This window comes from Lactuca serriola, chromosome 5 (assembly GCF_051521515.1).
Source record: "Lactuca serriola cultivar US96UC23 chromosome 5, Lser_US96UC23_V15, whole genome shotgun sequence".
NCBI lineage: Eukaryota > Viridiplantae > Streptophyta > Magnoliopsida > Asterales > Asteraceae > Lactuca > Lactuca serriola.
In genome coordinates this window covers 291,699,518-291,843,696 of record NC_136412.1, presented here as the reverse complement: position 1 = coordinate 291,843,696, position 144,179 = coordinate 291,699,518, and the positions used below count along the sequence as shown (strand labels likewise).

Below are 144,179 nucleotides of genomic sequence, written 5' to 3'. Positions count from 1 at the left end.
TGAGAATTGCATGCTAGATTAGGGCTAAGGATCTGCTCAATGTTTCATGATATGAGAGATGCCTTTTATGTGCCAGATTGTATGAGCTTTAGTATTGCATGCTAGTCTATAAATCTGTTAAGTGGATTTCATGGCTTGATTAGAGTATGTTGGCTAGATTTTCCATTGCATGAATGTTGCTTGCTTTGTGCTTTGTGGGACCCTTAGTGATGTGAATCAGATGCTATGTGAATATATTAAGCCACATGTGGCACATGTTAAATAATCTCAGAGTGATGGATTCGGCTCTATTGCGCAACCCTCGTCTGAGTCCAACTGTTCTAGGGTTGAGTCTTTTACTCGAATAAGTATCTGATCTTTGTTGTATGTGGCTGTATTCATGTGGAAGCTAGTTGACATGGGTGGGAGTCCTTTAGCAGCTGAAGGTTGGGTGAGGTTGGTAACGTAGGAGATCCTAGGATATGCTTCAGTGGGTTTGGTAGTGCGGTTAGTAACTTTTGGTGCATCAGTTTGAGACGGTAACTTAAAGGATTTGAGATGATTCCTAAGGAAAGTATGAATAGGTGTGGAAGGTAGTATTGGGCCCGTACTACTTAAAGCATAGGATCCATACTTGAATCAGACAGAGTCTTGGAGCTTCTAAGAAGCTTATGGGAGGAGGATTTTTGGATATGTTCTGATCTTCGGCATGTCGTATTTCAATTTGGGTGATGAACACTCAGGGAAGTGGTTCAGGTTCAGGTTCAGGTGCAGGTGCTGAGCTGATTAGTGAGCAGATGTGGGAGTTCATCTCGTCAGAGATTACTCGCGATATTTTGGAGCAAACTCCTGTGATCCTTGGTTTAGTCAAGGATGGGATTTTGGAGCTATTGGATAGTCGTCTAGGGACCTTTCAGACCGATTTTATAGCAGGGCAGTTGGGGGCTCATCTAGAGCCCATGGCTTGTAGATCCCTAGAATCCTTCAGGAAGGAGGGTCTTATTGTTAGCTTTCCTCATGTGGGATCGGAGGTTATTTCTGCACCATGTCTTCAGAGAGTCAGCCACATGATTGGATTGCTGCGGAGGTTTCACGAGCCCATCGCGAGGAGTTACTCAACATCATTGGGCGTGTCACTGATAGAGTGGTCTCCAGGTTCGAAGGTCGGGCATCAGTGTTTCACGCGGTTGATGGGGTGGTCGGGGTAACCCGGGAGTAGGAGATTGGTTAAGATAGGCAGTTGAGGAAGAGGAAGCGGACTTCTGGTCTGGCTTGACGATCTGAGTTGATAGATACTGCCATAGCTAGTGTCAGAGACCCGAGGGGTCGAGATGGTAGCACGAGGGATGAAGGGACACATGAGGATGTGCACAACATGTCTAAGTGCGGCACGTGCGGATGGAAGGCTCACAACCACCATGTCACACCCCAAAACCGGAACGACGGAAACGTTCGGGGGTGGAGGACGTCATGTTTAGTATCACAAGACATGCATCATAGTAATCAAAGTAATGAACAACCATTTCATTAGAAAGAAAGTGTTTACAAAGTATGTGGTTCACATAACATAGGCTACAAAGTAAATAACAAAACAAGACTTGAAGCTATACTGCTCCATCTGCTGAATCCCAAAGCTCGTACCTGTCTACTGGTCTCCTGAGAATACAAGTTATTTTGAAAGAGTTTATCAACATTTATGCTGGTGAGTTCAAAAGATTTTAGTGATGTGAGTAAGTTGTAGAAAGCTTAGTAAGTTGTAAGTTCTGTTTAGAAAAGTTCGCCTATTCCTCCAGAAAATCCTATATTTCCTGCTTTGTTGAAAGATAAGTAAAAATGACACTACAATCCTTTCTATGAGTACTAAATGGATACAAGTGATATAAAACTCAGAGTAAACAAAAAATCGATTGTGTGTATCTGCCCTAAGCCCACAACCAAACAAGGAACAGGAAATGAGGCGGATGACACACATCCCATTGGTTGTTAGATCCTTGTTGTATATTACCCTGACGTATTTACTTGGTACTCATGGAGTTAACTGTAATAGTTCCTTTATATTTGATGAAAAGATTCTTTAAGAAAACCCTTATTTCTTATAATAAAATAGTAACCATAGTGGTTCCTTCTATAATCACTTAGTTTATACTAGCTATATATAATCTAATATCGAACAGATGGTTAATTGTGTGGATCTGTCCTAAGCCCACAACCAAACAAGGAACATGGAATGAGGCGGAAGGCACACATCCAACTACCTATCGAGTATTAATTATATATAACTCTGATGTATAAACTAAGGTATTATAGAGTTAACCACCTAAGGTCCTTTAAGTTTATACTTGGTTTAATAAAATGGATTAAACCCTTTACTGGTAAGTTTCTAGTTTTGTACACCAAATGTTCTATTTGAAAAGTATGTTTTGTACTAGAAAAATGTGCATTGAATTAGTGTCCTATGACCTGACCCATACCTGGTACCCCTTATGATGACTTAATGTATACGAAACACACACACACACACACACACACACACACATATATATATATATATATATATATATATATATATATATATATATATATATAACTAAGATCGAATGGATAATAGGCTGGGTGAATCCGCTCTAAGCCCACAACCAAACAAGGAATAGGAAATGGAGCGGAAAGCACACATCCTATTACCCGCCGGATCCTATTTATATATATCCCTTGAGGTATACATTAAGGAATCATAAGGTTAGCATTATGGTCCCTTTCTACTGAATGTACTAGACCCGACTGTTCTGTTTGTCGTTTGTAAAATGTAAGTTTTCCCTAGTTTATAACTATATTGACTCGAAAATAGTTTGCATTAACTTTCAAGTGGAACTGTCACTTTATGAAAGTAATGGGAAAATATAAGTACTCAGTTGTCTTTTGAATTGACATCCTGGCATACTAATTTCCTTAAAACATGTCTGTTTTGTTAAGGTCATAATTTGAAGGCTAGTACCCATACTATACGCTCTCCCTGTCAAAAGATTATGGGAACCAAACGCGACTTCATCAAACCAGTTGCTAGGCCGTGTAATCCACATTAGAGTTATGTGATCATGTATACCCAATTTAATTATCACCTTTTGTTTAGAACAATGAGTTAGTGATTCATTGGTATAATTAGATCCTGTAGTTGTTCCATGCTATAGCATCTTAGTATGTTCGTTCTGTTATAGTATCTTAGTATCTTCTCTTGTTATAGTATCTTAGTATGTTCTCGTTATAGTATGAACTAAACCCCTAAACTATACCCCTTATAGTTTGCTAGTATTTTACTTGAACTGTAATTGAAAAGACTCATTTTACTACTAAGTTATGCTTGTACTTTAAAAATGGAGTTTTGTTAAACTAAAAGTAACATAACTTTAAAAGAGTTTTTGAAATGTTTTGATCACTTATAAAAGACATAAGCAATCTTTTGAAAGATGTTTATAACAAACATTTACACAATTATCATTGTGTTCAACTTGTATTCCCCCCATTAAAAGCATTTAAAACAGTTAAAAGATTCATTATGGGGTATGAACTCACCCGATGTGGGTGATTCAAACGAATGTGTGTGTAAGGATGAGAACTTCCACGAATGAAGTCCCAAGACTTAACGAGTACTAAATGACATTTAATGGCCTATATCGGCATAAATATAGTGTTTATAAGCAACCAAATGCAAGGAAAACACCTCACGGGACTAGGAAACACTTTGACCAAGTGTTGGAATCATATGTGATTCATCAAAGGAAAGTGGAATGGCACTACCATGAGTTTACGGCCAAGGGAGTTTACGGCCATAAAATTAGGGTCAAACATGCATATGTGTGTGTTTAAGGTCCTACAAAATCCATTAAGGGTTCAAGGTCAAAGGCTTGGACTTTAAGAAGGGTTTTCGGCCAATATGACACATTTATAGGGGTTTACGGCCAAGCGAGATTGCTTGGCCGTAAACTCCTTTTGTTCTTGCATTCTTGATGATTTCAAGGTCTTAATCAGTTGTTTCAAATAGATAACAAGCTAAGGAGAGAGTACTTACGATATAGAGGCTTGAAATGGTGATTAAGGTCCAAGAACACTAGTGTGTGTTCTTGGTGAAAGTTGAAGATTTGAAGATCTAGTTAAAATGGATGTTTTTATGGATGAATCATGAGGGTGTTACTAGATAAAGAGATGTATCAACAAATCAAAGGAAGAACACTTACATTTTTGATGATCTATGATGATGAACTCGATGATATTTGAGAGAGAAATGGAAGTTCTTGACGTGAAAGTGAACTAATGAATGAAAGTTGAAGGATATGAGTCTTTATGGAGGAGTTTATGGCCAGCCTTGAGTTTACGGCCGTAAACTCTTGTGCCTTGGCCGTGAACTCCTTTTTGGTGGTGCTTAGGCTTAGATGATGCTCAATGAATTTAGCAGGTACTTCCCAACACTTATTCCTTAAGTGTACTAGGCTAAAACTCCTTAGAATGACCTTTAACAAGCCTAGAACTCATTACTAATGAGTCTGACACTCAATTGAGTTGACTGACTGAGCTTTCAAAGAAAAAAATTTCAGGTTGTCACGCACCAAGAATGCACATTGGAAGTGAAGTTATGTCATCGTTTTCATCAGCGTAGTCATATCAGGGCGAATTGCCCTCGTTTAGTGCTTGGGGCAGCTCAGGTTTCATTGAAGGTACTTCGACAATAAGAGGGATTCGGGGTTTCTTCAGTCAATATTGCATGGAAGTTATCTTTTGCCTTCTTTGGTTGTTTTTCGTGCTTTTCATACTTTGGCTTCTATATCATTTTGGGTAAACATTATCTTTGGTTTATTTCTCTGCTTATGATTGGGTAATATCTTCAAGACATGTTATATGCCTTTTGCATGCCATGAATCATTAGTGGTTTAGTGAAGGTTTGTTTCTCTTATAGTGGGTTTGGAGTGTTCTGTGTCATCTTGGTTGTAGTCGGGATCGGTTCAGGGGCATTGTGTGGAAGGTTTATGGTTAGCATTCAGCGGATTAGTTGTCCAGTATCGCCAGGATTTAGTGGTTTGAGAAATCGTGCTTAGATTGGGTTTTGGAGGTGTTGAGGGAAGTGATTTGTTGCTGAGATCTTTGTTAGGGCATCCGTCCTTTGGAATTTAAGATTTGAGTGGGATATCATTTTAAGCATTTGGGATTATCAGCATTGCAGGGATTTGGGAAGTGTCCAACTGGTCTTCAGGGGTTGTGCGGTCTTTTGGGTTGGCTAGTAATGGATCACTAGCATTGGTAAGCGTTGGTTGTCAACGGATCGATTGTTGGAAAATAAGAAGGATTCGGAATTCTTCAATTCTCGTGTGCTGTGAGAATTTAGTCGAATCAAAGTGGTGTAGAATCGTCCCGAAATTTAGGAGCAGAATCGGTTTGAAATTAGGATGAGTTTCACATCCATGTCAGGGAGGAAGGCAGCCCAAGTGGTTGTTAGGATTGAGGATTGTGTGAGTTGGAAGTTCGGGAAACTTACCAACATTGAGCTCGTGTTCTCTTGGTGCTTGATAGCAGGCTTTAGGGAACCAGGTTGGGGTTTCAGTCATGACTCAAGTTCAATTTGGGTGTTCGGTCGAGTGTGTGCTTACTGTGGGTGTGTTCGAATTGTTAGATTAGCAGTAAGGTTATGGGGGCGATTGTGGAAAGGTGGAAGTGATGTAAGACTGTCACACCCCCAAACCAGAATGGCGGAAACGTTCGGGGGCGGAGGAAGTTATATTCAGTATCATAACAATTGCATAGTAAGGAAAGTACGCACCACCAAATATATAAATATTGAAAAGTGTTTACATAATCGTAGTTATTACATATTCAAAATATAAGTACGGTAACATGTTTCAAAAGAAGTCATTAACGCCAGAACGTTAATCCCCGAAAGCTGATTTCCAAACTTGCTTAGCGGTTCCCTGAGAATACAAGTTATTTCAAAGAAAAAGTGTCAACAATTAAGTTGGTGAGTTCATAAGCGGTTATGAGAAAATGTATACCATTCCAAAGTTCGTGCGTTTTCCAAGAAAATCCCTTATTTTCTTATAAAAGTATGAAATGCATATGAATGTTCGTGTTGTGAATTGTAAATAGTTGCACCAGGAAAATCCCTTATTTTCCTATTAGTTGATTGTTTTAGATACATGAAAATCCCTTATTTTCCTAAAGTAACAGGCAGTCTCTAAGACTGAAAATCGCAAGCAACTGACATGCTTAAAGGTTGAGGCATAGTTTTATATAATAAAGCTATAAGAAGATTGCACTTGTTAGATGAAGAATAGTTTTAATAGCTACTTGTTCATAAAATCAGAATACCATAATAATTGTCTATCCGGTGAGTTTTATAACCATACTAAACATAATATGCCTGTAGCGATGGTCTTCAGGCGTCGAAATGTTTATGAAAAACTGTCACCCAAAGGACTGTAGCTAACAGTCAGGGTGTAGGATCATGACTTCCCGTATAGATCTATACACATTTGACACGCTCTCCAAACGGGAGACTCTGGTTATAATAGACAGGACTTTAGGTAGTACCTTTTCGGAAAAAGGTAGCATTGAAGATGTAATTGTCTCATGGATTTTCAACTAAGTCTGTATTAAGGTGATAGTTTTGTATACAATGTTTATCCCCTTTTACAATGTTTGACAAAGCGTAAATCATAAGTTCTTTGAATGCATAAAATGGTTTAACAAGGATGGCTACCCTCGATACTATGCATTTGTATAAGTCTAATGCATGCAAAGTATAACAAGAGTTTTCACGTTTACACTCGGGATATTAGCCGTGTGTTTACTGGTATTCCCCCCCCCCTAAAAGTGTTTAAAAGCAGTTAAAAGCGTATTTAAAGTGTGTTTGTAGGGGTATGAACTCACATGATTGAAGTGGTTGTTTTGAAGTAGTCGAGAGAAGAATCGAGCAGAACTTCGACTAGAGAGAGTTGAAATCTCGGGATTCTCGGGGATCTCGGGAGTATTGAACTTCCTTCAGAGCTTGAGTATAAAACCCGGGGCTTCACACAGGCAGTACTTCGATTGGAGAGAAGTAGTGTCTCGGGAACTTCGGGGTGTCGGGCCTTGCGTCGTGTTCCAGGAGTGTTACCGGGGCTTCGGGGTGGTTTAGAGGGGCTTAACAGAGAGTAGAAGTAGGAGAGAGGTTAGGAATGAGCAGCCAAACTCGAAAGGCTTCGATTTCTATATATAGGCTAAAAATCGAAGTTCACGTCGTGAGTTTTGCCAATTCATGTCGTGAGTTTGTCCCAAATTCGTCATGGAATGCGTCATCTGTCAAGTGGCTCTGAAATGCATCAGTCATACTATTCACGTCGTGAACACAGACAGTTCTGACACAGCGTCGAAATTCGTGTCCCGAACTTCAGAAAATCATATCTTTCTCATACGAGCTCCGTTTTCGACGTTCTTTATATCCACACATAGCTAAGAAAAGGCTCTACAGCTCTCGTTTAGACTCTGTCGGCTTATTTTGATTTTATTTTTAGTATATTATTTTTAACAGGCCAAGCCTAGAAAAGTCCGTTTAAATTCCATAACTCCTTCATCTGGTGTCCATTTTCGTCAGATTTTTTACTATTGTACTCCTATTGTCGGGGTCTTCAACTTTCATTTAGGTTGTGTCAGCTAAAGACCGCTCGATCTCTATTTCGAGTTTTTAGTTGTCTACTGCTAGGTGAGAAACTTCGAAAAATCATAACTTCCTCATACGAAGTCAGATTTGGGCGTTCTTTTTATGTATGTTCACGGTTTAATGATATCTATGACTTTCATTTAGATACCTAAGGCTAAAAAAGTATTTTATCGGGATTTCGTATTTTACATTTAACAGTGTTTTACCGGTATTGCCGCGGATCTTCGATTGGTCATAACTTCTTCGTTATAACTCGGATTTTAGTGTTCTTTATATTTTTGGAAACCTCGTTACGATATATACCACTTGGTATATCCCAATTATTGTTTTATAAAAGTTAAATTTTTGACCCTAATTTCGCTGGTGTTACAAAGACTGTGGGGTGGCCCGAAGCATTCACTAGTAAGCAGTCAGTATAGAAATGTGGTAAGACTGCGGGATGATCCGTAGCATTCACTAGCGATCAGATAGTGTGGGAAGTGTTGCAACACTTTGGGGTGGACCGTAGCATTCACTAGTCCCTGTGCATCAGTGAGAGTGTGGCAAATTTGTGATTTGCTCACGGTTTTCTTCGGATGGTTTTGGCCAGGGTGGGTCAGTTCGCAAGGTTGTGGAAGGGACACAACATGTTTGAAAGCAGGATATAGGAGGTTATAGGAGACCGGGAATGAGGTAATACTATAGTTGGTCTGTAGCGTTCAACGTAGTATCGGGTAATGACGAGATGGTTTGGGTAGTTATTGCTAGTGAGGCTTTCTTTCAGAAGTAGCGAGTGGCGACTGTGTGGGAGTCTTTTGGCTCAGCCACCGGGCAGGAACCCAATATTTGTTGAAACATAAAAGTGACCCTCTTAAACTTGAAGAGATCCGAAGCTATCAACTAGATCCGCAGTCAAGCTCCTCACCGCAACCAAGAACTACATCCGCAATTGAAGTCATCTATCTTAGTTTAGTTTTATTTGCTTTATGTCTTTACACTTCTTTGTCCAGTGTGCCTTTCATGGCAACTCCTAGACAGATTTCACTTTGTAATCTTCGAGTCTCTATAAATAGAGCTCTTTTATTCTGAATGAAATCACCTCAATCGATCATTCTATCTCTATCTTGAAATATCATATTCTCTCTTAGTCTCTTATCTTAAAAGATCTCCAGATTCTAATATTAAGATCGTTATCTCTTTGGAGCAAGTCAGCTTGACTTAATCACTAAGCTTGATCGCATTTACTAACTTGGATTGTTTGCAATCCTTGTTAAGAATCAGTTTATAGTGTCTTCTTGATATAATACTTGTTGTCATTTATATTTCCTTATATTTCCGCACCTAATTATCTAACTATCTAACTCTAACTTATTATTATTGTTGAGCTTTATGATCCACTGAGTTAAACTTCATTCCACATTATTAGTTGTTCTAACGTTTGTTCAAGTGTGTTACTCAAGTTTTTCTCTCAACAATTGTATCAGAGCCAAAATGGTTGCTTTTTAAACAAGAAATCTGATTTTACAAGGCCTTCTATACCACTGGAGCTCATTTCTTAAAAAAAAACAAAAAACAAATCTTTTCTAAAACAAGGAAATATGGCACAAGCATTATCTCTAAATGTTTCCAACAGTGTTGGAGGTTCAAATAGAGCACCAATACTGGTGTCAAACGAATATCATCACTGGTATCAAGGAATGGAGAGGTATCTACGAAGACTTCGAAGAGATGTATGGAGATCTATAGAAGAAGGACCTCATGTCCCTATTCTTACTCCAGTTCAGAATGATGGCACTCAAGTTAGACTGGGAGGAGGTCAACCACCCATGAATCGTCCCACCAAAGATGATCTTGAAAAAATGGAAAACAATGTTGTTGCTTTTTATGAGATATCTTGTGGAGTTGCTCCTAACAACTTCGACATCATCATTTTTGGAGCATGGAAATGCTCAACAAATAATGAGTGGTAGTTAGGTTGTATTTTTCCCCTTTATTGTATTGTTGTTGTATTTGTATCTCCCTCATATATAAAGCGAGAGGTGGTCATTTCTTATTATGCACCTTTTCTTACAATGTAATCTTAGAGAGAGAAAGTGGTGGGATTTCTCCCACCCAGGGAGAGTTTCTCTCTCCCACCAATGTTCTTCATGGAAATATATTTTATCTCTCTTTCTTTCTCATCTTCTAAGAATTCTCATCATGTTCTTCATATTTTTATATTTTGATACACGATAAATCTCGAGATATTATTCTTCAGCATCCACCGTTCGTATAAAATTGGGTTCCTACAATTGGTATTAGAGTCGTACCTTGAAGGTTTAATCGACTAGTTCAAGGGAACGACTCCCGTTCGGTGATTATCTTGAAGTTTTTCGTGTTTTTTTCAATAATTTTCGGATTCAAACCGGAAATTTCTGATGAGTTTTCTATTTCATTGGGGTGATTCTTACTTAGTAGAATAATTATGTTGTTGCTGCTCACTCAAATTCACTGCTGGAAATTTATGTTCTTGGTGTTCTTAGTATTTTTCTCTTGAAGAAATAAATAAAAATGGAAGAAATTATTTTTGTGGTCTCCAAAATGTTGAAGAAATTTTTCCAGAGGTTATTTTGTTCCTGGAAATGAGAAGACACAATTATGGGCTTATTTTTTCTTGTAGTGGTGCACTTATTTTTTAACCCAACAATTTAGGGATGAGCATATGGACCGGGTAACCGGCCGGAACCGGAACCGGCACCGGAACCGGAACCCGATAGAACCGGTCAGGCCGGGACCAGGACGTTATTTTTGTGGATTTTTAGAACCGGGAACCGGTAGGAACCGGAACCGATATAACCGGAACTGGTAGAACCGGCAAAAACCGGAACCGTATGATGTTATTTTTCAAGGACCGGTTCCAACATTTGAAGACACGACAAGAACCGGTAGGAACCGGGAACCGGTAGAACCGCCGGGCCGGTTCGGTTCTTGATTTTGGCCGAAGCCGGTTCCCGGTTCCGGTCCGGTTCGGGCCGGTTGCTCATCCCTACAACAATTATTCTTCACAAAGGTATGAAGTTCTTATTCTTCAAACTTTTATTACTGTGAATCTTTCAATTGAAGAATTTTGGACGTAATATGTGTTTGCATAAAGCACTTTGTCCTTTTTGATCTTTTGGGTAAAGAGTATTCCACTTATATTTTCCTTCCCAAGTAAAAACCATGTGACATTGTCCAATCCCATCACCTTTTGTCCCTAAAAACCCACCTGCACAATCTTCTTTTTGCCTTCCCAAGACCACTTGTTGACTTAAAATGCTTTATAAAAGATTCCCTTATTAAAATCTGAATAAATGGCCTTTGCGGTACCATTTTTCATGAAAAAATAGCATTTTTCGTCACCTGTTCAGCCCTTCTCGGACCCTCGAACCGCAACCAAAAACTGCTTACCGGAGTCTCCTAAGAAACCTTCCCGCATCCCCTCATAGCCTTGGTCCGCAACCCTTTTTCGCCTTGGTACCGCAGCCCTTCTCAGGCCTACGTACCGCAGTCCTCTTAGTTTAAATCTGAGGACCGCAACCTCCCTTCTTATCCTGAACCGCAGCCTCGGACCGAAGCCCTCGTCCGCAGGTACTCGCACTCTTCCTCTCGGATCGTAGCTCGTTCCGCAGCCGTGCCTTGCCCATCTCACACCGCACTCTCTGATCCGCACCTTCCCTTCGTCCGCAACCCACCTCATCAACAACCAACCTCATCCGCACCCATCGCCTAGACCCGCAGCCAGACCTTCTCCTCCTTCCGACCCTCCTTAACTCCAAATCCTTCCTCCCTTCTTCTTCTAGCCTTCAGCCCCTCCTTCCTCCTTCTTCCTCCTCCCCACCCTCCTTTCCTCCTCCTTTTTTTCCTCCCCTCTCATCAACCCCTTTCCCTTTTTTTAACCCTCTAATTTTTTATCTCCTTTTTTTTATTATTATCGAGCCATTATTATTATTATTATTATTATTATTATTATTATTATTATTAATTTTTTTAAACACCAATTATTTTATTTAGCCAATTATTTTTTTAACACCAATTTTTTTATTTAGCCAATTATTTTTTTAACACCAATTTTTTATTTAGCCATTTTTTTAACACCAATTATTTTTTTTCACCAATTATTTTTTTTTAACACCAATTTTTTCCACAACCGAACCTTGGATTATCATATTGGTGCATTTCATGCCGATTATTTTGGAAGATTACTCCATACCGCAGTCGGACTTAATATTATTCTTTGTGATGCTTGCACCGCAACGACGATTGATCAACAAAGTTGTTTCACATTCTTCACTTTATGAGATATTATGACTTGGCGCTCTTGATCTTCAGTTGACAAAACATGTATCTTGAGCATGTGGACTTTATTTTCTATTAAAGACCACTACGAGAGTTTCGACACCGCAGTTTGGATATTTTTTTGGTATTTTCGGCACAACGGAGATTATTTTCATGCAATGATTCTTCGTTCTATAGTATTTGTTCATGCAGCTTCAACAACTATATCATCCACCTTCTCATGACCGCAAAGTATCTCTTTTACTCTATTTCTCGTGTCTTATCGAGACCTTTCCTACATCTAGGGAGAGCTCTTAGCTCTTGGTATCCGACACTCTCCATCCGATGATTTGTTGATTTTTGATATCCGGTCATTGGTTATCAAAAATAAGGAGAGAATGTCATCCAGACTTGATTTATGATTGTTTGAGTTTGGATTTTTGAAGACCTCTGAAGACGATTATTTATTTAGTGATGCGATGTGGCACTTAATTTTGGTCTTTATGGATGAAAATTTTGGCATTACTCGATGTTTTCCGATTCAGATTATTTATTATTCGGACTCTACCACATGATGATTTTGTGTTCGCATTCGATTCATATCGTATGGTTTCACGCGTTTGGATTTGTGATATGTTGAAGACAAAGATTATTTTGGCGATGTGACGTGACACTTATTTTTGATCCTTGGATCAAATTTTTGGCATTGCTGGACCAAGTTTTTGGACTCACATTATTTTTATCCGGACTTCATTTTATGGATGCTTCACATTTTTAGCAGGTTATTCTTTGAAGAATTTTGGTGTATTAGGATTCGAGAACTCGAGATGTTTTTTAGACTTTTTGAAGCCGAAATGTTTCTTTTATTGGATCTTCTACTTGCTCATGGTGACCTTCTTCTTCCGGTGATTATGACTGGTTTGAAGATTTGGATCTTATTTGTTCTGCTCCATTGGTTGTGTTTTGAAGCCGAAGATCTTCATTGTTTAGAGATTCATGGCCAGTTTCAGACGTCACAGACACTTCAGAGTTTCAATGACATTTCAACATTTGGTTCTCACTATGTTTCATTTTATTACCACACTTGCTAGTTGGATTATTGTATTATAGCGTTGTATCACTTATTAGATCTCTCATCGTTTGTATGGATTTAGGGAGAGAATGTTGGAGTATGGAAAGGCTCTACAAATAATGAGTGGTAGTTAGGTTGTATTTTTCCCCTTTATTGTATTTTTGGTGTATTTGTATCTCCCTCATATATAATGGGAGAGGTGGTCATTTCTTATTATGCACCTTTTCTTACAATGTAATCTTAGAGAGAGAAAGTGGTGGGATTTCTCCCACCCAGGGAGAGTTTCTCTCTCCCACAAATGTTCTTCATGGAAATATATATTATCTCTCTTTCTTTCTCATCTTCTAAGAATTCTCATCATGCTTTTCATATTTTTATATTTTGATACACAATAAATTTCGAGATATTATTCTTCCGCATCCACCGTTCGTATAAAATTGGGTTCCTACAATTATATATTGCAAATCAGCCAAAGAAATCTGGGGTGTTCTCAAGAACTTATATGAAGGTACAGAACAAGCTCAAGATAAGAAACTTACAACTGCACTCAATGAATTCAACAACTTCAAAGCTCATGTTGGTGAAAGTCTAGAAGATTCCTTCAAGAGGTTCAACTTAATTGTCACAAAGCTATCTAATGCTGGCACCATCCAAAGTAGCCATAAGACCAATCTTTAGTTTCTCAATGGTTTGGGTAGACATTGGACTATGGCTAAGATGATAGTCCAAGGAGATAGAAAAATTCATTCTTTATCTCTTTACAAAATGTATGGTTAACTACAAGCACAAGAATTAATGGTACTCAAAGACTGTGCTGACTTCGGTGGACCACTTGCTCTCGTAGCACAAGCACCTCACACTCAATCTTATTCACCCTCATATGACAACCCTACGCAGTCATACGAAATAGACTCAGAATACAATGATGAAGAAGAATTCCAAAATGCTATTGCTTTAGTCAGTCAACAATTCAACAGTCTACCACCCTTATCTTTTTGCAAAAATTAGCAGTTTACTAAACCTCCCTTCAACCGCAACTTTAATCCTCAGAACACTCACTCATGATATCCCAAAAATCCTCATCCAGCACCGCAATCTCAAAACTCTCAACCGAAAGAGGCACCGCAACCTATCAAGACAACTGACTCCGATACCTCATCAGAAGAAAAATCTGATGTTGTAATTTGTCACAAGTGCAGCAAGGAAAATCACTTTGCTAAAGATTGCAAAGCAAATGTAGTGAAAGACAGAGCATTCTATCTCAGAGTGGCTCAAGAAATGGAAGAAAAAGAGAAAGCAAGGGCATACGTAGCCCAATTCAGAAGAGACCATCAAGTGTGGTCATCCGGAGATGAGGATGAAGATATCAACAACATCAAGGGTAAAGGCAAAATCTGCATGATGGCTACTGCGGATGAAGATGAGTCAACCAAACTGGAAAATAATTATTGTTACATGGCAAAAGATGTAACTCTGAGCATCATTGAGCAGGTTAAACTTATGATCGAAACTCTTAATTATAGCATGCATGATTGTCAACCATTTTTTGACAACCGTGATGACACATGTGTTGCCGTCCTTTTAGACTATAACAAACCCTTAGATGAGAAGAACATTGCGTCCCAAGAATTCATGTTAGAGGACAACTAGAAGACAAAAGACTCAAAGTTTCCATGCTAGAAAAGGACTTAGGATTTGAAAATGGATGCAATAATGTTATGCGAAACTCAATTAGGCATAACATTAGATCAGAGAGATTTAGCTCAAACTGAAATTGTACGTTTAAATCTTTTAATAGAAAAATTGTTCTATGAAAGTGAAGCTATTGAAAATATTGTGAACAATGGAACCATAGATAACACCTATAATTGGGTTTGGTCTAATGGGTATCCTACCGCAAAGGATTCCTCACCCCGGTTTAACAAAGACCGACTTTATGTCCCTCCTGACCGAGAGTTCCATTTCCCAATCAATGAAAAAACCTCTCTTGAGGACATCAAAACTCATTTTGGTCGACTTCATAATCTGAGTAATAATTGTGTTATTGAGTAAATTCTTTCTGAATTTTCTGGTAACTCAAGTGATCAAATTCCTATCTCTGGCACAATTTATCCGAACTCTCAAACTTCATCAGTTGCTGATGAAGAAATTCTTATGGAACCTGAAGTTCACATGAACTTCACATCACTGCCTTCAGACTGCAGTACCACTCACTACAATTCTGAACCATAGTTAGACCAATTGCCTTTGATCAAATGTCCCACAAAGAAAACAACTCAGACTTATGCTGCGGTAGTCCAATCTTCCTTACCGCAGCCCACAGTTAAGAGTTATATAACCATTCATCTAATTCATCATGAGTTGCCTATAGAGAATTTCGAGTTTGGTCAATGTTCCCAGAATCATGAACTTTCTAATTCAGATGAATCAAGTCCTTGTATTCAAAATAAATCTAATGGATCTAAGAAACCGCAGTTGAATCTCAATGATTGCGGTTCTCCTAAAACTTAGGCAAAAATGGCCTTCAAAGAGGAAGTTCAATCTCTTGGTAAAAAGCGGGAAATCTTTTCAAAAAACAAAAGACAAATCAAAATTTCAAAACCCAAGAGTCCAGAAAAACTTGTTTTCTCAAATTACTTTTCCAAAAACTCTTCAGTCAAGATAACAAACAAAAAAGGATGTACAGTTTCTAAAACCTTTTCAAACCCCTCTGACACAATCCAAAAGAAAGTAAAGTCTTTTCGAAGCAATGGTTTTCTAATCTATTCCTCAGATGATCCAAAAATGGAAGGGGATTTTACCAAGTCCAACACATTTAAATTCACCTCAGATTTTTAAGAAATCACATCCTAGGAAATCTACACGTGCTTACACACACTCAAGTCATAATTTTCAAATTCCAAGAGTACCATTGTCAGATCTCACTCTTCTCAGACTAGTAACAAAAATGTACCCATACCCTTCAGACCGCTGACCAAGCAAAAGGTCAGGGTAAATGACAAAAATCTTTCACGTAAATGTCATTGTCAAAAGGGATCATCTCAAGTCAAATCTCGCACTTTTCAAAAACCTCGTAATTTTCTAAACCTCACAACACGCCAGAAGTTCTCAAACATCCAGGACTAGGTCTCAAGATTGACGTAAAACCTGTCCCTACAACATCGGTTCATGCATCTTTGAAAAATCCACTAGTCGCCTCAGGCTCCAAACTTGTTTGGGTGCCCAAATTAATCGTGTAATTTTCAGGCAACGTGCAAGGAGGATCAAGAACAGGAGTGGTTAATAGATAGTGCCTGCTCCTTGCACATAACCGGAAGGTTAGAATACCTTCGAGATTTTAGGCCTATTTGCAAAGGTGGAAACGTTACATTCGGTAACAATGTGAATGGAATAATCTGAGGTTACGGTGAACTTACTACAGGGAACTTTTCTATACAAAAGGTAGCATACGTAGATGGTCTTAAACACAATCTCATCAGTGTAGGCTAACTCTGTAAAGCAGGCCACAGTGTTGAATTTGATAATAAATGATGCTACATAATGACAAGCGATAGAAGCATTTGTTTGATCAAATCCAAGTCCGAAGGGACCATGTATCCTTTAGACGTTTCTCTTATCATTAGGAACCCGCAACTATGTTTTTTTGTACAAAGCAGTATCCGATGTTAGCTGGCTATGGCACCGTAAGCTAGCCCTCCTAGCTTCAGGTATATCAACAATCTGGTCACCGGAGAACTCGTCCGAGGTCTTCCAATTCTCAAATTCAACGACACCCTCTACTCAGCCTATAAATGTGGTAAACAATCAAAAGCAAGCCATCCTATGGTGATTGATTCCACAATTTCTGAAGCACTGGAACTCTTACACATTGATCTCTACGGTCCATCTACCATAGTCAGTCTCCACCACAAAAAATACATACTGGTTATCCTTGATGACTTCACTCGTTTCACTCTGGTCTTCTTCCTAAGACTCAAATAAGAAACACCGCAGGTGCTGATCAATTTTATCAAAGAAATTGAACTTCAAATAAAGTTACCAGTGCGCCGCATCCAAAGTGATAATGAAACCGAGTTCACTAATTATCTTTTGAACAGTTTCTTGGTTTCAAAAGGCATCAGTCACAATTTCTTAGCTCCTTACATTCCGCAACAGAATGGAGTAGTAGAGAGAAGAAACCGAGCTCTGGTAGAAGCAGCCGGATCTATGCTCAACTTCGCACATGTTCCTCTACACTTATGGGCCGAAGCAGTGGCCACAACATGCTTTGGTCAAAACTGAAGCATTGTCTGCAAACGTCTCAACAAAACTCCATATGAGGGCCTTAACAACCGCAAGCCAAATGTCAGATTCTTTCACATCTTTGGGTGTAGATGTTTTGTGATCAACAATAAGGATCATCTAAACAAATTTGCACCAAAGTCAGATGAAGGTATTTTCCTTGGCTACTCAACAAAAAAGGTAGCCTATAGGGTTCTTATCAGACAAACGAGACTAATAGTTAAAAGCTTTGACGTCAAATTTGATGACCATTACGTCCGCAACACTGCTCCTACAAATGAAATGAAAGCAATCCTGGAAGGTGATATCCCACCCTCCTCGGGTCCCCTTAACATAATTGAAATAAACTATGATGATCTTTTTGACCCCGTAGAGACTGCTCAAATCTCCAAAGTTCTTGTGTCTCCTGAAGCTCAACAACAGCATGTCGAAGTTTTTGGTCCTACTCTATCTGATGATGTGTCACTCAATACTTCCACCTCGCCGGTTGAGGGGGAAAGCTCCACTTCGGATCAAGTCACAACCATCGAGGTTCCCGTGCCTGAGGAAGCAGCTCCGGTCCCTATCCGCAAAATTAATCTTCCATCAAATGTCTCCTTAGACTCAGACGATGAAGATATAGAGAACATTGACACAGAAACCGATCCAAGAGTTACCACTCTCTCAACAATCCAGGGGGAACTTTCTTAGGTTCAAGGGGAACTCCCATCTGCAATCCAGGGGAACCTCTCTTGCTTGCTCAAGATAATTCTAATCCCACTTTCCCAGTGCAAGACAATTCAGCGGGCTGCTCACAAGTCCAGGGGGAACTACCTTCTTCTGCCGTAGAGTCTTTAGATATTGAAGACATTCCATCCACCGCAGCTGTTGATCATCCACAACCTCGTCTACATGTATGGACGAAGGACCACCCACCACCATTGTCACTATGCAACATTTATGTCTTCGGTCGATCCTCAAGAGACTTATATGATCATTGTCACTATGCAACATTTATGTCTTCGGTCGAGCCCACAACCATCAAAGAAGCATTAATGGAGCCTGACTAGATAACTGCGACCCAAGAGGAACTGGAAGAGTTTAAAAGAAACAAAGTGTGGCAACTGGTTCCAAAGCCAAAAGGTCACATTGTTTTTGGTACCAGATGGGTGTACAAGAATAAACTTGATGAATCCAATGCGGTCGTCCGAAACAAAGCGAGACTAGTCGCTAAGGGGTATAGTCAACTTGAAGGAGTTGATTATGATGAAACATACGCCCCAGTAGCCAGGATGGAGGCCATGCACATCTTCTTAGCGTATACTGCTAACAAGAATATCAATGTACATCAAATGGATGTCAAGAGTGGCTTCCTGAATGGTGAATTAAAAGAGGAGGTTTATCTTCAGCTACCTCCGGGCTTCGAATGTATTGAATTCCCAGATGACTGTTACAAACTTGAGAAACCAGTTTATGGTCTAAAGCAAGCACCAAGAGTGTGGTACGAGACTCTCTCCGAATTTCTTGTCTCGTCCGGGTACAAAAGAGGAGTGATTGATCCCACTTTATTTAGAAAGGAAAATGGTAATCACCTTATGCTTGTACAAATATACGTGGATCATATCATCTTCGGATCAACTGATCAGGGGATGGTGGATGAATTTGCAAAGCTCATGACCAACAAGTTCCAAATGAGCATGAATAGAGAGATTAATTTCTTTTTAGGACTTCAAGTGAAACAAGTCCCTCAAGGGATACTCATACATCAAGAGAAATACACCTCTGAACTACTGAATAAATACTCAATGGACAACTGTTCCTCTGCCAAGGTCCCTATAGCCTTCGGATATAAGATTTCTGCTGATCCTTCCGGTGAATCAGTAGACCAAAAAACTTATAGAGGAATAATTGGCTCTTTGATGTACCTCACCGTAAGCCAACCAGACATTGTATTCGCAACAGGTGTATGTGCAAGATACCAAGCGATCCGAAAGTATCTCACATGACCGCAGTTAAGCAAATTCTCACATACTTAAAGGGCAGCAAGGCTTTAGGCCTCTGGTATCCAACATGGAATGACTTTAGCCTACAAGCTTTCAATGATGCGAATCATGCTGGATGTAGATTGGATAGAAAAAGCACTTCAGGTGGCTGTCAATTTCTTGGTGGAAGATTCGTTAGCTGGTCATCAAGGAAACAAAACTGTGTCTCACTGTCTACCGCAGAAGTTGAATATGTGGTCGCAGCCAGCTGTTGTTCACAAGTTTTATGGATGAAAACGTAGCTTACGGACTACGGATACAGGATGCTGCGGATACCGATTTACTGTGACTCAGAGAGTGCGATAGCAATTTACCACAATCGTATTCATCACTCTAAGATGAAGCATATTGAATTACGATATCATTTCATCAAAGACCACATTCTAAAAGGTAACATTGAACTAATTTTTGTCAACACTCATGAAGAGATTGTTGATGTATTCACAAAAGCAGTTGAGTCTACAAAAATCAACAGATTCTTACAAATGTTATGAATGATGAATCCGGTCCCGTAGTTCGTTTTGAACTGTTAGGTACCGTAGACCATCTCTGGTCCCTAGTGCGGTCCTAACAAAATATATCTATCGTACATGGTTTTAGTATACTTTGTGTACCACAATATATCTGGTGTACTGCAACCATATATCATACCTATATTTCTAAGGTCCTTATTGTTTGTTATTTATGACCTTCTTCAAGTGTTTATTTCAGTTCCTTCTACCGCAGTCTTTTAATCATCCATCGCAATGAAAAATCTCTCAGCATTGATGTATCAATCCCGAATCACTGACCAATCTGCAGTCATACTGAATGAACTCTCAACTACTTCATAAATTCCAAAGGAGGTTGTGTGCTATTTAATGATCCTTCAATAAATTAGAAAAATATTCTCAAAAGAACAAAACATTCTTTGTATAGCAGATCAACGTTTCTATTCTCCTTTTTCAAATGATCCACTTGTCAGACCTATTTTAGGTTTGAAATCAAATAAAACAGTTTCCCAATAAAAGAAATCTTTTTCATTAAACTGTCTTATTCACCTTGCCCCAAGCTGCCAAATTAGTTCAAATTCCACCTTTATTCAACAGATTTAAGCCTCTCACCACACGATCCTTAAACGTGTCATAATGGGCCTGACACTTCATTAAATGCTACATTTTTGGAAAATCAAAAACATTTAACATTTTCTGTTTTTAATCGTTTCTGTGGCTGAAATTAACCTTTTCGTAAAAGAAAGAAAACTCAAGGGTTTTTATCTTTAACCGCCACATATAGGGTAAATACAATAAACTTTTGAAATCCGCCCCCTATAAAACATTTTTCTCTCATCCAAGAAAGCTTTACGCTTTCTGAACCCTTTAGAAAATCTTCATCTTCTTCATCTTCTTGCACTCAAGTTTTATGCAAGTTCTACAAACTCTTTTTAAAAAAGTGGTGAAGTCTGGCATCTCAAAGAAGCAATCTAAAGCTTCTAGTTCTGCTCAACTTGTTGGTTATGATTCCGCCACAAGGAACCAATCGCCATCCATTGCCTCAAGCAACTTTAGGGTAATCTTTGAAGATCATTCCTCCTACAATGAGTCTATTCGACTCATGATCAAGTTCATCACCAATCACCCACTGTTTGGAACCTTTGATTCCTTCATTGATGTGGTTCCAATGTTCACACTCTTCAAATGTGCATTCTCGGCGTACCATCCCCTCAACAATCTGCAAGAAGTTCATCTGCACTTAATGGATGATTCCCTGGTCATCTTGACCAAAGACAAGTTTCTAATTGCAACCAATCTATTGGTTCATGCCACTACTAAGTTCATCTCTCCTAGTGTGATAGACATCATCTCCTCACTCTACCAAATGGGTTACCAAAAGAAGCTCAGAGGAATAGGAGAGTTCAAGAAAAACCAACTCCCTGCGGTTTGGCAGTTTGTCTGTCACTATGTGATCCGCAGTCTGTTAGGAAGAACCAGAGGCACTGACAACATGGGCCTCAAACTGCTGGAGCTCATTTGGAGTATCTTCACAGGCCATGACGTCAACTATGGCCAGATCTTATGGGATGATTTCCTTAAGTACATCCCTAAGGAGACACCGAGGGTAACTCCTACAGAGTTCACCTTTGCAAGATTCTGGTCATTATGCATCTCATACCTTCATTGCAACTCCTACCCTCCCTTTAAAGATCAATATGTATTCATACCTTTAAGACATTTACCCATCCATATCTTGAATACAGTTGGACTTGAGACAAAAGAAGTCATTGATCGCATTGAGGCTATAGAAGGTATTGACCCATACCTTTCTACCCCACCTCTACCCAGTCAAAATATACCAGCTTCTACCGCACCCCATGATCCTGACAATACCGCAACTCCATCTTCTAGTACTCTCTTTAACCTTCTTTTAGCTCAAAGACTCAAGAAGCTTTCTTCAATTAACCTCACGAGGGAAGTCCAATAAAAACACTCCATCCAAAAACGTCGAACTATCTAAGAAACGTAAACTCAGACACGTTGTCACTTCTGATGAAGACTCTGATCAAGTTCAGACACCTGCAGTCAATGTTGAAGATGAATCAAATGATGATGCTATTCCCATTCTAGTTCTCAAGAAACGCAAAACCAACCAAAGTTCTAGCCAAATGCATGACCAGATTAATACTGAAGTCTCTCAAAAGACTCTAGTAATTCTTGGGGTCCCCGCAAACCCATTTGCTTCAACCCTTCCTAGCCACTCAGACACGTAAGTGTGTCTGCTTTATCGAAACATGGAGACTCTCACCCAGCTAAATTCCAAGAGGATTTAATTGGTTCTTCTCTCCTTAAGGTCTCCAGGGCTTCCAAACTTCATTTCTTTCATGAATAGGAGTTGCGCACTATCCTTGATCTTGTACTCCAAACACTTAATACACCTTCTAAACCTGTTAGAACAAAGTTCTATCAGGATTGATAGATTCTAAGCAAGCTAATGATTAATAATGTAATAAAGAACACAAGTATGGCTTTGAATATGTCGTATGATTAATGCTTCAACACCTCAGAAGAGCTCGATTAAGAACTTCAACTGTAGAGGTGTTTTAGGGTTACAAAATAATGAACGTAATTGTTATTTTTATATAATGCATACATGCATGAATATATATAGAATAACCCTACTAGCTACTCTAGATAATCACGGATGGACAGGCCCAATCCGGATGCAAAACGTAAGGCCCAAGACGCAACACAAACGTACTCAACAATCTCCCCCTTTGCGTCTTTGGAGCTGAAACCTCAATTATGTTTAGCAACACAAGACTTCTTCACTATCTTGAACACCCTCGGTATGATGGCCAAAAGATGATAGCGAAATGTAATGTACCACCAAAGCATGTCTGTAAAATTCTTCTTGTCAGCCTCCGAATTCTGCTTGCACCGATGTATTATGTTGATGATGTGCTCCAAGCAGTCAGTAGAAAATAAGTGCTTATCTACCAGAGCAAACAAAAATCTATGAGCTTCACCTTTAGTAAACATCACAATAAGATGTGTTGAATCTATTTGGCCCATCTTCATCTTGTTTACATCTGACAGCTTTGGTGTAGTCTTGACTGTTCGCTTCTTGTTCATAACCTTTGCTATCTCCTGATCCATAGTCGCAACTTCATAGATGTAGGAGGCCAACATTCGCTTTAAGTGTTCCAGAATCGGCTCATATTCCGTCGGATTAGTGAGTAGAATGTTGTATAGAAAAATCCAATCATGAGGATTGAGATTAGGAAGGTCTGCAAGAGAGATAGTCGACACTATGTTTGCTATACCATGAGTGATCTTGAAATTAACATTGATAAATCTCCCAGCAGGTGAGGGTTTGAGAACCTTGACTGTAATGATCTTCTGTGCACTCCAAGTCAAGTACTGCGGTTGGCCATACTTCAGATAGAAGTCAATCAGCTCTTGGTCAACCTTCGGATGAGGAAAATGAACCTCAACAATTGAATCAAAACAATGGAATGTGAACGCCTTCCTTGTAATTGGCATGTCAAACTGCGAGTCCTTTGAATTATCACAGTCAAAGGAAGCAACAGGTTCCAACCAATAGACTGATGAAAACTCTATAGCTTGATTGACAAGTACATCTTTCGTCCATAAGGAAAACAAGTCCTTTTTACAATTCAAGGATTCTTCTTCTTCCTTGTTTCTCCTTTCCCTCTCCTCTGCTTCCTTTGCAACTTTCAAGTTTTCATTCAGCTCTCGTTCCCTCTTCTTTCTCTGGAGAGCCTCAACAATAGTTTCACCAACATCACTATCACTATCATTAATAGTCTCCTTTTGATTTTCTTGTGGACCAGAACCTGAAGCTACATTATCCTTCAGTTCGGTTGTGACTTTGACTTCTGGGTGTATAGTTTATGTTTCTGTTTTCACAGTCACTCTCGGTTGATCACTTTCTGTCTTTACAACCACTTTCGGTTGATCAACACGAACACCTTCTCCCCCTTGTTTCGGAGGTGCGAACCTCTCGGAAACACCCTTCATCTCATGGAGAATGGCAAGGGCAGGAATCAGTTTGGTGGTAAGATGATTTATGATGGTGAGAGTTAGCCCGTTCTGTCTTTAATAAAGAAATTTTTTTCTCTGCTTGGGCTAACTGCACCTTCTGGACTTCAATAGTAGATGCTTGTTTGGCAAGATCTGCCTTCAAAGCACTTTTAGTTGCCAGGTCAGCATGAAAAGAGGCAAAACGAGAATTCACTAAACTTAAAAAGGAAGTGTTCTCGGTTTGGATAAATGAATGCACAGCTTCAAACTTGGTGCTTTCTTCCTGAAGGGACTTAGAAAATAAATCCACAGAGGCTTGTACTTTCGCTGCACTTGTATCAGCATGACTTTTCAGTGAATCAAGAAAAATCTGAGTTGTATGAACAATCTCAGTAACATCATTAGTTGCCTTTTTACAAGAATAAGTAGACTCATCAATAGCTTTAGTAGATTTTTCAATTGATGACATGTATTGTTCTATGGCAGTCTCCAGGAAAGCTTTAAGAACCACACCACTATAAGCCTTGCTGTCTTCAAGCAAACGATCCAGCTTTTCATGAATGCCCTGTAAATGTTGACTGCTGACAGGAGCATCATTGTCTTCATCAGAAGGAAGACGATATGGAATGAAGTAAGTAGAGTCATACTCATCATTCTCTCCACCGAGAGTGGCATTGGAATCGGTTGAGTTGGTAGGTGAAAGAGGTTTAACGATGACTGGTGTTTCGGTTGTAGTAGTTGCCCCCGTATCAAATATGTTGACTTCCACTGTTGGGTCAGGAATAGTAGTGGTGGTTGATTGTGAAATTATAAGAGGTGGTAATGGTGATGTAGAAATTGAAATAGTAGTAATTGGTGGAGGTGAGGATAAAGAAGTCGTTGGTTGTGAAGTAGTGGGTGGAGGATTGATAGGAACCGAAACTGGAATTGTTTGTTTCGGTGATGGAGGTGGGGTAGGAATTTTGTCATGAATGTGTTCAGTTGGAGTTGGGGATCATGGAGGTGTATTGCCTCTCGGTGATTCTTAATGACCCTTTTCTTCTTCATCTTCTTTGTCATTGTCTGAACCAGGAGGACGGGACTCTTGGATCTTCTTGCCATTTTCTTAAGCTTCTTGGGCTTGGAAGAATCTCCTTTATAAGATTTTCGTTTTCGTGACTTAGACGCATTAGTCTTATCCTCTTCTGTAGAATCCTTCTTTGTGGTAGTACGTTTACCTCGGTTGCCAAGGCAGCCTGTTGTTCTGGAGTAAGGACCCTTGGTCCCTTAGGAAGAAGTGTTATGTATTCCGCCATAACTTTACTTTCAGCTAAAACACAGCGATACATGGTTTCAGCAATGGAGCCCTTGTGATGGAACTTTGTGGGATCAGAGATGATGATCTTCTTCGTGTGAAACGTAGCAATGGACACTACTAGGGCTCCTTCATCATAGGAATGTCCAAAGTGTTAATCGCCCGTCTTGTAATAAGCGTCCAGAAGCGACCACCTGATATCTCTGAATGCCTTGTGGATGTATTAAGACTCTGCACCACTTGAGACCAGATAATCATCCCATAGTCAAGGTTGTTGCCATTGTAGAGACCATATAAAAGGGTAAGCAAACCCTTGCTAGTGCCATCTGATCCACCACTCCTTTCTGCCAAACTCTTGATGAGAAGAGTTAACAAACCATTCCATTAAGAAGGTAAACAAGACTTCTTAACTTTTGTGACTGTGGTGAGCACATCCGTATAACCCATCTCGTAAAGCATGGAGAACAAATGTGTAGTCGTGATAAAGTCTGGTGAGATTATTGAGGAATCAACAGCAAGATTCATCAATGAACAAAATCTCCCCTTTGAAATAGAAGCCTTCTTGTTATGGATTTGAAAGAAAATGCATTCTTTGTTCTTGTCATATGAGGCTGTGGAGTAGACCTGCAATAAGAGAGACATTGGAATGGCTTCAACTTGAGTTAGGGCTACAACCAGTGGAGAATACTTCAAACACTCGAAAACCTGAAGCATATACGAATCATACAAAAACGGGTCAAGTTCGATGATCATATTTTGATTTGGCTTGATCGTAAACAATGTAGACGACGCAATCTGATCTTGAACTGAAGAGGAAGTCGCCATTGTTGAACGAAGAAGGAAGATAAACAGTTGGAACTTGCGTCGTAATCTTGAGAGAATTTGTTGGTGGTAAAAGACAAATAAAGGAAAATATCTTTATATACCGTTTCCAGGAGAGAGAATGTAGATGATGATAATGACGTGATCACTAAAACGTCGCCTAGAAAAGCACGATGTGACAGGCTGGGTACTCCCGGGTAAATGTCAGCACGTGTGGGTATAGAGACCGTTCAAATTCACGCGCCCAAATTCTTATCTTCAATCATCGTTTGAAATTCAGTGTGACTTCAAGAAGCATGATTGCCCCTGTTTAAACAAAACTTGAACCAACAGCAACTAGAGTTTTGGAGAATATAATTTTCGTGCAATAGAGTTACAAATGATAAAGAAATAAAGCAAGTGTGTATGGGATGTGAGTGATGTCTCATTATAAGACAGAAAGTAGGTGATCCCGGGCAATAATCGCTTCCTTCAAAGTCAAGAGAGACTTGAAGTGCTTGTATGGTTTCCCATAAAATAAGATCAACTGTTTGTTGAGAAACAATGAAAGGCTTCTTTTAATTGTTAGGCGTTGGGAAGCTTATCTTCAACCGAAATTCGAGTCTTAACAAAAGACCGAACGTTGGAAGAAGTACTTATGAGACCGATGTAGTCTGTTGAACAAGTAGGTGAGATATAAGGTGGAGTGACAAATGAAGTAATAGAAATCTCAAAATAAAAAAAATAAACTAGATATTTTTGGGAAGAAATGCCTTGGTTTTAGACAATTTCATAAAGACCACACAAAAATAAAAAGAGATTTCATCGAGTAACCAGTAAGTTCTTGAATTTAGTAATTCACCATCAATTCATTATTGGTGTTGGATTTTGGGTTTCACTCAGCACGTGGTATACGTATCTAAGATCACAAACACAAACTTTGTGCAACCATAAACCTCAGTGGTAAGAACCGACAGTCTCAAGGGTTACATTGGTGAACCGAAAGTAGATGGAGAATATAAGGAGAGTGGCTAAAGAACCGAAAGTAAGTTCTGCTATAAAGACATGACTAAGCAGACAAACTCTTAACTCATATGAGAAGAGTAAGGTAGCTCTAGACTGAGTTGATGTGAACATCCTAATTGGGAAGAAACAATAGGTATAGATCGAATCATTAAGGCCTGCTCTAATTCATAGAGGCTTTGGTCTACATGCAACAGCATGCTTCTAGGGACCCTTAACTAGTTCTTATGGAAATAATTGTACCTGCCTTAACTCCAAATTCAGTTTTACTTGTACCCTTGTGACCTAATTAAAGTAAGAACAAAAAAACACACCACACAAACAACACAAACAAAAAAACGAAAAATATTTTTGAAGATTTGAGTTTTTCTGAAATATAATAAAATCAGAAAGAGAAAATATTTTTGGATTTTTGAAGTTTTCTAAAAAAGAATAAAAACAGAAAGCAAATAAATTAAATAAGCATAACCCATATTAAAGACGAGAGAAGAAATGTACATAGTGTACAACCGAAACCTTATCTTAATTGAGTGAAGCGAAATAGACCGAGCGGTCGGTTCATTTCCGTTCTTAAAATTTCAAAGCTGAAATAGACCGAGCGATCGGTTCATTTCGGTTCTCAAAATTTCAGAGCCGAAATAGACCGAGCGGTCGGTTCATTTCGGTTCCCGAAAATTAAGGAGCCGAAATAGACCAAGCGTTCGCTCCATTTTTCTTGTCTAATTTTTAGTGAGAAATTTGAGGATTCGGTACCGACTCTGCTTCCATCATACCCAAGCCTTGTAAGATTTTTTTAAAGAGTGCTTCAGGTAATGCTTTAGTGAATATGTCGGCCAGTTGATCAGTAGATCGAACAAAATGCACTTCCACGTTCCCATCTTCTACATGATCCTTGATGAAATGATATCTAAGTGCAATGTGCTTAGTTTTTGAGTGTTGCACTAGATTATGACAAATCCTTATTGCACTTTCACAATAGAGACGAATCTTTTTCATACTTAGCCCGTAATCTCTCAGTTGACTTTGAATCCATATTACTTGAGAAGTGCAAGACACTGCAGCTATATACTCAGCTTTGACTGTGGATAATGACATGTAGGTTTGCGTCTTGGACTGCCAGCTAACAAGTTTTCCGTCAAGAAATTGGCATCCACAGGTAGTGCTCTTTCTGTCCAGTCCACATCCTCCTAGATCAACATCAAAAAAAGATTGAATGGAGAATGTAGATCTTGCAGGATACCAGAGACCGAGAGATGAGGTTCGCTTCAGGTAACGAAATATATTCTTCACTACTACCATGTGAGGTTCTCTTTGATTGGCTTGAAACCTAACACAATAACAAACAGAAAACATAATATCCGGTCTACTAGCTGTTAGATACATAAGGGACCCTATTATATGAGGATATAGTGTTATGTCGACAGTAGGTTTTTCCAGAGATGGTGTTAACTTAGTGCCAAATGCCATTGGAACCTTCACTTTTGAGTCACCCATCATACCGAATTTTGTCAGTAAATTCTTTGTATAGGCCTCCTGGTTGATAAATATACCTTCTGTTCCCTGTCTAATATTTAAACCAAGGAAAAAATTAATTGGACCCATCGCGCTCATTTCAAATTTAGTCTCCATCAACTTCCTAAATTCATCAACATAAATCTGAACTATCATAAGATGTTCGCCTTCTTTCTTTCGGAAGAAGGTTGGTTCAACCGAACCTTGTTTAAATTTTGACATTTTTAAGAAGCGAGTTAAAGTTTCATACCAGGCTCTCTGTGCTTGCTTTAATCCATAGATTGCTTTATCCAACACATAACAATGATCAGGGAATATCTCGTTCACAAACCCTAGTGGTTGCTCAAAATAAACAGTTTCTTCCAATTCTCCATTCAAAAAGGCATATTTGAGGTCCATTTGGAAAACTTCGAAGTTTTTATGAGCAGCATACGCCAAGCAGATTCTAACTGATTCCAACCTAGCTACATGTGCGAAGGTTTCCTTATAGTATATTCCTTCCTCTTGGCAATAACCTTTGACCACCAACCGAGCCTTGTTGCGAATGACATTCCCTTCCTTGTCCAACTTATTTATGAAGACCCACTTCAAGCCAACCATAGAAGCATCCTTTGGTGTGGGAATCAGCCTCCAAACTCGGTTATGTTCGAACTCATGAAGTTCATCTTGCATTGCTTGGACCTAATCTGAATGATCAAGTGCAACATTTACAGTTTTTGGCTTAATCTTGGAAACAAACGAATTAAACATACAAAATTCAACTTTAGAGAATAATGCAGTTTGTTTCGCTTTCAATTGAGAACGAGTAAGAACTTTTTCTGAAGTTTCACCAATAATCTGTGCTTTGGGATGGTCCTTAGTCCATTTTACTAACAGAGGATAATTTGGATCATATGCTGGATCTAATTCATCATTCACTTCTACTTCAACTTCTGATAGATCACCCTCACCTTCCTCAGTTGTACTCTCACTCTCTTTCTCCCCCTCGACTAATGAAGTGTAATCTGTGGCAGCATCAGAGTTTGCACCCTCTGTGGGAGGTGTATTCTCCCCCTCGATCGAACTACTACTGGGTGGTTTTGGATCAGTACTTTCCCCTTCACCTTGACCTTTATTAGTTGGGGACAGAATTGGATTCTCCCCCTTGAAAGATACTCTGTTAGTTGAACTCTCCCCCTGGAATTTTGAGTCTTTTGATGGTGGATTACTCTTAGCAGTAGGAGGTTCACTTTCCATCTTTTTGGCAGCTTCATCTATAATTTTCTTGAGACTTTCGATTGTGTTGTATGCGGCTTTCGCTTCTGAGTGTGCTACTTTCTCTGGTTCATCAAATAGGCGCATGTATTCTTCAAACATGTTGGCTATTGGAACCGAGACTTGTCCAGATTTTGGAAAAATTTCTCCTAAGTCACTTTCACTCCTTTGAACTTTCTTCATGTAGTTATCGTCGAAGGTGACATAATAGGTTTCTTCAATTTGTTTTGAGCGTTTATTCAACACTCTGTATGCTTTTGACGTTAGTGAATAACCTAGAAACATTCCTTCGTCGGATTTGACATCAAACTTGTTTCGGTTCTCTTTAGAATTGAAAATAAAGCACCTTGAACCGAATATGTGGAAAAATTTGACATTTGACTTTCGGTTGTTTAAGATCTCATATGGAGTAATTGAGAATCTCTTATTTAGCAAGGACCGATTCTGAGTGTAGCAAGCGGTTGCAACAACATCAGCCCAAAAATATAACGGAAATGAAGCGAAACTGAGCATGGTTCTGGCTGCCTCACATAAAGAACGGTTTCGTCTTTCAACAATCCCATTCTGTTGTCGTGTATAAGGGGCTGAAAAATTGTGAGTTATCCCCTTGTCAGCCAGAAAGCACTCAAAATTGTTATTCTTGAATTCCAGACCATTGTCACTTCTAATATTCCTTACCGTATTCCTTAGCTGCACTTCCACTTGTTTGATTAATGTTTTCAACTTGGAAGTTGCATCTGATTTCTGCTTAAGAAAGAAAACCCAGGTGAAGCGTGAAAAGTCATCAACAATTACAAGAATGTACTTACTACCACCGAAGCTTTCTATAGCAGAAGGTCCACATAAGTCAATGTGCAAGAGTTCAAGAGCTTCAACAATCTTTGTATTGATTCTTCTAGGGTGGCTCTTTCTTATTTGTTTGCCCATTTCACATGCTGCACATAGATGTTCCTTGTCGAACTTGAGAAGAGGAAGTCCTCGAACATGATCACCAAACACTAACTTATTAATGTCTTTGAAATTCAGGTGCGATAATCGTCGATGCCTCAACCAGCTTTCATCTGTATTTGCCCTTGACAACAAACATATTGCTGGTTTTCCTTGTATATGGTTGAGATTTAAAGGATACATCTTTCCCTTACATTCAGATTTCAACAGAACCCTCTTGGATTGTTTCTTAATTATCTCAGAGCCCTCATCATCAAATGATACTTTTAGTCCTATGTCCACAACTAATTGTGACACACTTATGAGGTTATGCTGCAATCCTTCCACATATGCCACTTTTCGAATCCAGAAATCTCCATTTGTTATCATATCGTATCCCTTGATTGTACCATAGGAGTTATTTCCATATTTTACACACCCACCATCTTTCAGGGACCGAAACTCCCTTAGCTCTTCCTTCTTTCCTGTCATGTGACGCGAGCATCCACTGTCTATATACCATTCGTCATCGAACTGCTCGTCACTGATTACCTGCAATTTCAAGCAGATTTAGGAACCCAAAGTCGCTTGGGTCCTTGTGAGTTTTTCACAGAAAACGGAATTGCAGTGGAAATATCAACCAAATAAGTTCTTTTTACTAGAGTTGTTTGATCTTTTCTTTTAATTGTATACACTTTGATTTTAGTTTTATCTTGTTTAAACTTAAGTGCATTGGTTGGATTGTTAGATGGCATTGGCTTTTGATTTTTCTTTTGAGATCTAGGGTTAGCTGATGATTTCTTATTGTGGAACTTAGAATCTGAAGTTAGCTTTCCCTTTTCTTTGATGTCCTTCAAAGAATTTTCCTTGTACTGGGACTTGGATGGACCGAAACTGGTTTTAGGACTGAAACAGGGTTTAGGACTGAAACTAGGTTTAGGACCAAAACTAGTTTCAGGACTGAAACTAGACTTGGGACCGCAAGTTGACTTTCGGTTCTGAGACTTGGAATAGTAGGAACTTGGACTGAAATTTTCCTTTCCTTTATCCGATGATGCTCTCTTAGAAGGAACATGATTTGGATTTTTAGATTGCTAGTAACTTTTTCGCTCATTCAGATTCTTTGCATATCTTTGATTTCTTAAGTGTTTCTGTTCAGCTAGCTCCTTTTGTGATTTTTGGATGTTGAAGTTGACCTTTGGCTTCTCCTTTTGAGTTTCGATTGTTTTGACCGGAACTTTCTGTTCTTCCTTTGGTTCTTCAGGGATTTCTTTGGTTCCACTTGTGCTTGGTTTGTCAAAACTCGAAGGTTTGTTTATGGGTTCAGCAACGTATCTTCCTTTAACCCTCCAAGAAGTCTGCTCAGACAAGCCTACAGTTTTGTATGCATTATCAATAGGTGCTGACCAGAAGTAGTCATCACACCCTTCAACATTATCATTTTCGACCATGATTCTTAATTCTGACGTCTGCTTAGGAGTGACCCCTATAACTGCATAAACCTGATTTGGCACAATTTGAACCTTTTGATAAACCATAGCCTTTTCTTTGAGTTTCTTTTCCTTATCTTTTGCCATTCGATCGAATTCAACTGAATTTTCTGAGATTAGGGGTTTCTCATTCTCGGTTTCGCTCTTCATAAAATCAGAGCAATCAACTACGTCTTCTACATATATCTAACTCATCTCACTTTCCTCATGAAATTCAGACGTACTTTCTAAGTCTATTTTATTATCAGAAGCTAATTTGGCATGGGATTGGTCAAATGAGTGAATAGTGTTTGACTTAATTTTCAACCTATCATTTTCATCTAAAATATCTTTAAGCATGCATTTGTGTTCCTTGGAATCAATGAAGGTTTCTATTTTATCCAGTCCAATTTTGTAGGACATGGATGTCTCTTCTGATGAGACTTCTGATTCACATTCTGCTATGACCTCGTCTTCCTTAAATTTAAGAAATGGCAAAATCATCTTATGAATTTTCTTTCCTATCTCACAACTTAAATGCAATTGAGCTATATTAGTATACAAACGCTTAGCAATTAAACAAAAAACATTCCTTTGTTTTAAAAACTTTAGATTGTCTCTTTGCAAATAAATACTTTCATCCCTAGCCCTAACTAACTCCTGCTCCATCAGCTCTATCCACATTCTTCTCTCCTCACTCTTCGTTGTCACCCTGCTGATTTGGTCAGTTAGGTTAGAATTTGTTAACCGAGTTTGCATGAGACTATCGCTTAAATTAGAAAATTTAAGTTTTAATTCATTTAATTCTTCTTCATATTCTGTTATTGGAACATTAAGAGATCCTAGGATACATTGTACCTTTTTGATCAAATGATCACAGTCGTTGATCTGCTCACTAACTGGCTTCGCTGCAAAGCATTTGTTCTCAGTCAGGTTCGGTTCCTCGCTTGCATTCTCAATTGATGAACTAGCTGTGACAATCAAGCACTTTCCATCCGAACCTACTTCCTTTGCCACATAAGCCTTTCCATGAGTAGGCTTTCTCACCTCTTCGTCTTTCAGAGTCGGTTGACCAAACTTCGACGCCACCGAACTCGTCTTTATCAACATTCTCCTATACAATCAAGGCATTCATAGAACTGTTAGTTGCCTTCTCTTTCTTGATTTCTTCTAACTTGCGCATATAGTACGCCTCATCATCTTCACCATCTCTTTTCTCATCCATTTTCCTTAGCATGCAATCTTTGGCAAAGTGGTTCTTGCCGTGACAGTAATTGTAGTCGTATCCTGAGTCTCCTGCAAGCTTGCTCTCCTTCTTACCTTCATCCTTTTGAGAGGAGATTTTTGCTTCTTCCTTCACTTTTTCAAAGCTGTAACTTCCCTGCCAGTTTCGGTTCTTGTTGACAGGAAATTTTCTCCTTGCAAACTTCTTTGGATTGGTGACCATCATGGCATACTCCTCGCTTGTAAGGTCAGACTTCGACATATCAGTTTCTTCTTCTTCTTCTGCAATAATTTTTCCTTTAGATACAAGAGCCAACGCTCCCAGACCAGAAACCACTTTCGCTTCTTTGGTTACTACACTTTCATGGGACTTAAGTATTCCCACAAGTTTCGCTAGCGAGTAAGACTTAAACTGTTCATGCACTTTTACAGTCGAAGCCACGACCATCCATTCTGGTCTAAGCCTGTTCATGAAATTTACTTTCTGCTCAATCAACTTCCTCTCTATTCCATGCTTGATCATCTTACTTAGGAGATGATTGAACCGATCGAAAGTCTGTATGAGCTTCTCCTCAGGTTTCTGTTCGAAAACTCCAAATTCTGACAGTAGCAAGGATTGAATGGAGTGTTCTAGATCTTCATCGGTCGAATAGAGTTCTTTCAACCTATCCCATATTTCTTTGGCCGTCATGCATGAACCAACCAACTGAAAGGTGTCAGATTGCAAGGCGAATCTGATCATCCTCATGGCCTTCACAGTACATAGCAATTTGTCTTTCTCGTCCTGCGGCATCTTGTCTACATCCGCCACCAGCTTGTTATATTCCTTTTGGGACTTGACAGTAGTGTTTGTTCCTGAGTGAACAAACAGCCCAAGTGTGATAGCTTCCTAGATGAGATAGCCATTATCTTCAGATCCAACCACGTAGTCTTCGAAGTGATGTGCCCATACTTCGTAGTCTTGAGTGTAGAGAATGGGTATCCTGGTTGTAGATCCAATGTTGTTTGAGATGTTGATTGGGGTTGTTTGCGAATCATCATGAGACATGGTGAGATTCTAGAATCAATCCTATAAACTTGAGATTAGGGTTTTATCTGAAACAAAGTTCCCATCAAAACAAAGAAGACGACTTCTATTTATACGGTAAAAGCGGAAACCCTAAGGAATATTTAATACAGATGGAATGTGTATTGATCACATAGTCTCCTGCTATGATACCAATTGTTAGAACAAAGTTCTATCAGGATCGATAGATTCTAAGCAAGATAATGATTAAGAGCGTAATAAAGAACACAAGTATGACTTTGAATATGTCGTATGATTAATGCTTCAACACCACAGAAGAGCTCGATTAATAACTTCAACTGTAGAGGTGTTTTAGGGTTACAAAATAATGAACGTAATTATTATTTTTCTATAATGCATACATGCATGCATATATATAGAATAACCCTACTAGCTACTCTAGATAATCACAGATGGATAGGCCCAATCCGGATGCAAAACGTACGGCCCAATACGCAACACAAACGTACTCAACACAACCACATGACAATTCTTCAGTCCTTGCCAGAACTGAGCTGAGGCCAAACTTGACTACGGGTCAAGGATACCAAGGAAGCTCAGAAAATCCTACTCTACTTACCTTACATACAGGTGGTTTAGGCACAGTGAGCACAAATGTGCAAGGATCCGTGAACCCGACGGACACCTCAGTGCGTAATCAAGGAATTGACGGCTATGACTCTGATGATACTTTCACTCGGGATCGTCCCACTACTGAGTCTGGTATCAAGAAATACGAAGCTTTTCGTAGGGAATTTCAGGCTCGAAAAGATAGGCAAATGCAACAGCTTCAACAAAAAGAAAAGGAAATTCAAATGGTGGCTAAGTACTGGGCAGATGCAATCAACAACGCCAACACCGTAGCCACTATTCTCAATGTACAAGAATGGATGACCGCAATGACTGAAATCATCCGCAAAGCTCAATCTATTCCAGATGGTGCAGGTCCATCCTAGCCCCCTCCAACTCAAAATGTTCAAGACTCTCAAGATGCTAGAACAACAATCGAAGTCGGCTTCGGACCTACATTTGGATTTGATGACATTGACATGGAAGAAATCAATCAACCAGCGCAATCGGATGATATGATGATGATTTTCGATGAGTAAGACGAATCAAGTGGTTCTCAACACTCTACTTCAAATCCTAAGGAAAAGAAGAAGAATAAGAAAATGGTTGTTTGCCGAAAAGAGTTTCTAAGCCAGCAAAACAAGATCGATCAGATCTTAGCCGCAGTAAAATTGGACCAACCGCAACCGGAAGATATGCCTGGACCGAAATCTCTAATTGACAGGATAGAGCGAATGGAAGCAAGAGAAAGACTTGCAGTTGAGAAAATCTCTCTCAAGGTTGAAATGGGTATTCGAGCCTTGAATACAAGCCGAAAGGCGGATCACCAACAATTTATCACCACTGCGGAGCGACTCATTACTGAAGTGACTGCAATAAAAGTTGAGCTTCAATCAGTCATTGCGGATTTGTGGGTCATGATGCACATTCAAAGAATGTTGTTGAGGAAACTCACAATGCTTATGAGTCCGCTATTTCTGTCTTACAATCAACCATCAACAACCTCATACGCTCTCTATCCTCCAACTTCCATGGCTAGGATATTGTCAGATTCACAAAGGAGATTCACAAATTTCCTTTCAACATTGCAAACCCCACCAATTAGCAACTTAGTGAGGATATCAAAGCTCATTTCCCTTAAGTTTGTGTCAAAATTGATGGTCTTAAGCAATGGCTTGAGGAGGAACTCGATGTTCCTTCCTCAAGAGAGGGAAGTGAAGACCATGGCTCGAACCACGTCTCACCTCAACACTCACATCCGCATCAACATTTACACTCTCCCATCCGCATTGGTTCCAGTCATCTACAAATAATCATTCCTGAACCCATTATTCAACAAAAGGTTCCCAGTCCGCAACCTTCTCCCAAAAAGAAGACTCTTGTGCCTTCTCCTCAACAAAGTCAAATTCATCCGCATCATCAGTCTCCAGTTCAACAAGTCCAAGATGTTCAACATCCTTCTTCCCAGCATCCAGAGACTCCTCCTCATCTCAAAAATTTAGCCCCTGAAATGTCATCCGAAAACTCCTACGACTCTCCTAAAACCAAACAAAAGAAAGCTGACTGAAGAGTAGCTAAGTTAGCTGAAATGATTTGGAGAGATCATGGTTTCAACATCAATATGTATGAATCCCACATCCGTTCCTAGGTCAATCCCATCCGAAGATTACTTGATGATGACTACAAGCCCTATCTCACTTTTGCGGAACCTCCATCAGAAGGTTATTTGGACATTATCATCTCACCCAACACAAAGTTCTTTACCGTATTTGAATCGTTTGACTGCAACCTTACAGATGATCAGAGGTTGCCACTGGAATTTGAAAGATTCAACAGATTCCATGTGACAACCCGAAATTTCCATTCTGTACAAACTATATCACTTCAATAGGAGTTATAGCAGTCACAGTTAATTTTTAGACTTTTTCGCGTAAGTTTGAGTAATTCAGGGTTTACACTTCAGGAGATATCAGGAGAGTGGGTGCACTAGGGTTTTGTGCAACACTGTTATTCCAATACTCTATTATATTAGAGATCATTTCAGGAATAAAAATATTTTCTGCCAAAAATATCTCAGGACTATAAATAGAATTCTAAACCAAATTCATTCATTATTCGCATTTCCAACTAGAGAAAAGCCATTTTCTCTCTCACGGATCTTCGGGTTTTTATCCCAAATCGTGAGTACCCCTCTCTAGTAATGTTATATAGCTTTAAATGTGTTCATAACATAGATTACATAGCTAAATCACTAGATTTAGGAGTTTACTCCTCAAGGTGTTCTTGGGCGGTAAACTCCCGAAAACAATGCCTAGCCTTTGCCCCGCGATATACTACTGCCTTAGGCTTGTTTATAAGTGTACTTGGGACATGAAAACACCAAAGAAACACATATGTATGGGAGTTCACAGCCCAAGAGGATCGTGGACCGTGAACTCCAAAAATCATGCACAAAAGGGTGCTTTTAAGGCACCTAAAGCAATGGACATTTACTAGGAATTGTTCCCACTTAAATCAAGGACCAAAACACATCAAAATCACCTTCCAAAGTGAGTTTACAGCCAAGACATAGTTCTTGGGCCGTAAACATGAAAGAAGGGCACCAAAGTGTGCCTAATGCTTTCATATACTTGGAATAAAAGTCTAGAACCTGTACCACATGTGCAAGAGACTTGAAAGCATCAAAAACACCCATAATTAAGAGTTTACAGCCACAAACTCTAAGGGAAATGGCCTTAGGGCCGTAAACTCCTAAATGGAGTGTTTCTATGCCTTAAAATCTTCCAAGAATTTAACCACCAATTTGGAATAATTCTAGGAATCATTTGGAACTTCAAAACACACAATACACCCATGGTTGGGAGTTTACGGCCGTAAACTCCATGTATGTTGGTATATTAGGAGTAAACTCATATATGGGGTCCTTTGGAACCCTAAACACAAGTGCCTTGTCCCACAATAGCTTAGATGCAATCCTTAGGACTTAAAACACTTATATAAATTGTTTATTATGTCTAGGATGTCTTAACATTATCAATTAGTAATTTGAGACTAATTGAGGGCATATATGTGTGATTATATGTTCATTAGGATCGTAGTGTGTGTACAAGTCCTCACTTGACGCCTAATAATCCTACACCGTCCAGTTCATCTGAACTACCAACTACAGGTGAGTTCATACCCCTTAATCAATGTTTTAAATGATTTTAAACTTTTTAATGGGGGGGGGGGGGAATACAAGTAGAAAACTACATTGTCATAACAAAACATTCGGGTCTTGGTAGAAGACTACATTGTCATAACAAAACATCCGGGTCTTGGTAGAAGACTACATTTCATACTTATAGAAAATAAGGGATTTTCTAGGGTTCTTCATACTTACATCAACATTTTCATTTAAAGGTTTACATGGCCTTCATAATAGATTTTCATAAGCAAGACAATGACACTTAATTACTTATGAATTCACCAGCTTTAAAGCTGATACTCTCTTTCAAAATAACTTGTATTCTCAGGTCAACAGTAGACAGGTATGATGGCCAGGTTTTGAGAAGACGAAGCAGACAAGTCTCGTCTTTTATTTTGATTGTATATTTTTGGTGTCTTATTACAATGAAAGAACACACATGTATTAAAACTCTACTTATAATGCAATGGATGATGTTGTTGCTTGTTTATTATATTACACTGTTGTGATACTGTACATGACGTCCTCCACCCCTGAACGTTTCCGCCGTTCGTGGTTTTGGGGTGTGACAGATTGGTATCAGAGCATTGTTTATAGTGAATTAAGTATATCAACGCATAAAAGATATACTAACTATAAAAACATTGGGATTAAAACACTCTGTCTAAGAGTTTATACCTTTAGATATTAAAATATTTAACAAAGTATACGTGCCTGCATTCATACTAAAATCAGTGTCACAATGACAAGAACAAAAGTATTACGATTGTTGGATATCACAGGTAAGCTCGGGGATGTATGGTCAGTCTTGGGAGTGGCATAGCCTTATCAACTATGTTGTTCCAAAGATTGATTAGCACATGCCCAAGAATGGTTGTGATATGGCAACAAGTCTAAAAACTTACCAACATCACCACAATGAGAACATTATAACAGAACCTAAGTCTAAAATACCATAGGGGTGTTTTGTGTTACTATAAGTACTTTATACTTGGGAACTAAAATGGAATCTTCATTCCTAAGTTGATAATTGCTAAGTGGATACGCTAAAGTTATATGTAACTAGGATGTTATAGACTTAGAATCGGTGAAATTTTTGCTTTACCCTTATTCCTTGTGAATTTGGAGTTAAGGTCACTTATTCGAAGGCCTATCCTGTGTTGATTACATATAACTGGTATGCACTTTACAAATAGCGATGGAACTAATGAAGATTTCCTAAATAATTATCTAGATAGTTCGTCTAATAATTATTTTCTTACCCCAAATTCTCACGTAGATAACATGGCTGGATTCCATCCGCATGACAACCTGTTCCTTTCGAACGCGGTTATTGCTGGACGGTTTGGAGAAGAACTAGTTAATGATCATCCAATCCCTCTGAATGATCACCATGCTGAAGACTTGTCAGACGATGCCATCTCCGAACCCGAGGTTGAGAACCTACCACAGGCAGCTCCCGTTCCGATTCCTAACCCTCGTACGGCTTTTCATGGCCCGACGCCTGAGTAGGTGGAATGTTTGGGAACATGGAGCCAAGGAAAAGATCATCCCATGCCATTTAATGGTGACCGAAGCTTCTATGACCTGAGCAATGGGGGCTCAGCAGACAGAATCATGCCAATTCTGATCCGAAGAGTTGCCCGAAACGAAATTCAGGGCAGGACAGCTCTACAACGTATCGCAGTAGTCGATACAAACGGAGGAATGCATATGCTTCGCACCAGTCGCCTTGAACATGCTCGTGAGAGGTCTGAGAGAGACCATGAAACCCTGCTGCAAGCACTGGCTGAATCACGAGCCGAAGTCATGGAACTTCGAGTACGCCAGAGAGTGTACGAAAGACACCTACTTGATGTCGAACGCCAACTGGCTGAACTGAGAGTTCACCAGAAGGGTGGCCGTCGCTAGTAGTAGATACTTTACTTTAATTTTTCCTTGTTAGAAAGGAATCGTCTTTCTGTCTATGCCCGATGTGACATTTTCTATGAAACTATCTTGTAATGTAAATACTTTAGTTAGGTCTTTTTACTGTCAGGAACCATCTATTCTGGTTATGATGTAAGACCTTTTACAAGGTCATTTTCCTAAACCTGTACGCCATGAATATCAAAGATATTGACAGTCGGCTAACTTCTGAGTCATTCTTTGTTCAAATACTCTTATCATACCTTTATTAGAGTCTATTTGAAACATGCACTAGTCAAGTCATTGGACTATAGCCATTTAACTTCGGAGACATCTCCAAGTCTCTGGTAATGGTTGGATCATGTTATTCACCAACCAACAATACCTCGGCGCGAACAACAAACATCTTGAGACCGTTTTAAGAACTTACTTCCGATCTCTACTAGGACTGCATCATAGGGATGTAGGTCGAACTTTCCAGAACATAATTCCATTCCATACTAGGACTGCATCATAGGGATGTAGGTCGAACTTTAGAGAACATACTTCTATTCTTTTCATGAGCGATCGAACTACGTCTAGGTTCAACCATTCTCGCTCACAAATTCATTTTCTTTCGGTGTAACATAATCATGTCACCCAAGAAGAACGATCAGCCAATCAACCAAACACCAACTCTTCAGATTGATGCAGCTACCTTCCAAGATACAGTCTCGGCTGCCGTGTCAGCCATTCTGAACCATCTGAACGCTAACAACGCAAGTGTTAGTGGGATTGTTAACAACTATTCCCATCCAAGTAACAATCTAGTACCGCAACGAGCAACAAACTACCACGATACCCCGAGTGCCGAGACCAAGAGTAACAGCCGGAAGTTTTGGGCCAAAAGGAAGAACAAATCGCTTCGACGGGTGAATAAGAACACAGCTACGACATCTGCACCTCCTACTACCATTCCTTCTGGTGCCCCAATTGTCCCTACACCATCCAAGCAATATGCCGGAAACCTACCGAAATGCTATGAGTGTAGCTTTCATTATTTGGGTAGTTGCCGGCCGTTACACTGCTACAAGTGCAACAGGAATGGACATACTGCTAGTTACTGCAGGATCCAGATCCAACACATTTCTTCAACCACCAATATCCACCTCTTAGATATGCCATCTATGTGGCGTCATGGGGCACTTCAAGAGGGACTGTCCATCGGAGAAGGACAACGGCAAATCCGGATGAGTTTGACCTCAGAATGCAAAGAGGCAGTTAAGGACCCTAATATAGTATAGGTTCCCTCCAAATCGTTAGTATTTAGTATGTACAAAAACATGTTTAAAACTAGTGCAACCAGAGTCTTATCTTTTGCGAGATTCCGTCCGTTAAGGGACTCTCGTGCTGCGTATACTTGTCTTTTGTAGTATACCTTGTTTCGCAGCAATAGTCTTGTAATAAATCCTAAGTACAGTAACTCTGTTAATGGTTTCACTGTTGTGTTTTGTCTGTAACGCCTTATGTTCAAATCTAATGTCTTTAGTTTCGATATGTTTCCGACCTTATCATACGACTCGAGTAAATTTGATCCTTGCAATACCAGCTCCATACGTGCATCTCTTTCTCAGTAAACGTCTTGTAGCGAAGCCGTCATATCAGAACTCCGAGGTACTCGTGCATGAAGTACCTATTAGTTCCTTTCCTTTCCGAAGGAATCCCCACAGTATTACTCATGCAGTACGTCAAGTTCAATTCCAGGATTCATATGGTTGATCTATCACTGAAGAATGTATACATGAGAGTGATATATAATCAATGTTCTATAGGTTTAGAATTGATGATTCCACTTTAACTTCTTTTCCCTCGATGGGATGTGAGATTAAGGAAGAATCAGTTATTCGACTACCTTTTCAGTCTTAATTATATACGACTCGTATACACGAAATTGTGATCATTGAATCACGTATGAATTCTAATATGAACTTTAGGACGGAGACTGTCCAGGAGTACGAGTAATTGCATTGGCATAGGAACAAACTTAGAACCCAGTATGACTCTTATAACCAGATCGCCTTCCGTCTAAACACCTACGGAAGATACAAGAATAGCCTAGACAACACATCGAACTACTCAACAACAGAATTAGAAGACCAGGCTCCTCACCCTTGAGAGCTCCGGTCTTATTCTTACCAGAAGTCGACGGAGTGCATTTTATGTACCTCGACGACCGGAGACGATGGAGTGCATTTTATGTACCTCGACAACCGGAGACTTCATTAAGATTTCCTTTAGAAATCGTTGTCTCTGCCTCACATAGACGAAATGATTGGGCAAACACAGGGAAAGAATTTCTTTAGAAATGGACCTGAGATCCGAATATCACCAGTGCGAGTGTTAGGGAAGGATGTCCTAAAGACTACCCTCTGAACTCGATGCGGACACTTCAAGTCTGTAGCGATACCCCTCGGATAGGACCAATACGCCCATAGTATTCATGAGATGAATAAGTAGAGTACGCCTTCTTACTGGGATCAGTTCGTCATTTCTCCATATAATGACTACTTATCTACCCTTGTAGTAAGAAAGAACCCATAGAAACATTACCCTCGGAGATACTTTCCGCAAAGTTCTCTGAACAAGAGTTTTGGAATTTAGAGTCAAATTTCCTGAGACACACTTTTAGTGTTGTGGAAATTCTTGAGTACTCTGTCAAATTATCCAAACCGTTGGGAATTTGTCGGCACCATAGTCATCGACGGAAAATTCGCCAAATTCTAGGTCTTACAGACCTACTATCATAGTCCATTTGGAACTCCCCGTAAACTTCAGGAACCCTTTCGACTTTGACCCAGCAAGGGATGGCCCTTGACTGGGAAGTAAACGAGAGAAAGAACCTTTCGAATTCCAAGTGAGAGACCAAATTCTTTAGGAAACCTCACTATGGGAATGGCTTAATACGCTTCGTAAAGCGTGGAAAGCTAAAATCCAATATAGTTAGGACCTCCGATGTAACGCCTGTGTTTCCGGGCTTGCCATTTTTAGCAATGTAATAGTCTACGTTAACCTTTGTAACCTGTTTTGAAATAATAAGAATGTATTATTTGAGTATTACGTGTTTTGTGCTTAATTGCTTAATTATGTGGTCTGATTAATTAAGAATAAAAATAAGCGTCAAAATTTAAGTGTAAAATAAACTTAATATCTTTGGATAATGTTGTTGTAGTTGAAACGAGGTTTCCGAATATATATAGAACGCCCAAATCTGACTTTGTATGAGGAAGTTATGATTTATCGAAGTTTCGACTTAGCGGTATGCAGCCTGAAATACTCGATTTGAGATCGAGCAGTTTTTAGCCGAAGCATTCTAAACGAGGATCAAAGGTCTCGTTGTTGGTATCGAAACGATAAAAAGTTAGGTGAGAATGGACGCCAAACGAAGAAGTTATGAATTTATAACGAAGTTTTTCTGTCGCGGCCTATTAAAAATAAATAATAAAAATAAAGTTAAAATTAGCCGACGGAGTCTAAACGAAAGTTGTAGAGCGTAGTCTCACCTTCGCGTGGATATAAAGAACGTCGAAAACGGAGTTCGTATGAAGAAGATATGAATTTCCGAAGTTTGATAAATAAATTCTATTTATTTTTAAATGAAAAATCCGGCATTATCCGAAGGGGGAGTCACCAGTCCGATCCGACGTACGCCCCGCGTACTCCGAAGAGTGTCGACACTTCGGATGACGCATGCAGTGACGACTTCGGAGGCCAGTACGCCCCGCGTACTCCGAGGCTCCAGCCTCCTATAAATAGGATCCGAAGGCAGCCGAGTCTTTTGCCAATTTCTTCTCTTCTCTCTCCCGTTTTGCATCGTTTTGCGTGCCAGAAATACCCTGAAGCCTCGGTATTATTCTCAAGCCCCGAGGCAAGTCCCGAGATCCCAAAGATCCCGAGAAGTGCGGTTCCTAAGCCGAAGCTCTGCCCGCGAGAAGTTTGATTTTTGTAGAGATCTTCCAGATCTGCTGAGGATTACTACTTCTGCAAGTCGTAGTGCTGTCCGATCATCTTCTGATCAAGTGAGTGTATACTACCTTTCATAAACACGATAATAATACAAGTATGGTTCGAGTGTATTAAGTATATTGTTGTTTATATGTGTGAGTATGTAGTTACTTTCTTCTAACGCATGATTATGGAGTATTTTATACGAAATACATATTATGTGTAGAATTTGTTGTTATGTGTGTGAATGTATGTTCACCCTCTTCCATCTCATAGATCTGAATTGCTTTCTATTAAATACGTGTTACGTGGGTATGCCTCATCTGTTATGTGGAATATATATATTGAATGAAAATGATATACAGGTTTCAAACTATGTATGAAAGTATATATTTTATCTACTATTATGTTGGGTAGAACATGGGTAGATAGTTGGTGTGTAATAAACAGATGAGAGGCCTCGATGTTGTTGTTGTTGTTGATCTAGTTATTCAGCGGAGTATGGATAACGACCACGGACTCCTTCTAGACAGTCCAGTGGAACGCTAGCAGGTTCATAACCTGTAGGTGTTGTGAACAATGTGTTCACCGGTGTACTCTATCCCCCTCATGGTTGCCTTTAGGATATCTATTGTTGAGGAAACCCCTTAGCAGTGATGTCCGTCCTGATGAAAATCCTAGATTAGGTCCCTTGAGATAGATGTTATTTTAGGGACGTAAAGTGAGGATAACGGGAATGGGTAATCGGGATAGTGATTGGTTGGTGAAATTAAATATAACTTATTTATTGTGGGTTGAAAACCCTATATGCTCACCAGGCTCCCAAGCCTGACCCACTCAGTTTTATTTGTATTACAGGTAGTGGCGCGAAGGCATAAGATGGTTGAATCATCAAGTTGTTTTGTTTACAAGTCTGTATATGTATATATTTGTTGAATGATTTGTAATGTTATCGTTTATGCTTTATGGTCTGTATCGGAACATGACATCCCGAGTTTTGATTATATAATGAAAATGCATCTCTTGATGAAATGCTTTGATACATATTATTTTATCATGTTTTGTTTTGGGAACAAATTCCGCAACTCTTTCAAATCAAAAGGATTTACTCTGAAATTATTTAAAAGCATAAATGAAAATCGGTCTTTTCTGGCCGTGATTTTGGGGATGTCACAGTTGGTATCAGAGCATTAGTTTAAGCGAACTAGGAATTTGTTGGTATTTCTAGATTTAAACTTAGAATGCTAAGTGGAATTGTGAGTTGTGTGTCTGTTGAATTTTAGACATGAGCACTAGTTTATTTTAGGAAGGTTTCCTAAAATGCTTTTATGTGCTAAATGTTATATGTTGCCATATGTGATATTAATTGTTCGGATCTACGGTCTGTTGCCGACCGGATCTGGAAACCTTATGTGTGTAGGATTCTAAGCGTATGTCTACGATTTTAGAACTAGCATGTAAACGTTTCGGAGTAATAAGGATGATTTGAATATCTATCGTGAACGAGGATCTAATTTCACCTTATTCGGTGTGTAGATCAAAAATGGTGAGAACAAGGAGTGGCGTTGGAAACGTAGATGAAAACAGGAATCAACCGCCAGTGATTGAGCAAATACCCGTTGTAGCAGCAGCACCAGAACCAATAACAATGGCTGCGGTGCAAGCCATGATTCGGGTTATGCTAGCCGAAGAAAGAGAGGAGATGCGACAAATGTTGCATAATAATAGGAATGAACCTATCATACCTATTGAGGAACCCGAATTGATTCCCGAGCAATCGGAGGAAGGGAACAATAGTCGCATTTTGAGTCAAGTTGGGACTCAAGGAGAACGAAGGAACGATCCGGAAAGGAGAAACAACAAGGATGGGCGAATGTACAAGAACTTCTTGGGCGCCAAGCCGCCAAGTCTTTCTGGAAGCCCAAAGCCTATTGAGATAATGGATTGGATCTCCGAAATGGAGATGGTATTTGAAAGTTACGACTGTAGCAACAAACAGAAGACCGTCTTTGCGGTTAGACAACTGAAGACTGGTGTCTTGAGTTGGTGGAAGTTGTTGGCAGATACTATGCCACGAGGAGAAGCCCTGAAAATGTAATGGGAGGAGTTCTTGGAACAACTAAGAGTGCAGTATTGTTCAGAGATAGATCTGATTGGTCTGAACAATGAGTTCCAAAACTGGAAGAAGGGGAAGATGAGCATAGACGACTATGCTACTGCATTTACTGAGAAAATGAAGTTGTTTCCGTACCTAGTGCCAACGGAACTCTCCAAGATAGAGAGGTTTGCTAATGGACTGCCTGCCGACTTTGGTCCGACAGTCAAGATGGCAACTACTCTGAAAACGGCTGTTCGTGCAGCTAAGAATGTGGAGGCCCAGCAGAAGGAAAAGGGTCTGGAAAGGATAGATGTTGGAGAAAAGAGGAAGTTCGATGGAACTTCAGGGTCCAACAAGAAAAACAAGTTCTCGAAGTCTGGTTCGAGGGGAAGTGGAGGTGAAGCGAAGTGGTGCGACAAATGTAAGAAGAAGCATCATGGAAGATGTGAGGTGGCGAACACATGCTACAAGTGTGGAAAGCCAGGGCACTATGCCAATGAATGTACCCTCACGAAGAAAGTTTGCTATGGTTGTGGTGAGGGGGGACACATGTCGAGGGACTGCCCGAAGAAGAAGGAGGCAGCTAGACCCAACATTCCACCAAAGCCAAAGGCGAGAGCATTCCAGATGACACTGGAAGCTGCTAAAGATGAAGCTGATGTCGCTTCAGGTACCTTTCTCGTTAACGAATTGCCTGCCCAAATTTTATTTGATTCTGGAGCCAACTACTCCTTTATATCGCATGAATTTGGTAGAAAGCTAGCTTTGCCTGTTGTTAGACTAGATGATGCCTTATTAGTCGAAGTTGCTAGTGGCAAGTTTGTACCTGTTAGCCATCGTATGAAAAACATCTTAATTGATCTGAATGGGAATAAGTTCCACGAGGAATTATTGCCTATAGAACTAAACGGTTTCAACATCGTTTTGGGGATGGATTGGCTTAGCGCCAACGACGCCGAAATTTTATGCAAGAAGAAAATAGTCAAAGTGAACCCGCCTGGGAAAGATTCGTTTATGGTGTATGGGGACAAACGCAGAGTGAATTCTGGAATCATTTCATTGATGAAAGCCAGAAAATGTTTGACCAAGGGGTGTACATCATATCTAGCATTCGTGATTGATGCTAAGAAGGAAAAGAAGGTGATGCAGAATATTCCAGTTGTGTGTGATTATCCGGAAGTATTTCCCGAAGATCTTCCTGGATTACCGCCTGATCGACAAGTGGAATTACGTATTGACTTGTTTCCAGGAACAACGCCAATTGCGAAAGCACCTTATCGATTAGCACCGACGGAGATGAAGGAGCTAATGATGCAACTTCAGGAGTTATTGGACAAAGGTTTCATTAGACCTAGTTCATCACCCTGGGGAGCTCCAGTGTTATTTGTGAAGAAGAAAGATGGAAGTATGAGAATGTGCATTGATTACCGAGAGCTGAACAAGGCAACAATAAAGAATAGATATCCGTTGCCGAGGATTGATGACCTATTTGATCAATTGCAAGGTTCGAGCTATTTCTCGAAGATCGATCTTTGGTCAGGATATCATCAACTAAAAGTAAGAGAGCAAGATATCGAGAAGACTACATTTAGAACTAGATATGGACACTACGAGTTCTTGGTTATGTCGTTTGGACTAACCAATGCTCTGGCAGCGTTCATGGATTTGATGAATAGGGTTTGTAATCCGTTCCTTGATAAATCCGTGATAGTGTTCATAGACGACATTCTGATTTACTCGAAAAGCCAGGAGCAGCATGCAAGACACTTGCGAGAAGTGTTGGAAATCTTGAAGAAGGAGAAGCTGTATGCTAAGTTCTCCAAATGTGATTTTTGGATTCGTGAAGTCCAATTCTTGGGTCACGTGGTCAACCAAGAAGGGATAATGGTTGATCCAGCGAAGATTGAAGTTGTGACAAAGTGGGAACAACCGAAAAGTCCCATGGAGATTCGAAGCTTTTTGGAATTAGCTGGATATTACCGAAGGTTTATCCAAGGCTTTTCTTCGATTGCTAGTCCATTGTCAGCTTTGACCCACAAAGGAGCTACTTATGCTTGGAGTGATAAGCATAAAGAAGCATTCGAGAAGCTAAAGAAGAAGCTATGCGAGGCACCGATACTTTCTCTACCCGATGGAGTTGAAGACTTCGCCGTTTATAGCGATGCGTCTGGGGTTGGATTGGGTTGTGTTTTGACCCAAAGAGAAAAGGTGATAGCATATGCATCTCGACAGCTGAAAGAGCATGAAAAGAATTACTTGACTCATGATTTGGAGTTGGCAGCGGTAGTTTTCGCTCTGAAAATATGGAGGCATTACCTCTATGGCACGAAGTGCAAACTTTTCACTGATCATAAGAGTCTCCAATATCTCTTTAATCAGAAGGAATTGAATATGAGGCAACGACGCTGGCTGGAATTACTTAAAGACTATGACTGTGAGATACTTTACCACCACGGTAAAGCTAATGTTGTTGCTGATGCTCTCAGTCGGAAAGTCAATCTTGAAAGGAAAAGGCCAAGAGCGTTGAGAATTGAAGTTGTCTCGACCATAGTGCAAAGTATAAAGAAAGCTCAAGAGGAAGCTTCTGAAAAGAATGACCGAAAGGAGGAACGTTTGGGCAAAACGTTGGTTTTCGGTGTAAATAGCCATGGATTGAAGGTGTTCCAAGATCAGATTTGGATACCTAAGACAGGAGGAATTAGAGATCTTCTGATGGAAGAAGCTCACAAGACCATGTACTCGATTCATCCGGGTAGCACTAAAATGTATAGGGACCTGAAACCCTACTAATGGTGGCCGACGATGAAGCTTGATGTTGCAAAGTATGTGGCTGAGTGTGTGACTTGTGCGAGAGTAAAGACACAACATCAGAAACCGTATGGGAGTTTAGAACCTTTGCCTGTGCCAAGGGGTAAGTGGGAAGACATTGCTATGGATTTTGTCACTAAACTGCCCAGAACAAAGAATGGTCACGACATGATTTGGGTGGTCGTTGATCGATTCACTAAGAGTGCGCATTTCATAGTGGCCAAGGAGAAATGGTCTATGGAGAAGCTTGCGAATTCTTACGTGAAGGAAATTGTGAGGCTTCACGGTGTTCCGTTAACGATTGTATCGGATCGTGATAGCCGTTTCACCTCACGATTTTGGAAAAGTCTACAAGAGGAATTGGGTACCAAGTTATGTTTAAGTACAGCTTACCATCCGCAGACTGATGGTCAGAGCGAACGAACGATACAAACACTTGAAGATATGCTGAGAGCATGTACCTTGGAATTCCTAGGTAATTGGGATGAACATTTACCTTTGGTAGAATTTTCCTACAATAATAGTTTTCACTCGAGCATTAAGATGGCACCTTACCAAGCTTTGTATGGACAGAAGTGTCGTACGCCGTCTTGTTGGCTTGAGGCTGGGGAAAAGCAGTTTATGGGACCGGAGTTGGTTCATCAAACTGCTGAAAAGTTGAAAATAATTAGAGAAAGAATGTTAGCAGCTCAGGATCGTCAAAAGAGCTATGCTAACAAGAAGCGAAGATCGATGACTTTTGAAATTGGGGATTCGGTTTTGCTTAAAGTCTCGCCATGGAAGGGACTTATAAGATTTTGTAAAAGGGGAAAGTTGAGTCCAAGGTTTATTGGACCGTTTAAAGTTCTTCAGAGGATTGGGAACCAAGCTTACAAGCTCGAACTACCAGAAGAACTGAATGGAATTCATAACACTTTTCATGTGTGTTATTTGAGGAAGTTCACGGGAGAAGTTCCCGACATAATTCCGATTTCTAAATTGAGAATTGATGAGAACAAAAGGTTGATTGAGGAACCAGAGGCAATTGTTGACCGAAAGACTAAGAAATTGCGACGCAAGATGGTTGGGTTAGTGCTTGTCCGATGGAAACACACGAATGGGCCGAATCTCACCTGGGAGACGGAGAGTGACATGATGGGTCGCTATCCGCATTTGTTTGTTGATGTGTGATTCCGGGGACGGAATCATTCTAAGGTGGAGAGAATTGTAACGCCTGTGTTTCCGGGCTTGCCATTTTTAGCAATGTAATAGTCTAGGTTAACCTTTGTAACCCGTTTTGAAATAATAAGAATGTATTATTTGAGTATTACGTGTTTTGTGCTTAATTGCTTAATTATGTGGTCTGATTAATTAAGAATAAAAATAAGCGTCAAAATTTAAGTGTAAAATAAACTTAATATCTTTGGATAATGTTGTAGTAGTTGAAACGAGGTTTCCGAATAAATATATAGAACGCCCAAATCTGACTTCGTATGAGGAAGTTATGATTTATCGAAGTTTCGACTTAGCGGTATGCAGCCTGAAATACTTGATTTGAGATCGAGCGGTTTTTAGCCGAAACATTCTAAAAGAGAATCGAAGGTCTCGTTGTTGGTATCGAAGCGATAAAAAGTTAGGTGAGAACGGACGTCAAACGAAGAAGTTATGAATTTATAACGAAGCTTTTCTGTCGCGGCGTATTAAAAATAAATAATAAAAATAAAGTTAAAATTAGCCGACGGAGTCTAAACGAAAGTTGTAGAGCGTAGTCTCACCTTCGCGTGAATATAAAGAACGTCGAAAACGGAGTTCGTATGAAGAAGATATGAATTTATGAAGTTTCATAAATAAATTGTATTTATTTTTAAATGAAAAATCCGGCATTATCCGAAGGGGGAGTCACCAGTCCGATCCGACGTACGCCCCGCGTACTCCGAAGAGTGTCGACACTTCGGATGACGCATGCAGTGACGACTTCGGAGGCCAGTACGCCCCGCGTACGCCTGTACGCCACGCGTACTCCGAGGCTCCAGCCTCCTATAAATAGGATCCGAAGGCAGCCGAGTCTTTTGCCAATTTCTTCTCTTCTCTCTCCCGTTTTGCATCGTTTTGCATGCCAGAAATACCCCGAAGCCCCGGTATTATTCTCGAACCCCGAGGCAAGTCCCGAGATCCCGAAGATCCCGAGAAGTGCGGTTCCCAAGCCGAAGCTCTGCCCGCGAGAAGTTTGATTTTTGTAGAGATCTTCCAGATCTGCTGAGGATTACTACTTCTGCAAGTCGTAGTGCTGTCCGATCATCTTCAGATCAAGTGAGTGTATACTACCTTTCATAAACACGATAATAATACAAGTATCGTTCGAGTGTATTAAGTATATTGTTGTTTGTATGTGTGAGTGTGTAGTTACTTTGTTCTAACACATGATTATGGAGTATTTTATACGAAATACGTATTATGTGTAGAATTTGTTGTTATGTGTGTGAATGTATGTTCACCCTCTTCCATCTCATAGATCTGAATTGCTTTCTATGAAATACGTGTTACGTGGGTATGCCTCATCTGTTATGTGGAATATATATATTGAATGAAAATGATATACAGGTTTCAAACTATGTATGAAAGTATATATTTTATCTACTAATATGTTGGGTAAAACATGGGTAGATAGTTGGTGTGTAATAAACAGATGAGAGGCCTCGATGTTGTTGTTGTTGTTGATCTAGTTATTCAGCGGAGTATGGATAACGACCACGGACTCCTTCTAGACAGTCCAGTGGAACGCTAGCAGGTTCATAACCTATAGGTGTTGTGAACGATGTGTTCACCGGTGTACTCTATCCCCCTCATGGTTGCCTTTAGGATATCTATTGTTGAGGAAACCCCTTAGCAGTGATGTCCGTCCCGATGAAAATCCTAGATTAGGTCCCTTGAGATAGATGTTATTTTAGGGACGTAAAGTGAGGATAACGGGAATGGGTAATCGGGATAGTGATTGGTTGGTGAAATTAAATATAACTTATTTATTGTGGGTTGAAAACCCTATATGCTCACCAGGCTCCCAAGCCTGACCCACTCAGTTTTATTTGTATTACAGGTAGTGGCGCGAGGGCATAAGATGGTTGAATCATCAAGTTGTTTTGTTTACAAGTCTGTATATGTATATATTTGTTGAATGACTTGTAATGTTATCGTTTATGCTTTATGGTCTGTATCGGAACATGACATACTGAGTTTTGATTATATAATGAAAATGCATCTCTTGATGAAATGCTTTGATACATATTATTTTATCATGTTTTGTTTTGGGAACAAATTCCGCAACTCTTTCAAATCAAAAGGATTTACTCTGAAATTATTTAAAAGCATAAATGAAAATCGGTCTTTTCTGGCCGTGATTTTAGGGATGTCATATCCGAGATTCTTACCAGAATCGGTCCTGCATTTCACAAACTAGACCTACTCCGCGAACTCAGTAACGTACATTTTCCCCTTCGCGTCACGAACTTGAAACAGTATCCTTCCATTAGGACTTTTGAAATCCCTCTCGACGAGATCGAGATTTACGAGATCCTTGCCTTCATATTAGAACTGTAGTGACCCTCGACCGAGAGGTCAAGCGGACGAAGCAACGCCGTCGCCCGTTAGTGAAGGTTTGTTGCGATACCAACTGAGAACCCGATTTCACTTAGGAGTGCGAGAACCAATCGATTATGAAGTTCACATAACGACTCGATCATTCGTACATACTTCCTTGCCTAAATTCTAATTTCGGGATGAAATTCCCTTTAACAGGGGGATGATGTGACAACCCGAAATTTCCATTCTGTACAAACTATATCACTTCAATAGGAGTTATAGCAGTCACAGTTAATTTTCAGACTTTTTCGCGTAAGTTTGAGTAATTCAGGGTTTACACTTCAGGAGATATCAGGAGAGTGGGTGCACTAGGGTTTTGTGCAACACTGTTATTCCAACACTCTATTATATTAGAGATCATTTCAGGAATAAAAATATTTTCTGCCAAAAATATCTCAGGACTATAAATAGAATTCTAAACCAAATTCATTCATTATTCGCATTTCCAACTAGAGAAAAGCCATTTTCTCTCTCACGGATCTTCGGGTTTTTATCCCAAATCGTGAGTACCCCTCTCTAGTAGTGTTATATAGCTTTAAATGTGTTCATAACATAGATTACATAGCTAAATCACTAGATTTAGGAGTTTACTCCTCAAGGTGTTCTTGGGCGGTAAACTCCCGAAAACAATGCCTAGCCTTTGCCCCGCGATATACTACTGCCTTAGGCTTGTTTATAAGTGTACTTGGGACATGAAAACACCAAAGAAACACATATGTATGGGAGTTCACGGCCCAAGAGGATCGTGGACCGTGAACTCCAAAAATCATGCACAAAAGGGTGCTTTTAAGGCACCTAAAGCATTGGACATTTACTAGGAATTGTTCCCACTTAAATCAAGGACCAAAACACATCAAAATCACCTTCCAAAGTGAGTTTACGGCCAAGACATAGTTCTTGGGCCGTAAACATGAAAGAAGGGCACCAAAGTGTGCCTAATGCTTTCATATACTTGGAATAAAAGTCTAGAACCTGTACCACATGTGCAAGAGACTTGAAAGCATCAAAAACACCCATAATTAAGAGTTTATAGCCGCAAACTCTAAGGGAAATGGCCTTAGGGCCGTAAAATCCTAAATGGAGTGTTTCTGTGCCTTAAACCCTTCCAAGAATTTAACCACCAAGTTGGAATAATTCTAGGAATCATTTGGAACTTCAAAACACACAATACACCCATGGTTGGGAGTTTACGGCCGTAAACTCCATGTATGTTGGTATATCAGGAGTAAACTCATATATGGGGTCCTTTGGAACCCTAAACACAAGTGCCTTGTCCCACAATAGCTTAGATGCAATCCTTAGGACTTAAAACACTTATATAAAGTGTTTATTATGTCTAGGATGTCTTAACATTATCAATTAGTAATTTGAGACTAATTGAGTGCATATATGTGTGATTATATGTTCATTAGGATCGTAGTGTGTGTACAAGTCCTCACTTGACGCCTAACAATCCTACACCGTCCAGTTCATCTGAACTACCAACTACAGGTGAGTTCATACCCCTTAATCAATGTTTTAAATGATTTTAAACGTTTTAATGGGGTGGAATACAAGTAGAAAACAGTATGTTATTAAAGCAACCTTATGTATTTTGTAACTGTGTTTTCACTCAGTAGATTTTACATATTTCAAAAGGTGACACATGAAGTGGTTTTCTATCTTAAAATACCTTGATAACAAAAGTATTAGTTTTGAAATGTTTATTAAAATGATATCATGTCATTCTTAATTATTGTTCAAAACTCCTAGATATCTTGCAAAACCATTATTTTTACCTTCTTGAACCAAACTATACTTATACGCATATGTTCATATATATGTTAGAGATTATAGTTTTCACCCTTCATTTAGTTTCCAACACTCTTGGGTAGCAAGAGTGTATAAACCTACTTGAACAACCAATTACCTTTCAGTTAACTATCATAGGGATAGTTAGAAGATATCAAACATTATTCCTATTACAAAGAATCACACAAGATTCAGTTCATTCATGAGTCTTTACTAGTACATTACATGATACATGAGTACCTTTACATATGCTTACATGATACATGAATACGCTTACATGAACACATTACATGAATACCATTACGTAGATACAATTACCTGTGTATACTTATAGGAATACTTGAAACTCGATTTGTGGAGACGATTTATTAGTATTTTCAGTAAATCACCCAGCCCATCCCAATTCAACGGGAGTCAGTTACGGGATTAACCATTCCTGGAACCTACTGTTCGCTACAGAGGTTAATTGGACAATCTTCGGATGTTCATTAGGTTATCTATTTTCACTTATAGCGATATAGAGTCAGTTACGGGACTAACCATTCCTGGAACCTACTGTTCGCCACAGAGGTTAATTGGACAATCTTCGGATGTTCATTGGGTTGTTATTACATATATTAGGAGACAGTTACGTACCGTTCGCTACAGAGGTTAATTGAACAATCTTCGGATGTTCATTAGGTTATTTACTTCGACTACAGCGATGTAAAGTCAGTTACGGGACTAACCATTCCTGGAACCTACTGTTCGCCACAGAGGTTAATTGGACAATCTTCGGATGTTCATTAGGTTATACCTTTCGCTTCAGCGATGTCGTGTTAACCCTGGTAATCCAAGGGTAACACTTACATGATTATATTTTTTCCTGTTTACTTTATTTTGTGATACTTTCACATAAACGAGGAGTTAGACTAAGTACTCTAGTACTAGTCAATAGAAGGGAAAAGCTATCATATTACTTACAAAACATTCGGGTCTTGGTAGAAGACTACATAGTCATAACAAAACATTCGAGTCTTGGTAGAAGACTACATAGTCATAACAAAACATTCGGGTCTTGGTAGAAGACTACATAGTCATAACAAAACATTCGGGTCTTGGTAGAAGACTACATAGTCATAACAAAACATTCGGGTCTTGGTAGAAGACTACATAGTCATAACAAAACATTTGGGTCTTGGTAGAAGACTACATAGTCATAACAAAACATTCGGGTCTTGGTAGAAGACTACATAGTCATAACAAAACATTCGGGTCTTGGTAGAAGACTACATTGTCATAACAAAACATTCGGGTCTTGGTAGAAGACTACATTGTCATAACAAAACATCCGGGTCTTGGTAGAAGACTACATTTCATACTTATAGAAAATAAGGGATTTTCTAGTGTTCTTCATACTTACATCAACATTTTCATTTAAAGGTTTACATGGTCTTCATAATAGATTTTCATAAGCAAGACAATGACACTTAATTACTTATGAATTCACCAGCTTTAAAGCTGATACTCTCTTTCAAAATAACTTGTATTCTCAGGTCAACAGTAGACAGGTACGATGGCCAGGTTTTGAGAAGACGGAGCAGACAAGTCTCGTCTTTTATTTTGATTGTATATTTTTGGTGTCTTATTACAATGAAAGAACACACATGTATTAAAACTCTACTTATAATGCAATGGATGATGTTGTTGCTTGTTTATTATATTACACTGTTGTGATACTGTACATGACGTCCTCCACCCCTGAACGTTTCCGCCGTTCGTGGTTTTGGGGTGTGACATTCCATGCCAAGCATGGATCTACAATCAAGAAAATTTGGTCGAATGACAGACCCACTGCAGTCAAGAACTACAAGCCAAGAAAATTCATGAAAGCTGAATTCATCCAATATACTCTCACCAGAAGAAATTCAGAATACATCCGAAGTCAAGCTGATTTTCCTTGCATGAACCCAGAGGAAATCTTCCTGGTTGCAAAAGTATTTCAGAACAAGTGTGAGAAGCACCCAAAGATGAAGACTGTGTATGAAAGAGCTTGTACCTTTCTAAAAGAGACTGTTTGTGACTTCGCAAAAATTTACGCGGACATCCACCCATCACTTGCTCAGAAGTTTAACCTCCTTCCTCTTCACCCAGCTCCAGTGCTGATTGAAGGTTTTCAAGAGCGATCCCTTGGAGCAACAAAATTCCCTGATCTTGGAGTCATTTTCAAACGAAATAATGATGAAACCAAGTACTTCATCCCAATGACTGCCATGAGTCGCTTAACCCGAAGGCAACTGGAAGTTACTCAAACTGCAGTGAACAAGTCAAAACACACAACTGCAGAAGTTAAGTTTGAAATCTCTAGGAGGATAGTATGGCTCAGTGAAGTCAGGAAGTTTTGGTGGATTCTCATCAAATTCCTTATCCTCAACAAATGAAAGGAAAGTTGAAGAGGTCACTTAAGGGAAATTGTTGAAACATAAAAGTGACCCTCTTAAACTTGAAGAGATCCGAAGCTATCAAATAGATCCGCAGTCAAGCTCCACACCGCAACCAAGAACTGCATCCTCAATTGAAGTCATCTATCTTAGTTTTGTTTTATCTATTTTATGTCTTTACTCTTCTTTGTCTAGTGTGCCTTGCATGGCAACTCCTAGACAAATTTAACTTTTTTTAATCTTCGAGTCTCTATAAATAGAGATCATTTATTTTGAATGAAAACACCTCAATCGATCATTCTATCTCTATCTTAAAATATCGTATTCTCTCTTAGTCTCTCATCTTAAAAGATCTTCAGATTCTAATATTAAGATCTTAATCTCTTCGGAGCAAGTCAGCTTGCCTTAATCACTAATCTTGATCTCATTTACTAACTTGGAATGTCTACAATCCTTGTTAAGAATCAGCTTATAGTGTCTTCTTGATATAATAATTGTTGTCATTTATATTTCCTTATATTTCCACACCTAATTATCTAACTATCTAACTCTAACTTATTATTATTGTTGACCTTTATGATCCACTGAGTTAAACTTCATTCCGCATTATTACTTGTTCTAACGTTTGCTCAAGTGTGTTACTCAAGTTTTTCTCTCAACAATATTTCAGATAATTGGCAGCCGAGCTATGACCAGGGAGGTCTCGGTGGAGTTTGGAAAGCAGCTAGGAGGAAACATGTTGTTTCAGGAAGTATTAGTGATTTTTCGGGCAGTATTAGTGATTTGTGTAACACCCGGTTCCTGCTATGCATTTAAATTCAAGTGATTTCATGTTTTTCTCTGGGACTCGGCGAGTTGGAGGTCCAACACATCGAGTAGACTCGACTTTGACCAAGAGGTTTAGTGACCTACTCGACGAGTAGGGTTCTCTGGTTTAAACCCTAATATTTAGGGTTTGTACCATATTTAAACAACTTATCTCGTCCCAAACCAGCCTCCATCACCCCTCTCACTTCCAGAAGACCCTAACTCGAAACCCTAGCCATTTATTGAGTTTTCTTGAGCTTTGTGGTGCCATTTTCGTGTGTTTGAAGTTTGAGGAAGAAGGAAGCTTGAGAGATCAAGAAGAAGCAAGAAGATCCATAGTTTTGGGCACATTTCCAACTCATTTGAGGTATAAAGCTGAAACCTTGACCATCTAACTCTTAGATCTCTAGTTAGGGCTCATTTCTACCCTTTTTCCTAAGTTTTCTAAGGCCATATTCAGGATCGGGTGTGTATCATGGAGTTACACTTCGGCTCTGGAACCATTGAGGGTTCCCATGGCATAAAGGTGCCAACTTTATGGCTATGGGATGCCCATGCACCATATAAACCCTATTTTATAGCCTTTTTAGCCAAAAACCCCATGCATGGACATCAAGTTCGTAACTTTATGTATAGAATGGACCCTAGGAGGTTAGATCTATGATTTGGATGCATTAAGACCGATTAAGATTGATTGTATAGTTTTGGAAAAAGAGGGACTCGACGAGTTGCTTAGGTGACTCGGTGAGTCGGGTCGCAGTTTTCCCGTCTTCTGGAAATGGTCTTTGGTTGAGTTGAAGGAAAACACTTCCTGTTGGGGTTTGTTAGGGACTTGAAGATTAAAGTACTCGACGAGTTCAAGTCAATGTACCAACCACATGAAGACGGACTCAACGAGTTCAAGGAGATCTTAGCGAGTCATAGACTAAACACCTTCATACGGATGAAGATGAACTCGGCGAGTCAGTTGAAGAAGGTTCCGATGTTTTGCTGAAGGTGAACTCGTCGAGCTCTTGCTAGAATCGACGAGTAGGGACGAGATTGTAGCATTTTGTTAAGGTGGGGACTCGACAAGTTGGTGAACCGACTCGGCGAGTCTAGTCAACAAGATGTTGACTTTGATCAGGGTTTGGACCTTGACTTTGACTAGGACTTAAGTGACCCTTGTAAGGGTTATGAGTATGAAATAGTAATATAGAGAGGATGTTGTGTAGGGATTGAGGAGTCGAGAAGAGTGGATTTACATATCGAGGACAGTCCGGCCACTACACGACATCGATGTGAGTTACCTTCCAGTGAGGTGGGTCTACGGGCACAATGCCGGTCCACCACCAGGGAATGTCGTTAGATGATTGTCTTTGTGATGATTGTCTAGGTTTGCTACTACCTAATGTTTTCTGTGTGCCAGTATGATATGTTATATGTGATAGTGGTAGTACGAGGGGAATAGTCCCCTGATTCAGTCGTTAGGACCGAAGGGTAGGTCGGACACCCCATATATGTCTGACATCATGATTATGATATGTTATTATGTAATAGTGGTAGGGGTGAAATAGTCCCCGTGGCCGGGTGAGATAGACCGGAGGGTAGGCTGGCACCCCATAATGGTCTGACACGGGTCGGTCAGCACCCCAAAATGGCTTGACATGGGAAGGTCAGCATCCCAGAATGGATTGACATGGGTAGGTAGGGAACCCCAGAATTGTCCGACAGTATGTATGATTTTATGGTATGTGGTAGGTTGGGGGAACTCACTAAGCTTAGTGCTTACAATTTTTAGTTTTGGTTTCAGGTACCTCTTTGTCGAAGGGGAAAGAGGCGGAAGGGTAGCAGCGCATCGCACACACATGATTCCGCATTTGAGATTTCTGGGATTGTACTCTGACATTATTACTAATTAACGATATGGTTTTTGAGACATGTAATTATGGTTTATGAATTGATATGATATTAGTAATGTTTTCCTCAAACAAGTTTTATAAGCAATATGATTAAAACAAAAAATTTTGGTCTTGATTTTTGGGATGTTACAAGTTCGTATCAAATCCTTGGTTTGAGGGATTCGGGCACACCTTCGGGGGTGTCTGGACTCAAATCGAAGGCTTGAAAGATTTTTACAAGAAAATAGTTTTCTAAAATCTAAAGATAAGGAGTTTTGAGAAAGAACAAGGTGTATGATGCGTGCGACCGGCCGAAATCAAGTAAGTTTTCCCCAAGATACCCATACATGTTATGTTGTGTTATATGATATGTTTATGAGAACTGCATGCTAAATTAGGGCTAAGGATCTAGGCAGGATGCCTTGTATGCCTGTTATGTGATTATGAGAACTGCATACTAGATTAGGGCTAAGGATCTAGGGAGGATTCCTTGTATGTTTGTTATGTAATTATGAGAACTGCATGCTAGATTGGAGCTAAGGATCTAGGAAGGAAGCCTTATATGTCTATTGTATGAGCTTATTGAGCTATATGTTAGGGCTGGTTAGTCAACAGTATGATAGTCTAATTAGGTTATGCTTGGTTATGGTTACTCGATGCACGAATGTTGCTTGCTTTGTGCTTATAGGGGTTCTAGCTAGCTTTAACTAACTAGTAAGCGAATATGTAATAGTATTTGCAAGCTAGTTAGGGAAGGGTGGTAGGGACTCCTTTTGCAGCTAATGTCGGAGAGTAGCTCGGAGAGTACCCTAGGACAAGCCTAAGATGAGACTAGCTTAGGAAGCAGTATTAGTATAAGGGACTTGGTGAAGTCGAAGCAATCCTTGAGGAAATTACAAATATATATGGAAGGTATTATGGGCCCGTACTAGTGGAAGTAGAGGATCCGTACTCGAGTCAAGGAGGGCTAAGATAGAACCAGGGAACTTGGAGAGTGTGTGAGACCTGTCGAGAGTATGTATGACGCTGAAGTTTATGTGTTTTATTTCAGAATGCTGCTTACGCATCATGGAGCAGGAGGTTCAGGCTCTGGATCAGGATCAAGATCAGGCTCAGTTGTGGGATCCGAGCAGGTTGATGACGGGCTACACGAGTTCATCGCGTCTGAGATCATGAGAGGTAACCTTGAGGCGACCCGGGTCATTTTTGGGTCGATAAAGAAGGGGATTATTGACCCCATGGAGGATCGCCTCCGGACATTCAGGAGTGTCTTGGCGTCCAGCCAGTCAGGGATGTGCACTCTGTCCTTCAAGGACTTCAGGGGGAGTGGTGCGCCAAACTTTCATGGGGCAAAGGACCCCATTGTTGCCAGGAGATGGATCGCAGACATCGAGTTTGCACATTTGACGAGCTTCTGCCCATAGGGGTCGAAGGTTCGCTTTGCGGCGGGTTGTTTGAGAGACAAAGCGAGGGATTGGCGGGAGTCGGTTGTTGAATCACTAGGAATCCCAGTCATCAAGGCCATGACTTGGTCGGACTTTGTGACCAGGGAAGAAACCCAAGGGATCCGACACTAGGTCAAAGGGCCAATCGGGCCAGAGCCGTTGCAGGAAATGTGGCAGGCCGCATGAGGGAGCTTGTAGAGCGGGATCATCGGGTTGCTACAAGTGCAAAAAGATGGGGAACTTTGGCATGGATTGCACTGCCCCTACCCCCACTGTTCAGACATCAGACCTGATTTTCTTCCATTGCACTCAGACTATCAGAGGGGCCATAAAAAGGCCAACTACCCTAGGTTGACAGTAGCAGTAGCATGGCCAGTGGTGGCGCCAACTCCAGCGACTACTCAGGTTACGGATGGCCAGAAGGTCAAGTCAGAAGCTCAAGTGGTGAGGAGCTGAGCTTTCCAGTTGACAGCCGAGGAGGCACACGCCGCACCCGATGTGGTGGCAGGTATTATTTCTTCTCTCTAACTTTTATCGTATGTCACTTGTGATATTAATGTGCCATGATATATGTTTTGTTTAGGATTGTTCCATGTGAAAAGTATCTCAGTTCAGGTGTTGTTTGATTGGGTGCTACCCGATCATTTGTCTCTCTTGCGCTTAGCAAGACGTTCCCTGAGTCTTCAGGCAAGTTGGATTGCCCTCTAGAGGTCGAGATTGCGGACAACTGATCAGTTCAAGCATCAGAGGTTTTCAGGGATTGTGTTTTGAGGTTGTTCGAGGAGCACTACTTGGTATACTTGGTTCCCATACCATTGCATGGAAACAAGGTTATTATTGGCATGGATTGGTATAGCCCCAATGGGGTAGTGATCGACTGCGCGTAGCAGTTGGTCCGGGTCAGGACCCCATGTGGGGGAGAGCTGGTGATTTTGGGCGAGAGGCCACAACGTGGACCAACTTTATGTTCAGCAGCAAGAGCTAGTAACTATCTCCAGCAGGGATGCACAGGGTATGTCACCTATATCTTGGATACCCGGGAGGCGGGTAAGGTGACAATGAGTGACGTACTAGTGGTACGAGAGTACGCGGATATATTCCCAGAGGATCTGACTGAGATACCTCCAGAGAGGCCGGTGGAGTTCAGGATCGACCAAGTCCCTTGTGCGGCTCCGATAGTCAAGGCACCATATTGGTTGGATCCTCCTGAGATGCAGCAGTTGTCTACACAGCTGTAGGAGGTGTAAGACTAGAAATTCATACAAACCGATCAGTTCATTTTGGGGAGCCCTGATTCTATATGTGAAGAAGAAGTACGGGTCGCATCGGATGTGTATAGATTACCGGGAGTTAAATAAGGTAACGGTGAAGAACCGTTACCCACTCCCGAGGATTGATGATCTCTTTGACCAGCTTCAGGGAGCATCTTGGTTCTCCAAGATTGATCTGTGTTCGGGTTACCATCATATGAGGGTCAGAGAGGAGGATATGCAGAAGACTGCTTTTCGGACACGATATGGTCACTATGAGTTTGTGGTGATCCTTTCGGGCTCACCAATGCTCATGTCGCGTTCATGGATCTCATGAACCGCGTGTGCAGACCGATGTTGGATCGGTCTGTGATACTTTTCATAGATGACATTTTGGTTTATTCCAAGATGCAGGAGCAACATGGTGAGCACTTGCGAGAGGTGTTGGATACTCTGAGGAGTGAGAGCTTGTATGCTAAGTTCTCCAAGTGTGAGTTTTGGTTACGCGAGGTGTAGTTTCTTGGGCACCTTGTCAACCAGAACGGAATTTCGGCCGACCCGACAAAAGCGGAGGCCGTGATGAGGTGGGAGGTTTTGAGGTCTCCATCTGAGATTCGGAGATTTCTGGGATTGACAGGTTTTTATCGGAAATTCATTCAGGGCTTCGCCAAGATAGTTGTGCCCTTGACTTGGTTGACAAGGAAAGTCGTGGTCTTTCTCTGAGGGCCTGAGCAACAGGCCACATTTGAGACACTGAGACAGAGATTGTGCGAGGCGCCAATCTTAGCCCTGCTATAGGGCATAGATGATTTTGTGGTGTATTGTGATGCGTCCATCTCAGGTTTAGGCGCGGTATTGATGAAGAGAGGGCATGTTATCGCCTACACTTCGAGGAAGCTGAAGCCTCAAGAGGCGAACTATCCGACACATGACTTGGAGTTGGGGGCAGTTGTTTTCGCCGTCAAGATTTGGCGTCATTACCTCTATGGGGTCCGCTGTACTATTTACATGGACCATAAGAGTTTGAGGTACCTCTTGGATCAGCTAAATCTGAATATGAGACTGCGTCGATGGCTAGATGTGGTGAACGATTACGATTGTGAGATCCTCTACCACCTGGGGAAGGCCAATGTCGTGGGCGATGCGCTTAGCCACAAGGTAGCGCCAATCAGATATATTTGCTTGAGGATGACCGTGGTGGCTCCGCTATTGGAGCGGATTCAAGAGGCCCATCACGAGGCTATGAAGGAGGAACATCGTAAGGGTTAGCGTATTGTGGTTCAGGTTTCCTCATTCGATTATGACAGCCATGGACTATTGACATTACACCATAGGGTGTGGGTCCCATATCATGGAGGTGTGCGCCAGGTATTGATGGAGGAGGCACACAAATCCAGGTTTTCCATCCATCTCGGGGTGACTAAGATGTACATGGATCTTTGTATTGATTATTGGTGGCCCTGCATGAAGCGGGACATAGCTTGGTACGTTGAGAGATGCCTGACCTGTAGGAAGGTCAAGGCCAAGCATCAGATTTCACTATAGATTTCATCACGAGAGTATGTACTCAAGTCAAGGAGGGCTAAGATAGAACCGGAGAACTTGGAGAGTGTGAGAGACCTCTCGAGAGTATGTCTGGCCCTGACGTTTATGTGTGTTATTTCATAATGGTGCTTACGCGTCATGGAGCATAAGGTTCAGGGTCTGGATATGGATCAGGATCGGGTGCGGGATCCGAGTAGGTTGATGACGGGCTACGCGAGTTCATCGTGTCTGAGATCACGAGAGTTATCCTTGCGGCGACCCCTGTCATTTTCGAGTCGATAAAGGAGGGGATTATTGAGCTGATGAAGGATCGCCTCCGGACATTCAGGAGTGACTTGGCATCCAACTAGTCAGGGACGCGCACACGTCCTTCAAGGACTTCAGGGGAGTGGTGCGCCAGACTTTCACGGGGCGAAGGACCCCATTGCTGCCAGGAGATGGTTCACAGATATCGAGTCTGCATAGTTGATGAGCTTCTACCAAAGGGGTCGAAGGTTCGCTTTACGACGGGTTGTTTGAGAAACAGAGCTAAGGATTGGTGGCAGTCGGTTGGTGATTCACTCGGAATCCCATCCATTAAGGCCATGACTTGGTCGGACTTTGTGACCAGGTTTAGGTTCGAGTTTGCGTCAGCTGTGGAGCTTCAGCAGCTAGTCAGGGAGTTTCTTGACATGAGACAGACTACTAAGACAGTGGCTCATATGGGGTTGGGCCCAATTTGGAAATATAGGCCATTAGTGGGATTTTATGGATCTAGTAGTTATTTGTATTTTGGGCTTGATTTATTAATGGGCCATCGGGATACAAAGTGTTTGGACTAGAAAGAATGGTTGGACCTTATGGCAAGGCCATGTATGGGGTTTGGGCCCAATTTAGAAAATTGGGCCATTGGTTAATTAGTGGGCCTTTGGGCCTTTCAGATTGTAGTTTGGGTCATTGTTTTGGACAAGACTAGGTTAAGGGTAAAATGGGTTTTTTTGCCCCAGGTATGAAGTTGTGGTTATGGATTGGAACCCAATTGTAAATTGAGTGTTCTTTTGATCTGACAGTTCGAGGTGTTGTCAGGGCAGCAGCTAGGGATTTCTTTTAGTGTGCTTCAGAATTCGAGGTGAGTTTCCTCACTGCTTTAGCAGGTAAAAGGCACCAAGGTGGGCCATTGTTTGGTTATGTTATTATACGTGTTCTATGTGTGATACTTGTATGTGTTTTTATCTATATGACTCTTGGACAAGGCATGTTATGTGAGTGTGGGCGGGGCCCGTATCTCACTATTATCCAAGTATGGTCAGGACCCGTATCTAATGATTATCCAAGTGTGGGCAGGAACCATTATTTGATGTAGGCAGGGCCCGTATCTCACCATTATTTGAGTGTGAGCGGGGCTCGTATCTCGTTATTACATGATATGTATGGTATGTGGTAGTTTAGGGAGCTCACTAAGCTTTGTGCTTACGGTTTTCAATTTATGTTTCAAGTATTTCCAGTTCCAATGGGAAGAGCTCGGGCTGACTACATCACATGCACCATTGAGATTCTGCATATGATGTTTTACTCTGATATTATGAAAACTGACATATTGGTTTTATTAAAAATGTTTGAATGACATTGGAAATGCTATTTTATCTATTACTAAAAATGAAATTTTTGGGACCATACTTTGAGACGTTTCAGTCAAACACATATGCGAGGTAACCAGTACACCCATGCTACAAATACTATGAAGCTTTGGCAGCAGAACAAAAGGCTGATCCAATCCTTATACCCTCTCCATAAATAATCAATTCTCTCCCACTTGGGATTCGAACTACCATGTGCCGACCCTCAAAGTCAATCATCGCACAAAACTTGCTCAACCAGTCTATCCTTACTATCACACACACATCCCCCCATGGGGATAGGGACCAGATCAATTGGGCGAGACACCCCAAATATCTCCAACGTACAATCCCCAAAATTGCTCGATGTAGTAACCCCGTGCTCATTGAAGATGGAAACATGCAACAAAAACTCTAACTCTCCAAGAGTCATACCAAAACTCCTTCTGAAGGACTGAGACACAAAGTACTGACTCACACCTGAGTCAAAAAGCACAAGAGCAGGAAAGGAATTCATTAAGAAGATACGTAGCATAATCATAAACATAAGCATACCATAAAATAAATATCTCGACAGAATAATAAATGAACATACTAGTAATGACATTCGGCGCCGCCCTGACCTCCTTAGCTCTGAACTGGAAAGCACGATCTCGAGCTCTCGGTGGATCAAACATTCCCTAGCTTCCATTCATGACCCTCAAAGTATCCGGGGTTGATGCCTACATTGGTATGGCGGCTAGAAATGAACAACTGGCCTTCACATGGCCAACCTGCTCACAGTGGTAAAAAATCATGGTGCTCGCGAACGGGGCTTGCTAAAGATAATCCCTAGCAATGTGGCCATAGCTGCAACATTTGTGGCATCCAGAAGAAGATTTAAAAGCACCCTCATGAACCTTTCCACACTTGCCACAAGTGCGGCCCCTCTGTCCCATAGATCATGAATCAGTGAGCTTGAACTACTTCGTTGTAGGCTGTGACTGAATAGGAGCCTGCCTCTGCTCCCTCTTCTGAGTCTTGATATCAATCTCCTATCTCCACACAACATCCTGAAGCTCGGAGAGTGTACTTTAGCATTGGGTAGACACAAACTATCGAATGTCCTTCTTGATCACGCTCAAGTACCACGTCATACATGCCTGCTCTGAAGCAGCAAACTAGGGACACAATAAATCACTCTTAGTGAACATCTTGGCGATATCTGTCATTATCTCCATTGTCTGTCTCAAATCGAGGTACTCCTAAGCCAATCACTCCCTCTCTAACAGGGGTACATACCTCGTGCAAAACATCTCTGAGAACTGCTCCTAGGTAATTAAAGCCCTCTGCTCACGAGTATAAGAACTAGTCACCATGTTCCACCAGTCCTTCACACCCAGTCGAAGGAGGTTTAGGGCACACATGACCTTCTAGTACTCTGGGCAGGAGTAGCTAAAGAAATAAACCTCCACATCTGAAATCCATCTCACAGCCATAATCGGGTCCTTGACCCGGTCGAACTCTGAGGGCTTCGTGTTACTAAAGTCCCGGTATAAGAATGAACCTCCTCACCGGCCTCCTACAACAACGATGGTTTTAATGACTTTAGTAGTAGCAGTCTCAGTGAGGGCATCATAGTGATCATCAAACAGCTCAATGATCGCGGTCTTGATAGACCCAAACAGCTCCACAATATAACCTCAGACAACAGTAGCCACCTCGATGGCAATCAACTTACGTATCTGATCATCTGTCATCTCTGGCCTATCCTGGCCACCAACTCCAGATCCTGAGCCCTTGTGAACACCATACTAAAAATTAACCATATATATATATATATATATATATATATATATATATATATATATATATATATATATTAGAAATGCCACAACTCATACTTCCCCAACCATCACAAAGAGACTAACCCATGGGGTTTGTGACTTCCTTTCTTCGCGTATGGGTCATGTGATTCTAGTAGTACGGGACCATACTTATAACATTTGAAACCCTAAGGTACTAAATTTATTCAATTATTGCATTTTGAGGGTCCTCACAACGTGAGATCCTAGGAGCCACGTCATGAGTGGTCGTTGACATGTGTTTTGGAGTCTCACGATGTGGGTGTGGCTTAACGACCCCAACGCTAATTTTTTGGTATTTAAGGGAATGAGAGGCTAGGGTTTCCGCATCCTCAGCCTCTCTCACCCTCTAGGCCTCTATAACCCAAGTTTTCATATCACCGTGAGTTGTTGAGCATTTTGCTTGTAGAAAGGAAGAAGAAGTATATTATAAAGGAATTTGCTTGGGATCATCATCATCATCAGCTTTCATCTTGCTTGGACCACTGTAAGTATTAGGACTCAATATTTATTGCATTTCATGGCTAAATCTAGGCTTTTGGTCCGTTTTCGTATGATTTGGCTTGGTTAAAGTGGAGTAAATCCATAAAGTTAGCAACTTTATGGATTTAAATGGCCTTTTAAGTCTTATATCCTTTAGATCTAGGTTTTGGTAGAGTAATAGACTTTGCATGAGAGCTTGAGGCCATATTTGCACCTTTTGACCGTAAACGGTGAAGGGACATGCATGGTGCATGAATGTCTATAAAGCAAGCATTTTTATGGACCATTAGCGTCCCCTTTAGCTTTTGGAAGGGGTGAGGTTAAGGGATGAATGGATTAAGACCGTTGAAATAGTGGTTTTGGCTACAGACCGTGCTCACGATGTGAGACATGAGGTCATACGACGTGAGGATGGGTCACTGGCCCTACTGAGTCGTTAGAGTTAGGAGTGAGGCACTGATAATGTCATATTTAATGATATAATTCATGCATTATCTTATGTGCTCACCAGGCTCCCAAGCCTAGCCCACTTAGTTTTCTCATATACAGGTAGTGGAAAGAGAGCACAGGAGTGATGATCTGATGAGAGATCAATGGATTATAGGCTACTAAAATAAATAGATATTATAATGCCTATGTTTTTTATGTTTATGCTTTTGATATGTATTAAGAATGATATCCCAAAGTTTTTTTTATACAATACATTTCTACGGAAATGCTTTGATAAATTCTTTTTCATATTTATTTTGGGAACAAATTCCGCATTATATTTCTTTAAAAATATACTCTGATTTTCAAATAAAGCATAAACAAATCGGTCTTTTCTGGCCATGAATTTGGGGATGTCACACTTCGCCAGACTACTGAGCCGGTAGTGGAGTTCACTGTGATGTTCCATAAGAGGGAGCTACTGGTTCTGCGATATGTGGTGGATGAGGAGATGAAGAAGGCAAGGTACCACGAGATGCTGAGGAGTGATATTTGGTAGTTTATGAGTCGATCCAGTTGCAGGACACTAGAGGGTATGATAGTGAGGGTTAGTGAGAGGGAGATTGATATTGAGATGGAGAGGAAGCGGAAGCCAGATCAAGCTCAGGTTTCCGAGAGTCTAGGAAAGAGGCCCAAGGTATTTGATTTTAGATCGAGAGGCTAGTAGGGCCGGAGCCGTTGTGGAAAGTGTGGCAAGATGCACAATGGGGCGTGCAAGGTGGGTGGTTTTAACCTCTTCAACTGCAGCCAGACGAGTCATATTAGCAAGGATTGTATTTCTAATACTACCACTACCACCCCAGTATATTATCTGATTTGCTTCCATTGCAATCAGCAGCGAGACTAGTCGTAGCACTCGCTCCATCGATGCAGCGGATCACTGGTGGCAGCCAGGGCAAGGCGGATGCGCCTATGGTGAAGAGAATGGCTTTTCAGTAGACTACCGAGGAGGCTCGCGCGACACCTGATGTGGTGACGGCTATGTATCTTCTCGTTATCTCTTTATTTATATTGAATCGCATGCTTATATTAATGTGTTTTATTTTAGGATCGTTCCTCATGAACGGTAATTCAGCATTGGTATTGTTTGATTTGGGGGCTACCCAATGCTTTTTATCGCTTGCACTTAGCGAGAGGTTTTTAGGAGCTTCGGGGGAGCCGGATTGTCCTTTAGAATTCGAGATTGCAGTTGATCGATCTGTCCGGGTAGCGAGGGTCCATTGGGGTTGTATTCTTTAGATGTTCAACGAGCAGTATCTGATTGATTTGGATCCCATTTCTTTGCACGGGGAACAAGGTTATCGTGGGTATAGATTAGTTGAGCCCCAATAGGGCGGTGATCGATTGTGAGCACCAGTTAGTTCGGATTTAAACCCCAAGCGGGGGAGAGTTAGTCGTTCACGGAGAGAGAGCTCAACGTGGGTCAATTTGGTGCTGATCAGTGAGGGCCAGATGCTATCTTCATCGGGGTTGTTCCTGATTCGTCGCCTATCTTATGGATACCCGAGATATGAAGCATTTTGTTTCATAAAATAATTACTTTTTAACAAAAACCGGCAACAGAAGCTTTAAAAATTTATCATAAATTCCGAGTGTGACAAAAAAACAGTCCATCAAGGATCATTTTAAAGAGGTTAGAATGATTTTATAACAACCATAGGGTGTTTATAAAATACAACATTTGTAGCCTTTGGACCATCTTGATGGGATGTTGAAGTAGATGGAAAGAACAAGGAGCTTGATCTTCTCTATAAGTAATCCACCAACAAGAATAAGGCACCGAAATTGCTAGATTTCTTCTTGTATAATCTTTTTTCTTTAAGCCTTAAGCACTTAACTAATAAATGTAAAAGAAAGACACAAAAGATGAACTCTAAAAACCCAAGAACTAACTTCGAGCGAGAGAGAGAGGGAGAACGTAAGAGAACCTATGGTTCTATACATGAAAGAGTGAATGATTTTTTTCTGCATGTCATTTAGTGATAAAACAATTAGCCTTATATAATATGATCATGTTGTGTAATACATGCAAGGTAATGAACAAACATAGGACATAATCCAAGTGTGGGGGACAAGAATCTTAGAGGTTGACTTTTAACCTCCTAGCCTTGATAACACCCGCGTTTAAGGACTAGAACGGTTCATTGGATTTTCTAGTTTGTTGTTTAGTCACTTTGTCAATATTTTCTAAAAGTGTCCAAAACTTTATATATGATTTGTGTGTGTGTGTGTGTGTGTGTATATATATATATATATATATATATATATATATATTTAAGCTAGTTAGTCTTTAATTTATTATTATTTTCATAAAACAATAATTTTTCTCTAATTAAATACAAGAGTTGAATTTTTGAAAAACCAAACCTTTTGATGCTTGTATAGACGTGGTTCATTGGGATTTTTTGAAAAACCAAACCTTTTGATGTTTTCATCACAACGATGCTACTGTGCCCTAGATGCTTGTTTTAATCCATAAATAGACTTCTTTAGTTTACACACCTTCTTTCGGTTATCCAGCTTGACAAAACCTTCAGGTTATTCCATATAGACATCTTCCTCAAGATATCCATTAAGGAAAGCGTTTTTGACATCCATTTGCCATATCTCATAGTTATAATATGCAGTTATGGCCATGATAATCCTAATAGATTTAATCTTAGCAAATGGTGAGAAGGTATCTTCATAGTCAACACCTTGAATTTGAGTATATCCTTTCGCGTCAAGTCGTTCTTTGAAAGTTTGTACATTTCCGTCCATGTCGATCTTTTTCTTGAAGATCCACTTGCTTCCAACAGCCCTGCTATTAGGAGGTAAGTCAATCAAGTCTCATACTTGATTATCATTCATGGATTGGATTTCAGTTCTCATGGCTTCAAGCCATTTGTCAGACTCTGGGTCTACAGTAGCATCCTTGTAATTCATGGGCTCACATTGATCCATCAAGAAGACCTCCTCTTCATGAATGACAAATCCACTGTTAGGTTCCTGACGATTTCTACTGGAACGTGGTACAGTTGGTGTGGTTTATGGCATATGAACGATAACTTCAGGTTCAACAATTCTTTGTTGATTATCGTTTTCAACTAAAGGTTGTGTCACTCGAATTTCTTCGAGGTCAATATGGATCCCACTTACTTTATGTGAGATAAAGTCAGTTTCAAGAAACATTGCTTTACGAGTTATGAACACTTGGTTTTCATCTTTCCGAAAGAAGTAATAACTGACGGTTTATTTTAGGTATCCCACAAACATACACTTATGAGATCTAGGGTCAAGCTTGTCAGAAGTTTCTCTCTTAACATATGCTTCACAACCCCATATCTTTAAGAAAGACATTGATGGAACCTTTCCATGCCTTAACTCGTAGTGAGTCTTACTAACCTCTTTAGTTGGGACCATGTTTACAATTCAGGTTGCGGTTTCAAGGGTATAACCCAAAAATATATGAGGAAGGGAAGTATGACTCATAGTTGATTGCACCATATCAAGTAGAGTATGATTTCTTCTTTCTAAGACACCATTATGCTGAGGTGTTCCTGGTGTAGTGAGTTGTGACACTATGCCACAATTCTTCAGATGTTCATCAAACTCATAGCTCATATATTTACCACCACGATCTCATCGTATGACTTTAATCTTTTTACCAAGTTGATTCTATACTTCATTTTGGACAACCTTGAAGACATCTAATGCTTCATATTTGTATTTCATTAGATACACATATTCAAATCTACTATAGTCATCAGTAAATGTAATGAAGTATCTTTCATCGCTTCTGGTTATTGTTCTAAAAGGTCCACATACATCAGTATGTATGCATCCTAATAGATTTGAAGCTCTTTCACCAGCACTGGTAAAAGGAGATGTGGTCATCTTGCCACATAGACATGATTCACATACATCAAAAGACTCTGAGCCTGTTGACTCTAAGATTCCATCCTTTTGGAGCTTAGCAATGCAAGTTTTACTTATGTACCCAAGCTACAATGCCATAAATAAGTTTTATTTAATTCTAACTTCGTTTTATTATTTAAGTTGACATTGATTTATCCTTTGTGCATGAACCATTTAAATCGATTTCATATATTCCATTTTGGGACAAGTCTCAAAATAGAACACATTATCTTTAAACACATAAATGTTTTCAGAATCAAAGTCGAACTTATAACGAAAACCTTGTTTATACAAGCGATAAGTAGAGAAAATATTCCTAGTTATACTATGTACATAACAACAATTGTTCAAAATAATATTAAGGGCATTTGGAAGCAAAAGATGATATTGTCCTATGGCTTTGACAGCTACTCGATTGTCATTTCCAACATGAAGTTCCAAATCACCATCTCTTAGTTCTCTAACATTCCTTAGTCCCTGGAAATCATTGTAGATGTTACTACCACTTCCAGTATCGAATACCCAAGAATTAGTACAAAATTCATCTAATTCAATCACATATATACTTGAGGTGCCAACCTGGTTGGCTTTGATCTTCTTAAGTTCCTTTAGGTATTTAGGATAGTTGCGCTTCCAGCGTCCCATTTCATTGCAGTGAAAGCAATCGGCGTCAGCAGCAGGTTTGGGTTTAGGAGTTGGGTTAGTAAAAGGAGGCTTCCTTTAACCCTTTCCCTTGCCATTGCCTTTCTTGGCAGCTTTGCCTTTCCCCTTTACCGGTATTATTACTGGTTTTCTTCTTGGAGATTTGACCCTCACAGACCATTAACACTTGATTGTTCCCAAACTTCTTTATGTTTGCCTCATCATTATTGAGCATGTTATGAAGCTCATTCATGCTCCTCTCCCAGTCATTCATTGTGAAGTTCATCACAAATTGGTTGAATGACTTAGAAAATGAGGCCAGGATCCCATCGGTCGCTAACTCATCCCCAAATGGGAATCTGAGGAGGACAAGTTGCTCAACATAAGCTTTCATTTTGAGTACATGTGCACTCACAGAAGATCCGTCGGCCATCTTGCAACCAATGAAAGATTCACGGTCTCAAACTGATGGGTTTTGAGCAAAACATCAATCCTATAGTGTACATGAAAACCTTAATAGCTTTAGATCTAGCTTGTCTAATGAACATGCAATTGATAATCCAAAGCCATAAACCTTAGATCTAATAAACTATAACTGAAATTAGGGTTTAGATCTTACCTTTGATTGTTATATAGCAATAACAATCAATCCTTGGCTTCAGAAAGCTTAGTGCCTCAAGTGTTGCACCTCTAATGGCGTCACAAACACCACTAAGCAACTTGGATGAAGAGGGAGGAGAGAGGAGGTACCAAAAACAGCAAGAAACCCTAAAGGAACACTTAGCCACGTTTTTGGGTCTCAAGGGTTCTTTAAATAGGTAGGCAATTAGGGTTATCTAACAAGGAAACCCTAATTTAACTGCTTAAGCCCTAAGCAGCCCATGGACCCCTTCTGGAACATGCCTTGGACGATTTCTAATGGCCTTCCCCATAGAGTTCGTCCAACCCATTATTCCAAGGTGATCCATAGCCCAATTGCAATTATCTTATAATTACAATTCCAGTCCCCTAAGTTTAATTAATCTCTTTTAGCCACAAAATTAATTCTTTATTAATTTTTGACTAATATTAATTAAACAATATGATTTCTCCTTTAATATATTATTCTCATAATATATTAATAAATCATAATTAAACCTTTCTCTCCTTAATTCATCCTACATATTGCTATGGTAAAGGCAACCCAAAAGCACCATGCTCATAATCGGGTCAAGTACATACCAAAATAGTTATCGACTTAGACACTAATCCAACAGTCTCCCACTTGGATAAGTCTAATAACTATTTTGCATAACTTCAGAACCTAATCAATAATCGTAGCTTTGAAAATCCGTTGTCAACTCTTATCTTATCAGATACGCGTGCCCTTTAGATAAGGGATTATATATTCCTCCATTCTCAAGATATCGTATAGACACGAGACATGGATTTAAATCATTTTCTCTGTCTTTGTATTGTTTCCCGACATCTGATTTATGACGACTGAGAACAGACTACAATTGAACACATCAACTTAGTCCCAGCTTGGCCAAGCGCTTAGGGTGTCATCACTAAATCATCGAGGGGCCCATAGATATCGCTTTTATCTCACCTTGGGTAAAAGGAATGGATAAACTTTGACTCAAATACTTGCTTGCACCTACTAATCGAATCGCACACAACAATAAGTTTTATAACACCAAGTTACTGGTTCGTTTACTTATCATCAATGTGCAACCGACCAGCAAATAACAACTCACACGTCTTGGTTTCAAGAATATACAATGTTATCGTCTCACTAATCACCCGTGATAAATCCATGAAGTGATTCAAGTGAGCGTGGGTTTAATCCAATACTTTAATCTTATCAAAGCACTCATGAACTCTACAACAAACTTGTGATATGTCTAAACACCTTAGACAATCTACAAACAGATTCATGATTGTCTTCCTTCATACCTACTTCCAATGTATGACCGACTGTGGAGGTTCGAATAACCCAGTTATTCTGGAAGTCAACACATGCAAAATGAAACACAACGATAATACTTAATCCTATATGGCCCCAAAACTTATGAGCGTAAATAAAACACTTTTATTTAAACGCCATATTGACTACTCATTATTCATTGTTTAATGTTTCGGATAATCAACTTATTATTTTAATTACAACAATAGTTGTCCCATGCTCCGAGCATGCACACTATGTTACCTATGATCTGTACTTTGTGAAATAGATCAATTGAAAAGCTTTCCAGTGAAACTCATTTCACAATTCCCAATCCTCATCATTAGTGTAAGAATACCAAATTCTTGCCACTTTTGGAATATGTCAGATTCTAACATTTTATGCAACGATCCTTTCGTAATGTAATAGCACACAAGTCACCAAGACTTGGCTAATGAAATTCCAAGGTATTCTATTGGAAATTGTTACAAGACAATTCCATAGACGCGAAGTCTCACATTCAAAGTACATCCTTCTTGCATAAAAGTTTCTAATCTAGCCATAGACTCTCAATATCCAACTCCCAATATGGAAACATTTCCATATTTGCCATATGACAACTCATTCTAAATAGAGTCTTATTTATTCAAAATAATGTCAACATGGTCCATCCAATACTATACTTCCAACTACTCACAAGCAACAAATCCTTGGTGAACCTTAGATCGTCCTTTGATAGTTGTTTCATTATTTAAGCCAAAACCGTTCTTGTCCTTTTTCCCTCTTAATGCGCTAAGCATTTGGAAAATTTTAGAATGATCAAACATTATAGCATATGCAATCAATCCTATACCCGAAGCGTATGGAACACGATTCATAATGTCTCACATGAAGACGTGATACTTTACCAGTCTCCTGCTATAATATTTATAATTGCCATGTTCTCATAATTTTGATTATGAAAAGGGATGTCGTAATCAGTGTTCTAAAAGGCGCGCCATGGCATGAGGCGCAGCGTCGCCGTTACGAAAAGCTTCATAACGTTGCTGTTAGGTGTAGGCGTGGCAAGGCGTGATATGGCGTCCCATGGCGCGTGTTTTTTCGTTTGAGACACGGTTTTTTGCTCTTTTTTATACCTTTTCTAATCGGACATACAAGTATTTTGTTTTTTATTAACTTTCTGTTATTAGTTGTTGATATAACACTTCTAAAAACTAGGTATATTTGATATAAATTTATATTTATGTGGTAATATGTGTAACGACCCAATTTTCACGTCCAAAAATTTCGTTGTAAAACATTACATAAAAGCATTAATAGTTAAAACATTGTTTAATTAAACCATTTCACATCGAAAACCAATTTGAAAACCACAACATTCGATCAATCAAATATCAGAGTATCAATCCCAGAATAAGCTCGTAACTGCAGAAACAAGAGAGTGTGTGTGTGTGTGTGACATGCTGCTACCGCGCCGGCTCCTTTCCCCTGGTTGAGGAGGTACCTGAAACCAAAACTGAAAACCGTAAGCACGAAGCTTAGTGAGTTCCCCCACTGTACCACATACCATATAATCTCATAACATACACATATTTTCAGGCATATCTGGGTGCCCGACCTACCCCTTCGGCCCTCTCGACCGGATATTGCCTAGCATATCTGGGTGCTGGCCTCCCCTTCGGTCCTCTCGACCGGATACTGCCTAGCATATCTGGGTGCTGTCCTCCCCTTCGGTCCTCTTGACCGGATACTTGGGAACTATTTCTCCCCTCTACTACTACTACATAACATGTATCACAATATCAGAATCTATCTAACATGGCTGGGTATGACTACCCTTTCGGCCCTACCGACCGGATATCTTGGGGACTATCTCCCCCTACTGTCACTAGCACATAGCATCATATCATACTTGCACATAAACACAACACAGGTAGTAGTAATCCCTAGATGAATATCACAGAGACAATCATCTACATACAACTCCTATTGGTGGGCCGGCATTGTGGTCGTAGACCCACCGCTACTGGAAGGTAACTCACCTCAGAGTAGCTGCTGATCTGATCGGGAACTGACTGCCTACTGCTGCTGCTGCTCCGGAAATCCTCCGGCTGTAATTCCCACAACATACTCAATCAATTACTGCTAACTATCCTTTGGGTAAAATGACCATTTTACCCTTGATCATGTCTTTAAGTCAAAGTCAGAGTCAACTTTCAATTGACCCGACTCGCCGAGTTGGCTCGCCAACTCGCCGAGTCCCCATCCAATCGACTGCCCGGGGTCCCGTCTTTACTCTTCGATTTAGGCGTTGACTCGACGAGTTCTCCTTCCAACTAATGTCTAAGTCCTTCATCCTACTCGCCGAGTTGTATGAACAACTCGCCGAGTTCGTCTTCATCTGATGAACACTCATGCTGAGACTCGCCGAGTTGTATGAACAACTTGCCGAGTCTGTTCTTGATCTATGAAGATTGCCTTGGACTCGCCGAGTCAGACAATGACTCGCCGAGTCCCTCCATGGATGAGTTCAGCTTCCAACTCACCGAGTCACACCCCGTGACTCATTGTCCACACTCGACACTACAAAAAGGGGACAAACTCGGAGACTCGCGAGCAGACTCGCCGAGTCAAATGAACGACTCGTCGAGTCGTTGCCATGCAACCATTAACTACACGGATTTGCTCGATTCCAGTCCATGCCATTCACAGATCTGGGTTCCTAGAGAATGAATCACACTTAAAGTTTCCAACTTTACGTGTAGATATTCACCAATAAGGGTTTTAGGGTTCAAAATGCACCCAAAAGGGTAGATCTAGGGTCTTCATGCAATGAGGGTCCATAAAGGCAACAGATCTGAGCTCCTGGATCTCAACCATGCCTAGATCTAAGGGCCAATCAGCTTATTACGAAATAATTTGCACATACAAGCTTGGGGATTGGCTTAAGAATGACTTAAATGAAGTAATAAGCATAGAAACAGGGGGAAAACGGGTTATACCTCAAAGGAACTACTGAGAGAGCACAAAGATGCTTGGATTCCTTCCCTTCCTCTTGATCTACTTCCTTTTTGCCTCAAAACCTTCAAGAACACACAACAATTGCTTCAAACTCTCAATGAATAGCTTAGAACGAGGGTTAGAAGCTCTGGGGTGGTGAATGGGGGCTGGCTTGGGGTGGATATGTTGTTTAAATAGGGTGCAAAACCCCTGAAACTTTGGGTTTCATACAATAGCGGTGACTCACCGAGTCTGGAATATGGACTCACCGAGTCGCCAACTTCAACATGTCCCGGGTTCCGTCCCTACTCGGCGAGTCGGACCTATGACTCGCCGAGTCCAAGGCTTAAAAGAAGGAAAATACTCAAATAAGATTTATGTACCTGGAACCAGGTGCTACAAATCTCCCCCACTTATTTTAGACTTCGTCCTCGAAGTCTGCTGCTCGATCCTGAAACAGCTCGGGGTAATGCTCCATCATCTCGTCCACCGGCTCCCAAGTCCATTCCGAACCCTTGCGGTGCTGCCATTGCACCTTTACTAGTTCCACCCTCTTGTTCCTCAAATCCTTCGACTTCCTGTCGAGGATTGCGACTGGGCGCTCAATGTAATTCAGGCTGTCATCAACCTGAATGTCCTCTAAAGGCACTACTGCTGAATTGTCCACTAGGCACTTCCGTAGCTGAGAAACATGGAAAGTGATGTGGATCTGGCTGAGCTCTACTGGCAGATCCAGCCGATACGCCACCTTGCCCACCCGGGCCATAACTCGGAACGGTCCGATGAATCTCGGGCCTAGCTTACCTCGCTTCCTGAATCGAATGACGCCCTTCCAAGGCGACACCTTCAGGAGAACCATATCCCCAACTTGGAATTCCATGTCGGATTGACGCTTGTCGGCATAACTTTTCTGCCGACTCTGAGCAGTCTGAAGCCTGCTCCGAACCTGCTGGATCCTCTCGGTCATCTTGAGCACCACTTCGGTGCTCCCCAGGACTCTCTGGCCTACTTCACCCCAGCATATCGGGGTCCTGCACCTCCGACCGTACAACATCTCAAATGGGGGATGGTCAATACTCGCGTGGTAGTTGTTGTTGTACGAGAACTCGGCCAAAGGAAGATAGGTATCCCAGCTACCACCGAAATCCAACACGCATGCCCGCAACATATCCTCCAAAGTCTGGATGGTCCGCTCGCTCTGACCATCCGTCTGCGGGTGAAAAGCGGTGCTAAAATGCAAACGAGTGCCCAACTCGTCATGAAATCTCTTCCAAAACCTGGAAGTAAAACACACATCCCTATCCGAGATAACCGATACTGGCACCCCGTGTCGCGCCACGATCTCCCTGATATAGATGTCGGCCAATTTCTCGGCCGATATGCTCTCCTGAATCGGGATAAAGTGAGCACTCTTGGTCAATCGATCCACGATGACCCAAATCGAATCCACCCCACGCGCGGTCCTGGGAAGCTTCGTGATAAAATCCATCATGATATCTTCCCATTTCCACAACGGGATGTCCAACGGCTGCATCTTTCCATGCGGCCTCTGATGTTCGGCCTTGACCTTCCTGCAGGTCAAGCACCGCTCGACGTACCATGCCACATCCCGCTTCATGCAGGGCCACCAATAATCTGGACGAAGATCCCTATACATCTTCGTCGCCTCGAGATGAATAGAGAATCGGGACTTGTGCGCCTCCTCCATCAAGATCTGGCGCACGCCTCCGTGATACGGTACCCACACCCTACGGTGTAGTGTCAATAGTCCTCGGTTATCATAATCGAAGGAGGAAACCTGACCCACCACACACTCGCTCTTCCGATGTTCCTCCTTGATAGCCTCCTGTTGGGCCTCCCGAATCTGCTCCAACAGGGGAGTCACTACTGTCATCCTCATACAAATATCCCTGATCGGCGCCGCCTTGCGGCTAAGTGCATCGGCCACCACGTTTGCCTTCCCTGGGTGGTAGAGGATTTCGCAATCATAATCCTTCACCACGTCCAACCACCGACGCTGCCTCATGTTCAGATTCGGCTGATCCATGAGGTACCTCAAACTCTTGTGGTCCGTGTAGATGGTACATCGAACCCCGTAGAGGTAATGTCGCCAAATCTTGAGGGCAAATACCACCGCCCCATATTCCAGATCATGCGTCGGGTAGTTCGCCTCGTGAGGCTTGAGCTGCCTCGAAGCGTAGGCAATGACATGCCCCCTCTGCATCAGTACCGCGCCCAACCCTGAAATGGACGCGTCACAATAAACCACAAAATCCTCTACGCCCTCTGGCAGGGCTAAGATTGGTGCCTCGCACAATCTCCGTCTCATCATCTCAAACGCAGCCTACAGCTCGGGTCCCCACCGAAAGACTACAGCTTTCTTTGTTAGCCGCGTCAGGGGCACGACTATCTTGGAGAAGTCCTAAATAAATCTCCGATAGTAGCCTGCCAATCCTAGGAAACTCCGAATCTCAGATGGAGACTTCGGAACCTCCCATATCATCACGGCCTCGACCTTGGCCGGATCGACCAAAATCCCGTTCTGGTTGACAAGGTGTCCGAGAAATTGCACCTCGCGCAACCAAAACTCACACTTGGAGAACTTGGCATACAAGCTCTCCCTCCTCAGGGTCTCCAATACCTCTCGCATATGCTCCTCATGCTCTTCCTGTGTCTTAGAATAAACCAAAATGTCATCAATAAAGACTATCACAGACCGATCCAGCATCGGTCTACATACGCGGTTCATGAGGTCCATGAATGCGGCAGGAGCATTGGTGAGCCCAAACGGAATCACCACAAACTCATAATGGCCATAGCGCGTCCGAAACGCGGTCTTCTACATATCCTCCTCCCTAACCCTCATCTGATGATAACCCGAACGCAAATCAATCTTGGAGAACCAAGATGCTCCCTGAAGCTGGTCAAAGAGGTCATCAATCCTCGGGAGTGGGTAACGGTTCTTCACCGTTACCTTTTTCAGCTCCCGGTAATCTATACACATCCGATGCGACCCGTCCTTCTTTTTCACAAACAGAATCGGGGCTCCCCAGGGTGAACTTCTCGGACGAATAAATCCCTTGTCTAGCAGCTCCTGCAGCTCCGTAGACAACTCCTGCATCTCGGGAGGAGCCAACCGATACGGTGCCTTGGCTATCGGAGCCGCACCAGGAACAAGGCCAATCCTGAACTCCACCTATCGCTCCGGAGGTATCCCAGGAAGCTCCTCTGGGAAAACATCTGCAAAATCTTGAACCACCGGAACCTCGCTCACTGTCGCCTTACCCTCCTCCCGGGTATCCATCACATACGCGACATATCCTGCGCATCCCTGCTGAAGATAACACCTAGCCCTCGCTGCTGAACATACAGCGGGTCCGCCATGTGGCCTCTCGCCATGAATCACTAACTCTCCCCCACCTGGGGTCCTGACTCGCACTAGCTGCTGCGCGTAATCTATCACTGCCCCATTAGGGCTCAACCAATCCATGCCTATAATCACCTTGTTCCCACGCAGCGGAATGGGAACCAAGTCTACCAAGTAACGCTCCTCAAACAAACGCAGTATGCAATCTCGAAATACCATCGATGCCCGCACCGATCGATCATTAGCAATCTCTACCTCCAAAGGGCAATCCAACATGCCCGAGGACTCATGAAACTTCTTGCTAAGCGCAAGGGACACAAATGATCGGGATGCACCTGAATCGAATAACACCTGAACTGGGATACCGTTCACATGGAACGATCCTAATGCATACATATACATACGAAGCACATATCAATATCATAACGTCATAAAAATAAAAGAGAGGGAAAGAATCATACCCGTCACCACATCGGGTGCGGCGCGTGCCTCCTCGGTAGTCAGCTGAAATGCTCGGCTCCTCACCACTGGAGCCTCTGCCTTGCCCTGCCGGGCATCCGTGATCCGCAGGGTCGCTGGAGCTGGCGCCTTTACTGGCGCTGAAACTGTCAACTGGGGGCAATTGGCCTTCTTGTGGCCCCTCTGGTTGCAGTGGAAACACAGCAACTCAGACGTCTGAATAACTGCTGTCGGAGCAGTGCAATCCCTGCTAAAGTGCCCAGACTTGCCGCACTTGTAGCAGCCTGATGATCCCAACCTGCACGCCCCCTCGTGCGTATTGCCGCATTTCCTGCAGCGTCCCCGTCCCTATTGGCCTTTCGGCCCCGCATCTGATTCCTTGGGCTTCTTCCCTGAAGCCCCTCCTGACTGACCCTCTTCCGCCTTCCGTTTCCGGATGTTTTCCAAATCTATCTCCCTCTCCCTCGCCCTGGAAATCATGGAGTCCAGGGTAGGGCAAGCCAAAAAGCTAACATGCTCCCGGATGTCAACTCGTAGCATATCATGATAACGGGTCCTCCTCATATCCTCGTCACCAGCATACTGGGGCACCAACAAAGCCCTCTCCCGGAACTTGGCGGTGATCTCCGCCACAGTCTCCGTCGTCTGTCTCATGTCTAGAAACTCCCTGGCCAGCTGCTGAAGCTCGACAGCCGGCGCAAACTCTGCCCTAAACCTGGTCACAAAGTCCGACCAGGTCATAGCCTCGATAGCTAAGGCTCCCAACGAGTCACCCACTGACTCCCACCAATCACGAGCTCGGTCTCGCAAGCACCCTGCTGCATACCTCACCTTCGACTCCTCGGGGCAGAAGCTAGTCAACTGTGTAGACTCGATGTCTGCAATCCATCGCCCGGCAGCAATGGGGTCTTTCACCCCGTGGAAATCTGGCGCACCACTGCCCCTGAAGTCCTTAAAGGACAGTGTGCGAGGACCCGACTGGCCAGATGCCATGTCGCTCCTGAACGCCCTGAGGCAATCCTCCATCAACTCGATGATCCCTTCCATGATCGACCCGAAGATAATGGGAGTCGACTCAAGGATGCCCCTGGTGATCTCTGACGCGATGAACTCGCGTAGTCCCTCATCTACCTGCTCAAAACCTGATCCCGAACCTGACCCCTCTCCTGAATCGCCATCTACCGACCTCGATCGAAGTACCATTATTCTGCAATACATCACAACAATCATTAGTGATACTGATACTTCCTGAGGGATCACACCTACTTACAAGTTCCCTGGTCTTATCTTGGCCTTCCTTGGTTTGGGTACGGATCCTCTGTTTTCAATAGTACGGGCCCATACTACCTTCCACATCTATCCGTACCTTCTTCAAGGACTGCCTCGACTCCACCAGATCCCTTTCACTATGGCTGATCACTACTATACTCATCCTAGGCTCACCCTAGGGAAATCTCTGACTCTACTCGATCCAGTCCTCAGCTGCTGCAGACCTCCTTGTAATGCCAATTAGCCATTACCCGAATACCATCACACGTGACGAGGCTCTGATAATCCTTCGAGTACCCGACTCGTCCCTACAACGGTTGGACTCAAACAAGAGCTGCGCAGTAGGATCAAATCCGGTACTCTAAGATTATTCAACCCTGATCACATGTGACGTGACGTATTCGCCTAATGGCTAATTCCCATTATTCAGAGTCCCACATAGCACGAAGCAAGCAGCATTCAGACAAGGGAAACAACCTCAAGCAACTCCGCTCTCATAGAGAGAAACTGAACTAGCACACAGTGCTAAACTCATACTATCAGGCATAACCCTAACAAGCTACCCTACTCTTGTCTACTCGATACTAGCATGCAATTCTCATACAACTGAAACACAAAAAGCGGGCACAGAAGGCATCACTCCTACATCCTTAGTCCTAGTCTAGCATGTTGTTATACAAAAGCTGTTAAACATAACATAAACTTGTATGGGTACTTTGTAGAATACTTACTTGAGCTCGGTCGGTGGCGCATATCACACACTTCGTTCTTTCTCAAAACTCTTTCTCAATTTCTGAAAACATTTTCTTTTAGAAAATCCTTTAATCCCTCGATTTGAGTTCAGACACCCCCATAGGTGTGTCCGAATCCCTCAAACCAGGGCTCTGATACCAACTTGTAACGACCCAATTTTCACGTCGAAAAATTTCGTTGTAAAACATTACATAAAAGCATTAATAGTTAAAACATTGTTTGATTAAACCATTTCACATCGAAAACCAAATTGAAAACCACAACATTCGATCAATCAAATATCAGAGTATCAATGCCAGAATAAACTCGTAACTGCGGAAACAAGAGTGTGTGTGTGTGTGTGTGACATGCTGTTACCGCGCCGGCTCCTTTCCCCTAGCAGAGGAGGTACCTGAAACCAAAACTGAAAACCGTAAGCACGAAGCTTAGTGAGTTCCCCTACTGTACCACATACCATATAATCTCATAACATACACATATTGTCAGGCATATCTGGGTGCCCGACCTACCCCTTCGGCCCTCTCGACCGGATATTACCTAGCATATCTGGGTGCTAGCCTCCCCTTCGGTCCTCTCGACCAGATACTGCCTAGCATATCTGGGTGCTAGCCTCCCCTTCGGTCCTCTCGACCAGATACTGCCTAGCATATCTGGGTGCTAGCCTCCCCTTCGGTCCTCTCGACCGGATACTGGGGAACTATTTCTCCCATCTACTACTACTACATAACATGTATCACAATATCAGAATCTATCTAACATGGTTGGGTATGACTACCCCTTCGGCCCTACCGACCAGATATCTCGGGGATTATCTCCCCCTACTGTCACTAGCACATAGCATCATATCATACTAGCACATAAACACAACACAGGTCGTAGTAATCCCTAGATGAATATCACAGAGACAATCATCTACATACAACTCCTATTGGTGGGCCGGCATTGTGGCCGTAGACCCACCGCTACTGGAAGGTAACTCACCTCAGAGTAGCTGCTTATCTGATCGGGAACTGACTGCCTACTGCTGCTGCTGCTGCTCCGGAAATCCTCCAGCTGTAATTCCCACAACATACTCAATCAATTACTGCTAACTATCCTTTGGGTAAAATGACCATTTTACCCTTGATCATGTCTTTAAGTCAAAGTCAGAGTCAACTTTCAATTGACCCGACTCACCGAGTTGGCTCGCCAACTCGCCGAGTCCCCATCCAATCGACTGCCCGGGGTCCCGTCTTTACTCTTCGATTTAGGCGTTGACTCGACGAGTTCTCCTTCCAACTAATGTCTAAGTCCTTCATCCTACTCGCCGAGTTGTATGAACAACTCGCCGAGTTCGTCTTCATCTGATGAACACTCATGCTGAGACTCGCCGAGTTGTATGAACAACTTGCCGAGTCTGTTCTTGATCTATGAAGATTGCCTTGGACTCGCCGAGTCAGGCAATGACTCGCCGAGTCCCTCCATGGATGAGTTCAGCTTCCAACTCACCGAGTCACACCCCGTGACTCATTGTCCACACTCGACACTACAAAAAGGGGACAAACTCGGAGACTCGCGAGCAGACTCGCCGAGTCAGATGAACGAATCGCTGAGTCGTTGCCATGCAACCATTAACTACACAGATTTGCTCGATTCTATTCCATGCCATTCACAGATCTGGGTTCCTAGAGCATGAATCACACGTAAAGTTTCCAATTTTACGTGTAGATATTCACCAATAAGGCTTTTAGGGTTCAAAATGAACCCAAAAGGGTAGATCTAGGGTCTTCATGCAATGAGGGTCCATAAAGGCAACAGATCTGAGCTCCTGGAGCTCAACCATGCCTAGATCTAAGGGCCAATCAGCTTATTACGAAATAATTTGCACATACAAGCTTGGGGATTGGCTCGAGAATTACTTAAATGAAGTAATAATCATAGAAACAGGGGGAAACGGGTTATACCTCAAAGGAACTACTGAGAGAGCACAAAGATGCTTGGATTCCTTCCCTTCCTCTTGATCTACTTCCCTTTTGCCTCAAAACCTTCAAGAACACACAGCAATTGCTTCAAACTCTCAATGAATATCTTAGAACGAGGGTTGGAAGCTCTGGGGTGGTGAATGGGAGTTGGCTTGGGGCGGATATGTTGTTTAAATATGGTGCAAAACCCCTGAAACTTAGGGTTTCATCCAACAGCGGTGACTCGCCGAGTCCGGAATATGGACTCGCCGAGTCGCCAACTTAAATATGTCCCGGGTTCCGTCCCTACTCGGCGAGTCGGACCTATGACTCGCCGAGTCCAAGGCTTAAAAGAAGGAAAATACTCAAATAAGATTTACGTACCAGGAACCAGGTGCTACAATATGATTATAAATTAATACAAAATCGCTGCCTTACATCACACCTTGAAAAACGCCATGGCTTGCCATAACTCGTTAAGCTTGAGGCTTGGCCTTGCCGCCACGCCACGCCTCACGCCTTTTAGAACCTTGGTCGTAATCATAACCAAATTTTAAGAATGCAATTATCCTTTCCATATATAGAATTTCCTCATGTTGAACCATTCCAACACAACATTCATATATATTTGACTAAATTTGATTAAAATTCCACAATCTAAGCCTTTAGATTTGAAATGAAGTATAATATTCTCTCCCTTAATTATAGCAAAACAACTTTTCAACCCCTGCAACTTTGCAAAGTGAATCTTTGTTTTCTATAATTAATATTGCTAACTTGCAATACTTAAAATAATAATAATCATGCTCCCACTAACACAATGATTATTTCTATACAAGCATAACACTTATGCTCCCACTAGCTTTGACATGTATTCAAAAAACACTTGAACTTCTAGAAAACAATACTTATTGAATTCCAAAGTCCATATTTCTAATACTAGATGCTTCGATAATCCTTTATCTAAGCTTCTTAAACTCATACACCTTTCTTAGATAGCTTATATGTGCGTCTAAACAATTTTAGAACTCATGTTACTAAGTCTCAAAATGTTCATACTAATTGCCAAATATCACAATTCGAACTATGAAAAGGGATGTCGTAATCATAATAGAATTTGAGAATACAATTTTTCACAATTGCAATCTTCTTAAAATCTCTCTTAGTGAAATCATTTCCTTACAATCATTTTCATGAAGGAGGGAAACCTCATGACACTTAGATTTTAAAGTGTATGTGTTCCTATCCATGTGAATTTGCCAAAACCAAAGTTTGCGACAAATCCATATGGACCGAACGTGCTCAATCTCGATTTCTTGCCTCATGGTAACATGAATGCCCACCATGTCTTCCAAGCAACTCACCCTTTCATATCAATGTACTTTCCATTGATCAAGGTGCTTTGTCTTTATGCATTCAAATGAGAACTCATAGAACTCACATGCATAATTAACTCAATTGGAATGACACAGAAAAAGAGTATGTCATCCACGATAGGCTTTAAACCTCAAGTCGTGTGCTAGTGATGATCAACTAGTTTTAACTCTTGATTTGTTCTTGAAACCTTTCAAGACCATTAAGACTCCCACTGACTCCTTGACATATAAGATTGTGTTGTCAAGAAACATTCCTTGACAAAACAAATATTAAAGAGTTAGTGTAGTTTTTATCAAGACTATTACTTCACATAATTGGTTTTAGTTGGTCTTTGTCTTATCCAAGACATCACAACTTACCAATCTCAAATGTGCAGGAATAAGAAGACTTTTTCCAATTCCATATTTGTTGAGTGTTATAAACCTGCTAAAGACGTGTCACTCAATTCACAATCTTGGAGTATAACTCTAAGACTTGATATTGGAATGAAGTATGATTGACTTCTTGATTTAACCATTTCCACAATTCTCGATTCCTTTTCTTAGACATACAAATGCACTAAGACTTGTCTAGAGGATCAATTGAGATATGGTTCTTAATCATTAAGACTTATCATAAAACACAATAAAAGGTACTCTACCTTCTTCTTAGAATGGAGAAACTTTTACTTTTCTGCCTACTTGATTCTTCTTTATTCGTTCTGCTATTCATTGAAACTCTTTCAACCAACTCAGAATTACACTTAATCTTATAAGTATAATCTTTTTTACCAAACTTTAGTAAATCATGACGAATTTTTATCACTCTTGTGGCAGACTTGATCAACGTACAACCTAGTGTACTCGATCTCTTAGTCCTTCACTTGACCCTTTGCGAAAGATTTAGTCTAATTTCCAAATATGAAGTTTCTCATTCATCACGCAATGCATGTTGCATGATTCCAAGTTTCTGTCCAATTGAAAATTGGGCGATGAGAAACTCTCCCTATTTGGTAAATTCTTGAAATTTCACAAATAACATAATCAAGAATCACATCCAATTCAACATTGCTAAAATTAGAAATACATAAACATCCATTTTCACATATGCCATTGCAAGGATAAATAAATAATACGAAATCAAAATTCATTTTATTGCGGAAAAACTTGTCCTTACAATGCAATTCAAATGAAAACTATGCTATTTCAATTTCTAAGGAATCTATTCTAACTCTAAAGTAGTAGCTCAAAAATCCGATCTTCAAGCAATGCGATCGAAATCCATTTCTTCACGATCAGATTCAGCTTACTTCTTCCCTTAAGCTACATCTCTTTTCTTCGATCCTACAAAACATCACAATGTAATTATCACATCATGTATTGAAAATCAAGGAGTAGGAACTTATAGAGTTAGTTATTGGATTTTACCTGAAGTAGAGCCATACGTCTTGACTCTCTCATCTCTTAGATCTCTCAGGTAGTTTGGGCAGCTTCATCTCCAATGCCCCTTCTCTTGGCAATAAAAGCAAATGGACTCCTTTGGCACAACACATGGGACAATCTCATACTTAGTCCTTTCTGGACTTCCAATGTAGCCAGTGTCCATTGAAGTTTGGGAGTTTGATTCACCAGAAAAATTTGCTTGATCAGCACGCCAAATCATTGTTGATTCGGTAGCTATAAGCAAATAGGTCAAATCAATTAGGGTCACGTCGTGGTCGATCATATAGTACTTTCTAACGAACTCACTATATGAATCAGGAAGTGACTGAAGAACCCAGTCAACAGCCAACTCACCTAAAATCTCGACACCCAACATCCTTAACCTATCAATGTGTAACTTCATCTCTAAGACGTGTGCACACACATGTTTCTCATCTTCGTGTTTACTTGCCAAAAGGGCTTGAGTGAGCTTAAACTTTTCAAGCCTTCGAACTTGTGGTTCAGGGAGAATAATTGGAGGGGGTGGAGGAAGTGAAGTATGATCTTTGGTTCCTCGATCAATCATGGAATATCATCTCCATTTGGAAAACTTGTTCCATGGGATTTGGGAAGACCATTGTTAGATTCAGACATCTACAAAACGGGAGAAATGCAAGTCAAGTTGATTAGAATCCTTGATGTAACACCCAAATAAAACATCAAGTCTAGGATCCAACACAATACTCTATAACCTAGAAGAAGGATGTCGTAATCTAGTTGCAAAATATTTGAAGGTAGGTAAATGACGATTTACCAATTTCCACCATGAAAAACAAAAAAGAAATTTAAGTTTTAAATGAATTGAAACTCCTAGATCTTTTGAGATTCATTGAACTTTTCAATGGCATGTTTAAATCTCAATTATGCCCTACTATTTGCGACTGGGATGCCGAGGATCACAAACAAGGTGTGAATAACCATGTGAATCATGCAGTGTAATCAATGCTACTATCACCTAATCAATGTGCCGGTTAGCCACACACGCTCCATTGATCTATGATAAACATCGAGTCACCCTTCTCTAGCAATGCCAAACCCAAATTAGTGTGCCGGTTAACCACACACGCTCCACTAACGTCTTGGCAAGGGTACAAAGTGTCATTCTATGGATTAGCATACAATTTCACATTTTGCCTAAAGTAACTATGATTTGGGAATTTCAAAAACATTGAGTTACTTTGTACTTCATTATACTTATAATGGAAGGTTTCTGTCCTATCCTACCCGTTCGACTAACGACCCTCCACTAGTTAAGAGTGCGGTGGGTAAGAGTGGATACCCATTCAATCGTCATTTTATAGGCAATTCCCTTAAACACCCTTTATAGACCAGCTTCGTGAATGAGGCCTACTAACGGTAAGACTGACTCTTTACTCATATATATATATATATATATATATATATATATATATATATATATATATAATATTAGACTTTTAATGTTACATATATATAATATAGGGTGTATTTTACACGTTTAAGATACTAGGTGGTTTTATTAAATTTCTCTTTTAATTACACTTATAATTAATTTAACAAAACCATGAGGGTGTAATTTGAACTTTTCAAAATACTAGAGTTTTAGAATTTAAATATTACATAATTAAACTATTAATCAAAATTTTAAATTCCAAAACTTGAGGGAAAGTTTTGAAACATTTCAAAACATTAGGGTTTAGAATTTAAATATTTCAAAATTAAACTTTTAATCAAAAAATTTTAATTCCAAAACATGAGGGCAAGTTTTAAAAATTTTCAAAACATTAGGGTTTAACTATTTAAATTTCAAAACCAAAACTTTTAATTCCAAACCACAATCTATAATACCTAAAGGCAGTAATATGAAACTATTCAAAATAAGGCAATTATCTAATTTTGACCTAGTCAAATATCTTGCAGGATAATTCATCAAATAACTCAAATAATTAAACATTATCTTATAAGGTAACAAATATTTGATTAAATGGTAATTATCTACTATTTTGGTAAGGATATTCACCCAAAATCAATAAAAATCAGATTTTATTAATTAAAAACATTAATGGTAAGTATCCCAAGCCAAAACAGCAAGAAAATCGCCAAAAACGCTGCCAGACCCTCGGACTCGCCGAGTCAGCCTGACTCGCTGAGTTCATCAACTGACTCGCCGAGTCAGTCAAGCAGAAGGGCAAAAAACGATTTTTTTCAGCCACTAAGCTATCAAATAAGCATCAATTCACTAACAAACAGCCCTAGGCTCTGATACCACTGATGGGTTTTGAGCAAAACATCAATCCTATAGTATACATGCAAACCCTAATAGTTTTGGATCTAGTTTGTCTAATGAACATGCAATTGATAATCCAAAGCCATAAACCCTAGATCTAATAAACTATAACTGACATTAGGGTTTAGATCTTACCTTTGATTGTTATATAGCAATAACAATCAATCCTTGGCTTCAGAAAGCTTAGTGCCTCAAGTGTTGCGCCTCTAATGGAGTCACAAACACCACTAAGAAACTTGGATGAATAAGGAGGAAAGAGGAGGCACCAAAAATAGATGGAAACCCTAAAGGAACACTTAGCCACGTTTTTGGGTATCAAGGGTTCTTTAAATAGGTAGGCAATTAGGGTTATCTAACAAGGAAACCCTAATTTGACTGCTTAAGCCCTAAGCAGCCCATGGACCCCTTCTGGAACATGCCTTGGACGATTTCTAATGGGCTTCCCCATAGAATTCGTCCAACCTATTATTCCAAGGTGAGCCATAGCCCAATTGCAATTATCTTATAATTACAATTCCAGTCCCCTAAGTTTAATTAATCTCTTTTAGGCACAAAATTAATTCTTTATTAATTCTTGACTAATATTAATTAAACAATATGATTTATCTTTTAATATATTATTCTCATAATATATTAATAAATCATAATTAAACCTTTCTCTCCTTAATTCATCCTACATACTGCTATGGTGAAGGCAACCCAAAAGGACCATGCTCATAATCGGGTGAAGTACATACCAAAATAGTTATGGACTTAGACACTAATCCAACACAAACTTCTCTTGCTTAGCCTAAATTTGAAACATGAATCTTAATTTTTCAATCATTTCAAACGCTTCATGAAACTCAAAAGTTTTTTGAAGTTCAGGAGTCATAGATGCAAGCATAATGCAAGCCACTCAGTCGAATCATTAACATGTTTCGCTCGATAATCTTTCGAGGCTTTGGGACCATTAGCTAGGAGCTCTTCTGGGATAGGTTCCTCAAGGACATACTCCTTTTTCTCAAGCTTGAGGACAATTCTCAGTTGTCTGAACCAATCAAGAAAGTTGGGTCCACTTAGTTTTTCTTTTTCGAGGATGGATCGAATGGTGAGTGATGAGGTGGTTACATTTGGGGCAGTCATCTACAAAATAATAAGATTCATTTTAATATCTTCGATATGAATTATTTTCAAAAATAATTACCCTTCAAATTAAATTTTGAAAAGCTAAGATCCACATCACCCAAAATAACTTGAGGAGGAATTCACTACTCAAGTGATTTTGTTGATCGGTAGGTTACGATAACCAATTACAACTCCTATGCAATTCTTATATTTATGGGATCCAAAAACATTACTTTGTTTTTATCTGTCATGTTCATCCCATCTATGCCTTAAAACTTTTATGCTTAGGTGACCTTTATCACATAATAAATTGATCATATCGTCCATTTAGAAAACATGTGAGTTTTATTTCACAAATGGTTAGGTGACCTTTATCCCATAAGCATATAGAAAAACACCTTGAATATTTTTGACAACTGCTATGAATAAGGTGACCCTAAAATCCACATGAACCGAACAAATATCCCAAGTGGTTTTTAAATGGATTCCATAGATTTGAAGTTTTGTAAATAAGGCTTTTATCAATGTTTTATTATTCTAGCATTTTAAAATATTTTGTATCATGAATATTTCATGCATAAAATATTCCACGGTGCATTTAAAGTGTTCCAAAAAAATCATAAAGTTGAATTTATTTCATATAAAATTTTACCGGTTAAATTTTATATTCAATTTTAATTCAACGTTATACGAATTGGAAACAGTTTCTAACTTTGTTGATATAACAACATTTTATTATTAAGTTATGGAGTTTAGATTAAGTTTAAAAAAAATTAAAATTTTTTATATCTTTAAAAGTTTGGTTACATTAGAGTTTTCAAATATTTATAACTCTTTCTAACAAAAACTCAATTTTGACATCTTATGTTGAAACTTTTATATAAAACTCTAAACTCCAAGTTTGATGTTAATTTTGTAAAAATGTTTTAGCATGAAAAACATATTTTCAACATTTTATAACAACAAAAATAAGAATCACAAGCATGCATTTTAATACCTATTTATGCTCCATCTTGTTACGTTTTATAAAATTAAAATACAACTAGTCTAAAACTAATTTATTACATATAAAATGAACAAATGAAATAATACCTATCTATCTATTACATCATCATATGAATAAATAAATACCAACCACAAATGTCCTAATGGCTTGTTTATACATAAAAAAAACTTTTTTTTTCAAGACAACATTTATATAACCAAAATGCATGAAAAATGGTTGTATAAAAAATAACCACTTTTAACAACAAACTGCCAAAGAAAACAAATATGGACATTTCTTTAGACAAAAAGAAATCCATGCTTGTTTTTCAAAAACCAAAGATTGTCATAACATGAAAATCATTATAACATTTAAAAGATGATTCTTATACCACTGAAGCTTTTTGTTCCATTAAATTAATAGTTTTTTCACAAAAACCGACAACGGAAGCTTTAAACATTTCTTATAAATTTCGAGTGTGACAAAAAAAAAACCATCATTGCTCCTTTTAAAAAGGTTAGAATGATATTATAATAACCATGGGGTGTTTAGAAAATACAACCATTTGTAGCCTTTGGACCCTCTTGTATTTTGGTGTTTACGTAGATGGCAAGAACAAGGAGCTTGATCTTCTCTACAAGTAATCCACCAACAAGAATAAGGTACCAAAATTGATAGATTTCTTATTGTATAATCTTTTTGTCTTTAAGCCTTAAGCACTTAACTAATAAGCGTAAAAGGAAAACACAAAAGATGAACTCTAAAAACCCAAGAACTAGCTTCAAGTGAGAGAGAGGGAGAAGGCAAGAGAACCAACATGGGACATAATCCAAGCATGGGGGACAAGAATGTTGGAGGTTGAATTTTAACCTCCTATCCTTGATAACCCAAAGTTTTAAGGACTAAAATGGTCTATTGGATTTTCTAGTTTGTTGTTTAGTCACTTAATTAGCTAGCTAGTTTGTCAATCTTTGGTGAAAGTGTCCAAAACTTTGTACATGACTTATATATCATACCATATGATATATATATATATATATATATATATATATATATATATATATATATATATATATATATATATATATATATATATATAAGCTAGTTAGTCTTTCATTTATTATTATTTTCATAAAACAATAATTTTTTCTAATTAAATACAAGAGTTGAACTTTTTTTTATTAATTATCAAATACTTAATAAATATTCAATAAGTACCAACTTGATTAAGGTGAGACCCTATAGGATCATATGTTATTAGAAATGTCACTCAATAATGATTCTTGGGCATATAGATCCAATGGGACAATGTGTCGATTGTGCAGGAGTACCCGGATATCTTTCCAGAGGGTTTGTCTGGGGTGCCTCCGGAGAGGCAGGTGGAGTTTAGGATTGATCTGGTTCCTGGTGCGGTTCCGATAGCCAAAGCACCATATCAGTTAGCTCCTCCAGAGATGTAGGAGTTGTCTATACAACTGTAGGAGTTGTTAGACAAGGGATGCATTTGACCGAGCAGTTCGCTAATGGGAGCATCAATCCTGTTCATGAAAAAGAAGGATGTATCCCATAGGATGTGTATTGATTATTAGGAGCTGAATAAGCTTAAGCTGAAGAATTGTTATCTACTCCAGAGGATTGATGATTTGTTTGACCAACTTCAGGGTGCATCTTGGTTTTCCAAGATTGATCTGCGTTCGGGTTACCATTAGATGAGGACCAGAGAGGGAAATTTGTAGACAACGGCTTTCCGGACTCGGTATGGTCATTACGAGTTCGTGGTGATTCCCTTCGGGCTCACCAATGCTCCAACTGTGTTCGTGGACCTCATGAACCACGTATACAAGCCGTTCCTATATCAGTTTGTGATTGTATTCATTGATGATATTCGGGTCTATTCCAAGACCAAGGAGCTGCATGAGGATAACTTGAGAGAGGTTTTGGAGACTTTGAGGACGGAGATACTTTTCACAAAGTTCTCCAAGTGTGAGTTCCAGTTGTGTGAGGTGCAATTTTTGGGTCACCTTGTCAACCAGGATGGTATTTTGGTCGATCTGACCATGGTAGAGGCCGTGATGAGTGGGAGGTTCCGAGGTCTCCATTTGAAATTTGGAGTTTCCTTGGTTTAGTAGGTTACTATCGTAGGTTTATTCATGAGGAGAATTATCCGACGCATGATTTGGAGCTGGGGGCTATGGTTTTCTCCCTCAAGATTTGGCAACATTACCTCTATGGGGTCCGCTGTACTATTTACACGGATCATAAGAGCCTGAGGTATCTTATGGATCGGCCACATTTGAATATGAGGCAGTGGCGGTGGTTGGATGTGTTAAAGGATTATGATTATGAGATCCTTTACCATCCGGGGAAGGCCAATGTGGTGGCTGATACTCTCAGCCACAAGGCGGTCGTGGCTCCGATCAGGGATACTTGTTTGAGGATGACTGTGATTAACCACTTTTGGAGCGGATTCGTGAGGCTCAGATCGAGAATATAAAGGAAGTATACCGGAAGAGTGATCGCATAGTGGATAAGCTGGCTTCCTTTGATTATGATAGTTTTGGGTTGTTGACTCTTCATCAAAGGGTATGGGTTCCGTATTGGGGCGGTGTGCGTCAAGTTCTAATGGATGAAGCGCACAAGTCGAGGTTCTCCATTCATCGCTAGATGATGAAGATGTACAGAGATCTCCATCCTGATTATTGGTGGCCCTACATGAAGCGGGATATGGCTTGGTATGTGGAGTGATGATTGACTTGCAGGAAAGTCAAGGACGAGCATCAGCGACCTCACGGAAAGATGCAGCCATTGGATATTCCCGTTTGGAAATAGGAGGAGATTACCATGGATTTCATTACAAAGTTGTCTCGAACTACGTGCATAGTGGATTCGATTTGAGTCATCGTGGATCGATTTAACAAGAGCGCGTATTTTATCTCAATTCAGGAGAGTATCTCTGCGAAGAAGTTAGTTGAGGTATACATTAGGGAGGTTGTAGTGTGGCATGGGGTGACGTTTGTGGTCGTTTCAGATAGAGATGTTCGATTTACTTCTAGAATTGGGAAGAGGTTCCATGACGAGTTGGGTACTCATCTCCATTTTAGCACGACATTCCATACTTAGATTGACAGTCATAGCTAGCGGAATTTTTGTATAACAACAAATATCACACCAACATTGATCGACCTCCTTTTAAGATGCTTTATGGGATGAAATGCAGGTCCCTGATTTTTTGGGGTGAGGTCGGTCAGTGAGCCATAAGGAGTACTGAGGTGGTACTCAAGACCACTAAGTTGATACAACAGGTTCGGAGTAGACTCTAGACAACTCAGAGTCGGCAGAAGAGTTATATCGACAGACGTCAATCAGATCTAGAGTTTCACGTTGGGGATATGGTTCTCCTAAAGGTGTCACCTTGGAAAGGTGTCACCTTGGAAAGGTGTCATCCGATTCAGGAAGATGGGAAAATTGGGCCCCAGATATATCAGTCCTTTTAGGGTTTTGGCTCGGGTGGGCTGGGTTGCATATCGGTTGGATATTCCCAAGGAGCTCAGGCAAATCCATAGCACGTTCAACTTTTCTCAGTTCCGGAAGTGTTTACTGGATGATTCTGTAGTGATTCTAATGGAGGATATTCAGGTGGATGACAGCCTGAATTATATTGAGAGACCGGTGGCGATTCTTGACCGGAAGACGAAAACCTTGAGGAAGAAGGTTGTTGAGTTACTGAAAGTCTAGTGGCAGCATCACAAGGGTTCAAAATAGACGTGTGAGCCAGATGAGGAGATGAGGGTGCATTACTCGGAGTTATTTGGAGTAGTAGACTTCTAGGATGAAGTTTGATTCAAGTGGGGGAGAATTGTAACATCTGGAACCCTAAGGTACTGAATTTATTCAGTTATTACATTTTGAGGGTCCTTTCGATGTGAGATCTTAGGGGCCACATTATGAGTGGCCGTTGACCCGTGTTTTGGAATCTCACGATGTGAGACATAAGGTCTCATGACATGAGTGTGGCATAATGACCACAAACCTAATTTTCGGGTAATTAAGGGAATGAGAGGCTAGGGTTTCCCCATCATTAGTCTCTCTCACCCTCTAAGCCTCTTGAACCCTAGTTTTCATATTACCTTGAGTTGTTGAGCATTGTGCTTCTAGAAAGGAAGAAGAAAAAGTATCTTGGGAAGGAAGTTGCTTGGGATCATCATCATCAGTAGCAGCAACAACAACAACTTTCATCTTGCTTGGACTATTGTTAGTATCAAGACTCAAGCTTTATTGCATTTCATGGCTAGATCTAGGCTTTTTGGTCTGTTTTCTTATGATTTGGCTTGGTTAGAGTGGAGTAAATCAATAAAGTTAGCAACTTTATGGATTTAAATAGCCTTTTGAGTCTTATATCCTTCATATTTAGGTTTTGATGGAGTAATAGAGTTTTCATGAGATCTTGAGGCCATATTTTCACCTTTTGACCCTAAATGGTGAAGGGACATTCATGGTGCATGCATGTCCACAAAGCAAGCTTTTTTTTATGGACCATTAGGGTCCCCTTTAGCATCTGAAGGGGTGAGGATAAGGGTTGAATGCATTAAGACCGTTGAAATAGTGGTTTTGGCTTCAGACCATGCTCACGATGTGAGACATAAGGTATCATGATGTGAGGATGGGTCACCGTCCCCATTGAGTCGTATGAGTTAAGAGTGAGGCACAGATTTGGATTGGACACAACTCACGACATGACGAAGGATTGGTTACGATGTGAGGCACTGTTTTGAGCTTTTGGGCCTTATTGAGCCACTAGTTTCTAACTTTGGGCCTTATCGTGTTTGGGCCCATTTGGAGCCTTGTGTGTCATTCAGGAACTTGGCCCTTGTTGGGATAAGGCCCATGATAGGTTTCAGGCCCATTTAGGAAGATGGGTTGCTAGTGGGCTTTTTATGTTAATGGATTGGGCCTTATATTTAAACCAAGTGAGGAGGAGTGTAAAAGGGTCTTTTACCCTAAGCATTGGGCCAGTAACTTAGATTCTTGATTATAGGTTGAGTTCCAATTATTAATTGGATATTTATTTGATAATGTTAGCACGGGGATTTTCTGGACCAACATTCTAAGATTTTTTATGTGGGATTCTACAAATTAGGTGAGTTTCCTCACTATGTTTAGTGGGTTAAAGGCACCAATGTCGGCCCATGATTTTCTATGTTTAGGATGCTAGAAGTTTACAAGAATCTCACATGTGATATATGTTTATATGTATACCAGGAGGGGCCCGATGATCACCATCTATGCTATGTATCTTTGTGATTATTACATGTGTTATGTGTTTATATGCTTTTGTGTATACCGGGCAGGGCCTGGTGATTGACAGATCCATATACCGAGCGGGCTGGATGCCAGGCAGGGCCTGATGAAGGATGGGGCCCATTATTTGATTATTATGTATGGTATGTGGTATTTTGGGGAACTCACTAAGGTTTGTGCTTACGGTGTTTAGTTTATGTTTCAGCTACTTCTAGTTCAAAAGGGAAGAGCCTGGGATGATTAAAGTGCACACACCACCTTGTTCCACATTTTATGATTACTCTGATGTTTCATGATGTATTTGACATACTTTGTTCTATCTTGACTTTATGATAATGTTTGGATTATAGTTTTATTAATTTAAAAATGAAAATTTTTGGTCTTAATTTTTGGGGTGTTACAATACTACCTTCGACACCCACTCGTATTTCTCTCAAAGGATCTTTACAAATTACATGAAAACAAACCCATAACTAGGATACACATGTATCCTATAATCACTCTCTCAAGTTGTAACATCCCACCAATACAACCCAAAAATTTATGTTTTAACATTACCAAAAACCACAACATCAAATGTTATATAATAAAACCATATATCGTATGTCTCAAAATGACATGGTAAATGTATCAAATCAAAACTGAAGTCAATATCATATCAAAGTATCTGAACAAAACTCCAGGACAAAACTGTGATTGTGGTGTGTGTCATGCCATCATCCCGAGCTCTTCCCCTTGCTAGCGGAAGTACCTGAAACCAAAACTGAAACTGTAAGCACAAAGCTTAGTGAGCTCCCCCAAACTACCACATACCATACAATAACATATAAAGTAACTACTAGGCCTTGCCCACTGCATCAGACCGAAGTTCGGAAACTGCATCGGACCGAAGTCCGGAACTAACCAAGGCCTTTCCCTCTACATCAGACCGAAGTTTGGAAACTGCATCATACCAAAGTCAAGAAACTAACTGAACATAGCATAGCATAATCATAACTACTAGCATAAACACATATACTACATACTGCATCGGACCGAAGTCTGGTACACATAACACAAAGACTTGCTTAAATCACAAAGACATCAAGCACACTGAACTACTGCATCGGACCAAAGTCCGGAACTAATGCTAACTAAACGGGACGACATTTTGGCCATAGACCCGTTCCTACTAGAAGAAAGACTCACCTCGTAACGCTGGCTACTGAGATGCTAAGTCTGAAACTGGTTGACTGCTGCTCTGGAACTCCCTAAATACAAATCCCATAAACACTAAATCAGATACTGATAACTGTTCTTAGGGTAAAATGACTAATCTACCCCTGGTCAAGAAAACCTCCTGGTCAAGGTCAACTTCCAGTTGACTGGACTCGCCGAGTTGGGCCGCCAACTCGTCGAGTCCCTAACACCTTTTCTAATCCTCTACTCACTTCAACTCGTCGAGTTTGGCAACAACTCGACGAGTTCTCCTTCCGTACTAACGTCGAATCCAACTTCATCCGACTCGCCGAGTTCTCCTTCATTATATGAACACGTCCAGATTGTGACTCGCCGAGTTGTATGAACAACTCGTCGAGTCTGTTCGTGAGGTAAGAAGATTGCCTTGGACTCGCCGAGTCTCCTGCATGCCATTACTATACAGTTAATTCTAGTTGATTTCAGTGCATCCAATTCATAGATCTAGTCTTCTAGGGTTGGTTTTGCACGTAAAGTTTCCAACTTTATGTGCATGCACACGGGAATGGGGCTAAAATACCAAAATCATCCAACACTAAGCACTTAGGGGTTGGAACAAGGCTATATCTGCATAAAGGTAGCTACATAGAGTTCCTAGAGCTCAATAACATTTAGATATATGGTCTCCATCCTAATGAGAGCTCAAATCTCAAGTTTGAATCATATAAAGCTCCAAAAGACACATAAACAAGCATAAAAGAGGGTTTAATGGAAGAATAAGCAAGGTAATAACTTTATTACCAGAATATGAAGCAGATGGAGGCTAGATTCTGGATCTTCTTTCTCTTCTATTGATCTTCTTTTCCTTCCTTCTCTTCTACAACTCCCAAGCTATCACAAAACACTCAAGCTCAACAATAGGGACTAGGGTTTTATAGAGAAATGATCTAAAGGTGCTGGAGGCTGGGGTGGGAGCCATAATGATGTTTAAATAGGGTACAAACCCTAGGATTTAGGGTTTCATCCAGACCAGCGGATTCGCCGAGTCCGGAATATGGACTCGTCGAGTTGCCAACTAAAAACGCTTGCAATTCCCGTCTCTACTCGACGAGTTGGGCTACCGACTCGTCGAGTACCTCTTAAGAAAGGAAAAATATTTTATTTAAATTACTTACCAGAAATGGGGCATTAAAATTCTACCCCACTAATCTTAGACTTCGTCCTCGAAGTATGTTGCTACCGGTCCTGAAAATAACTCTGGATAGTGCTCCCTCGTTTCCTCCTCAGTCTCCCACGTCCACTCTGAACCCTTCCGGTGCTGCTACTGCACCTTCACTAACTGGACCACCTTGTTCCTCCAGGTATTTGTCGTCCGATCCAAGACTGCCACGGGTCTCTCAATATAATTCAAGTTGCTATCAACCTGAATATCCTCCAATGGTACTACTGCTGACTCATCCACTAAACACTTCCGCAACTGAGAAACATGGAAGGTGTTGTAGATCTGGCTAAGCTCTGCTGGAAGATCCAAACGGTAAGCAACCCGACCCACCCGGGCCAGAACCCTAAAGGGGCCAATGAACCTGGGGCACAGCTTGCCCCTCTTCCGGAACCTGATGACACCCTTCCAAGGTCACACATTCAGGAGGACCATATCGCCCACCTAAAACTCCAAATCCGAACTCCTCCTGTCGGCGTAACTCTTCTGCCAAATCTGTGCAGTCTGTATTCTGCTACGAACCTGCTGGATCAACTATGTGGTCTTGAGCACCTCCTTAGTGCTCCCGATGACCCTCTGATCGACCTCGCCCCAACAAATCGGGGTCCTACACTTCCTCCCGTAAAACATCTCGAAAGGATGCTGGTCAATACTGGCATGGTAACTGTTGTCATACGAAAATTCCGCTAATGGAAGATACGTATCCCAACTGCCACCAAAATCAAGAACACATGCCCAAAGCATATCCTCGAGATTCTGAATCATTTTCTCGCTCTGCCCGTCCGTCTGAGGGTGGAAAGTGGTGCTGAAATGAAGACGACTCCCCATCTCGTCATGAAACCGCTTCCAAAACCTGGAAGTGAACCGGACATCTCGATCTGATACTACTGATACAGGCACTCCATGTCGTGCCACTACCTCGCGGACATAAATATCGGCTAGCTTCTCGGCCGACATGCTCTCCTGAATCGGTAAGAAATGCGCATTTTTGGTCAGCCGATACTCTATAACCCAAATCGAATCAACTCCGCGTGCGGTCCTGGGAAGCTTAGTTGTAACGACCCAAAAATCACGACTAAAAATTTCTTTTAAAACATTACTAAAACCATATTTATAAAAATTGTATCATAAGTCATAACATAATTTTCAAGTCTTAATTCAAAACATAATCTCATCATCAGAGTAAAACATTCCCAGGCTAACTGACTATGGTGTGTGCACTGCAACCTCTCCGAGCTCCTCTTTTGAAAACTGAGTACCTGAAACCAAAAACTGAAACCGTAAGCACGAAGCTTAGTGAGCTCCCCCAATCTACCACATACCATAAAATAACATATAAAGCATATACTGGGCCTTGCCCACTGCATCGGACCGAGGTCCGGACTAACTGGGGCCTTGCCCCCTGCATCGGACCGAAGTCCGGAAACTGACTAGGACCTTGTCCCCTGCATCGGACCGAAGTCCTGACTAACTGTAGCCTTGCCCCCTGCACCAGACCGAAGTCTGGAAATTGACTAGGACCTTGTCCCCTGCATCGGACCGAAGTCCGGACTAACTGCATCGGACTGAAGTCCGGAACTAACTGCATCGGACCGAAGTCCGGAACTAACTGAACAAAGCATAACATAAACATATCAACTAGCATGAACACACATATACTACATACTGCATCGGACCGAAGTCTGGACTAACTACATCGGACCGAAGTCCGGAACTAACTGAACAAGGCATAACATAAACATATCAACTAACATGAACACACATATACTGCATACTGCATCGGGCCGTGGCCCGGAACACATAACACATAAATCTTGTCTGAGCCACGAAGGCATCAAACATACTAACTACTGCATCAGACCGAATTCCAGAAACTACTGCTAGCTAAACAGGCCGACATTGTCGCCTTAGACCCGTTCCTACTGGAAGGAAACTCACCTCGTGATGCTGACTGGTTAACTCCTGAATGAGAAATCCCCGACTGCTGCTCCGGCTACTTCCCAACTATCATGGGAAATAAAATACTAAATCAGAATAGGGATTCTCCTATGGGTAGAATGACCATTTTACCCCTGTTATGGCATGGGTCACAACATGGCCCAAAAATCCTCAATTCCTTCTAAGCCCATCCATGGCCCCACTAAAGGCCCACTAATGGCCCAATTTGCTCCATTGGGCCCAAAGCCCTTTATTGGACCTTACTCAAGCCCAATGCTAAATCCTTGGTCCTTAGCAACTGAATTTTGATGGCCCAATAAGGCCCAAGGACCCTAAGTCTCCACTCAGCCCACACCGAGGCCCAAAATGCAATAAGCCCAACTGATTGCGTTACGCGGGGCGTACTCTAATGTACGCTTAGCGTACTGGCCTGCTAGAGAGTACACGGGGCGTACCTGCAATTACGCTCGGCGTACTCATTCTGTTAAGACACTTTCCATTAAGCGCTTAATACTCCGACTCAAGAGCTATAAACTTAGATCTAGGTCTTATTCCATGCCCTAATCCATAAAGTTGCTTACTTTATGGCTTCCATGACTTACATAAGTCCCAACTCCAAAACCCATGTTCTAATTCCATGAAAGAAGGTCTTAACTCATGCATGAACTCATTAGGGCTTTCAAGATATCAACTTTCTGTTCTAGGGAGTCATTTAGCACCAAGGGTGGCAACCCTTGACCTACAAATCAGATTCAAGCTATAAAGCTTTCACCTTTGGACCAAAAACTACCATAACTACCCATACTAGATCTAAGCATCCATAGAAAAAGTTACGAGCTTTTTACCTTCCAGGTGTTCCAAAGGATGGTGTTGTCTCAGATCTATAAGCCCTGGCCTCCAAGGTTCTTCCTTGCTAATCTTCCTCTACTCTTTTCCAAGCTAAAACCACCAAGATAAGCCTTCCAAGATCAAGATCTCACAATATGAAGGTAGGGTCATTTTAGGGTTCCTTCTATGGTTGGGGAGGCTGATATGGGGGCTAGGGTTGGAGCTATAATGTCCTTTTATATAGTGCTTGTCCAAGAATTAGGGTTTTTAAGCTGTTAGCGTACGCTGGGCGTAACTCCCGTACGTCGGGCGTACGCCTATAGGACCTGAGATCTTTTGCCCCTTTACGATGGGCGTACACCAGCCTTACGCTGGGCATACTCAGCTAAAAACGCGCACCCCAACATGCATGTATGGTCTTCTATGCAAACTTTCTCTATAAGGGCCATTCTTGCCAAATTTTCAAAGTGTCATAACTCCTTCATTCTAGATCCGATTCTGATGAACTTAATATCCATAGAAAGGTGACGAGAAACCCTACGTTTCTAACAACACAACCCGGCCCGAAAACTTCTCAAATAATAACTCCAAATTTGATAAAGGACTAAAACGCCCCTGGCCTTGGCCTCTGAAATTCCATAAACGAATATTTTAGAACAGGGCGTTACATTAGTGATGAAATCCATAGTGATATCCTCCCATTTCCACACAGGAATGTCTAACAGCTGCATCTTGTCGTGGGGTCTCTGGTTTTCTGCCTTGACCTTCCTGCATGTCAGGCATCTCTCCACATACCAGGCTACGTCCCACTTCATTCAGGGCCACCAATAATCAGGTCGAAGATCTCTATACATCTTCGTCTCCCCTGGGTGGATGGAGAACCGAGACTTATGGGCCTCATCCATCAACAACTGTCGTACTCCTCCCCAGTACGGTACCCAAACTCTCCCATGAAGGGTCAACAATCCTCGACTGTCATGGTCAAAGGAGGCTACTCGACCCACAATCCTCTCATACTTCTACCTCTCCTCCTTCATGGCCTCAACATGTGCCTCTCTAATCTGCTCCAACAAGGGAGTAATCACTGTCATCCTCAGACAAATATCCCTGATTGAGGCCGCTACCGCCTTGCGGCTCAGGGCATCGGCCACTATGTTGGCCTTACCCGAATGATAAAGGATCTCACAATCATAATCCTTTACTACATCTAACCATCGACTTTGCCTCATGTTCAAATTCGGCTGATCCATGAGGTACCTCAAACTCTTGTGATCCGTTTAAACGATACAGCGGACCCCATAGAGGTAATGTCTCCAAATATTGAGGGCGAACACCACTACCCCTAGCTTTAAATTGTGTGTAGGACAGTTAGCCTCGTGAGGCTTCAACTGTCTAGAGGCATAAGGTATCACATGCCCTCGCTGCATCAACATTACTCTCATACCTGTGATCGAACCATCACAATAAACTACAAAATCCTCTACTCCCTCTGGCAGGGTAAGAATCGACGCCTCGCACAATGTCTGTTTGAGGGTGTCAAATGCCGCCTGCTGCTCAGGCCCCAGCAAAACACCACCGACTTCTTGGTCAATCGGGTGAGCGGAACTGCTATCTTGGAGAAATCGTGAATGAATCTCCTGTAGTACCCTACCAGTCCTCGGAAGCTCTGAATCTCAGATGGAGATCTCGGGACCTCCCACTGCATCACGGCCTCTATCTTGGCCGGATCCACTAGTATCCCCTTCTGGTTGACGAGGTGTCTAAGGAACTGCACGTCGCGCAACAAGAACTCACACTTGGAGAACTTCACGAATAGTCTCTCCCTCCTCAGCATCTCTAGCACCTCTCTCTCAGGTATTCCTCATGCTTCTCCTGAGTCTTGGAATAAACCAAGATGTCATCAATGAAAAATATCACTGATGGATCTAGCATCGGTCTGCATACGCAGTTCATGAGATCCATGAACGCGGCTGGAGCGTTGGTGAGCCTGAACGGCATCACCATAAACTCATAATGACCATAGCGGGTCCTAAAAGCGGTCTTCTGCACATCCTCATCCCTGAACCGCATCTGGTGATATCCTGACCGTAGATCAATCTTGGAGAACCAAGATGCTCCCTGAAGCTGGTCAAATAAACCGTCTATCCTCGGGAGTGGGTAACGGTTCTTTACTGTTACCTTGTTCAGCTCCCGATAATCTATGCACATACGGTGCGACCCATTCTTCTTCCTCACGAATAGGATAGGGGCTCCCCATGGTGAAATACTCGGCCTAATGCCCTTGTCTAGCAGCTCCTGCAGCTGCGTAGACAAATCCTACATCTCTAGAGGAGCCAGCCGATATGGTGCCTTGCCTATCGGAGCCGCACCCGGAACCAGGTCAATCCGAAAAATCGACCTGTCTTTCCGGAGGTATCCCAGGCAAGTCCTTCGGGAATACGTCCGGATACTCTTACACTACTGGTACATCGTCAACTGTTGCCTTACCCTTCTCCCGAGCATCTATAACATAGGCGATGTACCCTGTGCAACCCTGCTGAACGTAGCGCCTCGCTCTCACTGCTGAACAAAGAACTGGTCCGCGCTATGGCCTCTCGCCCTGAATCACTAACTCTCCCCCACTGGGAGTGTGAACCCTTACTAACTGCAACTCACAATCAATCACTGCCCCATTGGGGCTCAGCCAATCCATACCCACTATTACCTTATTCTCTCTCAGGGGAATAAGAACCAAGTCCACTGAAAACTGCTCATCAAATAACTGCAGCGAACACCCCCTATGCACTCTCACGACCCTGACGGTCCTGTCATCAGCTATCTCAACCTCGAGTGGACAATCCATCTCCCCCGGAGCTCTGCTAAACCTCTTGCTAAGTGCAAGTGAAAAAAATGATCGGGTGGCCCCCGAATCAAACAATATTGTAGCTGAAATGTCGTTCACTAAGAACGACCCTATACGAAAGCATATAACTATGAGAAACAATCAAAATCAAATAAAAGACAAGAGGGGGAATACATACCCGTCACTACATCAGGAGTCGCTCGCACCTCCTCTGCTGTCATCTGGAAAGTTATACTCTTCGCCACTGGCGCCTCACCCCGACCCTGACGCCCATCTGTAATCCTCAATGTAGCAGGGGCAGGTGCTACTACCTTCCCTGCTGCTGCCAAACTCGGACACTCGGACTTCTTATGTCCCCTCAGATTGCAATGGAAGAAAATCAGATCAGATGATGCGGTAACGGTGGGAGTAGTTGTACAATCTTTGCTCATATGCCTAGTCCAGCCGCACTTGTAGCAACCGGGACTCCCTGCCGTGCACGCCCCATCGTGGAATCTCCCACACTTGCCACACCGACTGTGGCTCTTCTATCCTCTAGATCTGTGATCCGATACCTTGGGCTTTTTGCCCGAACTCCCTGTACCAGATGCCGCCTTTGGCTTCCTCTTCTTCTCCATCTCCAAATCTAACTCTCTCTCACGAGCCCTCGCAATCATATCATCCAGCATTTTACAGCTGGACCGGCTCACAAACTGGCGGATATCACTCCGCAACATCTCATGATAACGGGCCTTCTTCATTTCCTCATCAGTTGCGTACTGAGGAACAAGAAGATCCCTCTCCCTGAACTCCGCGGTAATCTCCGCCACTGTCTCTGTAGTCTAGGTGAGATCCTGAAACTCCCTAGCTAACTGTTGCACCTCAATAACCGGTGCAAACTCGGCTCTGAACCTGGTAGTAAAATCAGCCCAAGTCATCGCATCAAGTGCTACGTCATCCCCGATGGCATGCCCGATTTCCTCCCACCAATCTCGTGCCCTGTCCTTCAGAAGACATGATGCTAGTCTGACCTTGTCCCCCTCAGGACATCTGCTGGTGCAGAATGCGTTGGCGACATCTGCCAACCACCTAGTACTGGCTATGGGGTCCCGCGCCCCATGATAGTCTAGAGCTCCACAAGCCCGGAACTCCCTGAAGGTAAGTGTGCGCGGCCCTATCATGGCTCCACCTCAGCACGGAATGTGCTCAACCTCTCGTACATCAGCTCTAGAATACCCTCCTTGATCGAACTGAAGATCACAGGAGTCTGCTCAAGCATAGTGCGAGTAACCTCTGAGGTGAGGAACTCTCTGGTCTACTCATCTAGATGCTCGGCCCCCGAGCTTGATCCTGATCCCTCGTTGGCTCCTGAACTGCCGGCTACTGGCCTAGGGCGTAAAACCACCATTCTGAAAACACATCATAATAAATGTCAGGAACACTAATATATCTCGAGGGATCACTACTACTACAAGTTTCCTGGTCTCATCTCAGCCTTCCTTGATTCAAGTATGGATCCTTTACTTTCAGTAGTACGGGCCCATACTACCTTCCACATCTATCCGTACTTTCCTCAAGAACTGCCTCGACTCCACCTAGTCACTACTATTGTTACTGATCTCTGCCACTATCATCCTAGGCTTGCCCTAGGGAAATCTCTGACTCCACCCAAACCAGTCCTCAGCTGTTGAAGGCCTCTTTATAATGCCAATTACGATCACCTGAATACCATCACATGTGACGAGGCTCAGATAATCCTTCGAGTAAAAGACTCTTCCCTACAACGGTTAGACTTAGACAAGAGCTGCGTAATAGGGCCAAATCCAGCCTCTAAGATTATTCAACCTTGATCACATGTGACGTGACGTATTCACCTAATAGCTAACTCCCATCACTCAGAGTCCCACAAAGCACAAAGCAAACAACATCCAGACACAGGAAACTGCTCAAGCATATCTATCCTCATAACAAGAAACTGTACTAGCATACAATGCTAAGCTTATACTATCAGGCATAACCTTAACGGGCTATCCTACTACTGTCTACTAGCATGCAATTCTCATGAAGCTGAAGCACATAAAGCAGTCACATAAGGCATCCTCCTAGATCCTTAGTCCTATTCTAGCATGTTGTTCTACTGAAATTGAAACATATAATCATAATATAAACTTGTATGGGTAATTTGGGAGTACTTACTTGACCTCGGCCGATTGCATGCACCACACCCTTTTCTCTTTCTCAAAAACTATTTTCTTTTAAGTTTCTTTTGAAAAAATTCTTTTGAAAAAAAAATCTTTTTGAAAACCTTTTACCATTTCCTTAGTTTGAGTCCATTCATACCCGAAAGTGTGCCTGAATCCCTCAAACCAAGGCTCTGATACCAACTTGTAACATCCCACCAATACAACCCAAAATTTTTTGTTTTAACATTACCAAAAACCACAACATCAAATGTTATATAATAAAACCATATATCGTATGTCTCAAAATGCCATGGCAAATGTATCAAATCAAAACTGAAGTCAATATCATATCAAAGTATCTAAACAAAACTCACAGGACAAAACTATAACTATGGTGTGTGCCATGCCATCATCCCAAGCTGTTCCCCTTGCTAGCGGAAGTACCTGAAACCAAAACTGAAACTATAAGCACAAAGCTTAGTGAGCTCCCCTGAACTACCACATACCATACAATAACATATAAAGCAATTATTGGGCCTTACCCACTGCATCATACCTAAGTCTGGAAACTACATCGAACCGATGTCCGGAACTAACCAGGGCCTTGCCCTCTGCATCGAACCGAAGTCCAGAAACTGCATCGCACCAAAGTCCGAAACTAGCCCGGGCCTTGCCCTCTGCATCGGACCGATGTCTGGAAACTGCATCGGACCGAAGTCCGGAAACTAACTGAACATAGCATAGCATAATCATAACTACTAGCATAAACACATATACCACATACTGCATCGTACCGAAGTCCAGAACACATAACACAAAGACTTGCTTTAATCACAAAGACATCAAGCACACTGAACTACTGCAATGGACCGAAGTCTGGAACTACTGCTAACTAAACAGGCTGGCATTGTGGTCGTAGACCCGTTCCTACTGAAAGGAAGACTCACCTCGTAACACTGGCTACTGAGATGCTAAGTCTAAAACTGGTTGACTGCTGCTCCGGAACTCCCCGGCTACAAATCCCATAAACACTAAATCAGATACTGATAAATGTTCTTACAGTAAAATGACTAATTTACCCCTGGTCAAGACAACCTCCTGGTCAAGGTCAACTTCCAGTTGACCAGACTCGCCGAGTTGAGCCGCCAACTCGCCGAGTCCCTAACACCTTTTTTAATCCTCTACTCGCTTCAACTTGTCGAGTTTGGCAACAACTCGACGAGTTCTTTTTCTATACTAACGTCAAATCTAACTTCATCCGACTCGCCGAGTTGTATGAACAACTCGCCGAGTTCTCCTTCTTCATATGAACACATCCAGATTGTGACTCACCGAGTTATATGAACAACTCGTCGAGTCTGTTCTTGAGGCAAGAAGATTGCCTTGGACTCGCCGAGTCTCCTGCATGCCATTACTATATAGTCGATTCTAGTTGATTTCAGTGCATCCAATTCATAGATCTGGGCTTCTAGGACTGGTTTTGCACGTAAAGTTTCCAACTTTACGTGCATGCACACTGGAATGGGGCTAAAATACCAAAATCATCCAACACTAAGCACTTAGGGGTTGGAACAAGGCTATATCTGCATAAAGGTAGCTACATAGAGTTCCTAGAGCTCAATAACATTCAGATATATGGTCTCCATCCTAAGGAGAGCTCAAATCTCAAGTTTGAATCATATAAAGCTACAAAAGAGTCATAAACAAGCATAAAAGAGGGTTTAATGGAAGAATAAGCAAGGTAATAACTTTATTACCAGAATATGAAGTAGATGGAGGCTAGATTCTGAATCTCCTTTCTCTTCTATTGATCTTCTTTTCTTTCCTTCTCTTCTACAACTCCCAAGCTATCACAAAACACTCAAGCTCAACAATGGGGACTAGGGTTTTACAGAGAAATGCTCTAAAGGTGTTGGAGGCTGGGGTGGGAGGCCATAATGACGTTTAAATAGGGTACAAACCCTGGGATTTAGGGTTTCATCCAGACCAGCAGACTCGCCGAGTCCGGAATATGGACTCGTCGAGTTGCCAACTAAAAGCGCGTGCAATTCTCGTCTCTACTTGACGAGTTAGGCTACCGACTCATCGAGTACCTCTTAAGAAAGGAAAAATACTTTATTTAAATTACTTACCTGAAATGGGGCGTTACACAAGAGTGGCTAATCATTCCTCAAATGACCTGCTATACCCATACTCACTCAACAAACTTCCACCAACCCTGCAACCACTCGTGCATGCTAATCATACATAATGTTGGATTCTATAGACAGTTGAATACTTGATTCTACCCTATGCCTACAACCAAACAGGGAACAAGAAATAAGGCTAAACCAAACATTCTCAGGCTATAGAATCTTAGTTATGTATGACTATGGTGCACACACTAAGCAACTACAGTAATGATGTCAATTTCATCTAACATACGAGAAATTCTCCTAGGAAATCAAGCATCATGCATCAAGAAATTCTAGCATCCAATTCCTGAAGATCCCCAACCTACCACTAGCATGCGGTTCTATCATAAATATCATAATAATAACAGTGTGGGTATCTTAGGGTATACTTTCTTGCTTCGAATGATTGTACAATCTCATCCTTCTCTGTTTAACTTTGAAAACAAATTTATGAAAATAATTTGGAAATTAATTTTGAAAACCTTACAAATCCTTAGTTTGAGTCTGGATTCACACGATTGCTTATCTAATTCGCTCAAACCAGGGCTCTGATACCAACTTGAAACACCCCAAAAATCAAGGTAAATTTTTCATTTTTCAAAACTAACCCACAAACCATAAATGTTTACAAAACTAAGTTTCTAAAAGTCCAAATCACAAATCAGAGTATCCTAAAATCCAATCTCATAAAAACTGAAGGATGTGCACGATCATGCCTTTCCTTTGCCCAGATCATCAAAAGTACCTGAAACATAACACATAAATTGTAAGCCAAAGCTTAGTGAGTCTCTCAAAAATACCCCACTTAACAGATCATGTACAAACATGCACGCTGGGTCCACAATCATCAGGCTGGATCACCCTCGGGTCCATTGCCATCAGGCTGGATTACCCCCGGCCCACAGTCATCGGATTGGATTGCCTCCGCTCATTCAGTTATCAAACCAGAATGCCTTGATCTATTGGCTTATGTACATAGTAGTGAAGCCTCAACCCAAACCGTAACGACATATGCAACAGATAAAACATATAACAATAAACTAAATAATCAAGCATATGTTAATAGATTACTACAACATAACAACATCCTAAACCAGAATAACGATCTAATGAGCTGGCATTAGTGCCTTTGACCTATAAGTATAGTGAGGAACTCGCCTCACAGTCTGAAAAGATAGCAGAAAAGAACGTTGTTCCAAATTCCAAATCTACATGTCACTTATACAACACAAAATGACCTAAACTCAAAATACCCAAATTGTTCCTAAGTCAAACTTGGTCAAACCCGTTGTCAAGCTGACTGACTACGCCCCACGTACTCACTAACTACGATGGTCGTAGTCTCAACTCAACCAAGTCACGAGACTCTAACCCAGTACACCCAACGTACGCCGTCTGAATCCAATCCTTCTCATTAATTGATTATTCCTTGAGGATTTTTCATCCAAACTCAGATCTAGACCCAAAATATTAATCTAATTCATAAAGTTTCCACCTTTATGACTTTCCATGGCTAGAAAATGTCCAAAAGCTAAAACCCTAACTTATTAATCCATTAATACATCATAACTCTTGCATGGAAGGAATAAAAGGACCAAGATCACATTTTTATGTTTCATAACACCTAAAAATGTCTAAAAGGACAACTTTTCTGGTTAGAGTAATCTATACTCATGAACACCAAGCTAAAGGGACCAAAAATGAATACAAACTCAAGGTTAAAAAGATCTAAGCAAATAACTCATCAAGTTTCAAACTTTATACCTCCAATTCCAAAGGATGCTTGAGGGTGAAACGGTTCTGGATCCAAGATGCTTTGAGCTTCTAAGATGATTTCCCTTCCTTCTTCTTCCTTCAAGAACACCAAAATTCACTCTCAAGCACAAAAAGGCTCACACAAAGGATTAGGGTTTGCTATGGACGAATTGGGAGGTGGAGGGTGATGAGAAAATAGATCTTGAGAAGTTAATGATGCTTAAATAGTTCTTAACCCTAAAAATTAGGGTTTTAACTTTTTTCGCGTACGCCCAACGTACTCACATGAAGGAGCGTTTTCACTTAAGGAGCCATGGGAACAATTTTGCATATAAATTTCATACCAAGGGTATAAATTGAAAAATACATGGATCAAGGTGTTACATGAAATATAAACTTCCTAACATCCATGGAAGCTATGTCCATTGGCATGATGATCATACTAATGGTTTTCTTAGAGTACAATAAAAATGTTGAAGCTAAAAAACGCTTAACAATTAAGATTGGGCACATGCAACCTAATTAGGATCTACGTTTTAACATTAAGGCAAAATACTTTGAATTAACAAAAACTAGTATAAACCTTACTAATCTCAATAAAAGAAACTAGGGTTACATATCTTTAACTTGTTATTGCAAACAAGTTCGCTTGATTCCTTCCTTTGTTGAATTGAGAAGCTAGCACCACAGATTTAGTGCCTTTAATGGTTTGTACTCAAACCCTAGCAACAAGAACACAAGAGGAGAGTAGGATCAGATTTTCAGCTATCATTTTGGTATATGGCATGGACAAAATAGGGCACCCAAGGGGGTCCTATTTATACCTGATAGGATAACCCTGGAAACCTAATCATGAATAAAACAATTCTATTTTAATTCCGGATGGTTATCCAGTTTTCTTATCTTTAAAACAAATATTCCATATGCCTTTTGGCATCTCCTAAAATCATCCACCCTATATGGAAGATTCTAGCATTCCTTCTTGTTCAACTATTGAACAATTATAGTCTAGTCTTTACACTTTTAATTAATATAATTAATCCCAAAATTAATTCCAATTAATTTTTGATTAATTATTAGGTAAACAATAATATTTATTAATCATATAGTATATTAACAAATCATTTATTGCTATTTTTTAATTATATAATAAATCAATAAATCAACATCTCTATCAAAATGTTATTTTTTTTAGTTACTAGATCTGAGGGCAACCCAAAACGGATTTTGCTTCTAATTACAAGTCATACCAATTTAGTTATGTTCTTAAACACCTTAATCTAACACATACCACTTTTGTATGTCAGAGGAAGTAAGATGACAAAGATAGCATGGACCATTCATAGATATGACAAATCTGCAAAATTCGTGAAGATTTTCTCATACGGTATATGTAGACATCTTTAAACTCTCATCTAGTGCATGGTGGTGCGGCAATATGCTAACATGTTAAATACAATTGTACATTTGTGAATTGAATCAAAGCCTAGCATACCTCTTCTGTCCGGGCATTGTCGAATGTAGTCAGACCCTTCACTCATGCCTTCAACAATATGCACAAACAAATCTTTATGCATTCGGAACCGTCGATGAAAATAATATCCTTGAAACAGAGCATGCTCGTCAAAATAATCATGCATGAGATGTTGGTGGGTTGCTTCACGTTCGGTTTGGATATATCTTCTTTGTTTACATTGCACAATGTTCGCTTCATGGTTGTTAATTGCTTGTTCTAGCATATTACACACACCTATGATTGATTGTATTATGCTCTGGAGAGCATCATCTGAGAAAGATGATGATGATAACGACATTTTTTTATAAAATAATAGAGGTTTAGAAAGATGTATTAATATTTATGTGTGTTGAAATGTGAATGTTTATGTGTTTATCTATAGTGGTTGATAAAAAGTAAAAAAATAATTTTTTGTTTTTCAAAAAACAGCTCTATTTTTATATAAAAAAAATTATACATTTTTAAAAAGAGTTGGTAAAAACATTAAAAAGTCAAACATAACTCTTTGACCTCACTTTCTCTCTCTTCTCTTCTTTCGATACAACCATGGTGAGGCTCCGATGGCGAGCCCTTTGGAACAAACCAGAGGAGGTGCTTGGCGCTTGCTAATGAGGTCGATGACCTCCTTGGTGTCCCCAATTCTCTCCAAACTAATAGTTAACAAACTATGTTCTAAAGAAAATATGTGCTTTAAAAAAAAATTTAATACGAAATTTTTGTTAAAAAATAATAAATTTTCAAATAATTAGAATTTAGTGGTTATTCTAACATTTTGCTTATAAAAATATAAGAAAACAAACAAAACCCCATGAGCAGCATATTTCGCCAAGGCGCCATGTAACATTATTTCGTTTCAAAACAATAACATTATTTATTTTTAAAACAATAACAACCTGTCAAATGTCAATATCATTCTATTATATAGTATTTAAAACGTGAAAATAATAAAAATATTAAGAGATAACACAAAATCCACGAGCATTGATTCTATTGGTGAGAAAATTCAAAACCACTCCTAAGTCCCACCTATCCATAATTCCATATATTATACACAACCCACGACTTTATGCGTAACCCCATTACTCATGAATCACGATAGATGAATAATTCGATCTTATTATTTCATTTCTTATAGGAAGCATACCTTATTATTATTCTTATCCTTTTAAAAAGTTTAAAAGAAGATGAAGCACAAAGTCTAACAAAATAAATGTAAAATAAACTTATTATTTAAAAGAATAATACAAATAAAAGATGACATTGAACAATTATATAAATATTATATTAGAATTTAGCCGAGAAAAATAGATGCAAGAGGTGTGTTGTTGGTAAGTTAAAATTGTTAGCATATCTCATTAGTGGCGGACGCCGGAATTTATGCAGTAGTGACACAAAACCATAAACAAGCGGCTTAATTTTTCGGTTTTTCGTGTTGGACTGACACATTAGATAGGTTGAATGTGACTGGCCTGGACACGACATGTTTAATAAACATGTTAGAAGACATGACACATACAAGAAATAAATAAATGTTAATATCTATTAAATATAAATAATGTTTTCAGTATATTAATATGTTTTTAAATGTATAAATATACTTTTTAGAAATACACAAATGTTTTGAAGTATATAAATACATAATTAAATATATTAATAAGTTTTTAAACATATAAATTCCTTTAAAAACATATAACTTTAGCTTTAGAAATAATTTATATATTTAAAAACATATTTAAAATAAATGTATACATTCATAAAAACATATTATAATAATAATAATAATAATAATAATAATAATAATAATAATAATAATAATAATAAAGTAATAATATTAGAAATAAACAGACTAATACATTAAATTAAAAAGCTCAAAGTTTTATACCAAAACAGAGTGACAACCTAGTGACAATGTTTAAGGATAAGATGTCGGACGTTGCTGGTTCAAATTGTCCCGATTACAATTTGAATTATGTGGTCATCTTTAAGCAAAGGGGTACTTAATGCATGAAAAAAAAAATGCAAAAGTCAAGAATCAAACATGAGACCTCAAACCCTAAGGGCAAGACACTTAACCATGTGAGCTGAGAATATATTTGTGATGTCCACCAGATGTCAGAAAGAGGAAAGAGGAAGACAGAAGAAAGAGTCCCCCATGGGCGAAATGTGAGTTCATCGCCAGATTCGGAGCAGATCAAATCAAAGAGGTCCAGATATGCGGATTAAGCGAGAGCGAGTTTGTTTGAGTGTGTATTGGTTCTTGAAGCGCGAAATGCGTGTGTGAGCATTGTTTTGCCGTCTTTCTCTTATAACGTTCTTAGAGGATACGGCGAAACCACTTTATGTTTAGTGGTTTTCAGGGAAGGATCATGTCTTTTCGAGAGCTTCTTGACTCGAAAAAATAAGTTTTGTGACCGATTTCTTTGAGTCAACTTCTTTTCCGTGTGTGATAGAGTGTGTGGTTCGAGAGCGTATTGTACGAATAAGTGCTTCATTCGATCACTTTTCTCTAGTGTTAGTGAGTGATGAGATAGCGTATAATCCGTGCGCTAAGCGAGTAGCAAGCATTTTCTACTTCAATAACTTCTACTTATAGTTGTTTTGTGTTTCAAAATGACTTTAGTTTTCTCTTTTCTTTTTCTTTTAGATGATGACAAACGAAATGAAAACTACGAATGCTTCTAATTATATATATATATATATATATATATATATATATATATATATATATGAAATTCTTGAAGTTATTATTATCATTGTTACTTTTATTATTATTATTATTATTATTATTATTATTATTATTATTATTATTAAATGCTAAAAAATACGTTTTAAGCTCTTTAATATATTTTAAAGGTATTTATACCTTTAAACATATTTGTATATCACTAACACTTATGTCACTTATGCCACTTATGTCAGATACACTAACACTTCCAAATGACACTTATGTTAGATACACTAACACTTCCCTTTAGAGGTGGATATCCTTGTTTGACCTCATCGAGCATCCGTCTCTGAAGGAAAGTGTTAGTGTATCTGACATAAGTGTGATACAGTCCCTTATGTCTCTATATATGTCGGAGCCTTAGAGTTTCTAGGTTGTTAGGGTGAACATCTTACTTTGAATTTTCGTACAACAACAATTATCATTATACCATTAGAGGTCTTGTATGGAAGGAAATGTTGATCATCATCTTGTTGGTTACGAGTGGGGGAAATAAGTTTTCTTGGGAGCAGCTTTGATCCATGAAAAGGATGAGAAAGTAGATCTTATTTGAGATGGAATATTGGTGATCTAAAATCGTCAAATGAGTTATGAAAATTTAAAAAACCGTCCAGTGTTATTTAAGGTTGGTGATCAAGTGTTGCTTAGGGTATCAATATGGATAGGATTGATTCATTTTAGGGAAAAAAAAGTTAAATCAAGGTACATAGAGTAGTTAAGTGATTTGGAGAAGATTAGAGCTGCCACCGAAGCTTGATGGAATTCATAATATGTTCCATATATGTTATTTAAGGAAATGGCTTGGTGATAACGTTGATCATGTTCTATTCTATGAGCTTTGGATAGATGATAACAAATGTCTAATTGTAGAAACAACAAAATTCATTAATCGGAAGACCAAGAAGTTGTCAATTAATTTAATGAGTTATACTTATATTTTAAGTCGGATGTTATCAAAACTAGAGCTAACTTGGCAATTTACAAAAAGACTCCATATTTAACCATGACTTGATCTACTTTATGGACTATTTTTGTTATATATTTTTTTGTTTAGGGTTAAGTTTATAGATTAGAAGATTGACTAGTTATTAGACTTAATTAGTTGTCAACTTAGAAGAATAAGAAGTTGATGTGTTACTAGGGTTAAGTGATCAAAGTTTAGCCTTATTCGCTCTCCCATCCCCTCATTTGAAAACATTGACATAGAGAGATCTTAGGAAAAAGAGAATGATGATTTCATGCTAAAAGGAGGATTATAAGATAGTTTGATATGGATTTGAATAAGTCAGGCTTGAATCAAAACTTTAGAGCCATATAAGGTATATTCCTAGTTCTGCTTCTATAATTCGACTCGGGGTTTTGGGATTTAAGCAAATTTGAAATCCTTGATGATTATAAGTTTTAAATGAGCTTCTATATTGGTTTCAATCATTAATTCATCATGATTTTACTTTTGTATTGTGTAACATCTATATTCCTGGTACATAATTTATTCTAGCCTTAATCTGTTTAATTCACTAAAATCTGAAAAACTGAGAATCTAGATTTAACCGTAAAAGACGTGGGGCGCCTTTATGGGGCACAACGCGCCCTAGCCTATAAGTTAAACATCTTTGTAGGGTTTTGGGGGATATTTAGGAATCGTTAACCCCTAGCGTTAGGTCATTCTTAGCCTCTATCATCCCTATAAAGCATTTTAAGAAGCCTAGCCCATCTCCTCTCAATTGGATCCTTGTTTCACCCTTGAGAGCTTATCTTCCTTTGATTTGTGCTTAAACCATTAAGATTGTAGAGACCCATTTTTATACGAATGGTGGATGTGAAAGAAAGTATCTCAAGATTTATCGTGTATCAAAATATAAATATATGAAGAACATGATGAGAATTCTTAGAAAGATAAGAAGGAAAGAGAGATAAAATATTATTCATGAAGAACATTGGTGGGAGAGAGAAACTCTCCCTAGGTGGAGAGAACCCACCAATTCTCTCTCTTTAGAATTACATTGTGAGTAAGGTGCATACTAAGAAATGACCACCTCTCCCTTTATATATGAGGGAAAGAAACTACATCTAAAATACAGTAAAGGGAAAAATACAACCTAACTATCACTCATTATTTATAGAGAATTTCCATGCTCCAACAAAGATCAAGATTTCCATTTGTGCTTTGAAGTGAAGAGAAAGTGTAGATCCAACAACTTTGCACCTTTCTTGAACCTTTGTGAGTATAAAGCTTCTAACTTTACTTTTAGTTTGCTAGATCTTGCTTATTATCCTTTTTATGCATTAGTTTATCCCTTTTGTTGGTGATCTTGGATTTGAGTCAGCTTCAACACCTTCTAACCACTTCTTGTTGATTTTAGGACCTTACAGACTGAGAAAGTTGGTATGAATAGCCCTTCCTTCAAGCCATGCAAGCTATGTAGATTATTTAGGTCATTTTGAGTACAAAATTCTAGATCTTGTTGGTTTTGGGATGAATTAATGGATAAAGTTGGAAACTTTATCCATTTGAACAATGTTAGAGTCCATATCTAAAAGATGGGGTTATGACTTAATAGACTATCTCGAAAAGCCTTAAGAAAAAAGACTCAGACACAACACTTCTTTCTCACGTGAGGTGCGTCTTTATGAGATTGTTTGAATCGTTCCTATTTAAGTTGAAAAAACACGAATGTTGTGTCATCTCAATGGGCATGAGGCGTGATATTGGCATATTTATACATATTTCTAGGCATTATTTAAATAAATTTATGCTACATTTTAGTTAATAATGAAGATATTTGGTACTTTTAGTGTTTAAATTCTATTTTGTAGATTAATTGGACATTCTCGAGGAAAAGGAGATGAAATGGACAAAAGTTGGATACATGGAGGAACGGAGCTCAAAAAGACACAAAAAAAGGATGTTATTGGACATCTTGACCCCTCATCAGTATTTTGCCCATATATCAAGAGTCGTAACTCCGATTGACAAGAATCAAAGTGTTCTAGAATCTAGACAGAATTTTGGATGGATTTTGTGTTCATGCCAAAATGCGAATTCCAGTTCCCACGTCATGGCAAATGAATTAACACGACATGGCGGGTCAAAAATCCCTGTGTCGGTCTACAAGTTCGCGTGCGACAAGAAATTTCATCATCACGATGTGGCAATCTAAAGGCCATGACGTGACCACCTTCCCTGATACAGAATCCTCCGAGACTTAGGTCATACGTGTTTTAAGTGATTACCATGGGTCAGCCTAACTCCTACACCTAGCAATAAGAATTTGGAAAGTATATATAATTCTGATCATTAGGTCATTTTCAGAGGGTGGAGGCATGGAGGCTACAATAATTGACGAAGAAAAACCCTTCCAAGAACCCTTGGAAGGTGGAATTCGATTAGAGAACAAGGGATAAAGAGATTGGAGCAAGGATTCACACATATTTGCTTGATTACTAAACTTGACCATACAATAGTAGTTTATAGATTCTATCATTCAAAGTCCAAATTATCTTTAAAATCAATTTAACGTCCTTAACTTGCATGATCATTGGGATTAAAATTATTGAATTGACTTATGCTAGTTAGTCTTATCATGACCACCAGTAACTTTTATTTGGTAAGGAATGGAATTAAATCATTTTTTTGAAATCAACCATAAAAACAGGAGGGTTTCGAAACTAAACAAAAGTATCTATAATTATTGGCTTTAAATCATCTTTCTAATCATTAATTAGGTATTTACATTTAAGTTTTTTTGAACTTCTAAAATTAGATAAAACACCCTATTTAGTTGTTTTTCTTAGTTTAACTTTTAGTAATTATTTTATTAATATAATATTGTTCCCTGTGATCAACACCCGTGTTACTTTACTATTCTATAATTCGACTAGGTACACTGCCAATAAGTGCATAGTTAGTTAAGTTTAGTTAGGTTATAAATTTAAGACTGATAGGTATATCTATACACATCAAATTTTGGCACCGTTGCCGGGGATCGATTTATTTTAGTTGAAAATAATTTCTTCTAGGTAATCGATCCTTTTTGTGGGGTAAAAGTTTCAAAAATTATTTTTCTGAATTTTGTTTATTTTTTGTCCAAGCATCCCCCATGACGTGGCAATATCTTACCACAACGTGGACACTAGTAGTTTTGTTTTTATTTTTAGTTTTTTTTGTTTATTTGATTTTTTTTGTTCGTTTTACACGTATTTTCTTTTTTTGTTTTAGCAAAAAAAAATGGGGGACATTACGACGATGACAATGGAGGAATACAATCGACGTATGAGGAACGACAACAGATGGGGTCTTGATCCACCAAAAATCCCAACCATGATAAAGTTTGAACTTCCGGGGCACATTCTTGGCATGCTAAAGGAACTACCTTTTTTTGGGAAGGAGCACGAGGACGCTTGTAAGCATATAGAAGAGGTGGTGGAGATTTCAAATTATTTTAATGCTACAAACGTGAGTAAAGATGTGGTGATGCTATGAATTTTACCTGTCACATTGAAGGGTGAAGCTAAATAATGGTTAAAATCACTTCCCTTTGGAGCAATCACAACATGGGCAGATTTTAGGACTGAATTCATTCCATAGTTCACCTCTCCTTCGAAAGTACAAAACTTAAGAGGAATATACAAAATTTCCAACAATTGGAGGGGGAGTCCCAATACGAAGCTTGGGAGCGCTAGAAGAAATTATTACAAAGTTGTCCTCAACATGACTTCAATGTGCAACAAGAGATCTCAATATTTTATGATGGAGTCAATGTATGCCCATGACAAAGAAGGATCCGACCACTAACAAAGATTTAATTGAAGAATTCTCCAAGCTTTCAAGGGAGTATCACAACCTAAGGGAGGATATCACAAGAAGAAGAGCGAATGGAGATGGAGCTTCTGAAGTCTTAACAGTAGCAATGGAGAAACTCGACGCCATGGAAAATAGGATCATAAAGATGGGATAATCAGTTAATATGATACAAGATAGATGTGAAGCTTGTGGGGGACCCCATTATACAAGGGATTTTGAATATCAGAAAGCTCAAGTAGGTTATCAAGGTAGAGATACGAAAGAATATCAACAACTAAAGCATGATCTCTACCAAATAGAACAAGTCCAATATGAGCAAATAACTTATATTGATTCAATGCTATTTAGATTCATGAAAGCTAGGGAAAAAAGACATGATGCCACCGATGTAGCACTTAGGGATCAACAAGCATCTAGTTTGAGAATTCACACACAAGTCGGGAAATTAACGAAGCTTTTTCAAAGAAAGCTATTGGATACATCTTCAAGATAAGTCAGACGAATCCCAATCTCTCAAGTCATAACTATTTATACAGAAAAAGAAGAGGAATCAGAGCATAAAGGGTTCTTTGACTCAATAGAGAAGTAGTCCAATAAATCACCCAAAGGAAAAGAGAAGAAGGAAAAACATTATGAAGCTTTCTAGGCTCCAGGACATGGAGACAAAAGTGCCACGTCATGGGAACTGAAGGAAGATTATGATTTCTCATATGTTACGCCATATCGACAACCTTTCCCTTACCCATCTCGTACCAATGCAAATCGGGTGAATCAAGAAAACACAAAGTTCCTTAAGCATTATGAACTTGAGAATGTTAAGGAATAAGAATGGGAAGAATTGGAGGAACATTTAAAAGAAGAACAATCAGAAAAAGAAGTGAATCGTTCGAAACCTTAAATGTAAACGCCAATGATTTTCGAGGTGTTTGCTTTTACAAGACCTCTAGATCAAACCTCAGATCCAATTGAAGCAAAAGAAGAAGAGAGTGATGAGTCTCATATTGACAAGAAAAACCCAGAGAGAGACAAGGAAAAAGCTAAAGACACGGGAATGAAAAAAGAACCAAAGTGGAAGCATAATGAATATTTCAACCCGAAAATGCAAGAAAGCTCAAAAAAAGAATTCAACAGAAGGATGCCTACAAACAAGTAAGGTTAAAGATGATGGAAAACGGGGAGGTTACACTTCCACATGACGCAATGTAGGAGGGAAGGATTCTGACTCAAGACTCCACAAAAAGAAGCGCTTATCCGGAGGAAGCTCGAATTTGAGTTTGCATTTTCTTTTTATCTTTGATTTTTAGGTTTTTGTTTTAAAATATTGTTTTTGTTTCACCGAATGATGATGTGTTTTTCTAGTTCTAGATCTCAGTTTTCGGTATTCAAATGAGTAAAAGGAACAAAGAAGCTTAACTGGAAAATTTCGTGAGAAGTCTTAAAGAAAATTGAATATCACAATTTTGAATAACTGTGGGGTGTGTTTCTCTTTTTGAAGATTTTAGTGGAGACTTCGGGGGATAAAAACAAGATAAAAACTATCTAGTTATGAATTGAAAATTTTATAAATAAATGTGGCAAAAAAAATTTCGAAGACACCAAGTATCCACGACCTGGCCATTCCTATGCCACGTCGTGGTGCAATGTATTTTCGCAAAACATATTTTCAAGACCGATAGCCACTACATGGCCATCCTAAAGCCACATTGTGGCAGTTTATGTATTCGCGATTAGAATCCTTCATACTCACCTACACGACGTGTCGTATTCTTTCCCACGTTGTGGCCCAATTCAACACACTTTTTGAAGTTGGTTCTTCTGATTATATTTATCTGACACATTCACAATCACAAGCACCAAGAGTCAAGTTTCCAGTTTCCAACAATTTATTTGAGATGTTCAAGATTTCCCACCACAATCAGATTCGATCTCGCCACTACTACCTCGTGGGAGTCTATTCCTTTCTTCCTTTTTTTTGCTTTTCATGTTATTTAATTGTTTTATGCATATAATGAGGGCATTGTATGAAATAAGTGTGGTGTATGGGGTCAAAAAAGGAGTTTCAAGCATAAAAGTAAAAAAAAATGCTAGAAATTAAAAATTACTAGGCTTGCAAAACTAATCTAAAAATCTTATCCTTTTAAAAATTTGATATTATTGCATTTGGGCTACTTTGCTAGTGTTATGTGGGATGATTTGACGCTAACTCTAAGATTTAGTTGAGCCAATATGTTATAGTGTATTTGTGGCTTCCCAGTCTTAGTGAAATCATAGGACAAAAATGCAATGCTATTTAGTTTGAGGGGCATAATATGTTTAGCATCGTGTACCAGAATTGCATCTAGGAAAACTTATGTAGTAATGCATTTAACCAATAAGGTTTGAAGTAAGTTCCCTTGCTTATGCATATGTTTTTCTTTTTAGGATTTTTAGTTTTGAGTGAAAAAAAGTGAGAAAAGAAAAAGAAAAAAAATGAGAAATTAAAAGTTGCAAAAATTTTAACAAATAAGAGTCTACAAAGCTATAAAGATCAATAAATATCATGAATAAAAGTTCAAAAAGTTCCAAATCATTGAAGACTCAAAGATGGAGAAACTCAAGTTGAAGAATAAGTCAAAATTGCCAAGTTATTGTTTTTGTAATTTTTCTTTCTAGGTTATTTTTCCATATGTATGCTTGGGAGCTTAACCAGAAATACCTTGAGGTTAAGAAAGATTTCTAGGGATAGATTCAGAGGGATGCATAAATGAAATGTTGTTCAAAATAATTGGGAAGAGTTTATGAGGATCAAAAGTATTTAGGGATGGGAGGTAATTAGGATTTAGACACAAATACATGCATTGAGGTAAGCTGTAACTACTTAGGTCAATTTGGATTGTATTGTGTGATATTGGTGGGGAGGGTTATATTTGATGTATTAAATATAAAGTTTTACTTGAGGGAAAACAAACGACAAGTGTAGGGTATTTTGATATTTCCATATTTATACATATTTCTAAGCATTATTTTAATACATTTATGCTACATTTCAGTTAATAATGAAGATATTTGGTACTTATAATGTTTAAATTCTATTTTGTATCTATATTGGACATTCTCGAGGAAAAGGAGCTAAAATGGACAAAAGTTGGTTACTTGGAGGAACGGAGCTGAAAAAGACACAAAAAAAGGATGTTGTTGGATAGCTTGACCCCTCGTCAGTAATTTGGCCATATCTCATGACCCGTAACTCTGATTGACGAGAATCAAATTGTTCCGGAAGCTTTACAGAATTTTAGAAGAATTTCGTGTTCGTGCCAAAATTTGAATACTAGTTTCCACGTCGTATCAAAGGAATTACCAAGATGTGGCGGGTCAAAAATCCTTGTGTCGGTCTACGATTTCGTATGCGACAAGAAATTCCATCACCACGATGTAGCAATCTAAAGGCCATGATGTGGCCACCTTTCCTGACACAAAATCTTCCCAGACTTAGGGCGTACACGTTTTAAGTGATTACCATAGGTGGAGCCTAAATCCTACGTCGTGGCAACCCTAATTTTTTGTGTTTGAGCTCTATTTATGCATCATTAACTCCCCAAGACTCCTTCCCTCATCAGCCTCCAGCCCTATTTGGTACCTTGCAAACCCTAATCCATATTTGTGAGCATTTTGAGCCTTAGAGTGTGTTGTTGGTGTTCTTGAAGGAGGAAGAAAGAAGTGTATTCACCTTGGAAGCTCAAGACCAACTAGATCCATAAGTATCTTGCCTACAAACAGTCTTTGGAGGTATAAAGTTCAGCCTTTGATGTTTATTTTCTTTGAATCCTGTTAGATCTTAAGTTTTGTGCTTTAAGTCCCATATTCTTGGTCTAAGTGAGTATGGACTACTCTGGACCAAAGGAGTTGTCCATTTGGACGTTTTAGAGTGTTTAGAGCTATAAAAATGGAATCTTGATTGTTCATATACATGCATGCATGCTCTTTAGTGGTTTAGAACCTTGTGTTAAGTCAGGGTTTTGGTGTTGAGCACTTAATAGCCATGCAAGATCATAAAGTTGGAAAATTTATGATTTAGAATGTTATTTGGGGTCTTGATTTGGGCTTTAAACAAAAGGAATTAAGTGAATAAGCACTTAATGAGAAATTTGTCATTTGTCGAGTACGCTGGGCGTACTTCTAACTATGTTGCGTATACTCCCATGGAGGCCCGTTTTGGATTAGTGAGTACGTCGGGCGTACTCAACCTGAGTAAACTCGGTTGACTTTTTGACATTGACTAGGATTTTGACCAAGTTTGACCTAGGGGTATTTTTGGTATTTTGAGTTGTAGACTGAGATTTGGACACGGTTTTCTATAAAGGTGATTGGTAGAGTTCGTATTCAAATCAGCGTGTTGTTTAACTATTTTATCAGACTGTGAGGTGAGTTTTCCTCAGTACACTCCTGGGGTGAATGCACCAATGTCGGCCTACTAAATTATGTATCCTGGTATATTGGATTGATGTTATGCTGAGTATTTATTAGAACGGTAAATCTATATGATTACTTGTGTTCACTAAGTACGTGTTAGATTGGTAGATTTGTATGAATACTTGTGTTGTTGGTTATTGACTGTTATTTATCTATGTCGACATGTTATGGTTTGTTGGGTTCAGGCGGTCCTGCTTTGTGCTAAAGGCCAAGATACTCGGGGCGCTCTGGATAAAATGAAGGCCTACGAGGTGGTACAGTCAGGCTGAAGGCTCGGAGAGCGATCCAAATAGATTGCAGGCCCTGTGAGGCGATCCATTCAGGCTGAAGGATCATATATGCATGTTGTTATTGTATTGGTTGTGTGTGGTACTTTGGGGTAACTCACTAAGCGTTGGCTTATGGTTTAAGTTTCATGTTTCAGGTACTTCATATGATTGTGGGAAAGAAAAGGCATAATCGTGCACATCCTTCAAGTTTTATGTTATTCGATTCTGGAGATACTCTGATTTGTGATTATTGCTTTTCAGAACAATGTTTTGTAAAAAATTATGTTTTTTGGGTGGGTTTTAAAAATGGAATTTTTACCTTGATTTTTCGGATGTTAGAAGTTGCTATCAGAGCTCTAGTTTGAGAGAATTAGATGGGTATTTATGTGAATACAGACTCAAAATAAGGATCTAAAAAAGTTATCAAAATGATTTTCAATTTTTTTTCAAAAGTAACCAAGGAAGGATGAGATGTATACGATCATCTGGAGCAATAAAAGTATACAACAAGATGCCCACACTGTTATATGTTATGATGTTCATGATAGAACTGCTTGCTAGTGATAGGCTAGGGATCTTGATGAGTTGCATGATAGAATTGTCTGATTTAAGATGCCGGATAGCCTAAGAGGACTACAAATATGTTGGATGAAATTGACATCATTATTATAGTTTCTTAGTGTATGCATCATAGTTGTACATAACTAAGATTTTATAGCCTAAGAATGTTTGCTTTAGACTTATTTCATGTTCCTTGTTTGGTTGTGGGCTTAGGGTAAAATCAAGAATTTGACTGTCTATGGGATCTAGTGTTATGTATGATTAGCAGGCACGAGTGGTTATAGGGTTGGTGGAAGTTTCATGAGTAAGTATGTGAGTAGCTTGTTAGATGGGGAATGCTTAGCCACTCTTGAGAGAGTGATTACAGGATGTATGTGTATCCTAGATGTAGGTTTGTTTTTCGGGCATTTTGTGATGATCCATTAAGATAAATATTGGTAGGTGTGGAAGGTAGTATGGGCCCATATTACTCGAACCACAGGACCCGTACACGTAGCAAGGAAGTCGCAAAACTTTAGGGTTTAGTCTATCTATGATGGTTTTGATGGTATGAATTGTGGTATTTATGATATATATTTTAGTTCATTTTCAGTATGATGATAACGAGAGGATCTGGTTCTAGAGCTGGTGACCAGGATTAGTCGTGATTGATAGATGATGACATCCATAAGTTGATCACTACTGAGGTAGTTGTTGCTGTTCAGGGTTCCATTCTAGAGGTTTTTGGGTCTATAAAGACCGCTATGATCGAGTTGTTTGATGAGCGGTACGCCGTTGTGACTAAGGCTACTTATGCTGCAGCTACTGAGGCTATTCCTACTGCAGGGATTCAAGGTGAGAGATTATTCCAGTATCAGGATTTTAGCAAGAAAAAGTCCCTAAAGTTTGACTGAGTCAAGGACCTGATTGTAGCGATGAGGTGCTTGTCTGATGTAGAGGTTTTTTTATTCACATGTTCGTGTCTGGATGACCAAACGCCCTAAACCTCCTTCGATTAGGAACGAAGGATTGGTGGAATCTAGTGATTGGTTCCCATACTCCTGAGAAGAGAACTATTGTGATCTGGGCGCAATTCTAAGAGATGTTTCACACAAGGTATGTTCCCTTGGTGGAGAATGAGAGGTTGGCTTAATAGTAATTGGACTTGATTCAGATGACTAAGACGGTGACAAAGATCACCAAGATGTTCATAGATATGGTTCTTTGCTGCCCTGAGTTTGCTCCTACAGAGTAGGCCCAGGTGATTCAGTACTTGAGCATACTCAAGACGGATATCCGGAAGTTTGTGTCTACACAGTGACACCGTACCCTCATTAAGCTTCAGGATGTCGCGAGGACGCGAGAGATTGAGATAGAGACCCAGACGAGGGAGCAACGTTAGGCTCCGGTTCAGTCCTAGCCTGCAACAAAGAGATTCAAGTCCACTGATTCACGATAAGGAGGCTAGAAAGGTCTCACTTGTGGCAAGTGTGGCAAGGTTCATCAAGGTGATTGTCAAGCTTCTTGTTTTGGATGCCAAAATTATGGAAAGGAGGGCAACTATGTGAGGGATTGTCGCCAACAGGCCCCCACTATCGAGTACCAGGATTTGTTAACATTGTGATCAAGTGGGCCATATGATGGTCTAGTGTCCATTGCTTGCTGTCAGACTAGTGCAGGCTCCAGCACCGACTGCTTTGAGGATCACAGATAGACGTCAGGGAAGGGCGGAGCCCCCAAGGGCTCAAGGATGTGCTTTGAAACTCACAGCGGAGGAAGCTAGGGCGGCACATGACGTCGTTATCAGTATGTTTTCATTTATTACTCTGTCAATTATTTTTATGGTATGCTTATGTTTATGATTCTGCTAGGTATCATCTTAGTGAACTCTCTGCCTGCTCTTTTTCTTTTTTACTCAGGGTCGAGTCGGTCTTTTGTGTCTCAGCCTTTCAGTAGAAGCTTTGGTATGACTCTTGCAGATTTGGAGTGTCCGTTGCAAGTTTCTATCGCCAAAAAACACGAGATTTCGGCACCAAGCGTTTATTGGGATTGTGTTTTGATTATTTTCAAGGTGTCTTACTCGATTGGCTTGATCCCTATCCCCATGGGAGAAGTGTATGTGATTGTAGGGATGGACTGGTTGAGCAAGTTTGGTGCGATAATTGATTGTGAGGGTCAGTGGGTGGTATTTCGAATACTAAGTAGGGGAGAAGTAATTATCTATGGAGAGGGAACCAGAGTGGGATCAGTCCTTTATTCTGCTTCCAGGGCTCGATAGTATTTATAGCATGGGTGCATGGGTTACCTTGCATATGTGTTTGACACTAGGGTAGGGAAGGAGGTTTCACTTTTAGATGTATCGGTAGTCAGGGAGTTCTTATATGTGTTTCTGAAAGGAATTGCCTTGTGTGCCACCTGAGAGGCAGGTTGAGTTCAGGATCGATTTAGTCCACGATGCGGCCCCAATTGCTAATGAGCCATATCGATTGGCACCACCATAGATGCATGAGTTGTCCTCTCAGCTTCAAGAGTTGTTGGGCAAGTAGTTTATCATATTGAGCAGTTCTCCATGGGGAGCACCTATCTTGTTTGTGAAGAAGAAGGATGGATCTCATCTCATGTTTATTGACTATCAAGAGTTGGAAAAGTTGACGGTGAATAACCGTTACCCACTTGCACAGATTGATGACCTCTTCGATCAGCTGCAGGGTGCATCTTGGTTCACCAAGATTGATTTGAGGTTAGGATATCATCAGATGAGGGTTAGAGAGAAGGACGTGGAGAAGATAACATTTCAGACTCATTATGGTCATTACAAGTTCGAAGTGATGTCGTTTGGGATCACCAATGCGCCTGAGGCATTTATGGATTTGATGAATTACGTATGCAGTTCGATGCTCGATCGTTCAATCATTATTTTTATTGATGACATCCTGGTCTATTCCAAGACCAGGGAGCATCATGAGGAGCGCCTTTGAGAGCTTCTAGGAGTTTTAAGGGGAGAATGACTATAGGCCAAGTTCTCAAAGTGTGAGTTTTGGTTACGGGAGGTTCAGTTCTTAGGGAACCTTATTAACCAAAACGTGATTCTAGTCAACCCGGCCAAGATTGAGGTTGTTATGCAATGGGAGGTTACGAAGTCTTCATCAGAGATCAAGAGTTTTCTCGGTTTAGACAAGTATTATGGGAGATTAATTCAAGATTTCTCCAAGGTTGTTGTACCCCTCACTCGTCTGACGATGAAGGGCGTGGATTTTCGTTGGGGGCATGAACAGCAGGCTGCATTCGAGCCTCTAAGCTAGAAGTTATGTGAGGAGCTAGTGTTGACCCTTCCCGAGGCTTTCGAGGATTGTAATGTATATTTTGATGCAACCATCACTGGTATGGGGTAAACTCTTATGCAACGAGGGATGGTTATTGCTTATGCTTCTCGACAGTTGAAGCCACACGAGGTCCGATATCCTACGCATGATCTGGATTTGGGGCAGTGGTGTTTTCCCTTAAGGTTTGGTGACATTATCTGTATGGGGTCTGGTGCACCATTTACATGGATCACAAGAGTTTAAGGTATCTCATGGATAAGTTAAATCAGAATATGAGACAACATAGATGGATTGACGTGGTTATGGGTTATGACTGCTAGATTCTTTATCACCTGGGAAAAGCGAATGTGGGCGCTGATGCTTTGAGCCGCAAGTCAGCTAGTTCTTCGGTTGGGTGCTTATGTATGAGGATTTTGATCGATTCTTTACTTCTGGATTTGATTAAGGAGGTTCAAGCCGAGGGAGTCAAGAAGGAGAATTGGAAGCAGAAGCGAATTAGGGGTGAGATCAATAGGTTTACTACAAAAAGTCGTGGATTGTTGACTCGGTGTGGTCGGGTTAGGTACCAAATTTTGGTGGGTTCAGACAGACTGTGTTAGAGAAGGCACACAAGTCCAGATTTTCGATACACCTTGGAGCCACCAATAAGTATCGAGTTTGCGACATAGTTATTGGTGGCCGCATAAAAAGAGGGAGGTAACCTAGTATGTTGAGAGGTGCTTGACCTGTCGGGTGGCCAAGGCCTAGCACAAGAGGCCGCATGGCGAGCTTCAGCCTTTGGAGGTTCCCATGTGGAAATGGGAACAAATCACCAAGGATTTCATCACCAAGTTACCTCGGATGGCGAAGGGGTTTGATGCGATTTGGCTCATAGTGGATCGTCTGACCATGAGTGCCCACTTTCAAGCTATTCGGGAAAGCTCCTCCGCCGAAAATTGGTCGATGTTTATGTGCACAAGATCGTCGCCCTACATGGTGTCCCGGTTTCTATTGTATCAGATCTGAATGTTCGGTTCACTTCTCGATTTTGGAAGAGCATCAATGAGGAACTGGGTATGAGGCTACATTTTAGCATTGCTTATCATCCACATAACGATGACCAGAGTGATTAGACCATTTAAACACTTAAGGATTTGTGTCATAGATTTATGTGAGAGTTAGGACTCCTACTTTCCCTTAGCTAAGTTTTATTACAACAACAGCTATCACAATAGTATCGAGGGGCCACTGTTTGAGATTCTCTATGGAAGGAAGTGTCGTACCCAGTCTGTTGGGGAGAGGTCAGTCACATGGCCATGGGGGCCATGGGGAAGACTGAGGTAGTTCTTCAGACGACCGAGCTTATTCAATAAATTAAGCAGAGGTTCCAAACAACACAGAGTCAACAGAAGCGTTATGCTGACAGACATCGATCGGAGTTGGAGTTCCAGGTCAACGACATGGTTATACCGATGAAATTTTGGATTTTAATCGAAGAAAGGAAACCAAGTTTAACTGAGTATAGTCATCAATAGTCAACATGATATACTTTTTGTAGTGAAAACTCTCAATATCCGAGGGATCACAAAGGTCGATATAAAGAAGCTCTAGAGCTTCAGAAATACAATTTTCAATTAGCACATGATGACCTTTCTTTTATTTCTTGCCATACTCACAAGCAGCACATGGATGCTCGTTTTCAAATTTAAGGAGAAGTATACCTCTGAAGATTTCATGAGCTACAAGATCTTCATATATCGGAAGTTTAGATGAGCAAGTCTCCAAGGCCATAGCCAGCCAATATTAGGAACTGCTTTAGCAAGAAAGCGTATTTTAGGTTTTCCAACAATGAGATTGATATCCAGATGATACATATTCTTGTTCTAATCAGAATAAATAAGACACTTTGACCTATCTATAGTCATGATGTAGCTATGTTTTTGCAAAATTCAACTCTATGATGTGCATCAGTGTTTTGGGCCACACTGATAAGACTGTGTTTTTAGGCCAGCAACATAAGCCACATTTGAATGGTGAAATTTCTATTGCTTAGGATAAAAAAACCGCAGATGATATAGTTTGAGTTATTTCCGAAATTAATATAACCACCTTTTGGAGAAATCTTATATTTATGCAAAAAATCAGTCTTGCTAGTAATGTGCATGGAAAAAGTGCTATCAATATACCATACTGATTCTTGTTCATCTACACATAGAGGTTGCAAAAAATCAAAGAGATTTGGATTTCTTAAGTTCCTTGTTAGTAATAGGGATCTTAAGTTTGGCTTTAGACTTAGTCAAGGACTTTGAAATAATGTGACTTTCGGATGGCTTTTTACGATGTTCTTTTGGAAAGAAGCAAAACGTAAAAGTCTTTTCATTTATCCAAAAATCATATTCAAGCTTGGGTGGACAAATTTTTTCTTTGACTATCCATTCATAAATCGGAGTGGATTTCATCGAAATCCCTTTATCCGATGATATGATACTTTTCATTTTACTCAGATGACTAGCAGAAACTTTGGATTTATATGAGGGTCTATTCTTGTAAAATTTTCATTCGGATGTGGCAGTGAATTTTGGAGATGGAAATTGCACAGAAGGAAACTTCGGAGATGATGATTTCTAAGAAGATTTAATAGATGACGATCTCGAAATGATGATTCCCAAGACAAGAAAATAACAATCGGCTATCTCAGAACTGATGAGTTCTAAGGATAGTGATCTTAATCGAAATTAGGGCTGATAGAAGCAACCTTAAGCTTTTGAGGTTTTTCCGAGCTATGACTGGATATAACATAGGTGTTAACAGTAGAAGGTCTTTTCAAGATCTTGGTAGGAACAAATGTTTTGTGATTCCTAATGGTTGATCTAACTATTGTTGGTTACACACTCTTTTCACCATTCTTTTTTTTTCAAGGAATCTAGAGTCATTTTTGGATCTAATTTCAGACTCTAAGGCTTTTCTTGCTTCAACTTTCGAATGAAAAATATGTTTCTTGTTCAACCATGGTTTCTTCTTTTTCATGAAAGTAGAGGGTTTGGATGTTTGTCCTACATAGGGTTTATTAAAGCAAGGTTTAATCGGAACTAAGGTAGATTTTGAGACAGTTTTTGACTTCGGAATAGATGAAACCGAGAAGAATCTTTCTTCATACACACTGATTACTTCTTCATCGGAATCACTCTTGATGGTTGCCTAGATGGGAACCACTGGTTTCGATGGTCTTATCAGAGTCATGTCCAGGGATCTAAAGGATGGTTTCCTCAATGATACAGTTGTTGAGAGGAAGACAATTCAGAAAGTAAACTATTATAGCTCATGTACTCTTGGGAATTTCTTAAGATTGATTCAGGTCCAAGGATATCTAAGGTGAAAGAACTATGGAATTAGGACATGATATTGTGATATGTGTGAAATTAGGGACCAAAGATCGCAAGTTTTTATATGGTTCTTACACAGAGGATAGTGGAGAGACACGGGTGTCCAAATAAGTGTGGTTCAGAATGTCAGCCATATGTGTCAAGTTTTGAAGCTCCTTTATAGGAGTGGCTATTGGTTTCGGAAACTTGGATCCGAGACTAGGTACTTTGGAACAAGGACGACGGAAATTATGACTCATATGTTCATGAGACTCAATCATATTAATAGAATTATGCAATTTGTCAATCACAACATTTAGATGCATATTATCAACTAAAACATTTCTTTCACTAATAGCAAGTGAACATTTTTCACTTAAGATAATACATTTGTCCTTAGCTATTACATGTTATTTTCTTATGAATCTATCTTAAGGTTATGGTCTTCAAATCGTAATCCAAGTCTGATTAATTCATTGATCATCTTCACTCTCATATATAACACTCTCATACGCTTTTAGGACAATTGTCATATCTAATTGAATTTTAGTAAAATAAGGTTCACAGACACTAATATCAAATTTATTTTTAGGAATCATATCTCGTAACTGTTGGATGATGTTTCAGACAAGAGGATCATTTACGGCCACGTAGAAGTAGTTCGGTTTAGCAACATCTTCGTCGTCGTTCGAGCCAGAAGACAGTTACCCTTCATCACATTCCACATCATGTTGAGCCATGAGACACAGATTCCTTTCATTAACATATTCATTTTCGTCACCAAATGACCAGTACCCATTAACATTGTGTGGGACAGTGGTAACGAATGCCTTCTTGCTTTTAGCTAGCTCTTGAGCCCTTCTAGCATAGTAAGAGGAATCATTGACCTTAGATTTTACTGGAGGATCATCTTTAAAATTCCTTGCATGGTGATTTCCAAGCCCATATTTGTGATACATAATCTTGGTTTTCAGTGGAAGGGTTTGGATAGGAAACTTGAGGTGGATTGTTCAGATAGGTTGGTTAATATGATAAGGATTTTTCAGGTGGTTTTGGGAAAGGTTGGTTGTTTGTTTGATTAGGAGTAGATAGGAAGTTTGAGGTCTTCTCGCAAAGGTTTTTTGATTGTTTTCCCATTGACGCCAGTTGTACTTCATGGATAGCAAAGCAAACACTTATTGAAACCGAAGATCATACTCTACAACTTCAAGATCATGGTTCTCTTCGGAAAAAGGAACCGAAAAAGATGGATCTGAAGTATCATAGTTTTGAGGTGGTGTGCTAACAGTGCTCACAAGATTCAGTGGTCCTCTAGACAACTCACGAAGAGTTTGAGCAATGTTTGATTCATTCCTCGAAGCTCGTCAAAAAGGTGGAATAGGGTTAACTTAGTCAACGAATAATTTCTTTGAAGACATGAAATAACATTACCCCATCCTTTTCTAAGTATGTTGATGATCTTCAAATTATGCTCAAGTGGAGTTCCAGTTATGCCATGGGTTGTCATTGTTCACCCGAATCTGGGAGCGATTTGGTATAAAAGTTAGTGATTTACAAGGAGAGGTTATGAACATTGTAACATCCTCAAATTTAAGACTAGGTTCTTAAATTAACTAAGTAAATAAATAAAGCATTAATTATTTAAATTAATCATTATTGAATAATTATCACATAATTTGATATGAAGGTTAGAAAGTTAAAAGTGGAACTGACAAAAATTCAAAGTCCAAGGGCCAAACGTGTCAAATTGGCAAAGTGAGTTGACAAAAGGGTTGAATCAATTAATGGAAGGGACTAAAAAGTTATATAATGTATGTGGGAGGACTCATTATGTCCAAACCTAAGTTAAAATCTCAAATATTGATGTTTGGTGAGTTTTGGCCAAAATCCGCAAATTTGAGGGAGTAAATAAGAAAAAGTGTGAAATAATATGCACACACACTTCCCTTATGGAGGAAGAACGAATTTGAGATCCATAAACCCTATCCAATAACATTTTTTATATTTCTTTGCTCCTAGGACTCGATCTCAAGTTTTCTTGGTTTAATTGATGCAAGTTGTGAAGAAATCAAGTGTTGCAAGGTATAATTTTTCTCTCTTTCAACCTAGAAATCAAGTTTGTGAAATTGGTAAAACTCTAATGTCAAAATTGATGAGATACAATGATTAGGTTTTGGTTTTCTAACCACCTGTGAGTAGTTCCCATGGTTCTAATCTCAATCCAATCATCCCATTGATGGATTTGATGATTTGGGTAAAAAAGCTCCATGAACCCAAGAAACCCCAAATTAGGGATATTTTAATTGATGATGTAATGTATTTCGATTATGTGACCTAGATGATATTTTATAGCAAAAAATCCAATTGGAATGCTTAAATCATTTGTGATGGTAGAATCATGTTTAAGCTTGAATGGAAATGGATTTAAGGATAAAATGATGAAAACAATGGAATACTTTGTAGTTGAATAATGGATGAGTAAAGGAAGTTCATAATCATGAATTGATATACTTGGGATGATTTGAGTTCATAACTTAATATGTTGTTATTCCTAGATTGAAATATAGAGTTATTGGCCATAATGGAAAAATAGGAAAGTTGGAATGGAATTGGACATTCCATAACTCCGTTATGGAATTAACATGATATTTGTGTACTGTTAAGAACTTAACAACACCCAATGATAAATTAGATGATCTGGGAATAAGTCATATAGGTTAAAGAGTGTTCTTGATCAACTTGAGCTCTTAACCCTTTCATTTGAGTATTTGTTAGCATTAAAACTTAGCACTTTGATAAAGGTCTTAATAATTAAATCATTGTGAGGATAGGGGTTCATTGAGTATTTGAGAAGTTAATAAAATTTATTTAGTCCTAAAGAACTACTTGGTAAAGTTTGGTGGCCATTGGAGGTCTATGGAAAAACTAACAAAGCTTTTAGCAAAATTCTGCACAAAATGGTGACGTGCACTTTTAACACGAGGCTGTGAGAACAAGGATCCACATGGAAAATGATTGAAAACTCAAACCTTGAGTTAATGATTAAGGTTAATGTCTGCTACTAACTTAATGGTTCCAGTCGAGTCAGGCAAGACCAGTCAAGATTGAATATGAAAATCAACAATGTACTTCAAGTATTAAATATAAGACAATGAATATAATCAAGTAAACACAATAAATGAACACAAGGAATGTTTGAAAGATAGATTATATAGAAAGGTGCAAGTGAAGTAAATGTAAAAATATCTATCTTTGGTGATGCAATCTGTCGTTTGATATTGTCATTGAATGCTCCTTAAATAGGAGAATGTGTTACATCGTACTAACCCAAAAACATACATAGGACCGGATAATAGAGTTACTCCTGACACTCTGATTATCTAAGAAAACAAAAGAGAAGAAGTCCTATGACATGTTACATAGCTAAATGACAAAATAAATTAATATAGACGGATAGACACAAACTTCATTCCGACGCAAACTCCATTCAGGAATGTCTTCACTTCTTTCGGAACCTCTTCACTGATCTTCTACTCTGACCTAAGTCTTCACATCAAACCACATACTAACTCCGGAAAAATTACACTTCGAAACTGAAAGTGACTTCGGAACTTATTGGATGATTGCTAGAGGTTCACTTTCAGGTTCCAACAATCTCCCCCTAAGTGAACTTAGCAATCAAGTCATCTCAGTTTGCTTCTTTCTTGATAAAAATATAAGCTCTGTATAACCAATCTCTAACTTCAATATACCATTGCAACTGACTAGCAAACTTTGCCTTAACATTTTCTAGAGCTTCTGACTTGGATGCATGAGTGATGAATTTCTGAAGAGCTTTATTTGGAACTAAGTGTTTGTCAAGGACTCAGAAGAAGTCCTTCTTGTTTGTCTTTCTTTGCTTGTAGACAAACCCCAACACCGGCTCATCAATGGGCCCTTCAGCTAGTAGATCAACTTCCGGTAGAACATAAGCAATCTTGGCAAGGAATTTTTCAGTTCCAAATAGATGTGCCAATTCATAGTCGCATCGGCAGAATTTAGCTACATAATCTTTGAGGAAGCTTAAGGCAGTATGGTAAGCTCCCATGTTGATACTGTCATTTTGATGACTCCAAAAAGGTGTTGCGATAGTCAAGATGTCGTTCGGATTGATCGCAGGGAAGTCAACATCAGTGATGGTGTATAAAGTTGGTTTATCCCGGAAGATGTAGTATCGAAACAGCACACGGTTGAGTTCAAACTTGGTTAGAATCTTCCTTCCACACCCTGAGATTTTTGTAATCCTCTTCTTAGACCACACTTCTTTTGTGGAAGTGCATTTTTGGAATAGAAGGTCTTCAGTCTTTCACACTCAATTCGGATGATCAATTGTGAATCATCTTCAAGATGTAGAGGAGCAAACTTGGTGTAATACTTGTTCTACGGAGAGAGAGAGAGAGAGAGAGAGAGAGAGAAAGAGAGGAGATCAAGTTGTTCCGAATCATTACTGGGAATGTCATAGTACATAAATGGTGCTATATCCAGATCATGGATAATATATTCTCGGAATAGAGGAGAGAGCCCCAACATCGTATTAGGATTGTCTTTAAGCGCTTGAATCCGTATGTTTTCCTCTAAAGCTTGATTAATTTCTTCTTGGGACCAACCTGATTTTGACTTTGGTGGTGGTTTGGAGTAATGCGCTTGATAGCTTTCTGAGATGGGTTTCTTGCCCTTGTCTTTGAGCACTGAGATGATGTGTTGTATGTTTTCATCGACGGTCAACTTTGGAGGAGAGGATTGAAGAGGTTCTTCCGGAATATCGTCAGGAATCCAGAGAGGAGAGCCTTCATCAATTAGAGCAATTCGTAGAGCAGGAATTGGTGGCAGCATGGATAAGGTGGCTCGGAAGGCGTCAACCGTCAGTTTAGTTTTCACCTTCGCCATTTCGATACTTCTTCGGAGTACATCAGGCAGTGTAGATGGCCATGAGACTTTCGGCCAAATCATTTGTTATTCCTCTGTCAGTACTTTAGTAAGGAGCTTCTTTGGAGCCTGAAGTCCTACTACTGCATTTGTAACATACTTCACTTCTTCATCACTTTCATCATCATCATCATCATCATCATCATCATCTGCATACAGAGAGCCAGTGAGAACTTGCACATCTTCTGAACTTTCATCTCGGAGTGAAAACTTCGAGGCAGGTTTCTAAATTTGGGCTTGGGCTTTGGATTTGGGTCCTTCTCCCCGTCTTGCAACGGAAGTCCCGGCAACCAGTGCAAGCAAAGAAGAATCCTTGAGAACGGAAAAATTTTCAAACACCTTTTGGAAAATGGTGTTGAGTGGGAGTGTCAGGGCATCATAAGCTTTAGCAGTGGGAGCTTGAGCTTTGAGGTGATTGCACAGTTGGGAGAGAATGGAGAGCATTTCATTGAAATTGTTTTTTTGGAACATCCACAATGTTCCAACATGGTCTTAGAAACGTGATTAGGACCTGTTGCATGATGAGATTCATCTCATCCTTCTTCCATACCTCATTCTCTAATCGCTAGATCTACATCTCATGACGAATATGAGTTTGCTTAATGAGTTCATTAGAAGCATTGAGCATATCGTCATGGACCTTTAACATATTGGTGATGGTGTTAAGGTAGTGATCAACACTTTCATTGTATTTATTCTCAACTTCCTCGATGGTGTGCTTGAGCCTTAAGGAAATGAGTTGATCTAGCTAAGCTTCTCGTTCTACAGTGGTGGTCTGGATGTGTTGGTTGCGGACAAGGAGTTTAGTATTGCATCCAGTTTGGAATCCACGTACATCCAATCCTTGCTCAGTCAGTTGGTACCGCTATTTTTGCCCGATAAACCTCTAACAATGAAGTGCAACAAAACTGTCCATAACCCTGATACTACCGTTTTCTTGAAGTTCTTGGCTTTGTACTCTTCAGTATACCCAATGTGATTCAGAAACGACGGAAAATCTTCAGTCGTGGGTTCTTGAACTGTGAAGTATGTTGGGATTTATGCAACCCCAATAGCCTTCAAGAATGTTTATTTAGGAATGGGTACAATTCGATCTTCAGTAATGCATGTTTCAAGTATTCCATCTTTAATCTTGATGCGATCGAAGGCTATGTGCAGTAGAGAGAGAGGAATGGGAGGTTTAGAACCTTCGTGTGGAGCACAGAGACTGGATGATGAGCGATGGTGTGTGGTTGCTTGACAAGGAATCAAAAGAGAACCTACCACCACCACCATGAGGTGGTGGCTGTCATCTCCAACCACCACCTTCCAGCATGTACATGGTTGTGTGTGTTATATGGTGTGTGTTTGTGTGTGTTTTTCCTTTAAGATGTTATGTTGTATGGGTGTTCTTGGCTGGAGAAAAACCAAGGAAAATCCCCACCACCACCGTGAAGTGGTGGCTGCCACTGTTCTGCCGCAACTAGCCACCATCTTTGGTGGTTGTGTACATATGTGTGTGATTGGACTGATGTTTGGAATGATTTGATATTGTTTTGGTCCAAAATCATAACCCCTACCACCACCATGAGGTCGTGGATGCGGCCGTGAACCGTCGTTGACCAGCACCGCCTGAGGTGGTAGTGGGTGGTGCCCGACATATTAAACATTTATTAACCTAAAAGCCTAACCTGGAAGCTATTTAGCACGTATTTGTGTTGGAAGCCCTAATTAGGGTTTAGAAAACCCTAATGACAAGAAACCCTAGTTTCGGAGTTGGTCGGGACCCGCGTTAAAGCTATTAATTAAACTTCGAAAAAATACTGAACAATTCTCTACAATTAACTTAATGCAATATTGGAATTAATGGATTAGGCCCTTAAGGGGTTAAGTGTGGAACACTAACCCTAGTTATCATTTTATGTTAAAAACCCTATAATCGAGGAGCTCTATTGGGACAATGATCAGGCGTGTATTTGGGCTGTTGATAGGATTATTATTTCACCCAAGAATGACTACGTCAAACCTTAATCATTCCTACCCATATGTGATTAAGTCCTTAACAGGTTAAGTGGTATTACTTAACCCTAATCGTCATTTTATATGAAACCCTAATCGTCATTTCATGTGAGGTGGTCACTGTTGCAAGTGACTATAACCTATGATCAGGTATTGACTCAAGTGTCTTCCTGTAGGTGATTGGAAGTGAGTTGAAGCTGGTAGAGTTCTTCATTGCTATAGTGGTTATCTACACACATATTGTGGTCAGTTTCGCCTCACTGTACCCGCGGGTCGAAGGCACTAATTTCAGCCTACTGGTTTTGGTTATCTGCTGGTAGAGGGATGCCCTAGGGACTGTATATAGTTATGCAGGATAGAATGAGGACTCTTGATCTAGGCTTTCTTACCTGTTCCTTGTTTGGTTGTGGTTTTATAGTAGGATCACTTGTCCGGGTGACTATCTCACCTCTGAGTATATACGGTCATGCATTCCTTAGATTGTTGATATTAAGTATGTTGCTATGTTGTAGTGATCTGTTAGACCTATGTTATGGTATTGAGTATGCTGCTATGCTATAATGATCAGTTAGATTTGGCTCCCGGTATTGTGGAACTATATGTTATATGTGCTTGCTAGTTATCATCTATGGAGTGCTCTTAGGGACTGTCGATGGCCATTTAGGATAGCCTGAGCACTCTTGGTCTAGGCTCTCTTTCATGTTCCTTGTTTGGTCGAGGCTCTAAAGTAGGACCATCTGTTCGGTTGGCTTTCTCACCTCTGTTTACTTATGGCTACGCATTCTATGGGGGTTAGCTGGTAGTGGGACAATATGTTGTGAGAGGATTAGTAGGCAGTAGTAAGTTGTATGATTGCTATTTTCCTGTATTATGTTCCTACTTGATCCTGATTGTTTATATTTCGACATATTGTGTTTGTTTTGGGTTGAGGCAGTCCTGCTTTGTGCGGTAGGGCAAGATATCCGGTGCGGGCCGGCTGTAAGTCGTAGACACGGAGGCTCGAGAAGAGCGGTAGGGTTGAGGTGGTAGGCCAAAAAACCATGGGTATTCCAGCCCGATGGCGGATTAGACTTGTTATGTTTTGGCATTCCAACCTGGGGTATTCCATCCCGAGGATGACTGGACCCGTAGGTTGACTGGGCCAGGGTATTCCAACCTGATGGTTGACTGGACCCGACATGTTTGATTGTATATGTGATATGTTTATACGGTGGTATTTTAGGGGAAACGCACTAAGCTTTATGCTTACCCAATTGTTTATTGTTTCAGGTATCATTAGTGATTGTGGGAAGGAAAAGGTGTGATTGTACACACTCATCAGAAACATTGAAGATCTCGTGTTTCTACAATACTCTGATTTTTAAAAAATGTAATTTGGAATAAATAGTTTTCTTAATTAATGAATTAATAAACTAGGAAGCTTTACCTCATTAAAAATGAAAATATTTGGTTATGAAAATGGGATGTTACAAGTTGGTATCAAAGCCCTGGTTTGAGTGAATTGGAGGAACACTTGTATGAATCCAGTCTCAAACTAGGATTTGATAGTTTTTGCAAAATGTTTTTGAAAAAGAAATTATAATAAAAAGAGTTAGATTAAGGACATGGGCTCGGTCTCTTATAATGTTCTTGTTTGATTGTTGTCTTGGGATCAGGAATGTGGACCTTGACTTAACTTTGACTTTTAAGGAATATGTGGTGCGTACAGTTAGCCAGCTCCCGAATAGGAGAGTGGTTCCCAAAATACCCTTACTTGTTATGTTTGTTGAGTTTTGATCTTGTTAATACAAGATTGTTAGAAAAGCATGCTAGTGATAGGCTACGGATCTTCATGAATTGCATGATAGAATTGTCTGATTATATGATGCCTGATAGCCTAGGGTTCTTCTTGTATGAAATTGACATCATTACTATAGTTTCTTAGTGTATGCAACATAGTTATACATAACTAAGATTCTATAGCATGAGAATGTTTGGTTTAGCCTTATTTCATGTTCTTGTTTGATGAGGAGCTTAAGGTGGAATCAGGTATTCAACTTTCTATAGGGTCCAATGTTATGTATGATTAGCATAAACGAGTGTTGCATGGTTGGTGGAAGTTTCATGGACAAATTGTGTGGGGTCTGCCGACCACTTGTGTAATGTCTAGCCTTATTCTAGAATGAGAGAATATAGTGTATGTGTATTCTTGTGGGTATTGTAAGGGTTTTTGTGATGACCTTCTGAGACAAATACAGGTAGGTGTGGAAGGTAGTATGGGCCCATACTACTGGAAGCACAGGACCCGTATGCGTCGTAGGAAAGTCACAACCCCTAGGTTTTTGTTGGGAATAGGTCCCCTGGTGTTATATGTGTTTTGTTTAATATCTCCCTGGTTTTTTTCAGTATGGTGATTACGAGACGATTTGAGGCTGGATCCGGATCAGGATCAGGAGCAGATGGCCAGGATGGGCCAACATTGATTGAGGACCATGTCAGGGAGATAATTCATGAGGAAGTTTTTTCTTTTTTTCGGGGACAGATATCGGAGCTGGTTAAATCTATCAAGGCCTCTATGATGGAGTACTCTGATGACCGATATGATACACTTTCTGAGGTTATTGTTACAGCCACCACGGTTGTTGTTGCCATTGGGGCTCAAGAGAGATAGATAGAGAGAGAGAGGGAGAGAGATTTCCAGTATCGGGACATTAATCGTACGAAGCCCCCTGAGTTTGATGGGGTCTCGGACCCGATCATGGCGATGAGATGGTTGTCTGACATAGAGGGTTGTTTCTTCACGTGTTCTTGTCTGAATGACCAGAAGGTCAAGTACGCCCTGAACCTTCTCAGGTTGGGGGAAAGCGAATGGTGGAGACTAGTGACTAGTTCTTATACTCCTAAGCAGAGGGTCGTGATGACTTGGGAACAATTCTCGGAGATGTTTCGTGCAAGGTATGTTCCCCTGGTAGAGAGGGAGAGACTGGCCTAAGAATACCTGGATCTGAGACAGAGGACCGAAACGGTGACGGAGATCACCAAGATGTTCACTGAGAAGGCTTTATTCATTCCTGGGTTCGGTGGTTTAGAGTAGGCTTAGATGACTCGGTATTTGAGCATGCTCAAGACGGATATTCAACACTTTGTATCCATCAAGCGTTGTGGTTCTCTTGCTGAGCTTCAGGATGTCACAAGGAGGCGAGAGATTGAGATAGAGATCCAGTTCAGGGAGCAGTCTTAGGCTCCGGATCAGTCCCAGCCTGCAGCAAAGTGGTTCAAGTTCGCCGGCCAGAGTTCAGGATCAGCTGGAGGGAGGCGCAGATTTGTTGCATGTCGCCGGTGTGGCGAGGACGGTCATTTTGGAAGAGACTGCAGGCGGAGTGTACAATTTTGTTCTCATTGTGGTCAGCATGGCCACATTAGAGCTCATTTTCCCTTTCTCAGTGAGGTATTGGATCCTTCGCCCTTAGCATGGCATTTACCCGATGGTCTTCAAGGGAACATCGGGGGTCCCGAGGACCGAGATTTGAGTTGGCAGTTCTTCTAGTTAGCTGTTGCGGTAGTATTGTTATTTATCTATAATTATGTTTATGTTACAAGGTTCAGTTGTAATTTTGGATGATCAGTTAAGTGAATTATCTTATTAGCTCTATTTTTAATGAATTCTTATTATGAATGGATTAATTATCTTTGTCCTTGATTGTATACAAGATGGAGTGTATGAATGTTGTGTGGGTTCATATTCTCATGTGTATGTGGATAATGGTAGTTGGGATCAAGTGATGGAGCTCAAGTTAGTCTTGATATCTAAGGGCTATGAAGTTCTCAGTTTCTAGCATATTTCAAATGGGGCAGAGAATAACCTCACAGTAAGAAGACTCTTAGCCAAGATTCAATTCTCTTTCAGATTTCTCTAAGTTCCAATTTCGGCGCAACTGCTAAGTCTTTGGGTTTCGCATCAAATCATCGTCAGCTATTGGATTTCCCTTTCGATTAGAAATTGTCTTAACTGTGATAGAATCTACAGGACGGGCTTGTGCTTAGGCCTTAAGGTGTTAGGAGCTCATGTTGAAGGTTTGCTTGTCTGTTATCGTCTGATCGGGAGTGAACCCCGGTGTTGATAGTGGATAGATCTGTTGGGCTGTCGGAGCAGATTAAGACTGTGGTTTAGTTCAATAGGAGATCAGTTAGTTTTCATTGCAGTGATGCCTTTTGGTGCGGAATTAGGGTGTTGGCATTTGGCCGAGAAGCTCGGAGACCGATTGATTCTATAGATTTTCTTTCACCTTGGTTGTTGTGGAGAAGTGCATCTTGGAG

At 40.2% G+C, this 144,179-nt stretch overlaps 1 non-coding gene across 1 annotated transcript; it reads right to left on the bottom strand.

Annotated features, from left to right (window-relative positions):
• Positions 1-120,805: 120,805 nt before the first annotated feature.
• Positions 120,806-120,912, bottom strand: LOC145056061 (small nucleolar RNA R71). Its single transcript, XR_013685599.1, has one exon. It is a non-coding gene; the product is annotated as a small nucleolar RNA R71 (small nucleolar RNA).
• Positions 120,913-144,179: the final 23,267 nt, after the last annotated feature.